The sequence below is a fragment of the Pleurodeles waltl genome, chromosome 1_2, assembly GCF_031143425.1.
Source record: "Pleurodeles waltl isolate 20211129_DDA chromosome 1_2, aPleWal1.hap1.20221129, whole genome shotgun sequence".
NCBI lineage: Eukaryota > Metazoa > Chordata > Amphibia > Caudata > Salamandridae > Pleurodeles > Pleurodeles waltl.
Genome location: NC_090437.1, coordinates 1,152,528,234 through 1,152,672,412, shown reverse-complemented (window position 1 = coordinate 1,152,672,412; position 144,179 = coordinate 1,152,528,234). Strand labels below are relative to the sequence as shown.

Genomic DNA, 144,179 nt, shown 5'->3' with positions numbered 1-144,179 from the left:
ATAAAGGTTATAACTTTTGTGAAGGAGTGGCTGGACAAGTTCCCATACACCCCTAACGTGGGAGGACAACATACAGGGTTCAGGATAGAGTCCTTCCCTGTATACACTCTCAAGCTGTACATATAGCCAGAAGAGCTCTCATACAGCATGTACAGCTTTATACCATAGCGAGCTGTTTTGTTCGCAATGTACTGTCTCAACAGCAGCCATCTTAGGTACAGGATCAAGGATGCATTGACTGCTATATTCTTTTCATGAGTACAGATCTATGGAAACCTGGCAGACAAATGTTCCACAACACCCCAAATTGTGAACAAGCTGTCTTAGTCTGGATGGTTCTGGGGCAATACAGCAGAATTGTCATTGAAATGCAGCATGCGCTGCAGTAGGAAAAAACAATTTCTGCTCATGTATGGTGTGAAGATGGCGGTTACCCAAACCATGCGAGTCATCCAGTAGGACAGCAAGGTGGGTTTCTGCACTAACCCCATTTTAAGCGTAAGCCTCACAGATATCTTCAACTACGCCAGCAAAACGGGATTCCGCTGGCGTGCCCTAGAACGGGGCTCTAGAGTGCCTGTATGATCCCTCAGAAATTGGTCTGCTTCAAATCTGTTTGCTGCACAATTTTCTGAAGGAAGTCAACATCCAAAAATAGATGGATGCAGTCGACTGGCAAAAAGTTGGCCATATCGACTTTACATCCAGCATCACCACTAAAAGGTGGAATTTGGGGCTGAACTAAATTGGGGGGCTGCCAAGAGCACACTCTCTGTATGCTTGCTGCCGCATGCACCTGCTCTCTGGGTTGGGCTAACCCGATGTTGTCCCGCTGCACAGACTGTGCTTGCAAAGGGTCAGCATGACTGTCCTCATCCTCTCCCACAGAATCACTGGAAAAGATTGGACTCCGCCCACTGAAAAATTACTCCTAGATTCTGCCCCACTGTCCTCTCCCTCAGATGCTGTCTCAGTTTCTGATCCTGCCTCAGAGCTATCCTCCATAACCGGAGTTAGGGCTTGAGCAGCAGTCATCAAACGAGACGCCAGCTCTGATACTGGCTAAACTGTCCCTCTAAAGTACTAGCCTACGTAAAAGGCAGAAAGAATCACAAAATTGCTCGTGGGTGTGTGTGATGTGCACAACAATAAATGTTGTCACCTTACCTTTGCTTCTTCTCTGATTCAGCAGATTCTCTGAAGACACTGAAAAAAACAAAAAAAGACACAGTGGCTCTCATTACAACCCTGGCGGTCGGTGTTAAAGCGGCAGTAATATCCCCAGCAGGTCGGCGGTAAAAAAAAATGGAAACCGCCAACACATACAGCCACTTTAACACTCTGACCGCCAGGGCGGTAGCAAACACTGCGGCGGTAGCCGCCAACAGACAGGCGGAAGTCAATGTACCGCCCATCACAACCCGCCCATCCGCCAGCTTTTCTGGGGCGGTACCAACGCCATCAAAAGCACAGTGGAAACAGTACCCAGAAGGGGAACCACTCACCTCTCGACACTCAACGCAGAACCAGGACGCCATAGGGTCCAAGCTGCAGGTCCTCCCCATGCTGGTCTACTTCCTCATCTACCAGGAGTATGAACGGCGGTGACGACGACCACAGTGAGTACTGCACCTAGTACACAGGGCCGGGGGGAGGAAAAAGATAGTGACACACACACACACAACACCCCCACCCCTTACCCTCACCCACAACACCATACACACAAACACATGCATCAACATTACATTTACACCCCGTAACCCCCTGGAAGAACGCAAGGACAAAAGGAATAGAGTCAAATCAGTGATATTTTAGAAATAGTCAGATATACGTAATAATTTTAAAAACAGTATTTACAAAAAATATACAATATGTACATAAGGCAGTACATTGTCCACTCAAAATGTCCATGGGCCACTGGGCCAAAACTCACAGGCCAAGCCCACACTTGACTCCTGCAGTACGGAGAGAACACTGCAGGGGCATCAGGTCAAAAACACACAGGCTCCTCAGGGGCACGGGGAAGGGAGGGGCACATCAGCCGGAAGATGGAATAACACCACTGCTCCTGGAGGGGGCTCCATGCCCACAGTGATGTCCATGGGAGTGCAAGGCCACAGTTTCTCAAGTGGGTGGTTTGCCCACTGCTTGGTCCTGTGGAGTGCAAAGCCACAGTCTCTCAAGTGGATGGTTTGCCCACTGCTTGGCCCTGGGGAATTAAAAGCCACAGTCTCTCAAGTGGGTGGTTTGCCCACTGCTTGCTCCTGGGGAGTACAAGGCCACAGTCTCTGAAGTGGATGGCTTCTCCACTGGTTCTGGAGGCGGCTTTGTGTCCAGTGTGCTTCACCCTGCCAAGGATGCAGTGAGTGGATGGCTTCTTCCACTGGTTCTGGAGGGGGCTTTGTGACCAGTGTGCTTCATCCTGCCAAGGATAGGGTGAGTGGATGGCTTTCTCCCCTGGTTCTGGAGGGGCCTTTGTGCCCAGTGTGCTTCATCCTGCCAAGGATAGGGTGAGTGGATGCCTTCTTCCACTGAATCTGGAAGGGGCTTTGTGCCCAGTGTGCTTCATCCTGCCAAGGATAGGATGAGTGGATGGCTTCTTCCACTGGTTCTGGAGGGGGCTTTGTGACCATTGTACTAAATCCTGCCAAGGATAGGGTGAGTGGATGGCTTCTTCCACTGGTTCTGGAAGGGGCTTTGTGCCCAGTGTGCTTCATCCTGCCAAGGATAGGGTGAGTGGATGCCTTTCTCCACTGGTTCTGGAGGGGACTTTGTGCCCAGTCTGCTTCATCCTGCTAAGTATATGGTGAGTGGATGCCTTTCTCCACAGGTTCTGGAGGGGGCTTTGTGCCCAGTGTGCTTCATCCTGCCAAGGATAGGGTGAGAGAATGCCTTTCTCCACTGGTTTGGGGGGGAGGGGGGCTTTGTGCCCAGTCTGCTTCATCCTGCCAAGGATAGGGTGAGTGGATGCCTTTCTCCACTGGTTCTGGAGGGGGCTTTGTGCCCAATGTGCTTCATCCTGCCAAGGATAGGGTGAGTGGATGCCTTTCTCCACTGGTTCTGGAGGGGGCTTTGTGCCCATAGATGCAACACTTGGGGTGTGGCAGTTCACCGTACCTCACTTGGGTGTCTGAGGCACGAGATTTGCAGGGACCAGGTTGCATGATGGTCCATGGAGGCAGGGCTAGACTCCATCGTGCGGTGGCTACGGTTTCAAACTGGTGGTAGTGTTGGTGCTGGTGGGGGTGTCTCCAGTGGTGGCTCGGACGCTGCTGGGGCTGCTGCTGCTGGTAGTGGTGCTACTGTCAGCGGTGCAGGTGGCGGTGCTTGCGTCGATGCCTGCTGCGGTGCTAACAGCGGTGCAGGTGACGGTGCTGGCCGTGGTGCAGGTGCCAGTGCTGCCAGTGGTGGAGGGAGGCTCCAACCCTTTTCCTGTAGCCTCGGATGGCTGCCCACTGGGGCTGCTGCTGCTGCTGACAGTAGTGGTGCTTGCGACGGTGCAGGTGGCGGTGCTGGCAGTTGTGCTGGTAGCCACCAGGCCTTCACCTGCAGCCTAGGACAGCTGAAGTGCCTTGGCTGGTGTTTTCTGCCCCTTCCTCTCCTTGGCAGATGGTGGTGTGACCTTGGGTCTGGCAGCTGGAGTCTTTGAGGTGGCCTTGCTGGGTGGTTGTGGCTCCTTCCCCTTGGTGGATGCTGTCCCCCTCTCCACTTTGCCAGGTGGCGGAATGGGGAGGGGTTGTAGGAGGAGTCTGTCTGCTGAGTTTGGGCGCAGGTGCATGGGCTGGATGCTGTTGTGAGGTGGATGGCTGTTGGGTGGGTGGGTGCTTGCGTTTGTGTACTTTGGGAGGAGGGGTCACAGACACACTCGGAGAGGACACAGGGGATGTGTGCATGGATGTGGGGGTGGTGACTGCCAGTAAGGGGTGTGTTGTGATGGGCGTGCTGGTGATGGAGGTAGTGGATGAGGATGTAGTGCATGAAGGTGTGAGTTGAGACACTACTGGGAGGGAGGTGGAAGACAAGGAGGAGGGGGGACAGTGGAGGCAGTAGATGTTGGTGTGTCTGCATGAGGATGGTGCTTGTGTGAGTGCGTGTGAGATAAAGGGGGTCATTGCAACCCTGGCGGGCGGTGTTAAAGCGGCGGCCAACCCGCCAACAGGCTGGCGGTTAAAAAAATGGAATTCCGACTCTGGCGGAAACCGCCAACAGAGACCGCCACTTCAACACTCCGACCGCCACGGCGGGAAAAACAAACAGCGCGGTGGTCACCGCCAACAGACAGGCGGGAGACAAAGTACCGCCCACCCTATCACAACCCACCAATCCGCCACCTTTTCCGGGGCAGTAGCCACGCCGATAAAAACACGGCGGAAAGAGCCATTTCGAACGGAAAACGCTCACCTCCATACACCCCACGAGGAATCTGGACAGCATGGAACCCGAACTCAACATCCTCCCAGCTATTGTCTTCCTGCTCCTCTACCAGGAGCACGAACGCCGGCGCAGAAGACAACAGTGAGTACTGCACCTACGACACAGGGGAGGGGGGAGGAAAAAAATTATGGGGACACACATACGCGACACACCCACCCCCACCCTCACCCACTACAACACACACATCAACGCATAGCAATACATCACAGTTACACCCCCAAATCCCCCGGAAAAATGCAAAGACAAAAGGAAATGATCATCAACTGTTGAATATATTGTATCACTGGCTTATAAATATATCACACATCTAAAACTATTATATACATAAATATTAAAAGTCCCATAATTTTTGCAGGCATTGTCCGTGGACCACTGGGCCCAAATCACATGGGCAAAGCCCACACAGGATACCTGACACCAACGGAGAGAACACTGCAGGGGCATCAGATAGCAAAACTACAGGCACCTCAGGGGGAAGGGAAGGGGGGCACCTCAGCCAGATGAGTCCACAACGCCAGATCCACAAGGGGCCTCCATGCCCACTGTTCCATCCTGGGGAGTGCAAAGCCACAGTCTCTCAAGTCTCTACAGTGGGTGGTTTGCCCACTGTTCCATCCTGGGGAGTGCAAAGCCACAGTCTCTCAAGTCTCTACAGTGGGTGGTTTGCCCACTGTTCCATCCTGGGGAGTGCAAAGCCACAGTCTCTCAAGTCTCTGCAGTGGGTGGGTTGCCCACTGTGCCATCCTGGGGAGTGCAAAGCCACAGTCTCACAAGTGGATGACAGTCTCCACTGGTTCTGGAGGGGGACTGGTGCCCAGAGCGCTTCGTGCAGCCCTGCCCGACACAGATGAGGGCCTGCCCCTTCTGCCAATGGGCCAGCGGTGCTTGAGACGGCGGTGCCCTGTTCAGCGGTGCTTGAGACGGCAGTGCCCAGTTCAGCGGTGCTTGAGATGAAGGGCCCAGTTCAGCCGTGCTTGAGACGGCGGTGCCCAGTTCAGCGGTGCTTGAGCCGGCAGTGCCCAGTTCAGAGGTGCTTGAGACGGCGGTGCCCTGTTCAGCCGTGCTTGAGACGGCGGTGCCCTGTTCAGCCGTGCTTGAGACGGCGGTGCCCTGTTCAGCGGTGCTTGAGATGAAGGGCCCAGTTCAGCGGTGCTTGAGATGGCGGTGCCCAGTTCAGCGGTGCTTGAGACGGCGGTGCCCAGTTCAGCGGTGCTTGAGATGAAGGGCCCAGTTCAGCGGTGCTTGAGACGGCGGTGCCCAGTTCAGCGGTGCTTGAGACAGCGGTGCCCAGTTCAGCGGTGCTTGAGACGGCGGTGCCCTGTTCAGCGGTGCTTGAGACGGCGGTGCCCAGTTTAGCGGTGCTTGAGATGGCGGTGCCCTGTTCAGCGGTGCTTGAGATGAAGGGCCCAGTTCAGCGGTGCTTGAGACGGCGGTGCCCTGTTCAGCAGTGCTTGAGATGAAGGGCCCAGTTCAGCAGTGCTTGAGATGAAGGGCCCAGTTCAGCGGTGCTTGAGACGGCGGTGCCCAGTTCAGCGGTGCTTGAGACGGCGGTGCCCAGTTCAGCGGTGCTTGAGATGAGTGTCCAGGTCAGCGGTGCTTGAGATGAGTGTCCAGGTCAGCAGATCCGGCCATGGCATGGATGTCACTCGCCACCTGACATGTGGCTGGCGGGGCCTTCCTGCCCATCTGTCTGTTGGCTTGCGGGGCCCTCCTGGGCTGCAGTACCGGGCCTGTGGGTGTCCTCCTGCACACCTGGGATGTGGCTTGCGGGGCCCTCCTGGGCTGCAGTACCGGGCCTGTGAGTGTCCTCCTGCACACCTGGGATGGGGCTGGTGGGGCCCTCCTGGGCAGCTGGCCTGTTGCCGGACTTGTCGGGCGTGCTGCCCTTCCCACCCTTCCCTGTTCGCCTGTGGCCCTTTCCCACCTTTGTCGGTGTGCCAGGTGGCACCCCACTTCCTGCCGGAGCCATGGTAGGGATTTTGGTCCCTGGTGTCTTTGGCCTCTCGCGCCGGGCACTGCCAATCTTTGGATGCTTTTCCGGGGGTGGGCTGGCCGTGCCTTGGCTCCTAGCTGAACTGCCTGCCCTTGAGGGTGGGGGACTCCACAGTCCATGGCAAACAGTCTTTATAGGTCCCAGTTTTGTGGTGGCTGAGGTGCTGATTGGAGTCTTATGAGATGGACGGGTGGGGGAGTTGTTGGAAAAAGGTTAAGGTTGGCAAGGAAAAGCAATTTTGAAAGAGAGGGACGGGTAGGTGTAGTGGGTATGGGAGTGGAGGAAGAGGATGTGGTTGTAGGAGTGTGAAGTCTGGTGTCTTTGGGTGCAGGTGCTTGGGCTGGAGTCTGTCGTGAGGTGGATGGCTGTTGGGTGGGTGGCTGCCTGCGTTTGTGTAGTTTGGAAGAGGGGGTGACAGACACACTGGGAGAGGACACAGGGGACGTGTAAATGGTAGTGGGGGTGGTGACTGCACGTGTGCGGAGTGTTCTGGTGGGTGTGCTGGTGATGGACGTAGTGGCTGAAGATGTTGTGCATGCAAGTGTGAGTGGAGACGTGACAGGGAGGGAGGAGGGAGACGAGGAGGAGGGGGACACAGTGGAGGCAGTGGGTGTTGTTATGTCTGTATGTGGATGTTGCTTGTGTGAATGCTTGTGTGATGTGTGGTGCTTATGTTTGGCTGAGCTCCCCTTGGGTGTTGAGGTGTGTGCAGGCTGGTCTGATGGTGTGTCTGGGATAGGCAGAGGTACAGGGGATTGGGTCTGGGTGGAGGAAGTTGGAGGGGGGAGGCTAGAGACAGGGACAATGGCTGCCGTCAGTGCTGAGGCCAGAGCGTTGAACGATCGCTGATGGGCAGCCTGACCAGAATGAATGCCCTCCAGGTATGCATTACTCTGGTGCACCTCCCTTTCTACACCCTGGATGGCATTCAAAAGGGTAGACTGCCCAACAATGATGGTCCTCAGGAGGTCAATGACCTCCTCACTGAGGGCAGCAGGGGTGACAGGGGCAGGACCTGAGGTGCCTGGGGCGAAGGAGATGCCCACCTTCCTGGGTGAGCGGGCACGGGGCAAACGCTGAGGGTCTGGTGGGAGGGCGGTGCTGGTGCGCTGGGTGGCGGCTGTACCTGTTGTTGCGGGGGGCACGGATGTTGCCGCCACCACAAGGGAGCTCCCTTCAGAGGACGAGTCGCTGTCACTGACATCAGCACGAGTCCCCGCTGTGGAGCTCCCCTCGTCCTCCGTCCCACTGGTATATTCGGACTCCATTGCATGGCCCTCCAGGGCCATGTGGGATGCAGCTCCCTCGTGCTCCGATGCCACTTCTCCTCCGCCTGATGATGCTAATGCACACATGAACAGGAAGACCACAAAAAAGGGGGGGGGGAGAAATAAAGACATGTTGAGTGCATGCATTGGCGACACTGTTGGCGGAGAGGACAGACACAGAAGCCCCCTGCACTACACCGCGCACTTGGGGTCCACTACGCAATCCGTGGGACATGGCCTACAAGCCTATGGACGACAACTGCACACATAGATGACACAGGGCCATGGATACCTGTACTTGGCACCCTACAGAGGTGGGGGGCGGGGGCACAGGGCCATGCCTTACGGAGGGGCCTAGCCTACAGAAATTGCCCTGGCCTAGGGATACCCACAGCCCTCCTCCCCCACCCAAACACCTCCACTGCGCGCAAAGTCACCAGAGTGAGAGTGTACTTACCCCCTTGTGTCTGCTGTGATGTCCTCACGCGCCCATCCAAATAGGGGTAGGCCACCGCCAGGATCCGGGACATCAGGGGGGTCAAAGTCCGACTGGCACCCCTCCCACGTTGGGAGGCCATCCCCAGCCGAGCGGATGTCCTCCCATCTCTTCCGGCAGTGGGTGCCTCGTCTGTTGTGGACCCCCAGGGTCCGGACGTCCTTGGCGATGGCACGCCAAATGTCGATTTTCTGGTGGGCGCTGACCTATGTGACATGTACAGGGAGAGAAGTATAATCATCACCTTCTGCATGCTCCATGTTAGTGGCCCCCCATCCCCACCCTTGCCATGTGGCACATGCTCCCATCTGTCGTTTGATGCATGCCTCTATCGCTCCCCTCCCCACCATCTTTCATCTACCCCACTCAACACAGGCATAGCCCACAAAGCATGGTCCCAGTGTACTTACCTGTTGGTCTGGAGGACCGTAGAGTAGCGCATACTGGGGGAGGACCCCATCCACAAGTTTCTCCAACTCCTCCGCAGTGAAGGCAGGGGCCCTTTCCCCAGTCGCATGAGCCATTGTCTCTTCCGGACCGAGGTCACAGCAGCACTTGCAGTGTAAGTCCTCTCCTGTGCAAGATCAGGTATCGAGTGATTAAGCCGATAGAAAATGGCGGTTACGCCCGCGGGGGTGCGTACCGCGACCGCCGGCGCGCATCGTCATTGGCTCCTGAAACCCATAGGGTTCAATGTTAACCAATGCTGCTTTGCGCCGCGGTCTTCGACCGCCTACCGCCACGGTGTCCCACGCCAGCGCATTGACCTCACATCCCATTGTCGCACTTCACAGGTCAGGCAGCCGCCATTTCAAGGGCCCACATGGCTGAATTTGTACTGCGACACATAAACCTAGGCCTTGCATCGACACTCATACAAGCCATACAATGCATAGGGATTCGTGTTATGTGCAAGCTGTGGGAACGTACCTGTGGTTTGATTGACTCTGTGCTCGCTGTTGTCCTTCATAGGCACCGTCCACTGGGACATGCAAGGAGATGGAGGAATCTTCCCGTGTACAGACCGCTGGTGGACCTGTCGACAATGGAGGAAAGACATGTCATACTGACATACAGGCTTGACCGAGCCACTATACAGGAACTGTGTACCCAGCTGGAGCCAGACCTGATGTCACCTATCCGCCAACCCACAGGGATCCCCCTCTAGTGCAGGTTCTGTCAGTACTTCATTTCTTAGCAAGTGGGTCATTTCAAACAACTGTGGCCATTGCATCAGGGATGTCCCAGCCCATGTTTTGCAAGGTGTTGTCCAGAGTGTTGTCTGCCCTGCACAAACACATGCGGAGCTACATCGTCTTCCCTGAGGTGGGGGATTTGGCTACAGTGAAAGGTAATTTCTATGCCCTTGGACATATTCCCAACATCATTGGTGCCATTGATGGGACCCATGTTGCTTTGGTCCCCCCCAGCAGGAGTGAACAGGTGTACAGGAACAGGAAGAGTTATCATTCCATGAATGTCCAGATGGTCTGTTTGGCTGACCAGTACATCTCCCATGTTAATGCCAAGTTCCCTGGCTCAGTGCATGATGCGTACATCATGCGGAATAGCAGCATCCCTTACGTGATGGATCAACTCCAGAGGCACTGTGTGTGGCTAATTGGTGACTCTGGTTACCCCAACCTGTCATGGCTACTGACTCCAGTAAGGAATCCCCGGACAAGGGCAGAGGAACGGTACAATGAGGCCCATTTACGTACTAGGAGGGTGATAGAGCGGACCTTCGGCCTCCTAAAGGCCAGGTTTAGGTGCCTCCATATGACAGGTGGATCCCTAATGTACTCACCAAAGAAGGTGTGCCAGATCATCGTGGCCTGCTGTATGCTTCACAACCTGGCTTTGCGACGCCAGGTGCCTTTTCTGCAGGAGGATGGTCCAGATGGTGGTGTTGTAGCATCTGTGGAGCCTGTGGAGAGTGAAGAGGAGGAAGGCGAAGAGGACGACATAGACAACAGGAACACAGTAATACTGCAGTATTTCCAATGACACACAGGTAAGAATCCCCCCCGGCATATAACTTTTACTTAACCCCTACTACCTCTCTACTGTCTGTCCTTTACCTCCAGTGTATGGTAACTGAGTTGTGACTTTCCCTTCAGATTTCAGAGCTGTGGGCCCCACTGCGTGACATCTGCTTTGTTTCCCCATGGACTACAGCTGTGTGACATTGGTATGTTGGCATCACAATGAAAATAAGCATTTTGGCACGGTGATATCTAATACATTTGTTCCAAATAACAGCCAGACTCCTGATTGTTTTGTGCAATAAGTGTGTTTATTACAGTGCTCTAAATTGGTGGGTGGTTGCAAATCGGTGAGTGGTGATGGTGGAGGATTGTCCATAGCAGAGTCCAGACTATCAGTATCACAGGTGCAATGTCCAAATGCCTGTGGAAAGTGGAGCAGGGGCAGTTTAAGGTTGGACAGGGTGTCAATGTGGGACAGTGGGATGACAATCAGGGAGGTATCCTTTCGTGGCGGGGGTCTTGGCATCTTACTCTGTCTTCTTCCTGGATCTCAGGGCCCGCTTGCGGGGTGGTTCTCCTTCTGCAGGAGGTGGGGTTCTGGTGGCCTGTTGGTCTTGTGTCGGGGCCTCCTGCCCACTAGCGCCGGCGGAGGTGGTAGGCAGTTCTTGGTCCATGCTAGTGACAGGGGCCCTTTGTGGTGCCAGAGTGTCCCGCAATGTGGTGACTACCTGATTCAGTGCCACTACGATGGTGCCCATGGCGGAACAGATGTTTCTTAGTTCCTCCCTGAACCCCATATACTGTTGCTCCTGCAGAAGCTGGATCTCCTGAAACCTGGCCAGGACCATGGACATCGTCTCCTGGGAGTGGTGGTATGCTCCCATGATGGAGGAGAGGGCCTCGTGGAGAGTGGGTTCCCTGGGCCTGTCCCCCCCCTGTCGCACAGCAGCCCTCCCAGTTCCCCTGTTTCCCTGGGCCTCTGACCCCTGGACCGTGTGCCCACTACCACTGCCCCCAGGTCCCTGTTGTTGTTGGGGTGGTGGGTTAACCTGGGTTCCCTGTAGTGGTGGACACACCGCTGATTGACGTGTCCTGGGGACAGAGGTATGGGCCCGCTGGGTGGGTGCTGTGCTGGTGTTCCCAGTGGGGGGAAGGTCTGCTGTGGGCTGTGGCTGTCTGAGGGGAACCGACTGTCCAGAGGTCCCCGATGGGCCGGGCTGGTCATCTAGATCCAGGGAGACAGAGCTGCTGTCATCACTGTGGGGGTGGAGTGGACATTTGTGGACCCTCCTGCGCAGTGACGTGGCGTTCGGGTCTTGCAGGGGTATAAAGGTATGGTTATTGCTTCTGTGTGTGCCATAGCGTGCAATGGGTGGGTACCCGTGTACCCCAGTGCTGGCATTCCCTTGTGGGGGCTTTTGTGACGGTTGTTTGGGGGTGGGGTGCAGTGGGCATGCTTAGGTGATGGGTGTCCCTGCTTTGTGGTCGCATTCAGGGCTTGGTGTTGGGATGGGTGGGTTGTGATGGTGAGACATTTGCAAGGAGTAGGTGTGATGGGGGTGAGGGTGGATGAAGTAGTTAAGATTAGACTTACCAGAGTCCATTCCTCCGCCTACTCCTGCGAGGCCGTCAGGATGCAGGATTGCCAAGACCTGCTCCTCCCATGTTGTAAATTCTGGGGGAGGAGGTGGGGGTCCGCCGCCAGTCTTCTGCACCGCGATGTTGTGCCTGGATACCATGGAACGCACCTTCCCCTGTAGGTCGTAACACCGCTTCCTGATGTCGTCCCTATTTCTTGGGTGCTGTCCCACAGCGTTGACCCTGTCGACTATTCTGCTCCATAGCTCCATCTTCCTGGCAATGGTGGTGTGCTGCACCTGTGTCCCGAAGAGCTGTGGCTCTACCCATACAATTTCCTCCACCATGACCCTGAGTTCATTGTCAGTAAACCTGGGGTGTCTTTGCGGTGCCATGGGGTGGTGTGGGTGATGTGTGGGGTGGATTGTGTGGTGCTAAGTGTGGTGCTGTGTATTGGTGTGTTGTTTGAAGTGCGTGGTAATATTGCAGGGTGACAGTGAATTGCGCGTCTGGGTGCTCGGTTCTCTTTTATCAGTGCGTGTTCACAAATCTCGAGGAGTGGGGATTTGTGGTGATGTGGGTGTGTGTTTTATGTTGTATTGGGTGTGTGGGAGTGGTGTGTGTATGTGTATCAGGTGTGTGTATTTCGAATTGTCCAATGTGGCTGTGTTTTGTAAGTGTGTGTGTATTTTGAAAGACCGCCGCGTGGATTCGTGGGTCGTAATGGCATGGGCGTTTTTCTGTTGGCGTGACGGTGGAGGTTTGGTCATCGCCAGTTTCTCGCTGGCCTATGGTGTGGCGGACTTTTGTGGATGTCTGTATTTTGGCGGTTTGTCTGTTGAGGGTCAGAATGACCGTGGCGGTGTACCGCGGCGGTGTTATGGTGGTCTTCTGAACGGCGGTAAGCGCCTTTTACCGCCGAGGTTGGAATGACCACCAAAGTGTGGTGTTTGTGTTTGCCTGTGCCAATTTTGTGTGTTGATTTGGGTGAATGCTGGTCTGAAGGTGTGCTTGGGATAGGCTGGGGTTGAGGGGATAGGGACTGGGTAGAGGAAGTTGGAGGGGTGAGCCTGGAGACAGGGACCTTGGCTGCCATCAGTGAGGAGACCAGAGCCTGAAATGCTCTCTATTGGGCCGCCACGCCAGAGTGAATGCCCTCCAGTGTCACGGTTGACTCGTCGCTTACCAGATTTATCTGCAGGATGGTCTTGCCGCTTGTAGGTCCTGCCTTGGCCGAGGTATGGGCGACCCTTTCTGGTAGCCACGGTGCTGCTGACAAGGGAACGTCAGGGCAGTCCGTGCCTTCCAAAAGGAGTCCCTGAGGAAAAACCTCAAGGCTGGAACTCCCTACAACAACAAAAAGGCACAGGCAAGGTAAGATTTTAAATAACAAAAAATATAACTGGAAGGGCCAGAAAAAGGGGAAAAAAGCCGGAAAAACACAGAGCGTGCGCACCACCAAGGGAAGTGTTGCAGCGCAAGGAGATCAAGTGTCTTAGACCTTATATACCCAAGAACAGGAAGTGACCTTCAGGAAGGGAAAAGACGCCATGTTAGTTTGGGAAAAACTACCATAGGAATATAGATGAAGTCACCATGTTAGATACGGATCCTGATGCATGCAAGGAAGAGAAAGACATGCTGGGAAAAAAGAGCAAAAAACATGGCTTCACCCAACAAGAGACAGAGAATAAAAGGAAGCGCAAAAACAGAAGAGAAAAGAATAGAAGAAAACAAAGAACCAGGTAAGTGACAATGTGGGGGGAAAGGCCTGTCACTAGCTCCCAGGCCGCGCCGCACTCCGAGCTCTCCGAGGCCTGAGAAAACTCCAGGGCCTCGTGTGAGGATACGGACAAAAGAAAGGAGTGCGGCATGACCGGTGGCCCAGGAGCTGAAACGCGGCTGCCGCGACCCTGCAACTTGTACAGTATCTGGCCCATGGTCTCCTAGGAATGGTGGTATGTTCTCAGGATGTTGGTGAGTGCCTCCTAGAGAGTTGGTTCCCTGGCGCTGTCCTCCCCCTGTCGCACTGCAGTCCTCCCAGTTTGCCTGGTGTCCTGTGCCTCTGTCCCCTGAACCGGGTGCCCACTGCCACTGACCACAGGTCCCTGATCGACTTGTGTTTGTGGGGTCCGTGTAGTGGTGGACACACTGCTGATTGACGTGCCCTGGGGACAGTGGCATGGGCCTGCTGGGTGGGTGCTGTGCTGGTGTTTCCTGAGGGGAGAGGCTCTGTAGTGGGTTGGGACTGTGGCAGTGGAACCGACTGTCCAGAGGTCCCCGATGGGCCACGTTGGTCATCGTGATCCAGGCATGCAGAGCTTCTGTCATCACTGTGGGCCTCCTCTGTGGGGGGACTGGATGTTGCTGACAACTCCTCTCCGGTGACGTTGAGTAGGGGTCCTGTGGGGATGAAAACGCAATGTTATTGTATCTGCGTGTGCCATCTTGTGCATGGGTGTGTTTCCCTGTATGGTTGGGATTGCCCTGCCAGCTTTGCCTTGTGTGCGTGGTGATTTTGTGGGCTAGGTGATTCTCTTTAATGGGCATGCTGGGGTGATGGGTGTCCATGCAAGTCTTTGATCGGGGTCGATGGATTGGTGTTACATGCAGGGCTTGGTTTTGGGATGGGTGGGTTGTGATAGTGGGACATATGTGAGTTGGTGGAGTGATGGGGGTGAGGGTAGGGGTAGGAGTTTGTGATGGCATCAGGTAGGGTGGGGGATTTAGTAGTAAAGATTTGACTTACCAGAGTCCAGTCCTCCTGCTACTCCTGCTGATTCTAATGTATGGATGGATTGAAGTGTATAAGTGAATTGTAGCATATGTTTGGAATGTTTTGGTATGAGATGAAGGCACAAAGATAGTTATTCAAGCAGTTAAAGGGCACATAAGTTTACCCAATTACACCCAAAACCTACTGCATCCACAATAAATTGTGATAAAGGCAACAATTACCTGTAATTAGAAGGGTGGATTAAGGTGGAGGACTGGGACATTAATTAAAATCATTGCTAGAACGTCATGACAGAATGCAACTTTTCCATTCAAGAATTTGCTTAAATAGTGCCTTATGTTAGGAATGGTTTCAAGGCACTAGGATAAAAAAGTTCATTAATATTAATACCATGTCATAAATATTTTTTTTACTTTTAATTGAAAATCCTTCTTAGATTGCTTCTGGTGTAACGGAAACATGAACCTCACAAGCATTCAGAAAGAGCTGTATAAATGTCACTACAACACAATATAACTGTCTTGCTCCAGTACATTTTGAAGGTAATGTATGTATGTTATCTCCTCTTTTTAGTACTTAAGCTGTGACAAGCTACCACTGCATTGTATTTTGTCAGTGGGAAAAGATATGCTAATGGGGCCTTTCATCCCCGTTTATCTGTCCCCACTTAGGGCCTCATTACGAACCTGGCTGTCCAAGGACTATCAGCCTGACAGTGACGGTCGGACCCCCAGTGGGTCCGACCACCACATTACAACCTTGGCGGGCTGACCCGCCAGCGGACTGACAGGGTGAGGGCGGTCAGAGTTGTAACCAGCCAGGGTGGCACTGAACTCAGCACTACCTGGCTGATTACAACTCAACTATCAGCCAGCCTTTCCATGTAGGAGACCCCGCCATGAAAAGGCTGGTGGAAAGCCTGTGCAGGGGGTGCTGTAGTGCTACGATATTGGCCTTGGCTCCCTTAAAGGAGCCAAGGCAAATATTATAGCACTGCTACCGCCAGTCAGCCCATTGGGAATGTGTAACACAATTTTCCCGCTGATCAGCCCGGGGGAACATTGTAGTACGCATGGGGGGGAACCACCAGTATGACGGTGGCATCCTCCCCACAGCTTTGGCAGTTCGTTTTTAGGGCCTCCAAAGCCGTAATGAGGTCCTTAGTCTTTGACATGCCTTGAAAGTGGGCTGAAAACAGTAGGACTGAAGGAGGCAAAACTACAAAATAAAATTTTAACCACCAAAACATTCTCCACCTACGAAACACAATAGCCTAGTGAGCGTGTGTGCTAAAAAGTTCTGGAGCCTACAGCAGCCCGGGCTACAGCAAAGGACAGTGGAGAGTGAGGCAGGGGGGGTGCTAAATCCCTTTTAGCCCAATAGGCATTGTGCGCCTTATATAGCAGTCCTGCCAAGCACTACGCATTAAGCTTTAGACTAATGCATTTTCGTGTGGTGGTCCGCATCACTGCACTAAAATGCATTAGTCACACATTTTTAGAGCCTTGACACTACCTGCACACATGAGCTAGACAATGCGAGTAATCGTGAGCATCAGAAAGGAGCTGCATTAACAGCAGCGCATGGGTGGCGAGTGCTGTGCAGACTGTGCTGCAAGAATCGTACTGGCCTCATTCAATCACGTCTGTGAGAAAAAAGTGACTTTGAAAATAAGCAGCCTGCTCACACCTCAGGCACCAAATACTGCAGCTGGCTGAGTGCAGCTGGCTGAGCTCAGCTGACTGCACTGATTTGTAAACAGCTGAGACCTGCCACGCATGGCTGCCTCAGAAGTGGTGCCATGTCATATGGTCTGCAGTTCCATCACAAGTAGCAGTGAGTGTAGAGACAGCCAAGTGAATACTTCCCTGTGTTGATGTTTTTTCAGCAACTAGAGCTACCTCATCCACCCCCACGTTAGTGTCATTGACACCTTTTGGCAGCCATGAGATGCATTATCTGCAGAGGATCACAATGGCACTGACTGATTTTTTTTATCTTCAATCAGGGCCCGCTGCCAGAGTGGGGTCTCTAGCGTCTCTCAGGTCAGTGCACATGGACAGATTCTGTCTCACGATAACGCTCCAGGGTCTGGACTTTGCACAGACTGCTGCAGCAGGGTGTGGTTTTAATTTCCAGCTGACGGAACTGGGCCTCCAGGAATTGGTGCTGCCCACCAGAGTTTGGCAGTCCTCTATGACCGAGACACACATATTGCTGCCCTCCTGTGTGTATGTGCGTGTGTGTGTTTTGGAGGGGACAGGAGTAACTGTGTCTGGGCAGGGTGAGAGCAGAGCAACTGAATATCACAGCCCTTAAGTTAAGACAGCAGTGCCACCGCTCCACCACCTCCTCACAATGAGACTTCAGTCATGAGTCCACAGCAGCTGTATGTAGCCAGTGTGACCCATGGACACTTCAGAGCAGCCTGAGGCACCAGGCTGCTGCAGCAGAGAGTTGGGAGTTCAAAGCTACTGAAATATATTTTGAAATGTTTGTAAAGTTGACTTAGTTATACAAAATGCTTTGTGTTAGAAAAAACCTGATACCAAAAGCCTTTCACTTCACATAGGTCAGACAGTTCACCTTCCAAAATCCTGGAACTCTGCAGTCACAAAGAAAAGTATTTCCACTGCAAGAATACAAACTGACTTTTGACCTCTTTCTTCAAACACAGTGCAAATGTGACAAGAATAGGATTTAAAGGCATCTTAACTGCCAATTCAATTTCTGACTGAACAGAACACCTGTTCTTTGTCCACTCACCAGAAGGGTCAAGTGGCATTTAAAAAATAGCTCAACCTCATTGTAGGAAAATGCCACTGTTGGCATGGTTACCCCCCCCCCCCCCCACTCTTCGCCTAGTGTTGATGCCAACTTTGATTGAAAGTGTGCTGGGACCCTACAAACCAGGCCCCAGCACCAGTGATCTTTCCCGAAAACTGTACCTTTGTTCCCACAGTTGGCACAGCCCTGGCACACAGTTAAGTCCCTTGTAAAAGGTACCCATCCTACCAAGGGCCCTGTGGCCAGGGAAGGTCTCTAAGGGCTGCAGCATGTATTATGCCACTATTGGGACCCCTCGCTCAGCACAAGCACACTGCCTTGCAGCCTGTGTGTGTGCTGGTGGGGAGAAAAAGGCTAAGTCGACATGGCACTCCTCTCAGGTTGCCATGCCCACAAAACACTACCTCTGGCATTGGTAAGTCACCTCTCTAGCAGGCCTGACAGCCCTAAGACAGGGTGCACTATATCACAGGTGAGGGCGTAGCTGGCTGCATGAGCAATATGTCCCTACACTGTCTAAGTCCATTCTTAGACATTGTAAGTGCAGTGTAGCCATATTAAGGTTATGGTCCGGGAATTAGTCATTACGAACTCCACAGCACCATAATGGCTTCACCGAATACTGGGAAGTTTGGTATCAAACTTCTCAGCACAATAAACCTACACTGATGCCAGTGTGGGATTTGTTGAAAAATGCACACAGAGGGCATCTTAGGGATGCCCTCTGTATGTTGGCCCAACTGCTAGTGTAAGACTGACTGGTCTGTGCCAGCCTGCCACTTTCAGATGTGTTTCTCACCACAATGCCCTCTGTATGTTAGCCCAACTGCTAGTGTAAGACTGACCGCTCTGTGCCAGCCTGCCACTTTCAGATGAGTTTCTGACCACATGGGGTGAGTGCCTTTGTGCACTCTGTGGTCAGAAACAAAGTCTGTCATGGGTGGAGGTGCTTCACACCTCCATCTGTAGGAACTGTAAAACCTGGCGGTAAGCCTCAAAGGCTCAAGCCTTGGATTACAGTGCTCCCAGGGCACTCCAGATAGTGGAGATGCCCGCCAACCCTGGTTACAGCCCCACCTTTGGCGGCAAGATTAGGAAAACAGGGAGGAGTGACCACCTCAGCCAGGACCACCCCTAAAGTGTCCATAGCTGAGGTGACCCCCCCTTCTGCAGAATCCTCCATCTTGGTTTGGAGGACAGGGATCAATAGGGATAGGAATATGCCCCCCTCCCCAAAGGGAGTGGGCACAAGGAGGGTGTAGCCACCCTCAGGGACAGTAGCCATTGGCTACTGCCCCCTGATTCTAACACACCCCTAAATTTAGAATTTAAGGGCCTCCCTGAACCCAGCTCACCAGATTCCTGGCAACCTACAAAGAAGAAAAAGTACTGCTAAGCTGAAACCCCAGCAGAGAAGGAGGAAGACGACAACTGCTTTGGCCCCAGCCCTAACGGCCTGTCTCCTGCTTCAAGGAACCTGCAAAAAGAAGCAGAAAAGCATCCAGCGAGCCCAGCAAACCTCTGCTAATTCCAGACGACTGCCTTGCACCCAAAAGGACCAAGAACTCCAGAGGACAGCAGCTCTGTCCCACAGAAACCTTCTAACAAGGACTCTCACCTCACTCCAGATACGTCCTGACCCCTGTGCACCCGACGCCCATGGCCCGTGTCCAGGTGGTCCACCTAGCAAGAAAGGGTCCCCAGGCGATTGGGAATAAGAGCCCACCCTGGGTTGACCTCTCCAACCCCCCACGACGACGCCTGCAGAGAGAATGCAGAGGACCCCCCTGACCCCGAGCTCCAGACGAAGATATCTGACGCCTAAAGGACACACTGCACCGCAGCCCCCAGGCCTTGGAGAACCTGACCCCTGGTACAGCATCGACCAGTAGGAGGCCTTCTGCCCTATCCGACCAGTGTTGTGCCCTAGACACCCCCTGGACCTCGCTTGCAGCCTCTGAGTGACCCCGGGGCCCGGGGTCTCCCCATTGATCCGCCCCTGTGCCGCTAAGTGTGTGTGTTTGGTGCCTACTTGTGGCTCCTCCAGTGCTCTCCTAATCCCCCAGGTCTGCCTTCCGAGTCGCGGGTTCTTACCTGCTGGCTGACCAAGATTCAAGTACCCCTGTCTCCATAGGAGCCAACGCTAATTTGGTTCCTCTTTGACCTCTGCACCCGACCGGCCCAGTGTTGCTGGCGGTGGGTGTTTGGGGTTAACTTGAACCACCAACGACGGACTACCTAAAACCCAGAGATAGGAACTATAAGTCATGTTACTGTTCAATCTTTTCTTCCCCCAGGAACTGTTGAAAATTGCACTGTGTCTACTTTTAAAATAGCTTTTTGCCATTTTAAAGAAAACTGTATACACTGTTGATTTCATTCAAATGTCTAAGTATTACTATGCAAAATACCTTACACTTTATGTACTTACCTGCAAACTGAATCTTGTGGTTCTAGAAATAAACAAAATATATTTTTCTACATAAAAACCTATTGTTCTGGAGTTAAGTCATTGAGTGTGTGTTTCTTCTATTGCTTGTGTGTGTACAACAAGTGCTTAACACTACCCTCTGATAAGCCTAACTGCTCGACCACACTACCACAAACAGAGCATTAGTATTATCTATTATTGCCTCTGTCAAGCCTCTGGGGAACCCCTGGACTCTGTGCACACTATATCTCATTTTGATATAGTATATACAGAGCCAGCTTCCTACACTCATAAAAAATAACTCGCCATAGCGAGTGGTCGAGTAGATTTTTCGAGCCCTGCAGGAGATATAAATTTTGCAAGGAATAACTGTGAGAACAATGCTTAAATCATCCAAGATCCATTTAGAGCCTTTATGGTAATTCTGCTCGCCAAGAACAGCACAACCACAGAGTTCACATCAGGACTCGGAGTGTCCTTCTGTGGTCTTGAAGAGACCGGGATGTTGACAAGTAATCCCCCCCAGCTAACCGCAATGGCACTGGGGTCGGGGGTTGAGACCAAACAGTCACATTACCTTTGTCGGAAGAATGCAGCCGCCGTCCAGCGAGTCATTCTGCTTCACTGCCTTGTGGAGGAAGGCAGGGCTGGGGGCACACCATAAGTGGTGGTAGCAGGCTGAGGACCCACAGGGCCTACGTCGCTGTGTGCTGCTCCTCACCGGTACTGGTGAGTGGGGGCCAGCCGGCCGTTATTCTGGGAACCTGCACAGTTCCCCTCAGACAGAGCAACTAGTTGAGGAGTTTAACAGGAGAGTGAAGTGGAGTGCAGATTTCTCTGGCCACGTGTCTCCTGCTCGGGCCGAGGGTGGGATGGTGAAACGGGCTGAGGTTAGGAAATGAAGTGCCTCACTTCCTCCTCACCTGTACCCGCTGGCACTACAATGTGCCTCCACAAAACGGCATGCTTGTCTTGAGGAACAGCCTCTGGAATCGGGGTGCCCAACCAAAAAGCCTATAACGAGGTTATGGTCGTTCGTAGGACCTTGGGGTGAACAGGGAGTCAATCTAGCAAACTGCTTACAAAGTTGTTGTGGTCCCAAGCAGGTGATGAGAAGGGGCAAGCGAAAAGGTCCTTAGTGACACTCTGGAGGGGATCTTTGGTTCCCGCTTGCAGGGCTGAGGTCAGCAGGACAGCGCAGCAGGGCAGCAGTTCCTGGGTTCAGTCAGTCACAGTAGAGTGACAAACTTTCTGGCACAGCAGCCTTTATTCCAGCAGCATTTCTTCGTAGTCCAGCAGCACACTGAGTGGCCCAAGAGACCCAGTACTTATACAGACAAGTGCCTTTAATGTGGGGTGACTACAAAAGAGTTCCTGTGAATTGCACAGGTTCCCCCTTTCAGGTCACCCTTGGTTTCAGACTGCCAGTGGGAGGCAATCAGCCCCTTTGTGTGGACTCTAGTCACTACCCTTTGAAAGTAAGTCTGAGCCCTTCCCAACCTCCTCCCAGGAAGACTCATCATTATGCAGATGAATGCAGGTGTAGCCGAGTATCCTGTGTTACGGGTGTCTGAAGGGAATGCACAAGACTAGCTATCATCTAGCCCAAGCCAGCCATGTATTGGAGAAAGGCTGTAGGCAAACAGGGCAGAGAGAGAAATGTCCACTTTCTAAAAAGCTGCATTTCTAAAATAGTAATAATAAATCCAACCTCACCAGTAAATAGGATTTATTATTACCATTCCAATAGTACTAAACATGAAGCCGCTACTCCCCTCAGATCGGGATTTACAGCTTAAAGATTTTATAAGGAAGTCCCAATGCTGGCCTATGAGAGGGAGAGGCCTCACAGTAATGAAAAATGACTTTAGGAGTTTTTCATTACTAGGACATGAAAAACGTAAAAAGGTACATGTCCTGCCTTTGCTTACATGGCACCCTGCCCTATGGGCTCCCTAGGGCCTACCTTAGGGGTGACTTATATGTAGGAAATGGGGAGTTCTGTGCTTGGCAAGAGGTTGTAGGTGCCAAGTCAGGGTGGCAGTGAAACTACACACACAGCATCTCTGAAGTGGCAGGCCTGAGACATGTTTACAGAGCTACTTAAGTGGGTGACTCAATCAGTGCTGCAGGCCCACTAGTAGCATTTAATTTACAGACCCCGGGTATATGGCATACCACTCTACAAGGGGCTTACAGGTAAATTAAATATGCTAATTGTGGATACACCAATGTTTCCATGCATTTTAGCACTGATTAGCGGTGGTAAAGTGCTCAGAGTCCTAAGGCCAACAAAAAGCTACAGCAACAAAACAGGAGACAAAGGCAAAACATTTGGGGTAAGACCGCCCTAAGGATGCCAGGTCTAACACAGGCATACAGGAAAAGTAAGTCAAATAATGTGACTGATGATAATGTTCCTTGTTAGAGGTCTCTTTTTTTTTTTTTTTATCTACTAGCAGTTTTGGCTCACCATCATAGTTAGTAGTGCTGCTGAGGGTTAATTATCCTGTTGCAAAAAACGTGTGCCAGGCTTTTATCACAGATTCTTTAGGAGGATCATAGCAGTGGGTTACTGCTTTTGTCACAGAGATCCTTTTGTTACTTGTGGAAGTTCTGCCACACCACTGCACCTAGCGTTGAGCAGGAGGGGGAAGCTGGAGAGTCAGTTGCTGTGTATTAAGAAATAAAACCACCTGCTGCCATATTCAGCGTGTGTCCAGGAGTTTTCAGGAAACAATAAAAAAGTCAAGATAATTCTAGTGAATAAAAGATTCTGGTGGAGCGAGTGAATAATGTTCCTTCTAGACCAAATCAGTATTTTGTCGGATGGCAGTTTTCACTCATCATGAAGAAGCACAGAGTGTTATTGTACCTGCTGCAAAGAACGTGTACCATGCAGCTCACTAAACTGTATTTTGTCTGGCTAGCTCAGTGGATTACTGTTTTTGTCACAGAGATTCTTTTGTTACTTGCAGTTCATAAGTTACAATCCTAATATAGCACAATTACATATGAACTGACATCAAACTGCATGGTGTACGTTAGTATGATACCCCCACAGAACACTCTACGTCTTTCATTATTCTACTGTTGCTAATAGGTGTTCCTATTGGGTAGAAATGCATTCTTTTTAGTAAAGCCAACCACTGTGGTATGTTTTAAATCTTGAGTTCGTGTTTCTCTGGACAAACACTCTTAAAACATACTGACTACTAGTATGGATAACATGTGATTCTTACAACTTGCAATCTTCACGATCATATGTAACATTTCCTTTAGACTTCTTTACATACGTGTGAATGTTTGTCTCTGTATCATGTGTGGGTGATGTAAAGGGCTTTGATACCTTACACTAGTATGAGGAGCGCTGTAAAACAAATGAAATACATGAAAGAGAGAGGTTAGTGCCCTTCTGTTTCAGGTGCTTTGCAGCAGTTTTAAGATCTACTTGCAGTACTCCTTGCTCATATAGGTATTCATTCTGAAATGTATGTGTTTCCACGGACTTCATTGCTTGACTTTACTCGCAAAAAACTGTTACTCTTAGGTGTCAACAAGTTTGGCCGTTGATTGTCACTCATACGTACAATGAAACTTTGAAAATGTCTCACATAAACAATCTCAAAACTTGCCGGCTATGATATAGATATTTAATAAGACCCTAAAATGTCTGTGACCATACATAGGCACTTACACTTTAGTAGCGCTGCAGCTGCTTTAAGCGCTCTTTTAGACTACTGCATTACACAAAAGGTGCCGATTTCTCAAATTTATTGCACTGCATGAGCATAATTGTTTTGCTCTATTCGTGATAACGTGTCTCTCGCAATGCAACTGAAGCTCACGAAAAAGGTAGTCTTTAAACTTGGCAGCTATCAGTACCTAGCATACTGTACACAGAACGTTCTCCTTAAAATATCCCTAAAGCGAAACACTGCTAGCGAAATTTGACCTCAAGGCACCCAAATGTGATAACGAATGACATCATGTATAAGTCATAACGAATACATTCTCTTCATCGCTGAACATCATTCTACCGGTCCACATTCCATCAAAGAGAGAAATTAAATCTGATACACTCCTTCCACGATTACGCCATTTCAACCACAAGCAGACCCACACAGTATACCTTGTTGTGTCGTCTCTATGCAACACCCCGTCGTCATTACTGTGCGTCAATTATAGGAAGCGAATTCCGAGGCGATGGCCGTGCGAGTAGAGGATGAGGACTTGCAAAGAGTGAGACGCCGGTTTCATCAACAGGCAGCACTCCTACTCCAGCGGAACCCAGAGGCGGAAAGTGGTGGGTACTGGAAAGAGCCTGCACGTGAAATGTTCATGAAATCAGCGAATCTTACTGCAGCAGTCTGGCCCTTTCCTCAGCTATAGTGTGAAAGTGTGGGTCGGCCATGTTAGAGTCAGGCACATCAACAACAACAAAAATGTACTAATATATAATATTTTATTGTAGGCTCAGAGTAGATCTTTCTGTGCAACGGATCACGGGTGCTGAAAGTGTACCTAGGGCGGGTTTACCAATCTGACAACCTTTCTGTTTCATATCAGGATATATGAATCGCGTTCTGGGAGGGAAATAAACAGGGATGGGGTTGGACACCTGCCTGAATGGGTTGGGTTGGCATCAATGAATGACTGTGATCTTCAATCTCCATGAGTGAGTTGATGCTAGGGATCGTTCCAATTCTACTTAGTAGAACTGTGACTAAAATGTGGTATAATTTTACGTTCTCTGTAATGTCTGCTTTCAAATACAAAGTTGAGAAACATGAAATGTTCATACTCCTCAATATCAATTAATGTCTAGATGCAATATAGGCTACACATATTCTATTCTAGGCATTTATAAAGCGCATGTCTACTCAATGGGCCTCCCAGCGCGAAAACAAAAGTACAGACCCTAATTCCACCAGGTTTAGACAAATAGCCAAGTTTTCAGCATCTTCCTGAAGTGCAGTTACTCTTCTGTTTTGCGTATCTTGATAGGCACAGAGTTCCATAGTTTAGGAGCAAGATAGGCAGAGGAGTGGCCTCCACTTGTAGCCTTCTGAACTTTAGGGATCACCATGCAAAATGAAGTCACACATCTCAAGGACCTCATAGGTGGGCAGGGTTGCAACAGATGATGTAGCAGCGAATGGCTCTTTTTGTGAAACACAAAATAGGCCATGCAGAGAGCTTTAAATTGAATCCTCCGTCTAATGGAGCCAGTGCAACATGCGATTATCTCTGAATCAAAATCACTCGTATAATGCAGCAGCCTCAAATCTTACACATGAAATCAACTGACATTGGTCTAAGAATCTGCTCTCGTACCAAGACAGCAGATTCTCACGCACATTAAGCATAACTGTTTTTGAAATGCTGTTTCAATGTACACTGGCAGAAGCTCTGATTGCTGCCATTATCAGGGGCGGGCCCTCGTTATGCCAGAGGACCGTCGCACCCCTGCTGAAAGGAGGAAGCAGTGAAGCAGAAAAATAAAACGATAGTAAAAACATTTTTTCTTATCATTTTATTTTTCTGCTTAGGTAGGGTGGGGCGGGGCCAGCATTCTCTGCTGCACTCGGTGCACTCCAAGTACGTATGTCGGTTTGGCCAAACTGACATGCGTATTTAGAACTCTCCACCCAGCTGTGTATCACAGCCAAGTGGAGACCAAGTGCATGCTCTCACTCCCTCCCTGAGCAGCATATCAGGCCACTCAGGCCGGTCCCGGCACTTCTTTCATGTGGTGTAACAGCATGAAAGACGTGTCTGTATTGGGTGGGAAGCGGAGGAAGGCAGAAGCACCAAGGCGGCGGGAGCGAAGTGACACGGTGCGACAGGTTATTGTTCTTTTAAAAAAAAAATATTCTTCCTCCCCAGCTCCGCACGCTGCCACCCCTGGCCATTATTACAACCAAGACTGGACCATAATGCACTCTACCTGCACCTCATGATGGCACATGCCATCCGGTAATGTGCATTGCACACCTTGGCAGCCGGATTAGGGTAACCTAACGTGTTGTGGTTCTAGATGACCCCGTGACATAAGGGTGTGGAGTGCGGATTAGGCCTGCACAGATGAGGGCCCAGTCGGCGGTATGATGAGGCCCCATGATACACACAGCACAATAAGGGTTACAGCTGGGACTGAACCATGAGCAGTTTTTGTCCATCCGTTTGCATGGTGATCAGTCAGCAGTGTTTAATTTGTAAAACAAATAAGTGCCAGAGCCCTCAGCTGGAGGCCACTGCCGCTTGCACCACCTGTTGCCCCTGCCAGCGAATGACAGTACTTGCACATCTACTAACCATCATACTTCTACAAGTGTGACAGTTCAGGCTATCCCATGCCCCTAAGGCTATAAAAGTGCCTTGTGTGGCAGGTATTAGGCAAGTTTATTATATATTAAATGAATAAACAACTATTGTTGTGCTAATTTATAAATTTGAAAGACAGTGCCACCATGTTTACTGTCATAAGTTACGATGTTGATCATTAAGTGCCAGTGCTGAGCACTGGAAATTACCTTCTCAAATTAAGCACTGTCAGTCAGGTTATTATGTAGAGAGGGGTGGCTCACTAAATCCCTTCCAAAGTTAGTTCAAAGCCCAATCAATCAATCAATCAATCATTAAATTTATAAAGCGTGCTATGTACCCGTTAGGGTTTTGAGGCGCTTGGGGGGGGGGGGTAGCTGCTATCGTTTGAAGAGCCATGTCTTGAGGAGTCTCCTGAAGGTGAGAGGTTCTGGGTCTGGCGTAGTGAGGTCGGGAGTGAGTTCCAGGTCTTGGCGGCGAGGTAGGAGAAGGATCTGCCGCCAGAGGTCTTGCGCTGGATTCGGGGGACGATGGCGAGGGCAAGGTTGGCAGAGCGTAGTTGGCGTGAGGGAACGTAGAAGTTGAGTCTGGTGTTAAGGTAGGTGGGTCCGGTGTCGTGTAGTGCCTTGTGTGCGTGGGTGAGGAGTTTAAAGGTGATCCTCTTGTCCACGGGGAGCCAGTGGAGGTCCTTCAGGTGGTGGGAGATGTGACATCGGCAGGGTATGTCGAGGATCAGGCGGGCGGATGCGTTCTGGATGCGTTAGAGTCGTTTGATGTCTTTTGTTGGGATGCCTGTGTAGAGTGCGTTGCCGTAGTCGAGTCTGCTACTGACGAGGGCTTGGGTCACCATCTTTCTGGTCCCTGTTGGAATCCACTTGAAGATCCTGCGGAGCATGCGAGGTGTTAAAACAGGAAGAGGAGACAGCGTTGACCTGTTTGGACATGGTGAGAGCGGAGTCGAGGATGAAGCCGAGGTTTCGTGCGTGGCTGGCTGGGGTGGGTGGGGGGCCCAGGGCGGTGGGCCACCAAGAGTCGTTCCAGGCCGAGGGGGTGCGACCGAGGATGAGGACTTCCGTCTTGTCGGAGTTAAGTTTCAGGCGGCTGTTGCTCATCCATTCGGCGATGGATTTCAGTCCCTCGTGGAGGTTGGCTTTGGCGGTGAGAGGATCTTTGGTCAGGGAGAGGACGAGCTGGGTGTCGTCGGCGTAGGAGAGGATGCTGAGGTTGTGCTGGCGGGCCAGTTGTGCGAGGGGGGCCATGTAGATGTTGAACAGCGTTGGGCTTAGTGAGGAGCCTTGGGGGACGCCGCAGATGAGGTTGGTGGCTTCGGAGCGGAAGGGTGAGAGTCGGACTCTCTGGGTTCTGCCGGAGAGAAAAGAGGAGATCCAGTTGAGGGCTTTGTCTTGGATACCGGCTTCGTGGAGGCGATTAGTAGGGTGCGGTGGCAGACCGTGTCGAAGGCAGCGGAGAGGTCTAGGAGGATGAGGGCTGAGGTTTCACCGTTGTCCATTTGTTGTCTGATGTCATCTGTGGTGGCGAGGAGTGCAGTCTCTGTGCTGTGGTTGCGTCTGAAACCGGATTGGGAAGGGTTTAGGATGGAGTTGTCTTCGAGGTAGTGGGAGAGTTGTGCGTTGACGATCTTCTCGATGACTTTCGCTGGGAAAGGGAGGAGGGAGATCGGACGGAAGTTTTTGAGGTCGTTGAGGTCAGCCTTAGGTTTCTTGAGGAGGGGTTGGATTTCTGCGTGCTTCCAGCTGTCCGGGAAGGTAGCGGTGTTGAAGGAAAGGTTGATGATCTTGTGGAGTTTGGGGGCGATGGTGCCGTCGGCTTTGTTGAAAACGTGGTGTGGGCAGGGGTCAGAGGGAGATCCTGAGTGGATGGAGTTCATGGTCTTTAGGGTTTCGGCGTCGGCTACTTGGGTCCAGGTGGTGATGCGGTCGGCGTGGGAGGAGTTGTTGGGGGTGGGATCTGGCGGAGGTGTGGTGTTGAAGCTGTCGTGGATGGCTGCGATTTTCTGGTAGAAGAAGGTGGAGAGGTCGTCGCAGAGTTTCTGGGATGGAGGGACGTCGTTGACGTTGGCGTTGGGGTTGGAGAGTTCCTTCACGATGCAGAAGAGTCGTGAGCGTTGTTGTTAAGGCGTTCTGTGAAATGGGAGCATTTGGCGAGTCGGATCAGTTGGTGGTGTTCGCGGTTGGCTTCCTTGAGGGTAGCAAGGTTGTCAGGTGTGCGCTCGAGAATCCATTTTTTCTTGAGTTTCTGGCAGGTGCGTTTGGAGGTGGTCAGTTCATCTGTGAACCAGGCTGGTTTTTTCTTTTCTTGGTTGACGGTGGGTCTCTTGAGTGGTGCTAGGATGTTGGCGCAGTTGAGGATCCATTGTTGGAGGTTGATAGCGGCGGAGTCCGGGTCGGTGGGGTCGGGTGGTGGGTTTTTGGCGAGGGTGCTGGCTAGTTGATCTTCGGTGACTTTTCCCCAGCGGCGGTGAGGCGGTAGAGGGGTGCAGTGGTGTTCGGTGTTTTTCTTGAACGTGAAGTGGACGCAGTGGTGGTCGGTCCAGTGGAGTTCGGAGGTGTGGCTGAATGAGATGTGGTTGCTTGCAGTGAAGAGTGGGTCAAGGGTGTGGCCGGCGATGTGGGTGGGTGTGTTGACCAGTTGACGGAGTCCGAGGTTGGAGAGGTTGGTGGTCAGTGATGCGGTGTTGGCGTCATTGTTGTTCTCCAGGTGGAAGTTAAGGTCTCCCAGGAGGATGTAGTCTGAAGAGGCGAGGGCGTGGGTGCTTGCGAGGTCGGAGATGGTGTCGCTGAAGGGGCTCTTGGTCCTGGAGGACGGTATATGAGGGTTCCTCTGAGGGTAGTGTTGGGGTCCGTGTGAATCTGGAAGTGGAGGTGTTCGGCTGTCTTGAGGGTGTCGTCCGTGTGGGTGTGGATCTTGAGGGTAGATTTGTGGGCGATGGCTATTCCTCCGCCGATTCCGTTGGTGCGATCTCTTCTGGTGATTTTGTAGCCATCAGGGATGGCGATGGCGATGTCTGGGGCCGAGGAGTCGTTCCACCAGGTTTCGGTTAGGAAGGCTACGTCTGGGGCGGCGGTGTCGAGCAGGTCCCAGAGCTCAATGGCGTGCTTTCGTGCGGAGCGTGTGTTGAGGAGGATGCAGTGCAGGTGGTTTGTGTTGGTTGTTGCTGGCTTCGTTGTTCTGTTGCAGGTGAAGTTGCAGGTGCGGCAGGAAAAAGGTCCTTTGGTGTGCTTCGGGGTGGCCTGGAAGCATTCTGTGGAGGAGCCAGGGTTGAGGGCGAGGAGTTCGCTGGCCGAGTAGCGAAGGCTGGGGGTGCGGGGGCGTGCGGACCAGGGGGGGTGGCGCTGGGCGCGGTCCAGGCGCGGACGGGCTTGCCTCTGGTGCGCCTCCAGCGCGCCAGCGGCACGGACGCGCAGCGCCAGCCATTAAGAAGGGAGGGGGGAGGGAGGAGCAGCTGGGAGGCGGGAGGCGTGAGGGAGCGGCGAATGGGGGCGCGAGGGGGCGGGCCGCAGGGAGGCAGCAGCAAGGGGAGATCAGCAAGGGGGAGTGCCCAAGGGGCGAAACAACCAGGGAAAAAGGCACAAAACAGTAAGGAAAAAAGTTTAACAACAGGCACAAAATACAATTATGGCACAAGTTACAATCGGGGTACAGCAATCAGAGGGGCACAGCGGGGGCAGAAGCGCAAGGAGACAAGGCGCTGAAATTTGGAAAAAAACACTTACAGGACGGCGAAAAGCGGCACAATCAGAAGGGGCACAACGGGGCAACGCGCAAGGGGGCAAGACGCTGAAAATTAGAAAAACAACTTACAGGACGGCGAAAAGTGGCACACGGGTCAAGTGAAGCTTACAAGAGCCCACTAGATACCAGGGATGAGGTGCAGGAGGATGCCTGCGGGTGGAGGAGGGCCTCAAACACGCTAACAGCAGCGTGGGCGGGGGTCAGGGGCAGGAGACAGCAGGGTGGTGCTTCGGCCGTGGGGGGCGAGCTCTAGACCTAAGGCAGGTCAGAGGTCGCTCACTCGCGACGCGCAGCGCCAGCCATTAAGAAGGGAGGGGGGAGGGAGGAGCAGCTGGGAGGCGGGAGGGAGCGGCGAATGGGGGCACGAGGGGGGCGGGCTGCAGGGAGGCAGCGGCAAGGGGAGATCAGCAAGGGGGAGCGCCCAAGGGGCGAAACAACCAGGGAAAAAGGCACAAAACAGTAAGGAAAAAAGTTTAACAACAGGCACAAAATACAATTATGGCCCAAGTTACAATCGGGGTACAGCAATCAGAGGGGCACAGCGGGGGCAGAAGCGCAAGGAGGCAAGGCGCTGAAATTTGGAAAAAAACACTTACAGGACAGCGAAAAGCGGCACAATCAGAAGGGGCACAACGGGGGCAGACGCGCAAGGGGGCAAGGCGCTGAAAATTAGAAAAACAACATACAGGACGGCGAAAAGCGGCACACGGGTCAAGTGAAGCTTACAAGAGCCCACTAGACACCAGGGATGAGGCGCAGGAGGATGCCTGCGGGTGGAGGAGGGCCTCGAACACGCTAACAGCAGCGTGGGCGGGGGTCAGGGGCAGGAGACAGCAGGGTGGAGCTGCGGCCGTGGGGGGCGAGCTCTAGACCTAAGGCAGGTCAGAGGTCGCTCACTCGCGACGCGCAGCGCCAGCCATTAAGAAGGGAGGGGGGAGGGAGGAGCAGCTGGGAGGCGGGAGGGAGCGGCGAATGGGGGCGCGAGGGGGCGGGGCCGCAGGGAGGCAGCGGCAAGGGGAGATCAGCAAGGGGGAGCGCCCACGGGGCGAAACAACCAGGGAAAAAGGCAAAAAACAGCAAGGAAAAAAGTTTAACAACAGGCACAAAATACAATTATGGCACAAGTTACAATCGGGGTACAGCAATCAGAGGGGCACAGCGGGGGCAGAAGCGCAAGGAGGCAAGGCGCTGAAATTTGGAAAAAAACACTTACAGGACGGCGAAAAGCAGCACAATCAGAAGGGGCACAACGGGGGCAGACGCGCAAGGGGGCAAGGCGCTGAAAATTAGAAAAACAACTTACAGGACGGCGAAAAGCGGCACACGGGTCAAGTGAAGCTTACAAGAGCCCACTAGACACCAGGGATGAGGCGCAGGAGGATGCCTGCGGGTGGAGGAGGGCCTCGAACACGCTAACAGCAGCGTGGGCGGGGGTCAGGGTCAGGAGACAGCAGGGTGGTGCTGCGGCCGTGGGGGGCGAGCTCTAGACCTAAGGCAGGTCAGAGGTCACTCACTCGTGACGCGCAGTGCCAGCCATTAAGAAGGGAGGGGGGAGGGAGGAGCAGCTGGGAGGCTGGAGGCGGGAGGGAGCGGCGAATGGGGGCGCGAGGGGGGCGGGCCGCAGGGAGGCAGCGGCAAGGGGAGATCAGCAAGGGGGAGCGCCCAAGGGGCAAAACAACCAGGGAAAAGGCACAAAACAGTAAGGAAAAAAGTTTAACAACAGGCACAAAATACAATTATGGCACAAGTTACAATCGGGGTACAGCAATCAGAGGGGCACAGCGGGGGCAGAAGCGCAAGGAGGCAAGGCGCTGAAATTTGGAAAAAAACACTTACAGGACGGCGAAAAGCAGCACAATCAGAAGGGGCACAACGGGGGCAGACGCGCAAGGGGGAAAGGCGCTGAAAATTAGAAAAACAACTTACAGGACGGCGAAAAGCGGCACACGGGTCAAGTGAAGCTTACAAGAGCCCACTAGACACCAGGGATGAGGCGCAGGAGGATGCCTGCGGGTGGAGGAGGGCCTCGAACACGCTAACAGCAGCGTGGGCGGGGGTCAGGGTCAGGAGACAGCAGGGTGGTGCTGCGGCCGTGGGGGGCGAGCTCTAGACCTAAGTCTGATAAATTTGCTAGGTTTGAAAGAACCACCCACAGTAGATGGCCATCCCCAGAAAACTAAATACTGCAATTGCATTGCGGGGGGCTGGGCTTGCTGAATGGCTGCTGACTTCCTTGGGTCAACTTTTAATCCACCTTTTGTGGAGACATAGCCAAAAAAATTCCATCTGCGAATAAAAGAACAAACACTTGTCTTGATGCAAGGTAAGTGTATGATCACTGAAGTGCAGTAGGATGGCTAGCAGGTGACAGTGGTGGTCCTTGAGGGTGGAGGAATAAATCAGAATTTAGTCACTGATGTTTGTTACTCCTTGCAAGCCGGAGGGGTTCTCTCGGATGGTGTTTTGAAACCCCTCGGTCACAGATGAAATCTCAAAGTTGAGTTGCTTGTATCGTCTCAGGCCCAAATGTGTTGAAAGTGTCATGATATAACGGCTCTCCAGGTCCAGTTGCAGCTGATGGTACCCTGCATTAAAGCCTAATTTTGAGTACCACTGCACCCCTTTCAGATCTGTTGGGTAAGATCATTCTCTTTCCTGATGACCCTTTTAGGAAGGTGCATGTTAATACACAATCTGGATCTCACCATTGGAGAGACCTACAGGGTAGATCTGGATTAATTTTTCATCATGTCAAGGCGTTCAAGTTCTTCCAGCTTTCGTTCCAGAAGAGGTTGGAGGTGAAATGGTATTGTTTGGTGCAGAATCACCATTGGTTTGACTGACTTGTCGATATGTAGCTTCACAGTAGCTCTCTTTAGGCATCCGAGTCCTTTGAATAATTCAGGAAAGTAGTCGAGGATATGGTCTACCTGCAGGGCTTGGACAGTCTGAGCGAAGAAGAAGTTCTAGGTCTTCTGCCCTGTGACATCCAAGTAGTGTCTCCTCGCCTTCCTTTGTGACATGGTTCTTGGCTCGTGCCTATTTTTTTCCATGTTGTAGCCAGTGACTCTTTGTCACTATGTTGTGCTACTACATGAATCACTCCTACCAACAGGAGAGGCCATTTGGCCTCCATAGGAGTATATTTTCGTATTGTTTAGTGACAGCATGAGTCGCTGTTTGAGGTGGTTGTTTTGTCCCACATTCATCACGTTCACTAACACCCTGTGTCGATCAGGGCCTTTACTATTGTGCCATTTACCATGACCTAGCACGCAGGCTGGGGTTTCCTGCTGCTGCTTGCTGGTTATGTGTATGATTTGAAGAATATGTCTTCCTCATTGTTGGTTTCTCCTACTCAATCTGTGCCTGGCCATGATGCATGATCATTGTAGTGGCACCTTCTTCCTCTTGTCAAAAGCGAGATTTCAGATTGCTGACAATAGTGCACTTTTCCTTTTCTGCTTACACCTTATCTCACCATTGTGGCAGGCTCTGGCGAAGTGATTAATCTTCCTGCAGTTGGAGAAAGCCTTCCCTTATGCAGGGCATCTTTCCAGTGGGTAGTCCGCGATCCCACAATTCCTGAATTGGGCACTAGGGCTGAGATTGGCCGCACTTTTGCGTTTCGACACCTGGTCTGCAGGGTGTCCAATGATCCATGTTGATCGGTAACATCTTCCTTGGTAGGGATGGTGTTGAGTTCCTTCAGTGCTAATTCAGTATGGGACACTGACAGATATATCCTTCAGCAAAATAGCCTAATATCTGGCTGGCGTAGGATCAGCTGCCGAAGTGCTGCAGACCTACACCCTTGTATGATCTGGGCCCAGACTTATTTGGTTTAAGTCATTGTTGGGGCAGAGTTTACCATCTCGCGCAGATGTGTGTAAAAAGTGTTGATTCCCCCTCCCACTATTGACAGAGCTTGAATTGTTGGAAGCCTGGGTTCAGTTGGGGATTGAAGTGTGTGTTCAGTGCCCTGATGGCAGCGTTGTCAACGTGAGTTTGTAAATTTCCTCTTTGGCAAAGTGGAGACGTAGCGACCTCTTGACGGTGCCACCCGACTCCCTGGTGGCCATGAGGTAGTTATTAAACTGCACTATCCAGTTTTTCGACCGGGGACTGCAGTGGCGGGATCAGAAAGTTTACTTACTGGCTGGAGCACTATGGGGTAACTCTGTATGCCCACTGTGCTTTCAGGGCGACCAGATGGCACTGAAGCACCATAGGGACATTTTGGGCTTAGTCAGCCGTCACCCACTCGCTTTCTGGATTAGTGGGTCAGCAAAAGAACTGTCTCATAGGTGAGGAACTGAGTGGGGTAACCCTCTGGCAGTGCTGATTAAATGCATAGCTGATAGGCCTAGGCTGCCAGCTCCACATGCAGGGAGCGTATCCTGGTGATCAATGGCTATCAGCGCAACGTGAAGTAGGTCCACACTGAATGATGGCTCATTCAGCGGTAAGTTAAGGCCCCAGGAAACACAAAGCGCCTGGCCATCAGGTTGCGAGGGGGTCAGCCAGGCTGTTGTGCAAAGCCGTGTGGCTCCCAACATGGTGCAGGCTACTCTGGGCTTGTGACTGCACAGTTCCAGCCGGTTAAACCATAACTCTGATGTTGGTCGCAAAACATTGAGAAGTTATTGAGCATGGAGTTGGGATGGTAACACATTTGCAAAAGGGAAGGGTCCATTTGGGGACCACTGCCAACTTTGAAACAAACTTTGAAAAAAATATACACTTTACTTTTTAAATGCAGCCCTGTTTCTTTTAAGAAAAACATTGCATTGCATTAAAAACAAAGTTTACTTTATTAAAATAGTATCATGGACATTGTGGTCTTTGGATCCCAGCAGGCCACCATTCCATTGATTGCATCCACTTGTAGTGAGTTGTAATTTCTGAATATTGATGAGATAGGCCGGATTGCAGCCCGCTGTGATTTGGAATTTTGACCAGTCAGTACTAGTTCGGTTTGAAAATTCTTTTGAAGTTTGCGATCACTCTTTCCAAATGGACATTTCGTACATCAGGTCCTCTATTTCCATCATTGCAGTGCATTTTCTGTCAGCGAAGTTTCAAAATGACTATACCAAACTCAAGACAATTTGAGGTATTGAAAATCAAATATCACATGCCACTTCTCCTTAAAACCAAGATGCCAGAAGCCGCTAATTGTTTGAAAAAGATCTGCTTCACTTTGTTCCCATCAACTTTCACTTCACAGTGTAGTTCACTGATGAAAAAGTTAAACAAAACAAGCTAGTTGCCTACCTTGCTTATAGAACAATAATTGTAGCACTTGGACTGATTAGCAGACTAGTGTATTTTTTTTGGTGACATTCCACTCAGGCCTGTCTTAGATATGCTTATGAACACATATATGACCTATGTAAGTCGGTCTCAGAAACGATTTTAGTATGTTGCACTTGAGCTGATAGGAATAAAATAGATGGTATTATTTTTGTGAAGACAAAAGTCTTTAGCTATCTATTCCATACAATATCTTCGATTGTCCCCAAATGTTCACTCATGTTTTCTTTTTCAGTAAGTTTGAAGAACCTCTAAGTCAAGCCTTGTCTCCTAATTTGGAGGTGGGACATTTGTGCATCCCAGTTTTGTAAGAAAAAGTGCATAGGCAGTTTCAAAAGACTAAACATTAATCTTTTAATCAAGTGAGTAAAAGTAGCTTGTCCTAAATTGTATTTATCAATTTAAATACTTCTGATAATCAGGTACGAATTTCAGGTACATTAGCAATTAAGTCAGAAACGTTTCAACAGTATGTTTTATATGCTGTCGCAAAAGGTCACGGTATGACAAATTTTCTGTAAGAAATTGGGTTTTTAGTTAAAGGAGGTAATTACCCATCCCAAGTAATAATCACAATACTTGTTAGGGTGAGCCTCTAAAGTCACTGAAAATACCTGAGCTCAGCTCTCTGTTAGCTATGGTACAGAGCAGACTAGCTTAATTTAGAGGCAGTGTGTAAAGTATTTATGCAGTACTGAAACAGTAATAAAGTCAAAATGCAAAACTATAAAAACCCCATAGTGAATTAGAAAGAGTAACATTTAATAAAATGACAAAAGTCCTAGCAGGGGAACCTGAAATATAAATTCTTAACGTTTCAGGTAGAAATAGTGCCACAAAGCACAAAGTTTCAATGATAGTCAGTGTTCATGGTAGAACAGGTCCAAGTTGACACTGAACATGATGTAGCATGGGTCAGATACACTAACCAGGGTTGTCCTGATCAAAACTTTGCCTTCTGAATTTAGCCCTTTAAGTTCCAATCCACCACAGGAGTACACTTCTAACTAAAGCCCCTCAGACCTCAGGGGCGTCACTTAAAGACTTAGCAGAGTCCAACCCGATCCACTTGCCACTGGGCAGTTGCAGATAAAGGCTTCTTGTAGCTTGTTGTGTCCATGTAGCTTAAACACAAGGTCAGCCTAATGACGCCTAGAGTCCACTTCTTGGCCCGAGCTACAAGAGAGAGGGCAGGTCCAGTCCTTCAGGGCTCTTCTCAGATTTCAGACAGCAGATTCAATCCTCTTCTGATCATCTGTAGGTCCAGGAGTGTTCTTAAGTGGGTGCCTGGAGATGCCATATTGTTGCTTGCCACAAGCTGTTGGGTGTGAACAACCCATGGGGATGCCCAAACCAATGAGGTTAAAGTTCCCTGGGTTAGCTCTACCCACTTCGGCATTTACAAGATGGCCAAAGTCTTTTAACCCACTAAACTTGGGCTCTGATGGCTGAGAGTGTGTATGGGAAGCGTACTATGGTAATCCTACTGGCCGCCCATATCTTATACTAAAATCCAGTTTTAGGCAGTCCCTACACCCCCAACAAACTCAGAGACAGAAATCTGGTAAGACAAAGCTGAGCGTTCAGCAACCAGACTGTAGAAACATGCAAATTGATAAGCCATTCTGTTTCCCTCCTTTGAACTACCCAATGCAATGGAAAACCTCAGCAGACCTGTCAAGTAGGTCCCGCCACTCCAGCAGGATCTGACATTGTGATGTCAAAACAAGGCCCACTGTGATGGAGGGCAGTCTGGCTAGAGAGACAAAACTAAGAAGGATGCCAGCCTGTGTGTTAGTTACATCTGTGTGTGACAGAGTAGGCCTCTTTGAAGTTAATCAAGTCCTTGGGCCTAGCCCACAGGCCATCCTTTCAATGGCACAACAATATCCCCCCACACCCAAGACCTTTTGTCCCTGTCTAAGCAGCAAGTTTGCACATCATTCACGCCCATTGTGATGGAGGCCAGTCTGGCTGGAGAGACAAAAGAAGGATGCCAGCCAGCCTATTGAGGATCTTCCTACTAAGAAAAATGCAGGAGATATAGATGTCATTGACATTTTACTGACTCTTACCTCCTGTTTTTTTCAATGTTATATCAACAATTGATTGTTTTGGAATTGTATGAGTAATGTAATATATCAATATGTAATATATCCAATAGGATATAGATATAGCACGGAATGTGAGCGTGCTAGCTGTGGTTAGCGCTGCCTAGGGAAATCTCTTTTTAAAATGCTTTTAGCTTTTTAGAAATATCTAAAACATATTAAAAAAAAAAATAATAATATCCTTTTTCATACCTTTCTATTTTTTAGCAGCTTAGCAGCATTTGGGTACTGTCGGGGGTTTATTTTGCGAGCAGCATTTGGGCACTGTCGGGGTGTATTTTTAATGTCTTTATTACTCCTTTTTGAGGCCGGAAGTGAGGGTCTGTCAGAGCCCTCCTTCCGGATACCGGCAATCAGCACCGCTTGGTTAGCGGTTTAGCTGACGAGACCGGTGCTATAAAATGAAGGAAGCCCAGCGGCCACGCACGGAAGGTGAGCATGCTAGCTGCGGTTAGCGCTGCCTAGGGAAATCTCTTTTTTAAATGCTTTTGGCTTTTTAGATATATATAAAACATATAAAAAAAAATTTAAAAAAATTCTTTTTTCATACCTTTCTATTTTTTAGCAGCTTAGCAGCATTGGGTACTGTCGGGGGGTTTATTTTGCGAGCAGCATTTGGGCTGTCGTGGGGTGTATTTTCAACGTCTTTGTACTCCTTTTTGTGGCCGGAAGTGAGGGTCTGTCAGAGCCCTCCTTCCGGATACCGGCAATCAGCACCACTTGGTTAGCGGTTTAGCTGACGAGACCGGTGCTAAAAAATGAAGAAAGGCTAGAGGCTGCGCACGGAAGGTGAGCGTGCTAGCTGTGGTTAGCGCTGCCTAGGGAAATCTCTTTTTTAAATGCTTTTAGTTTTTAAGAAATATATAAAACATATTTTTGAAAACAAATTAATATCCGTTTTCATACCTTTCTATTTTTTAGCAGCTTAGCAGCATTTGGGTACTGTCGGGGGGGTTTATTTTGCACGCAGCATTTGGGCACTGTCGGGGGGTGTATTTTCAACGTCTTTGTACTCCTTTTTGTGGCTGGAAGTGAGGGTCTGTCAGAGCCCTCCTTCTGGATACGGCAATCAGCACCGCTTGGCTAGCGGTTTAGCTGACGAGACCGGTGCTATAAAATGAAGGAGGCCCAGCGGCCGCTCCGCTGGCGCGTCGAAGGCGCGCCTAAAGCAAGCCCATCTGCGCCCGTGTGCGCCCAAACGGGCCCAGGGGCCGGTGACTCTGCCCTTTCTTTTAAAGGTGAGGTCTCCGTGGGGGCTAGCTGCGAGGTTAAGACCATCCCTTGCAAGCATAAGGTGCCGTTTGATCATAGATCCGTTTGGACCTGCAAGGACTGCAATTGGACAGTTCAAACTCCTTTAACACTGAAGGAGGCCAGGGCCCAGGATAGGAGGCATGTGACACCTGAAATATCAGCACACCAGAATACGGTAACAAAGGGCCTGCTGTTTCGATACGCTCTGGTAAATGTCCGTTCTCTTCCTAAACACAAGGTGGAAATTTACGAGTTGATACATACTTGCCAGATAGATTGCCTGTTTATAACAGAAACGTGGGGAAGACCAGACTCAGACCCGGACTTTGTTGCAGCATCTCCTCCAGGATATACCCATTTTAGGCTAGATAGACCCGGAAGTAGGGGTGGAGGTTTGGCAATTATTTGCAGGGCTAATTTCGTGTGTGTCTGATCTGGCCCCACTGTGGAAACATGTGAGATGATGGTCTTTAAGATCTCCAACAGCAACGGCATCATGTTGGAGGGCTTACTGATCTATCGTCCACTGGGTCCTCTTACAAATTTTTTCCAAACTTGGGTCAATTTGGTAGAACCGATAGTCTTGTCTCCCAAAGCTATTATTTTAGGAGATTTTAATATTCATTTCAATGAGACTTGTAATCCAGCGGTTAGGGAGTTTTTAGATCTTATGGAGGCTCTGGATTGGACTCTTAGAGTCTCGGCAGCCACTCATAGTGCGGGGCATACACTACATGGGTTTTTTGCTCAAACAGCCATACAGTTGGCTGTAACTAATATTCAGCTAAGCTGTACTGACCATCACATGTTACGCTTTAAAATTGATACCGCACATTCTCCAGATTTGCCTGTACCTGAGAATAAGATACTGAGACCATGGAAGCAGATTAAAACGGAAGAACTAGTTTCTGCTTTAGAAGAAGGCTGGGATTGGGCTGAGAAGTCGGCTCGGCCTTTGCTTGACATCTTCTACCAAGGTGTAGAAACGGCCATGGCGCAGTTGGCTCCTCCTAAGATCTTGGGGCCCGGCAGCCAGAAGAAGTCTAGTCAACCTTGGTTCACTAGTGAACTAAAAATTTTGCAGAGAAATTACCGGCAACAGGAGCGCCGGTGGAAATTGAACCCAGTTCCAGAGGAAAGGGCGGCGTTAAAGTCTGTCCTTAATGCTTACAAAGCCGCACGTTTTTTAGATAAATCTAATTTTTATACCTCTAAAGTTAAGGAGGCATTAAACGCTCCCCGAGAACTCTTCAAAGTGATAAAAACATTATCCACTCCTCTCAGGCCACTGGATTTGGAGAATTCCCAGGAGTTTTGTGACAAGGTCGCAAGGCACTTTGAGAATAAAATTCTCCAAATACATGCTATTTTTGTTCCCCATGTGGTCTCTAGGGAACTTCCCTTGGATTCGGTTTCCGATTCTAAAGCAAAGGGCACATTTGTATCGGAATTCCATGCCCCAACCCATGATAATATTAAAAAAATTATTCGTGAAATAAAGTCAGGTTCCCCTTTGGACCCGTGCCCCCCCCTCCATTTTTAGACCGGCCCCTGACCTGATGGCTCGGGCTTTAGCCCCGATTTTTCAGGAGGTGTTAGACTCTGGTATGTCTCCCCCCACATGGAAGGAGACTATAGTTGTGCCCTTAAAGAAGAAGCCGGATGGTGATAGTCAGGACTTAAACAATTTACGGCCAATAGCGCTCCTTCCCTTTCTGGCTAAGATTTTAGAGAAAACTCTGAATAAGGAACTAGGGGAATTTTTTGTGGATGGGGGAGGCCTGGACTCCTCACAACACGGTTTCAAAAAGGCGCACAGCACTGAGACTGCCTTGATTTCTTCCTCTGATGCGGTTCGGAGATTGGTTGATGAAGGCAAAGGGGCCATCTTAGTACTATTGGATCTATCGGTGGCGTTTGATACGATCTCTCCTTACTTATTGACGTCTCGCCTCAGTCAAGCAGGGATTAGAGGACGAGCCCTTAAGCTTCTAGAATCCTTCCTTTCAAATAGATGGACTACTGTGAGTTGCGGCAATTTTAGGTCATCGCCTTATCAATTACCTCGCGGAATTCCTCAGGGCTCTTCTTTAAGCCCTACTCTGTTTAATCTTTACGTTGCCCCTTTGGCTGATATCATCCGATCGTTTGGGTTTATCCCGACCTCCTATGCTGATGATACTCAGCTTATTATTCCTATTAAAAAACCCTGGGAGGAGGTTGCAGATCTGTTCAGCAATTGCATGCAAGATGTCAGTAATTGGATGAAGGCTAATTGGCTGAAAATGAACGCCACTAAGACGGAAATTCTCTGTTTTGGGCCGGCAAAAGAGTTATGGAATACACGTTGGTGGCCCTCTTATTGTGGCACTCCTCCTGCCCCTACCACGGTCAGTAGGAACCTGGGCATTTTTTTTGACGATCACCTATCTTTTAAAAATCATGTAAATCACACTTTAAAGATATGCCTTTGGCTGATTGAAATACTCTGGAAAATGTTTTCCTACCTCAAGCAGGAATGGAGAGTCTCTGCTATCTTATCACTAGTTATGTCCAAAGTTGATTATTGCAACGCCTTACTCCTTAACGTGGAAAAGGCATTGATTAATAAGCTGCAATTGGTCCAAAATGCAGCCGCTAGAGCGATTTTAAATCTCTCACGGTGGACACCAGTCAGCGGGAGCCTTACGAAACTACATTGGCTTCCAGTGACTCAGCGTATCATTTTTAAATCGCTCTGCCTGACCTACAAAGTAATTCATGGGATTGGTCCTTGTTATCTCACCAGTAGGCTCTGTTGGTATGCTCCCAAGAGAAATCTGAGGTCTTCCAAAGCCTACAGAATTCAGGTCCCCCGTACATACAAAGCTAGATGGGGGGGATAAAGCTTTACTTAAGGTTCAGGAAACTGGCCAAAACTTGGCTCTTTCCTCGGTAGCCCCAGTCTTGCCTCTTGGCTAACCTTTTTCTTTTTAGTAAGCGTTTCGGTTGTGACTGTTTTGCTGGGAGGGTTTTTTGGTTTTTCTTCTTTTTCCCTTCTTTTTCACCTTCTATCTTAGCGATTCGATGCTCTTTGTGAGTCGGGATGCGCTTTATAAATACGACATACATACATACATAATAATATATCTACAACATGTGGTATTTACTAATTGAGGTTCCTAGTACCCAGTATCTTTGTTAACTAGTGATGCAAAGCCATAGGTAAAGATTTTGACCAAGTGAATTTGCTAAAGTTGTCAGGATCAGTATTATGTCAAAATGGCACCACTAATCGGTGCCTGGACAGGACATTCTGGGGCATCTTAACAGAACAGTAGCTGTTTTCTGACAATCTTTGTTTGTTTGCAGAGCTGTTGTTCTGGTGCATCTTAACAGAACAGTAGCTGTTTTCTGACAATCCCTGCTTGTTTGCAGAGCTGTTGTTAAATGGAGTGCTCAGAGAGTTGTGGCAATGTGCCCCGTTAGTTCTCCCTTGGAAGCGGTTTGCGCCACATTGATTATTTCAGCTATAAGCATCCTTTGCTTACTGATACCCCAGCTAAGTGCTATGACATTACAATCTGATGTCTGATACAGTGGTTCTCAACCGTTTGACTTCTGTGGACACCACTGTATCATTACAGGAACCCTGGGGACCCTGAATCATTATAAGAATGCAGACCCCCCACACACTGAGCCATTACTACTGGAAGCCGAAGACCCTGGCCTTGATTTGAACAGAAAACTAATAAACAAGAAATACAGAAACAAGCATTCCATCAAACACACATACAAATGATAACACATTTAAATTTGCAAACGTATATAAATAAAAAAAAAAAAAAAATTAATAGGAAGGTTGGAGCTTTCCTTAATTTAATTAAAGCCACACATCATCAATAATATTTTCTGATTGATGCACCTGCACTCTTTCCACAAATAAATCTGAGGATACTAATTTAATTTTTAGCCTCCAATTTCAAATTCCTTGACGTTTACAGTACGTGTTAACATTTTCAATTGTACATTTAGCCACCTTATTTATATACACTTTATTAATTTATTAAGAAGGCTTTGCGGACCTCCAGGGGTCCCCAGACCAGAGGTTGGGAAATACTGGTCTGAAACACAACCCATGTGAATAGACTGAGATGACCATTATGTCCTTTGTTTTGTTGTTAAAAATTATTTTCACAAACGCATCCTTGACAGTTTGTATGGTTCCCAGTATGATCTAAAGACACTTTAATAAAGCCTGTTGCATACTAGAAGAAGAATTTTCCTGGTATTTTTAGAGGCTACTCGTGGTATTTCTTAGAAGGCAAAAACCCCAATTTCAAAGGAGGTACACCATTGATCACCCGTAAACATTAGTTTTCCCTATGGGATGATGAAACAAATCCCCATTGGATTGTGGTGAAATCTTAATCATTTGGATTTATCAGTAGTTTGTTCATAGGTATGAAAACACAATGGCTTTATCTTTTCCTCATTTTCAAATCAACGTAAAGGGAATGGTTGCTTTGTGAATTTAAATGTTATGTTTTGGGTGGCAGTGGAATGGCATGTGCTTGAGGTCATTAAGGGTGGTATGTATGTATTTTCATAGTATTCCTGTAGCGCTAACCTAGCCAAAAAGGCAGCAGAGTTCTATGCCTGCTCAAGACAAGCATAAACTCAATGGGTAGTAGAAAAGGAATCTGGGTTGTGGTCTGTTAATGTATTGTATTATAGTCATTCCTCTTTGTGCACATTGGAACAGTTCCAGTGGATGTGGGGCTTTTGTTCCAGATACTGGGTGCTGTATTTTCTTTTCTTTGTTACACCTTTTAGTCTGCAGTGTAATGGTGTCCTGGTTCTGGGTGTGTTGAGGACCATCAAAGATGGTGAGCATGTTTGCAAGTGGTATCTTTGGGTTTTCTCCAAATTATTTGATTTTAAATGGTGCTGAAATTCTGTTCTCGTCAAACACGATGACTGCCGTTATATCAAGATAATTTTTTCTTTTGCCCCAGGCTAGCCTCCCAGGTGCACACTATCCATATATGCATATCATAACAATGCCTCAAATCACGGCTAGTCATGCATAACATTTAGAAAAATAGTGCCCAAGTACAGCATACTACAAATTATAAAGCACACTTCAGTGTGAGAGAATTATTAATTGCATGAAACCTTTCATTGTGTCCCATTTCATAAAAGGCCTTTACCAGAATGTGCCAGCCTTTTAATTAATTGGCATTAATATCCAATTAGGACTCCCAAAAGGATTGCTACTAATGTCATGTTCATTTAATTACCAGCATATTAAAGGTTGTTTCGTCAATAAGTGTGAAAAATATTTTCTCAGCCAAAATGTCTTCCTAATTGAAATCTGTTTACCTTTTGTGCTATTCTCAATCGTCTGTAGTTTCTTTACCAATTCTAGCTCCAATCACACTTGAGATTTCATTCAGTGTGTCTCCTCAATATCTTTGAGTGCTTTCACATTACTGGATATTGTGCAGAAAGTATCATTTTCGTATTTTGGACCTTCAGCACCTGTTGGGTTCCCTTGAATCCATTTTGTGCTATCTGTAGCAGAAGTAGTATACCATATGTAAGCACATTATTTGCCTAAAGTCCGAGCTTATAGCCACCTCTTGGAAATTCTCGGACTAGAGACCATTCATCTCCTAAGACCTCCCCTGCCCATCTAGTTTTTACTTTTGTCGTAGTGGTGTCAATAACTCAGTATAGCTTTTGCAATGGCCTTGTTTGTTATCCTGGAGAGGAAGACATTTGCTTCCAGCAGCAAACATTCTTGCGGTAATTGTCAACCGTTTGCCAGAATTTTTAAATAGTAGGTTATTTTTTCCTTTCTCAATCGGTCATCCATTGTAACAAGATATGACTACAGTCATGTCTCCCTAAACCCAGTCATCTCAAAGTTTCTGAAATGTGAGTGATTTGCCAAAACGTTAAATGGTTGAGTAGAGAATTATGGCTCTTGGGTATTAAAGGCCATAAAAGTTATTAAGACAATTGAGAAAGGAATCGAAGCCCAGTATCCACAAACCCAGTAAATGAGCCTCATGGTGTGAAGTGGAAGGAGCAGTCTTGATGTTTATTTTTTCTTCAAGCTCTGAGAAAACACGGAACCTCTTTGAAAAACCTAAAAGTGGTCTCAAATCATACAAAGAAGGCTGAATTTCCTCCCAATGGCACAAACTACAAACTCAAATGATAGTAAAAAAAAAGGGCAAAACATTTCCAGTGGCTTCCTGAAATGTATGCTTCTATATTGAGGCTGTCTTAATCGCCTTGCTAATAACTTTACAACTTAACCCTAAAAATCACTTTCATTGAGTTAATGAAATTGATCCACCTTCTGTCCGACATATCTGTTTGAAATTTTCTAACGCTAATAAAAAGTTTATCTGAATTGAGTTTGTAAGTATTGGCATTTATGTCTATCTCCGAGCACTCAGGGTAAAGTAAACCGCTATGGCAGTTTTGATTATTTTGTTGTAAGGAGACAGTTTTGAATGGATCCTGAATGCACTGGTGCAGGATTGTTTAGATGTGACTTTAAGTTGACTGTCACTGGTTATATGTTGTATCAAGTTTGCTCCCACTCTTACATGGGGATTACTTTAGAAACATCTCTTAAATCAAATGTTTTGATATCTCTACATAGGTTACAGATGACTGTTGATGGCTCCACTTTTTAAAGCATATCTTGTGGAAGTGGGGCCATTAGGTCTAGGTCTCGGTTACAGACAGCTTTTTACGTATTAGCAAGACCAATGCATTATTGTACATAGAGTGAAATTTGAGTTAGTCCCTTGCTCATGACTGGATAGCTTTGTCTTCTATCTCACTTCCCTGCTCCTTATTCAGTGGCATTCTTACCTTTCTTGTGTTTAACCTGCCCAGGAACATTTCAGTCTCAAAGTGTTCTAATTGATTGATGTGTCCTTCCACTGTTGACATCAGAAATTCAATTGCGGTGAGAGACCATTTTGTGCCCCTTGCTCCCTCTACTCCTATAGATCCCTCTCCCTTTTTCCACCTTTCCTAACGTCCTCTTGCACTCCTAGTCCCTTTTCCCCCCTAGTCCATGCTCTTCATTTTATTGCCTGCTGCTCTATCATTGGGTATCTATCGTAAAATGTATTTTGACCACTTTAAGATGGCTGTGCGCATGCACATTGGTCATCTTTCAATTTTTGTTTCTCTATTTCTACATATTCCATTAAAGATGGCTGCTGGGGATACATTCACATCCATGGCAGCCATTTTTAAAAGGAATTGTGAAAAAGTAATGTTTTTAAAGATGTTTGTTGTGAATGCTTGTGCATTTGCGGCAGCCATCATATTTAGCTATATGAATTAGCATGAATAAGATGGTCCCTGCATCTTGTGCATAATATGAACCATAAAGGCATTGGTACCAAAAAACATCACTGGTGGGATATGCTGTGTGGTGGCCACTTGTAGAGGGGTTTTAGTTCTGTAACCAAAAATGCCAGACAAAAAGTATGTTTTATTTTTCTAGTGGGTCAAGTGGAATGCAACAGAAGCATAAACTGCAGCATCTGACTTCTTCATATTATCCCCACTATATTTTCCAAAATAGTTTTAAACTATTTGTATACTTCAAACACCTGACATCTTTCATGTTTTCTCTTTGTTGATGGACTCCCTGCTGTAGTGGATAGAAATACGTTTGATCAAACGGGGCCTCCACAAACTCTAAATGAAAACAGTAGTCACACCAAAGTTGTTAGGTATAGAATAAACAAGAGCACTTTTTCAGTAAGTCCTATTAGCTTATTATTGTGGATGAGCACACCTCCTTGATATTCATGCAGCAGCACTGACCCAATGCACAGTAGCATCTGCTTTGTTTTTAGTGGGCATTATTTTGCATTTTAGCATAAGTTTTATTTCATTTGGAGTTTTAAATCAACGTCTGCAAGTTTCTATCAATAGAATAATAGCATTACTCCTGCAATGGAGTTTGTGATCTTAGGTCATGTCAAATGCAATCATGCTTAACGTGATAAGCAGAAATGGACTGTAAGGGAGATATTTTATGTAGACGTCACGTTTTAAAAGTTTTTTCAGAAAGATGAGACTGCATTATTGTTACTATGTTAACGTCTCCTAAAACCCTATTTCGGAAATTGCTGAAGTCTTTAAAAATTTAGACCACTCCCTTACCTAATCTTTTCCACCTGTTAGTGGAAATTCAGTTTGACCAGTTACAAATGGCCTATTTTAGGTGTTCCGTAGGATAATGCTCAATTCCACTGTCTATAGATGGTCTGCCTCAAAATGGGATTACCCATATTTAAATCTGTCTTAATCCAGCTTCGAAATATCAGTAGAGTTCATACTAATAGGCCATGACCCTTCTAAACCTGAACACAAGTAAACCCAGAACTGTTGCTTTTGGCTCGAGTTGTTTCATGGCTCTTCTAAATCAGTTACTTAACACTCAACTCACAGATTGTTGTGCCATCCCCAGTAAGTGGACTAGGTTGAGACTGACAGCAACCTGGGAGACTATTATCAGAGTTTTGGAAAATGGCCTTAACTTCTTCCTTCTGAAGGACCTACTGATGGAGTGTGCAGCTCAATCCTGATGTGCAACTATTTGATCCTTCATAGGAGCTGCTGTGGAAGAGTTTTGAGCACCTTCTTTTTAGGTTTCAGCTACAGATTGCTTTAGGTGTCTGTTGACCAGACTAATGGCCTCAGTACGAAGCTGGCGGTCATAAGACCGCCAGCCTCGCGGTGGTGGTCGGACTGCCGCACTCCAGGTGGATGACTGCCAAATTACAAGCTTGGCAGGCGGACCCGTCTAAAGACCACGCCCCCCGCCCCCCTCAGCAACATGGTTCCCAGTCTGGTGATGGCGGTCGTGGTTGTAACCATTCATGGCGGCACTGAACTCAGCGCCGCCTGGCTGATTACAACCCCATTTTCCGCCAGCCTTTTCATGGCGGAGTCTACGCACTGCCTATGCCCCCTGCCCAGCACTGTCTGAGGGTGCTGGAATGCTAGCATATTGGCATTGGCTCCCTTAAAGGAGCTGAGGCTAATATCCTAGCACTGTTCCCACCGGTCAGCCCAGCGGGAACACGTATTGCAGTGTTTCCACCGGTCAGCCTGGCGAGAACATTGTAATACACTCGGGGGGAGGGCATCATGGTGGTGGCATCTTCCTCGCGGCTTTGTCCTCCCCGAGGGCCTTAGGGGGTTATTCTAATTTTGGAGGAGGTGTTAATCCGTCCCAAAAGTGACGGAAAAGTGACGGATTTACCACCAGCCGTATTACGAGTCCATTATATCCTATGGAACTCGTAATACGGCTGGTGGTATATCCGTCACTTTACCGTCACTTTTGGGACGGATTAACACTCCTCCAAAGTTAGAATAACCCCCTTAGTGTTTACAATACATTCTATATATTTAGTTTGGGCCTTTGATCAGCCCCTTGCATGATTGCATGACTTTGTTGTCTGTCTCACTTCCCTGTTCCTGATACAATAGCTTTTCTCACTATTCTTGTGTTTATCCTGCCCTCTAGCATTTATGTCTTATAGTGTTCTGGTGGGGTGAGGTTTTCTTCAACAGCTGATGTCAGACATTGCTGGGTAGCGCCTGGGAAGGCCTGTTCTCTGCCCCTTTCTCTCACCCTGCTGTCCCTCTACACCCTTTCCAGTGTACTCTTGCTGCATAACAACCACATCTATAGTGTAAATCATTTAATATATTCTGTTTTATTCTAAGAGAATGCCATTCCATTACTGATGCCGTGGATTTGCAATCACTGCCTAGGTTAGCAACAAGCATTAGCAAAGTGAATAGGTTTCACAGCTTAGAACTATTGGCTTTGACGGTGCTTCTTTATATGGTGCAGTGAGTTGATCATGGAAAAAGCCTTAATGAGTATTCAAAATTTAAAATACAATACTCAAGCTTCTGAGTAGGTTGCAGCAGGCAACTCTGTGTCACAGAATCATAGTGAAAACATTACATTTTGAATTAGATTCATAATGCTGTACCTGATAATAATCATGAAATTAACACATGTCGAAGCTGTGTCACTGGTATTTTGTAAGAACCAAGAACTGAGTGATATTTGGTGGGCTATACCATTTTATTTTACTTGTGAATGACACACTTATAGAGTTAAATATTGATCCACATGCGTTAATTTATGTTGTCTGCAGTGGAATTTGCAGTGCATTGGTAAAGGTCTGGCCTATTTTAGATGTGTGTGTTCTTTCTTCTAAGAACCGTATGTTGTTAGTTAATATTGTGGGCTGCACAAACAAAAGACATAGAGCAATCTATAAACAAAGATACAATACCAAGAGGCACACAGAAACACATGCAATCAGACAGCACACATACGGACACGTGCAGACAGGATGTTGGATAAACTGAAGTGCAGCCTCAGGTATCGCCTTTGGCTAAGATGAATTCAAGCATTACTTCATTACTTTGTTATTTGAACATCCTAAATGCAATGAGTATACTATGACATGAGTCCCATCCTCACTGTGCCACTGCACTCAAGCTGCATCTCACTGATGGGCGCCATAAGCCCTAAGTAGGCTGAAACCAGTAGGAAGTTGCTTGAATTCCTGCCTGGAGGGTAACTGACCTTCCAGTTCAGTCGACTGTTCCTGTTGGTGCAGAACAAGGCTGATTTGCATAAGGCCAGCCTCTTTCTAGAGTACCGCAGTGGCTGATAAATTATGGGCTATAATGATTCTCTGTGTGATCTTCAGTGGCTGAGGTTAATTCAATCATTCCTTCTTTAACTTTTTACCCAAGTGTCATTCAAGGATTACCAGAGATCGCAACTGTGACTTGTAGCATTCAGCCCTTGTATCAGAGGCCACAGGAAAGTGCTACAATTAGAAGGCAAACAAGACTCTCATGCCATATTTGCAATACTTTCTGTAGTTTTGGGACCACCTTTCCTCTTAATAGCCTCTTTGATGCTGTTGAGAGGCTAGGTGAGTGGTGAAAGGTGGGATGTTTTCCTCATTCTTATTTGAATTGCTTGGCTGTCAGTCAGATAAGTCAAATTAAAAGTTTGGAATTCTGGGATTCTTCACTTTTCCAGTAGGCATTTGGCCAGTATGAAGCAGGATACAGAGGGAGTCCATTGTGTGACGGATAGCAGTTGAGGCTTTCTTTACTTAACATCATGTTGCACTCCTTTGTCGTGGTTCCTGGATCCACCTGAATTACTAGAGACACTGCCTAGCTGCATAATGTTCTGATGGTGCACGTTCCCCCATTCCAGCTGCCATGCTCCTGCAGAGTGTGTGCACCCGTGTTCTGCAAGTTAGCATGTCACATAGGTCTGAAAGTGTCAGTAGTTTTGATCTGTCTACACTTAATGTGAACTGTTAGCTGAAACTCTGCTATTTTTGCACTGCAAGAGCACCAGACATGTAATGGATTTTACCTGAGGATTTCTACTGTTACAAATAAGCTGTGAATGTTTTCAAAGATATTTTGCAAATCAGTAACGCTGTGTGTGTATAGTATGTTGATTGGAGGTTTTCTGAACATAGCACAAATATTAGGCCATAGTCCGGTGAAATATAGGAAGATGCAATTGGTTGAATTTTACGACTGGTGCAACCTGAGCATAGGATACTGAGGCGATCTTTTATGGTGTGAGCTTTTCATTGTTCTGTAAAATAGATTGTAGCAGTGTACCACAAAAAGGGTCTAGGGGTTGGTTACTTTGATAGTAAATTGTTTGGTAATGTTTGTGGTATTCAGTGATGATGTGCTGTTATTGGTTATGTTCCCATAAATGTTCTAAATGTGTTTCCACATTGTAGGACAAAAGCAGGCAGACAAAATATGCTGTTCCCACTTTGTTTCTCTTCTTTGTCATAGTCCTTATGAAGTGCTTAATCTCAAACCTTTTGATTACATTTTTTACATTGATCCTCATTCCTCTTAGTGTTTCCTCCTGAAAAAGGATCTTCTTACAAGGCATACGTTCTTCTCTACCTCTCTCTCTCTTTCTCTATACTTTTTCACCTCCACATTTCCTCATTTTCTGCACTCTTGCTTTCTTGCTTCTGTGCCACTTCCCTACCTCTGCTTTGCTGTCCCTCATTTGCTGTGTTAGAAATGGGGTCTTTGGTTGGCAGTCAGGCTACCCCCTGTCCAAGCAAGGACCCTCACTCTAGTCAAGGTAAAGGAGAATCACCCTCCGTTACCCGCTGCTCACCCTCTAGGTGTAAATTATTTGTATCAACACACACAGTAACTCAGGGAAAATACTACAAAATGACACAACACAGGTTTAGAAAAATAGGAAATATTTATCTAAACAAAACAAGACCAAAATGACAAAAATCCAACATACGTAACTCAAGTTATTAATATTAAAAGCAAAAGAGTCTTAAATCCTTTAGTAACCAGTAGAAACACTGTTAGCATTGAAAAGTACCTGGGTTGCATCAAAATAACTCGCACGGGAAAGTGTGCGTTGAAAAAGGCTAGCAATGCGTCAATTTCTCACCCGCAAGCGAGACCATGTGTCGTTTCTCCTTGTCCGGTTGGGTTGGCGTGTGTCGTTTTTCCTCTGCGCAGGAGAGCAATGAGTCGATCGGGGCAAGCACTCTGGTCCAGTTTTTCCGCCCCCAGCAAGGTTTGTGTTGACAATCCTGCTGCACAGTATCAGCAAAACCACGCAATGTAGGTTGCGACGTTATCAGCCTCCATCAGCGGGTGTTGCACGTCGTTTCTCCAGCTGCATGTGTCGACCTTCCAGCCGCGGTGCCAGTGGAGTGACGATTTCTGCCGCGAAGCTGGCGGCGTTTTTGTTTTACAGCCGCATCTCAGAAGGTGCAGCAATATTTCCCCACACAGCGGTCTGTGCGTGGATTTCTGTCTTGGTCTGCCTGCTTCACCTTTCAAGGCCTGCAACTTATAGGGCAGAACTTGGTAGGGCAGGAGTCCAGGTGCTGGCAGGAGAAGTCTTTGATGGCCCTGAGACTTCAACGACAGGAGGCAAGCTCAGGACAAGCCCATGGAGATTTCTTCACAAGCAGGAATGCACAACATAGTCCAGTCTTTGTTCCCTTGCACAGGCAGAAGCAGCAACTGCAGGATAGCTCCACAAAGCACAATCATAGGCAGAGCAGCACTTCTCAGCTCTTCAGCTCTTCTCCAGGCAGAGGTTCCTCTGGACGTCCAGAAGTGATCTAATTTTCCAGGGGATTGGGTGCCCTTTTTATTCCCAGTTCTGCCTTTAAAGTAGGCCTACTTAAAAGGAAAGTCTCTCTTGTTTGTGAAATCCTGCCTTGCCTAGGCCAGGCCCCAGACACACACCAGGGGTTTGGAAACTGCGTTGTGTGAGGGCAGGCACAACCCTATCAGATGTTAGTGACCACTCCTCCCCTCCCTCCTAGCACAGATGGCTCATCTGGATATGCAGGCTACACCCCAGCTCCCTTTGTGTCACTGCCTAGCGAGAGGTGCAAACAGCCCAACTGTCAAACTGACCCAGACATGGAACCCACAAACAGGCAGAATCACAGAATGGTTTAAGCATGAAAATGCCCACTTTCTAAAAGTGGCATTTTCAAACACTATGGGGGTCAATACGACCTCGGCGGTCTTTTCAAAAGACCGCCGAGGCCGCGGGAGACAGAATACCGCCATTGCCGGTGGTATTTCTGTCTCCCTATTATGACATTTCCGCTGGGCCAGCGGACGGTAACAGTGTTACCGTCCGCTGGCCCAGCGGAAATGTCACATCAACATTGCAGCCAGCTCGTAATCGAGCCGGCGGCAATGCTGATGTGCAGCGAGTCACGCATTTCACTGCCCGAAATTCCGGCAGTGAAATGCGCGACGGGGCTATGAATGGGGGCCCCTGCACTGCCCATGCCAAGTGCATGGGCAGTGCAGGGGCCCCCAGGGGCACCCCAAGTCCCCTTACCGCCGGCCTTTCCATGGCGGTGTGTACCGCCATGGACAGGCCGGCGGTCGGGGACTCATAATCCCCAGGGCAGCGGTGCTTGCACTGGATAGCAGTGGTAAAGTGCCCAGAGTATCAGAAACAGCAAAAACAGAGTCCAGCACAAATCAACAACCAGGGAAACAGAGGCAAAAGTTAGGGGAGACCACGCCAAGGATGCCAAGTCTAAAACACTGCTTTTCCCTTCCCTCTACATACTCCATCTTTCTTCCCGCACTCCTACCTGTGCCACGCTCCTGTGACCTTTTTTGAATAAGCATTTAATATTTTATTTATCTTTCATATTTTGGGTGACCAGGCTGGCCCGTCGGCCTTAAAAAAACAAATGTTTCCATGCTACTTTTGTTTCAGTTGTTATGTCGTATTCTACTTTACAGGGCATGCGCTATCTGTTGCGAGACATGTTGTGGCTCATCAAGAACATACAGGGGTTTGGATCACGCCTGTTGCTTGCCATTGGCATTGTCACTCCTATTTCCATGGATCTTATTAGTGTTCTAGCTTGTCAATCTTGTGTTTGTTCCTGTAAGGAAGCATACCTTCTTTATGTCCCTTTTGATTGGAGGCCTTTGCTGCTTCTACTACTTGCATTTCTATAACTTTTCTTTTGTGTTAAGTACCCTATGACAGTGTATGCTGTCTCCGTGTACTTCTCTCCCCCTGCACTCAGTATTGCTCTCCCACACTTCTGCTTATCCCCACTCCCCATTGGGCTTGTCCATGTGATTCTCCCCATTGCTTTTCCCACATGTGCCTTTCATTTTGCTTCCCCCACCTGTGCTCTCCTTCTCTCTCACCTGTTGCTACTTCCCCAACTCCTTTGTTGCTTCTGCCCGCCATCCCCATGTTGCTTCCTTGCTCCTCTCGTCCCCTGTGTTGCTTCCATGCTCCTCTGCCTTTCCCCTTGTTGCTTCCGTGGCTGGTGTTACTTCTGCCTGCAGCGTGCATTTTTTTTTTTTTTAGTTACCGATACAGCTTGCATCAGTAGCTAAAAAGAAAGTCACCCCCTCCATTTTGTCGGGAATCTGTGTAGCATGGCTACAATTAATTGTCAAAGCCAATAGGTCTCAAAGGCAAAACCTTTCAGCTTTGCCAATGCTTATTATTATTTACCCATTGATTTTTGATCAGTAAATAATTAAAAGAAAAAAAGATGTTAACCCTGTCATTTCCTAGACACATGCATGCGTAATGATCTGTGCTAACACCACAAAATGATGCAGCCACATCATTGCACATTTGTTTTTATTTTAGCCATGCTGTATAGCGCCTTACCAATGCTATACGGCATTGCCAAAAGTCATTGGTAAGCTAGTAAGTCCCAGGGGTGAGATATATTGGATTTGCAAATGCATGTTAGAAATAGATTCTTTGGAGTACGACCACTTCTTCACCTACAAATCGCCTTCTGTAGAACTTTAGACTCACTCCTTTTGTATTAAGATAATTTGAGGCCTGCTGTCCATCCCCAGCTTTAAAATTAATTTGTTCTTGATATGTGATTGTTCTTCTATAAAGCACTGTGATGTCTTGTTCTATGAAGGTGAGGTTAAACTGTAAACATAAAGATATCTTTCTACTTTGTTTTTAGAGAGTGATGAAAAGGAAAAGACAAAACAAAAGCCACTCCGTAGAGTTAATGTTCACTCGGTATTCTGGATCTTGGCATCAGTTGCTGCAACTTATTATGTAGAGTTTTTTAACGTTTTCAAAGAACACCTACATGAAGGAAGGTAAGCAAGCTTTATACCTATGCTTTTCGCATTACTGCATTTGAAAGACTATTACTACTATTTCAAAAATAACATTGACCATATGCATAAGATTGGCATCATGGAATCTGCTTTTCATTGGGTTTGGCATATCTGTGTGGTTTAGGGGGAAGTGCTAAGTTCAGTGAAACACTAAAGGCTCCGCAGTGAACAGATTACTTGCATTGAACAATCAGGAAGGTAACAAATACCCCATCCACCAACAGCTTCCAACAGTCACAGCCTCGCTAACATAACTGTTGCCTCACATACTAAACTCTTGCAACACTCTAGAATACCACACACCTCCGCCTGTACAATATACAGTATTTGCACAATTTAATATATTTTGTGAAGGTACAACAATAAGTGGAAACCTAAATCATAGGCAAATTACAAACAAACGTAACAGAAAATGGTACACAAGTTGAGCAAAGAATACACCTTGTGAAGATAAGATCAGACATAGGCACATAAATAGGATGGTCTCTTTCACACACGTTGACTCTTCCACATATGTTCAGCCTGGAAACCCGGAACCTGTAAATCTAATTCAGTTTGCACAGGGTGATATCTAGCCACCATGACTGCCTTACATTCATCATACTCCTTCGTCCTTTCCATCTTTCTTTCTCTCCACTTATCAACATCCCCAATTATACTATCCTCTTCCACACGCCTCTCATTCACCCACAGGCGACACAACTGGCTGTTCTCTTCCTAAACAACAAAAACAGAGTGACACTCATAATAGAATGCGGTGTCAGCCTATACTCCTCAGCCCATTCTTCCAGTCCACACATCAAAGGATGTTGTGTGGACTCTTTCAACACTTTGTTAAAGCGCTCAATCATCCCATTGGCCTCAGGATGATGTAATGTTTTCTTATGTTATATACCCTTGGCACACAAAAATTCTTTCATGATCTTGGAAGTGAATTGCACCCCATGGTCAGTCAAAAAAGTAGATGGAAAGCCCTCTCTCTCAAAGAATGCATCAATGAAATAAACCTCATCACAGGTCTCCACAGAGTTCACAATTTTCACCTCTGGCCAGCAGGAATACATGTGCATGCGCACAAGGACATATTTATCATGAGATGTTATTCTAATTGAACCAGGAATGTCCGAAGCAATATCCACTCACTACCCTGAGGCAGGCTCCTGATTAACCATGGGCTGCTTCCTACACTTCAACACCTTTTCACTATGTGCACATTACCAACCATTTCTCATGATTACTTCAATGATCAAGTCAATACCCAGCCACCAATACCCCTCCCTGACTCGTTCCTTAGTTTTAGATATCCCCTATATGACCTTCATGTGCATTATCTACCAATGTTCTCGTCAATCCAGTCATTGGTACTAACTTACTGACTATCATGACCGATCCATTTATTAGAAAGAGTTAATCTTTCACTTGCAAGCAACATTTGATGTCCTTCTCACAGCTTCTATTTATCCATCAGGAATCATGCTTATCACTCTCTGTAATGTTTGATACTCCCCAGGCTCCTTCCTCCATTCTTCATCCTGAATAGTGCCCCCTGTGAATGATCATACATCAATTTCTTCTTCATGAATCTCTCCACCAAAGAACTCATTACATGTCAGGCATCATTTGGCTGGGTCTGGCATAATCTTGAAAAACAATCAGCCACAGAGTTACTCGCTCCAGGGACATACAATAGAACAGACTCAAACTCTTGAAGAGCAACACTCCACTTACAAAATCTACTGGAGATAAAATCAGCACCCTTTTTTATGAAAACTTTCTTGAGGGGTTTCTGATCCATCTTGACTTCAAGCTTATGTCCCCACAAAAACTTTCTCAACTTCCTCCTTTTTCTAAAACTAAAAAATTAAGCTCTGTCTTTCTTCCACAAGAAATAAACATAATGGTTTTTCCTTGTTCACCTGATCTTTGCAAGAAGACAACACCCACCCCATTTGAACTGGCATTTGCCATCAAAACCTCTGGTCTCTAGCTTCGAAATTACCCAAATGTAAAGCTTTGTCCAAACAATGGTTAATGTCCCCAAATTCTCACACTGTTGACACCAAGGAAATTATGTGCCTTTCCTTAGCAAATTCCTCATGCATTTACTCTTCTCTGCATATCCAGGTACAAATGTATTATAATATTCAGCCATACCTAGAAACTTCACTAAATCATTCTTGTTTTGCGAGAAGGTAAGTTCAAAATGGCATTAACAAGCTCCGTCTTAGGGTGAATACCACACCCTGTTACTAAATGTCTAAGACACTTTGGTGGTCATTACGAGTCATGGGCCAACATGGTGGAGGTGGCGGTCGTACTGCTGCGGCGCAGCGGACTACTATATTATGAGCACGGGGATAGAACCAGCAAAACACAGCCAAGTTGCACTGCGAACGGACCAACACGGCAGGCATGTCCAGGCCGACGGTGAGGCAGTTTCCCACGACCCTCTTACGAGGCTGCACACCGCCAAGATTTTTGGGGCGGTCGCACCGCCGTAAAAAGCCTGGCGGAAACAAATTGCTCAAAAGGGAACACTCACCTTCAGGAACACAGGCACGTCCGCAGGTGCCATGGCACTCAAATTGCAAGTCTTCCCAATGCTCCTGCTCGCTGTTGAAGTTCAGGACTAGCGACAAAGACACCAAGCGTAAGTACACCAGCCTAGCACACACTGGAGGAAAGGATATTAGTACACACACAGCACACACACACACAGCACGGCAAGCTACGCCCACACACATGCAAACAAACATTCACACACTCACATAAGCCAAATTGCATATTTGCCACATAAACATGTGAAAGGAAACCAAGGACAAGGTTGTTACCATCTACATCAATGGTGCAGTTCTCTAAATATTAAATATATATATATATATATATATATATATATATATATATATATATATACATTAAAAGCAACATAATAAACAATGTACAATGGGGCCCAAGGCCCATTCCATAAAGTCCATAGTGCCCCTTGCACACTGGGCACAGAATGAGGGCTAAACTTGACTTCTGACTGCAAACTGCTGGCTTCCACTGTACAGGGGCATCAATGGGGCATCCAGGCATCTAGGGGCGAGGGGTGGAGCATGGGTGGTGGTTTGGGCTTGGAGGGGGGGGGGGTCCTTAGGTTTGAGTTTGGAGTGGGGTCCTTAGGCTTGGATGAGGGAGGACTTTGGGCTTAGACTTTGATTTTGCGGAGTGGGATTGGGTTTGGGAGGAGTGACTGTGGACGTGGTGGGGGGGGCGGAAGTCTTAGGCGGGGGAGGGGCAGGGCGATGACCAGAGGAGGACTAGGAGGTGGAAGGCAGGGGTGGGGATGGTAACAGGGTGTTTGGGGGGGTGCAGGGACACGTTCACTGGTGGGAAACAGGGAAAATTCACGGGGGAAACGTTTCTTGGGGGCACCGGGACGGTCATGTCAGAAAGGCATGGGAGTGGAGGTAGAGGAAGTGGTTAAGAGGTGAGTACGTGGAGGTAATTTGAGTGTAGGTGCGTGCTTGGATGCCATGTGTGTGCTGCGTGAGTTTTGGGTGGGTGACTGTGGGTGTTTACATTTGGTGGGAATGAGGAAGGAGGAGATGCAGGGAGATGGCAGGGGGGATGTGTGAGTGAATGTTATGGTGGTGTCCTCAGGTAGGGTGGGTGTGCTGCACGTGGGGATGTTGACAGTCGTGCTGAGTGCACCTATGGTGTATAGGGTGCATGTATGTGGGTCTGATGTTGTGGTGACAGTGGCAGTGAGGGCAAATGTGGCAGGATCTGGTACTGATGAGGTGGTGACTGCAGTTGTGTGTGGTGTAGTGCCTGTGAGGGGGGGATGGGATGGGGGAGTTGGTGTAGGGAGGGGATGTTGTCATGTCTGCATCTGAATGCTGTGTGTGTGCATGGCAGTGGTGGCGTTTGTGGTGCTTATGTCTGTACTTGCGCACCGTGTCTGTTGATGTGGATGCATGTGGATCAGAAAATGTGCCTTGGATGGGTGAGGGGAAAGGGATGTGGGATTGGGATTGGGAACAGGTAGCTGGAGGGGGGTGGAAGAAGTAGGGACACTGTCTGCCATCAATGAGGAGGCTGGAGCCTGAAACGATCTCTGAAGGTAAGCCAGGGTACAGTGAATTCCTTCCAGGAACGCATTGGACTGCTGCATCTGCGATGCCAGTTCCCGGATGGCATTCATGATGGTTGACTGTCCCGCAGAGATGGACCTCAGAAGGTCAATAGCCTCCTTGTTGAGGGCAACAGGGCTGACTGGGGAGGGGGCAGAGGTGCGTGCGGCGAAGGAGATGCCCATCCTCCTTGGTAAGCGGGCCCAGGCAACTGTGTGGGGAGCTACAGAGAGGACGGTTCTGGAAGGGGTGTGGCGGACAAGGATGCAACTGAAGTGGTACCAGATGGATCCACTACTGCCAGGGAACCTCCATTGGAGGAGGAATCTGAAGATGGTTTGGTTGATCCTTTCTCCCCTGTGGCACTCCCCTCATCCTCCATCACACTGGACCCCTCGGCTCCGCTGGATTCAGCCTCCTTTGTCCCGTGGACTGCAGCTTCCCCAATCGCCGGTGCCCCTTCTCCTTCGCCTGATGATGCTTATGCTACAACACTGGGACACCATGGGGCAAACTACAGCTATGCTGATGTGTACTGCTGATGGTGGTACAATTGTACCCATGTACTTAATGTGAGTCACACTAGTCACACATGCCCAGTACTTGCCAAATCCACATGGCCGTTTAGGGAAACCAATCCTGTACTCTTGTATCATCTGAATCCTGCATGGGTAGGTAGCATGTCTACTAAGCCAGTGACATCTAGAGCAAGCATCCATCCACCTCAGGGTAGACCACCGCCAAAATGCGGGCTGGTAAGGGGTGGTCAGGGTCCAACCGACATACCTCCCTCATTGAGAGCACGTTCCCAGCTGGGCCTCCGCGGTCTTGTGCCCAGCATGTCAGGTCCTCCCCCCTCTTTCTGCAGTGGGTGTTCCACCTGCCATGAACCCCCAGGGTCTGCACTTGCATGGCGATGGCCCGCCAAATCCTCTTCTTCTGATGGACGCTGACCTGCATGGGTGACACAGACAGAAGGAGAAAGTCATGTAAAGTTGCGTCACAAGGACAGCAGTGGACAGCACACATCTCACACATCTCATGGCCATATTCACATGTCTGCATGCCACTAACTGTCAGACTTCTCACCCATCTCCATGCATCTACTCTACCTGCCACGTCCTAATGCCTTACATCCACATACACATCGCTATGGTGCTCAATACAACTGTCCAAACAGAGGTAGGACCCCATCTACAAGCTTCTCATGTTCCTCCTGGGAGAAGGCTGGGGCCCTATCACCTACAGGATGTGTCATCTTGGCTACCAGAGTCAGAACACAGCAGCACATGCAGTGGAGGTCTTGTGTTCCTGAGTGTCAGGAGTCAAGTGAGCATTGCCACATGAAATGACGGTCATGTCATGACTTCTATCTGTTCTGTGCATGCAGGACAGGCGGCTGACATCTTAAGTGTATGTTGTGAATAGGGGCTGATTGTTAGCTGCAACATGGGTAAACATTGTAACTTCTGTACAGCTTTACTGGGTCCACACAGTCAATGCAGCTTTTTCTGACTTCTCCCCCTCCGATTCCCAGATATGGTACAAAGTTGAGGATGAGACATGCTCCTGTGTACCGGCTCCTACCTTGCCATCCTGAAAGATCGTCATGTCACTGAGACGTATCGCCTGAACCGTCAGACCATCATGGAGTTGGTGACCCAGTTGGAGCCTATCTGTTGTCTGTCATTTGTCATGCCAATGCAATCCCTTTCACAGTACAGGTGTTGTCAGTCCTCCACTTTCTTGGCACAGAGTTGTTCCAGATGACAATGGGCTTGGCAGCAGGGATGTTACAGCCGATGTTCAGTAACGTTTTGAGGGATGTACTGTGTGCCCTGCTAAGACATCTGCCCTGCTACATCAGGGCAGATGTCTTAGCTGATTTAACCACTGTCAAAGGTGCCTTCTGCGATTTTGCAAATGTCCCTCACGTGATAGGAGCCATAGATGGCACACACATACTGCCTTTGTGCCACCCAGGAAAAATGAACAAGTGTTTAGGAACCATAAAAATGTCTGCTCTATCAATGTGCACATGGTGTGTCTCGCTGACCAAAGTATCTCACAATTGACAGCCAATTTCCCTGGTTCTGTGCCTGACTCCTACATTCTGTGAAGAGCAACGTCCCACACATGATGTCGCCACTACAGAGGGACTGGGCATGGCTCCTCAGTATTTATCCAATAGTATGTGTGCATCTGTACACTCAACTCTCTTCACACCCTGCCCTCTCTCCCTCCCAGTCTTGACATAGTTCCTACGTCTGTGCACACAGGTGACTCTGGCTATCCCAACCTTGTCTGGTTACTGACACCTGTGAGACATCCGACTGCAGATGCTAAAAACCATTTCAGTGAGGTCTACGGTAGGTCAAGACGTGTGATTGAAAGAAACTTTGGGCTACTGAATGCCAGATTCCAGTGTCCACACATCTCCAGAGGGCCCTACTCTATAAACCACAGAAAGTGTGCCAGATCATGGTTGCCTGCTGCATGCTACACAATCTGGCCCTGATACGTCACATCCCATTGCTGGATGCAGAGGAGGTGGCAGCTGGACCAGTGGGTGATGAAGGGGACATGGGAAGTGAAGAGGATGAAGATGATGAGGATGCAGCTGACTTCAGAGCAGAGTTGATACAACAGTACTTCCACTGAACTACAGGTATGTGTCAGATGCATGTTATGTGACCTGTACTCCTGACTGGCTTGCGACATAGATCCAGGTGTCTGTTACCACTGGTGGAATTGGGTTCAGCTTTGCCTGTGGGTTAGTTTGGGGGGGGATCACATTTCACTATCAGTGGGGTTGTTACTGTAATGCCACAGTAAATGGTACTTCTTACAATAAAGCAGGTAGACAGTAGCTGCGTTCAATAATGTTTATTTGTGACTGACACGTGCAAGGGGTGATGGGTGGGGTTTTGGTGGGTGAGCTCATCAGAGTAGTCTGGCCAGCTGTGTGTAGTCTGGGTCCAGTATGGGGGGCCATGAGAAAACAGAGAGATGACAGTGGACAGTCAACAGTGGCACACAAGGGAGCATGTTCAGGAGAGGGTCCCTTCCTGGCGGTGGTGTTGGTCTTGCCATCAGTGCCTGTAGGATGTCTGGTTGGACATCCTCGCTTGCGTAGGGGTCCCTCAGCCACAGGGGGAGGGGTGCTGATGGTCTGCGGGTCCTCAGACAGGGCCTCCATTCCACTAGCTTCCACTGTAGTGGAGGGCTCTGTTGGGATGTGGCAAGCAGAAGGGGTTTGGTAGTGGGTGGAGTACTCGCTCAGGATCCTGGTCAGTTCCTTGACCACTAATGCAATGGTGGCCATGGTGGCATTGAGGACCTGCCACTGCTGCATGACCTCCTGATGGTGTTCCCCCTTCAGCCTCTGGTTCTCCTGCGCGGTCGTGAGTATCTGGCCCATCGTGTCCTGAGTTTGGTAGTATGCACCCAGGACTTGGGAGAGGTTGGCCTGGGCCGTCTGTTGTTGTGCCAGTCCCGTCCCTTGGACCACAGGTCACCTCCCACTACCCCTGACCCCCTGTGCCTGTGCCCCTGGCACAGTGTGCCCACTCCCAGGAGCACCAGGTCCTTCATTGTCTTGAGTGTGTGCCCTTGACTCTGGCCTCTGTACTGTGGGGCACACTTCTGATTAACCTGTCCCTGGGGTACTGGTTTGGGGAGGAAAGGGTGGCTGAGATGTGGCTGCCACAAGGGAGGGGGAGTCTGGTGTATACAGGGTGGGGCTCCTGAGTATGGACTGACTAGTCATCCCTGATGGGCCAGGCAATCCTCACTGTCTGGACATCCACTGGGCCCTTCATCCTGGGGAGGGCTGTCTGACCCTGGCATCCACTAACGGGTGGCATTGGCAGTGGGACCTGTGGATGGAAAGGGAGTGAGTTCAATTTGGTATATTTCTTTGTTGGCCACATTGTGTAATACATGGTGTAGCCTGACATGCTTCCTAGTGATGGCAATTACAACTGCAGTGATGCAGACATTGTTTGGGGGATGCATATTATGCCATTGTTTCCATGTGTCATTGAGGGCTGAGGATAGTGGATAACATTGCTGTCATTGCCATGTGTTGGAACACAGTCAAGGCTGCCAGTCGGTGTGACGTGTGGTTTGGTTTTCCATGCAGGTGTTCCACTGTGAAGTGGGACTGTGATCCTCTGATGTGTAGGGAGAGTTGCATTGTGGTAATGGTGGTGCTTGTCATTGTGCTTCGTATCCGTCCATTGGGGTAGTGACTGTGTGGAGATGGTGGAAGTGGGGTGGTGTGGCATGCAGCGTAGGCACGTGGGGTGCCTGAGGGGGTGCAGAAGCGTAGAATGGGGTGCATTGTGGAGTGATGAGTGGTAGGAATGCATGCTGGGCAGGAGTGGCTGATGCTTGGGGGGTGTTGTTGACTTACCAGAGTCGATCCCTCCGATAAATCCAGCCAGGCCCTCTGGATGCATGCTGTCTAAAACCTTCTCCTCCCAGGATGTTAGCTCAAAGGGTGGAGGCGGGACCCACTGCCAGTCTTTTTCAGGGCGATCTGGTGCCTGGATGCCATGGAATGCACCTTCCTCCGTATGTTGTTCCATCTCTTTCTGATGTCCTCCCTTATGCATGGATGTGTACCCACTGAGTTGACACTGTCAACGATCCTCTGCCATAACTCAGTTTTCTTTGCCATCAATGTTTGCTGGACCTGGGCTCTGAAGAGGTGTTGCTCTACCCTGACTTTTTCATCTACCATGACCCTCCACTCATTGTCAGTAAAACCTGGGTGCTTTTGACGTGCCATTTTGGTGGGGTGGGGGTGTTTGGTTGTGGGTGCAGGTGGGTTGTGGCCTTGGTGTGTGAGTGTGATGTGTGCCTAGTACAAAACGTGCAGTTGTGTGGTGTGTGCTGAGTGTGCATTGTGAATATGCCTGTGGTGTATGGGATCTGTGTAAATGGATCGTCGCTATGTGTGGTGTTCGTAGGATTCACAAGGGATTGTGGGGGTGTGTGGGGGGCTGTCTTATAGTGCGGTGAACAGGTGTGTGTGGTGCGTGTATGTGTCTCAGGAGTGGGGTCTTCAAACTGTCCAATGTGGTGTTGTCTACTGTTAGAAATGGGGTCTTTGGTTGGCAGTCAGGTTACCCCCTGTCCAAGCAAGGACCCTCACTCAAGTAGAGTAAGACACACACAATCCAAATTATGCTGTGCCCACCTTCTGGTAGCTTGGCACTGAGCAGTCAGGCATAACCTAGAAGGCAATGTGTAAAGTATTTGTGCAAACAATCATGCAAAAACACAGTAGAACACCTGTTCTAAACAGTGTTTAGAAAAATATATAATATTTATCTGGTAAGATGCAGGTCAAAACGATCAAGATTCAATAAGTATACATTGAAATATCACTGTAAAAATGATATAAAGCGTATTTAGTCTTTTAAAAAACAATAAGTGTCTCTTGCAAGCGCAAAGTACCTGGTTTGCGTTCAAATTCTCCACAAGAGACTGCAGAGGAGGAGATGCGTGGAAAACGGGGAGGTGCGTGTCAGATTTTCTGGTGCCCACAGATGATGCGTCATTGAATTTTCACGCTGGGCAGGCTTTGCGTCGATTTCTGGTGCCGAGACTGGGATCTCCTTCGGGTTGTGGAGTTTTCAGATGCCCCGGGGACGATGCGTCGAAATCCTGGGCGTGCAGGACGAAGTCACAGGGGCTGCATCGATCCGATGGGCGATGCGTGGAAATTTCTACTGCACAGCAGGTGCTGTGTCGATCCTTCTCTGGAAGTCGGGCTGCATCATTCCGGCTCGGCTTTGCCGCAGTCCAGTGGTGCTTCGAATTTCCGGTCGCAACACTGGCGCTGCGTCGATCTTCTCCTTGCGAAGTCGGGCTGTGTCGTTCCGTTTCGGCGTGTGGTGATTTTCTCACCGCGATGCAGGCTGTGCATCGTTTCTTGCAGGCTGTGGGTTGATTTTCGCTGCACAAGGAGTTCTTTTTCAGGAATGAAGTCTTTTTGTTCCTCCAACATCAGGGAACAGGAGGCAAGCTCTATCCAAGCTTGGAGAGCACTTCACAGCACAGCCAGAGAGCAGCAAGGCAGCAGTCCTTCTCAGAAAAGCAGTCCAGGTGAGTCCTTTGGGCAGCCAGGCAGTTCTTCTTGACAAGTTGCAGGTTCTGGTTCAGGGTTTCTTCTCCAGGAAGTGTCTGAGTTGGTAGGGTCAGAGACCCTGCTTAAATACCCAAATGTGCCTTTGAAGTGGCAGAGACTTCAAAGAGTGGCTTAGAAGTGCACAAGGTCCCCATTCAGTTCCATCCTGTCTGCCAGGGTCTCAATAAGGGGTGTGGCAGTCCTTTGTGTGATGGCAGCCTATTGTCCTTTGACATGTAAGTGTCAGGCCCTCCACCCTCCCAGCCCAGGAAGACCCATTCAGTATGCAGATGTATGCAAGTGTGACTGAGCATCCTGTGTTTGGGTTTGTCTGAGTGAATGCACAAGGGAGCTGTCAACTAAACCTAGCCAGAGGTGGATTGTAAGGCGCAGAAGGATTTTAGGGCCAGATGTAGCAAGGGTTTTGTGACTCGCAAACGGCGAAAAATGCCGTTTGCGATGTGCAAAAGCCTCTCCGCGATGCAGAAGTGCATTTTGCGAGTCGGATCCGACTCGCAAAATGCGTTTCCGACTCGCAAATAGGAAGGGGTGTTCCCTTCCAATTTGCGACTCGCAACGCTATGCAAGTTCATTTGCGACCGCGAAAGCGGTCGCAAATGAACTCGCAGTTACCATCCACTTGAAGTGGATGGTAATGCATTCGCAAACGGGAAGGGGTCCCCATGGGACCCCTTCCCCTTTGTGAATGATCACAAAAACAATTTTTCAGAGCAGGTAGTGGTCCTATGGACCACTGCCTGCTCTGAAAAATACCGAAGCAAAAGTTTTTTTTTTTTTTTTTTCTAAGTGCAGCTCGTTTTCCTTTAAGGAAAACGGGCTGCAGATAGAAAAAAATAAATACTTTATTAAAAAGCAGTCACGGACATGGAGGTCTGCTGTCTCCAGCAGGCCACCATCCCCGTGAGTGGCCATACTCGCAATGGGGTCGCAAACTGCGACCCACCTCATTAATACTAATGAGGTGGGTCTTTGCGACCGCATTGCGAGTTGCAGAAGGTGTCTGAGACACCTTTCTGCATTGCAAATTGCGAGTTGCAATTTGCGAGTCGCTCGGACTCGCAAATAGCAAGTCGCAATTTGCTGTGTTCCTACATCTGGCCCTTAGTGCAGAGAAATGCTAACTTCTTAAAAGTGGCATTTCTAAAATAGTAATATTAAATCCAACTTCACTAGTCAGCAGGATTTTGTATTACCATTCTGGCCATACTAAATATGACCTTTTCATTCCTTTCAGATCAGAATCTACCACTCAAACAGTATATGAGGGTAGCCCTAATGTTAGCCTAAGAAAGGAGCACTCTCACTCACAGCAGTGTAAAAAACGAATTAGGCGTTTTACACTACCAGGACATTTAAACTACACAGATATAGATCCTGCCTTTTACCTACGTAGCACCCTGCCCTGTGGGTTACCTAGGGCCTACTTTAGGGGGGACTTATATGTCGAAAAAGGGAAGTTTAAGGCTTGGCAAGTACTTTTAAAAGTCAAGTCGAAGTGGCAGTGAAACTGCACACCCAGGCCTTGCAATGGCAGGCCTGAGGCATTGTTGGAGGGCTACTTAGGTGGGTGGCACAATCAGTGCTGCAGGCCCACAAGTAGCATTTAATCTGTAGGCCCTGGGCACATGTAGTTCACTTTACTGGGGACTTACAAGTAGATTAAATAAGCCAATTGGGTATAAACCCATGTCAACATGTTTTAAGGGAGAGAGCTTATGCACTTTAGCACTGGTTAGCAGTGGTAAAATATAAAGAGTCCTAAAACCAGTAAAAACAGTCCAAAAAGTGTAGGGTGGCAGGCAAAAAATTAGGGGTGATCACCCTAAGTCTGTCAGGTCTAACACCTACTATTGGCAGTACCTTTTGGAACCGCGGTGGTGCACACCGCCAATCTTGTTCTCCCGTGCATGGACCGCTGAGCAGGGAACTGACACGTGATAGGACGGAATGGTGTCGGTGTGGCGGGGTTTGTGGTCTGACAGTCATTCTTTTGCCGTCGGTCGGCCTGGCAGTGTTGCATTTATGGCTGTTTTGGGGCGGTTTTCACTTGGTGAGTCGTAATACGGTGGTCACTGTACCACCAGCACTGACGGTATGGTGGCGGTCTTGCCCGGAAACCATCAATGTCATAATGATGGCCTCTATCTCCACAACTACAAATGTGCACGTCTCTGATTCCATCATTAAGCCGCTTTCCCTCAATCACTTCAACACGTCGTTCAGTCTCATATCATGCTCCTCTAAACGTCTCCCATGCACCAAAATGATAAATCTTGACCCCGCTCCAGTACCTTTTGAAACATTCTCCATTGCTCTTTGAAAGACAGAAGAGGCAGATATTAAACCAAAGGGTATCCTCATAAACCTATATGTCCCAGAAAGTGTTATGAAAGGTATTATGAATGCTATTTACTCCTGAGATTGAGGATTTAATTTGAGCTGAGGATAAACAGAAGTTAAGTCCAGGGATGAAAAATTCTTGGCCCCGTTGAGTGAATATAACATTTCCGTAATGTTAGCAAGAGGATAGTGATATACCACAACTGACTTGCTCAACTCCCTGATCTTAATACAGAATCTGGCCTTCCTACTGGCCTTGCTCACCATACCTATGGTTCAAGCCTCTCAGTTGCCTCCACTTCCTGAAAAATACCACCTTAAATCATTTTATCCACCTCCTTCTTCATACTGTCTTTCACCATCAAGGGCACATTTTGAACTATCGCCACCTAAGGTTGAGAATTATACTTAAGCTTGATCAAATGGAGATAGTTTCACAAACATCCCAAACTTTTTCTAAACACTTTGAGAAATTCCTTCACATAATCCTTAAATACCCTGAAAACTTGAGCAAAATCAGCACGCTCTCTAACTCTGACCGAATATGCCTCATTGGGATCAAGGTAAACAAGCAAATCTTTTTGATGAAAACAACTCATTAAAAAGACACCCTTAATGGAAACATAGGCCTTACCAGAAATGATCCTCTTCTTAACCTCAGTGGTTCCCCATAAGCAGCCCAATAATTATATGGGTTCTCCTCCATAACCTTTTGGCTTTATGTCCAAATTCAGTAACTTCACTTTTCCACTCAAATTCTGCTCCTAAAAAATCCTTGGAATTATAGTTACTTTTACACCTGAGTTTAATAGCATTCTAACAAACACACCATTTACATGCAGAACCTCAATTGGACCTTCACCCCCTCTCTCTTTAATTTGTAAGATTACTTCTTCACAATCAGTCACATCTGACTCACACTTTATCTCTCTAACTATTGTTAATCTCAGATCTAGCTCTACAACATTTAGCATAGTGACCATTCTTCCTGAAAGTTTTACAAATTACTTTCCATCAAGGACACTCTTTAAAATTCGCTAGGTGGCCTGCATTCTAGTGTAGGAAGCATTTCTCCTGAAGCCCTTTCAGATCCTAATTAGATTAGATTTATTTTTCTACCACTCTACCAGAACCATCCCGTCTATCATAGGATGTCAATGCATGCCTTATCTTTTTGCCACATACTCTGGCTTTTTCTAATACACACCCCAACATGAATTGATGCATAAATGTTCATCCTTAGAGGTACAAAAGTTGCATGTGGAAGCCAGTTTACACAATTCAGTAATATATTGCACCACTGATTCTCCAGAATGTTGCAATATCTTTCCGAATAGAACTATACTAACCTTGGGAAGATATTGCAAATCCTTTTTTAAGCAGATTTTGTACTCATTCAATTCCAAAAGATACTCAGACATCTTGTCCCTCAGGAGCCAAACAGTACATTAGCAATGACATTTTACATTCAGCACTAAGTGAACTGCATTGCATAATTATTGAAAACCATTTTCCATTTTGTCACTGTATGGGAGGATCATCAGGAACATACAGAAAAAATGGAGGTGCCGTAACGATTTTCATGATGAGAAAAGAAGGGAGAAAATGAAGAAGAAAAGTAGGAGCTGAGAAGAGAAGAGAGGAATGAAAAATAGAATGAGAAAAGAGAGAAGAAATTAAAAAAAAAAAATTAACAACCGCACCGGTTTTCGATTTAAATAGCCGAATAATTTCACAACACACAACCGATATCCTTAATGATATCCGAAACTCATGGACCGAAAAAACAGATATGAGCAACACTACAGCCCACGCTAAGGAGCCCTATTCCTATGACTATTATCATAGATGAAACTCCTAAAGCCAAAAGGTCTTTAAACTGTTCTTAAAAAAAGGGTTGGTTTCCTTCTCTCAGGCACATCATAGACAAAGATTGCTGAATTTCCTGAAAGTTAAATGGCTCCCACGTGCACCACACAGACCCATGTCATGTGATTGCCAGCATAAACAAAGAGAGGCTAGTGATTACCCATATCATATGACGTGGAACATCGCAGAATGCTGCTTCTTTCCTGTCATGAAGTGTTGTGATGCCAGGCAGATTGCTGGTCAGCCTAGTGTGCACAAGAGTTTGTTGGCATGCCGGTACTTGGTAGGTAAACTTACAAGGGGACGCGTATAGGTCGATGAACCTTTTGATTCATATAGAGTGTTCTTACCATAGTTTCGATACAGGATCAGAAATCAATACACAATAGTCAATAAACATTAATCAATTCAACAATCAATGGAGTAGGTAATTTTCACACACCATGACTTTTCAGTCATGAATAACCTCACCCTTAGGTATAAGTTTAGTAATTTTATTCCCTATTCTTTAACAATACTAAGTCATTAATTTTTTATCATCCAGTACTAATCAAAGAAACTCTAATAATCCTTACTAATTGGCAAGTCACAGAAGACGTAACCTAATCAAAGCTTGAATCAAAAGACATTCTAATGCATCAACATAAGACATTAACAAAACTCAATTCAGTAACTCCATGTCATCCATTAAGTTCAGCAAGATAGTCCGTCAACCATTTTTCCCTATAATTTGTCCCTCGTCATGTAAGTAGCCTCAACTAACTCCAATTAGCATCATCATGTGGGGCTTCATGCAAAACAATTTAGAACACAAATTTGGAAACCATCTACCTAAAGAAAGAACTAAGTCAGCGCAGTTGGTACCTAGAAAGAAAAGGCATAAACATGCAAATCAGTCATTGTCATTTCTACCGATCTACGGTATGGGTCAGCAAGCAGAATCAGTCTTCGTCATCAGTCGATCAGCAATACATCAGGCTCGCAACCAGAGAGTATGGGCCCAATGATAGAATCTCAAATCTCTTCTTTTCAATATTGCCTCACAAAATCAAGACAAGTCTGAAGTCTGAATTAATCGTACGTTACTACTCTATCCAATGAGTTTCTTTTACCAAATCTATGAATTCTAATATTTAACAGTTCACATGTTGTTGATTGGTCAGCTTTACGATGTCCTCATCAGGTATCGAAATTGTTGCATCTTTGTCTTCAGTCAGTGTCTTCATTGTTCGCGTCCTGGGAAAGAACCCTTTGAACACTTTACACACATTTAGTTACTTTACGAGAGACTCATCTCCTGCCCATCGGTTCTCATAAAAAGCCTCTGCCAAGCATTTTATTAAAACAATGAGCATTTCACAGTTCACTCTGTCAGCATTTTTCATTAAACGCTAAGAAATACAGCTTCTGCATGAGGCCTGGCAAAACTAGGCCAAAACACTCGCTAAGTTAAGGCCTATAATTAATAAGCATGAGCATAATTCATAACCCTTAATATGACATATTACTACATTAATCTAATACATTTTCAATATTTTATGTGGATTAATCATTATTTATTACATTTCGTGAATACTGGTGGCCAATCTCCGAGGTCACAATTTCAAACGTGCACATTATTTTTCTACATTATCCATTTTTCTACAGAAATCATTATTCAAAATACATAAATATTCCTTAAAAATTTCTAATTAAGACATCTGCATTAGCAAGTTCCTGCCACCGGCGCTGCGCTTGAGCGAAGCTTGCCGTCTCGCGAGTGCTCGAGGGTGGTTCACGTGCCTCTACACATTCCGAAATGGTGCTCGAGAAGAAAGCTAGCACTGGCCTGCAGATATAAAGGTCTGAAAGCAGCTAGCACTTGGAAGAGGGGCCCGTGCCACAGCTTTAAGGTAAAGTAGAGTGTAACATAAAGTAACATTACACCCCCGGAAGCATAGTCAAAAATTGTCAACAAATAGTTTCAAACCGCGTTTGAAAGTCCAAGCGAAATGAGCAAGGAAAGTGTGTTGAGGTCTTTGATTCTGGATTCTTTGTTGTACTGGTATCGCTTGTTGTCACTGTTAAGTTTAGTGAAACACAGAAGGCTTCGCTGTGAAAAGGTTACTTTTATTCAGTAAGCAGGAAGGTAACAAACACCGTATGCACCAGCAGCTTTCAGCAGCCACAGTGTCTCTAACACGACTGTTTTGTAACATTCTAAATCCTTACGAATCCTTGCAACACTCTAGAATACCCAGTAAGACTCCTCCATACCGAACGTTGTGCTCTGGAATTCCCTTCCCATCCATTCAAGATTTTAGTAATATTTATTTAGATTAGAAAAGAATGAAAGCACACTGCTTATGGCCCACGCCAACCCTGATGTGATGCTAGGCATCACTACTGGGCTTACACCATTCCCAAAATGCTATTTGCAACTTGCATTACATTTTGTGATTCTTCTTTATTGTTTATTGAATGCCTTCTTCTTGTTCAATGAGTTATCATACCATTAGTCTCTAAAAGGTGGTTCACTCTTTGATGTGCACTTTACAAATACTTTCCCTCACTAACGGATTCTTAGCTCTTAACTACCAGGTGTTTGTATGTGGTAATTGTACACCTAGTGAAAAAGTCAGCAGAGTGTATCGTAGAGTGTATTGGAGTGCAGTTGTAGTGGTTCCTTTTTGTGTGTTCCCTCTGAGTTCATCACTTTTCTAATCAAGCTCTACAACGAGATAAAACAAGGGGTTTTGTACTTAGCTGCACACAGTGGTTTCCTTAGGAATCCAGAAAATAATTTCTGAAAATATCAAGGTAATGGAGCGGATGTAAGATGCGTCTAGTACTTAAATACTGTATGATATTTTGGTCCACCTATGTGTTTTATAACTCCTTTACTAGTTTGGTAAAAATGATTTAGCTGAAATTGTTTAGTTTGTTTCAGTAGTAGTTGTATTTAATACATATAATGTTGCTCTCGGAAACTGTTTCTTATCATCGCTCTAATTTATGTGGCTAAAGGTTTGCTGAATAAACGTTTTTCCTTCATCAGTGAAGTGGTGTAGGAGTTCCATTGCACAGACCCAATATTATAATTACTACTGTATATGCCCTTTCCAATCCCCAATAAAAAGCTAAATCTTTTTGTTTAAATATCAGCCGCATGATTTCCTGCTGTTGAACCTTAGGTACTTCAAAATAGCACAAACCACATGCCCCGTTTGTCCTAATCTGAAAAATGTGATACTCCCTCGGTTCAACATGGACACAGTTTAAATAGCAACTGTGATTTACATTCAAACCTTTGAACCGCTTAATCCGGGTCATTGATGCTAACACAGATTAAAATCTATCAGCCATCAGTCACCAGACTGTAAAACTGCCGAATAACGTGACTTCAATATTGTTTTGGCCTGGTTCCATAAACCTGACCTGAAGTGAACAAGCCAAGATTTCTATTTATCTCTCAACTAACATTAATATTCTGAACTCATATAAGATTAATCAGTGAGTATAAGAGGTCATTTTAATGACAGTCAGAACTTCACAAGGGCTTTCTGATGGCCTGTATCCGTTTCTAAGACTTAAGATGTATATTGCCCTCAAAATCCAATTTAATGTCTGGCATTCTTACCATCCATGTTTAAACTATCCTCTCCCCCTTATTCCTGCTCATCTGTCTCTGGCTACTGCATCGCGTTCTATTTTTGCCTGACTCTGACATGTACTCCTCTTTATTCTGCAGATCCATTGCACTTTTACTTGGGAGTAGGAAGGGTAGTATTATCATTCTTAGTAACATTAAACAATTACACTTGTTACTGTAGTAGTTGTAATTCTTCATTGCAGCAGTACTAAACAGTCTTACACATAAGGGGTAACTGGCAGTACCCACTAAGGCCATTAACCACAAAGGATCCTATACTATAGTAAGCAGCTGATATTGATAAGTGTGTGGCTCAGGTGCCAAATACTTTTGTCATAAACCATTCTTATTGTTTTCTAGAAAGACAAAACATTACATTTCACTTTGGTCCCATAAACTGGTCTGCCATCAATATGAACGTTTCAGTTTATAACAGAAAATTGTTGTAATATGATATGTCAACAGTCCGTCCCAGGAACTCATTACTTGCTGCTGGTCACTGTGTGCTGTTTAAAAATACCAATAACATTGAGGCTGACTGCAAGGAGATCGGTTACACCTGGAGTCAGATTGAAAGAAAAGCCCAGGATTGAGATGACTGGAGAGTCCAGTTTGATGGCCTATATCCCAGGAGGAGTACTAGACATAATTAAGTAAGTAGGTTCTGTGTGGGTACGTATTTGCTGTTGGTGTGCTATAACATCTAAGTAACACGTTTATTTTGGTTGGACACGTTAGCTGAAGGAGTATGGTCTCTTGCATCTTGGCCATGGTCTGTGGATGCTAAGGAACTGTTCGCTGCTCTCCTATGTACAGATGTCTTTCATCTAGTTGGCAACTTTGGGGAACAAATGCTAAATTCCATGCATAATTCTGCTCTTGGCATACAGTAACAACAAATCTGCACTTATGGCGTGTATACTTTTGGCAAGTTAGTAGGCCCATAAATATATCTCTGGCCCGAGTAAGTTTGCCCTTTCACATAAATTTAAAAAATCACCTGTTACTTCTATGAAAAGTGCAAACTCTGGTATGACCAACCCAATGGAAGAGGTTAACACCATCATCTCTACACATGGGCAAACTTCTGAGGGAAACCTCGATAAATCTAGCAGGTGTCTGATAGGTATGATGTATATCATGAAATTGCCTAAGCATGAACCATGCTTTACAATACCTGAGTAGCATGTGCTTGAACTCTAATCATGTCTTCTAATCATGGGTATGGAGGCAGTCGAATTTGAGGCTATGCATTCTTAGCTTTCTTCAGTATAAGAGCTTGATTGCCTTTCCAGCATCGCCCTAGTTTAGTAGAGCTACGTCATGGGTGACAGACTAAACAATGCCACTCTCCCATGTTAGAAAAATTCTGCGCATCGGGGTTACTGGACCTTGAACTGACCAGCTGTGCTGCAACCTGTCTGACCATAGCAAAGAGAGAGACAGTGTGCCTGAAGTATATGTCATCTACATGTGTGATACCCATGTAATTCGTTACAGATTTGTTGGTGCCTCCAATACAATTGCCAAACTAAGCCAAATACCACATGAGGTTCACTAGTGCATACCCCAAGATTGTTTTTGCAGCAATGAGTAGTTATCAGTTCTGAAGGTCCAGGTTGCATTGTTGAGTAGTCACACTTACCGTGTTGCAACACAGCCACTGTTTTTCTGAGGCTTTTAGTGGACTTGTAATCACACATCCACTTTGTCACAAACTAGTCATGCAGCCACCCTAATAGAACGTCATATCAGGAGCACCCTAACCACCTTCTTTTGGTGGAAGGTGGACCATGTCAAGAGTCGCTCCAGGTGACAACTGAGAGGAGCGTGTTTAAAATCCTCAAGGATGATGGTCTGACCCCAGGACCACCCTCAGAGGATCCCTCGTCTACCGTCCTCCCAGACCGCGCGCCCCTTTCAGCGACGCCATTGCCGACTTCATCTCCCCGCACGCCTTCGCCTCGCCGGACTACATCCTCCTAGGCGACCTCAACTTCCATCTGGAACAAAACAACGACCCCAACACCACCACCCTGCTCGACAACCTCGCCAACCTCGGCCTCAAGCAACTGGTGAACACCGCCACCCACATCGCCGGACACACGCTTGACCCCATCTTCTCCGCCAGCAAACACGTCTTCTTCAGCCACACCTCCGCTCTACACTGGACCGACCACAGCTGTGTACATTTCACATTCCGACGCGAGACCCACCACCTCCGCACTCAACCCATCCCTCGTCGACAGTGGAACAAAATCCCCGAAGAGCAACTCTTCTCCGCACTCGCCGCCAACCAACCCACCCTCACCACCGACCCCAACTACGCAGCCCTCAGCCTCACGAACTGGATCTCCAACTGCGCAGACAACCTTGCTCCCCTCAAACGCACGCATCGACAGGCCAACACCAAAAAACCTCTCTGGTTCTCCGACACCCTCAAAGAATCGAAGAAAACTTGTTGCGCACTCGAGAAGGCCTGGCGCAAGGACCACACCGCTGACAATATGACCGCCCTCAAGAACGCTACCCGCGAACACCACCACCTGATCCGCGCTGCCAAAAGGAACTTTTTTACCGACAGACTGGACAAAAACAGCCACAACAGCAGAGAACTTTTTAGCATCGTCAAGGAGTTCTCCAACCCCAACGCCGTCACGCCCTCACAAGATCTGTGCAACTCCCTCGCCATCTTCTTCCATCGCAAGATCAGCGACCTCCACGACAGCTTCGGACACCAGACCCAACCAAGCATCACCGGACCCACACCTCCGACCATCACCCTCAACGACTGGACACACATCAACACCGAAGAAACCAAAACCACCATGAACTCGATCCACTCCGGCGCTCCATCAGACCCCTGCCCTCACTTCATCTTCAATAAAGCCGACGACATCATCGCCCCGCACCTCCAGGCCGTCATCAACTCCTCTTTTTCTTCTGCTACCTTCCCCGAATGCTGGAAACACGCAGAAGTCAACGCACTACTAAAGAAACCTACGGCTGACCCGAGCGACCTGAAAAACTTCCGCCCCATCTCGCTACTCCCCTTCCCCGCCAAGGTAATAGAGAAGGCCGTCAACAAACAGCTGACCACCTTCCTGGAAGACAACAACCTGCTTGACCCTTCACAAACCGAATTCCGAACCAACCACAGCACTGAAACCGCCCTCATCTCAGTCACAGACGACATCAGAACCCTGATGGACAACGGTGAAACAGTCGCCCTCATCCTCCTCGACCTCTCGGCTGCCTTCGACACCGTCTGTCACCGCACCCTAATCACCTGCCTCCGCTCCACCGGGATCCAAGGCCAGGCCCTGGACTGGATCGCCTCCTTCCTCTCAAACCGATTCCAAAGAGTCTACCTCCCTCCGTTTCGCTCAGACCCCACCGAGATCATCTGCGGCGTACCTCAAGGCTCATCACTCAGCCCGACACTCTTCAATGTCTACATGAGCCCCCTCGCCGACATCGTACGCAAGCACGACATCATCATCACCTCCTACGCCGACGACACCCAACTTATACTCTCCCTCACCAAGGACCCCGCCAGCGCCAAGACCAACCTACAAGAGGGCATGAAGAACGTCGCAGATTGGATGAGGCTCAGCCGCCTGAAGCTGAACTCTGACAAAACGGAAGTCCTCATCCTCGCCAACACCCCGTCCGCTTGGGACGACTCCTGGTGGCCCACGGCCCTCGGCACCGCACCGACCCCCGCAAACCACGCCCGCAACCTCGGCTTCATCTTGGACCCTCTTCTCACCATGACCAAGCAAGTCAACGCCGTGTCCTCCGCCTGCTTCCTCACCCTCCGCAAGATCTTCCGCTGGATCCCCGCCGACACTAGAAAAACCGTGACCCACGCCCTCGTCACGAGCCGCCTGGACTACGGCAACACCCTCTATGCTGGGACCACCGCCAAGCTCCAAAAACGCCTGCAACGTATTCAAAACGCCTCGGCCCGCCTCATCCTCGACGTACCCCGCAACAGCCACATCTCCGCACACCTGAGACACCTGCATTGGCTCCCAGTCAGCAAAAGGATCACCTTCCGACTTCTCACCCACGCACACAAAGCCCTCCACAACAAGGGACCGGAATACCTCAACCGTCGCCTCAGCTTCTACGCCCCCACCCGTCTCCTCCGTTCCTCGGGCCTCGCGCTCGCTGCCGTCCCTCGCATCCGCCGCTCCACGGCGGGTGGGAGGTCCTTCTCCTTCCTGGCAGCCAAGACCTGGAACTCCCTCCCCACCAGCCTCAGGACCACCCAGGACCACTCCGCATTCCGGAGACTCCTAAAAACCTGGCTCTTCGAGCAGCAGTAACCCCCCCCCTTTTTTGCCCTAGCGCCTTGAGACCCGCACGGGTGAGTAGCGCGCTTTATAAATATTAATGATTTGATTTGATTTGATTTGATCAGCGAGACCAGTTGGCTTTGCCAGTGCTTTTTCTGAGAAGCTGAACTTGACATACTCCTTTGTTCTCCTTCTGGAAGCTTATAATCCGGTTCATGATGGTGTGGGGTGATCTGATAAAATCAGCTTGCTGCTCTAGGGATGAAAGACCTCAAGCAAAAAGAGGACCCATAAAATGGGATACATCCTCTGATAATTCGCACTGTTTCTCAGAGATAAATTTAATGACATATTTTGTATTATTATGATCATATTCACATACAGATCAAGCAACATTTGTTCTTGCATCCTTTTATTTACCTGTAAATCTCCATACACAGACCTTATCTCATCTGTGCAAAACTTTATTTTGAGGTCTGATCATAATAATATAATTAACTCATTTCAGTTGAACTTTTCACTTAAGTTATACATATGTTCCCTACATTCAGAATTCACCACCTTTTAAAACTGAAAACAAATTTTAGCTGATTTCTTTCCAATAAAGCTTCTTGGTTTCTGTCCTTACCTGAAATCTGAGTATAGCCTCTTGCACATATTTTCTTTGTCAACTTTCTTGGGTCCTTATTATAAGTAATCACATCAGAACAGTTCCTCTAATCCAAAGATACTGTCCCGACTTTAGGACCTCTCATTTCAATTTTGGCTGTTGATTCATAAAACGAAATCCCTAGTAGTTGTCCTATTAACTCTGTTAAAGAACCAGCATTTGCATGTACTCAGCATTCTAGAATTGTTTTGGTATTAATTGTACATTTAACATACTCTTCTTGACTATTCAACCATTTAAAGGAGGACTCTGGTTATGTCTTATTCTCATTCCAAGTTATGGAAACGTCGGCAGCATGTCTCCTCCAGCACCCTACACATTCTCGTAGGGTTTAGAAGTACAGCAAACTCCTTTCATATAATCACATCTTCCTGACCAAAGCTCTGAAAAACCAATAACACTATTGCTTGAGAGATTCAAGCAGGGAACCTAAACCTGACACAGCAGAGTACTATGTGGGTTGGAACTTTTGCTTTATTAAATTTTCAAGTGTATAGCAAAGCAGAGTTTGCAGTATCGGATGGCAAAAATTCAGCCGTTTGATTATTAATCTGTAAATTAGTCTCATAGCCAGGTTGCCTTTCTCATTGATAGAGGCCGTAGAGAACATTTGGTAGGTGTTTGCATCTGCTATAGGCATTTTACGTCCTCTATATACATAGTAACATTCATTACTATTACTTCCTCCTTTGTGCACCTGCTGTAGGATGAGCTATTTGTTAGCGGTAAGAGATTGAACAGCCTCTTTGTTTTTGTGAGATGTTTTGTGACGGTCGTTGAATCACTGTCTTTTTAACAGCTATCAATTTGGCAGAAATTAAGCATGTGGGCGAGTAGTACGTTTATTTTTCATAATGTATATGTATGTTTTGATGAATCCTGTTATTTCTCACTTAAATAGTGGACTAAACTTACTTTCCTAAAATTAGAGGTAGCTCAAAAGTGACATTAAAAAAAGTCATGGAAAATAGGAAGGGTGAACAGCAAGCCTTTATTTACAACTTCTAGTTCTTCTGAATTTAAACTGTAGGGGCACAGGTTGCTAACGAGAATAGTATCAGACAGACAAAAGATGAAGGGTAGAATGCTTGCAAATAGTCTAAAACACCAGCGATCTCTCTGTGTAGTCTTCCAATCTATCGTTTTAAGCCCACTCTGTCACTCTAGACAGAAACCCATCTTATGCAAACCACAGCTGACCATTCTACTCATAGGAACAGCTTTTTCTGAGCTGCCAGGGGAGGCTCCCTCCAGAAGGAAAGAGTAGTATCCACTTCTGATATTAATTCTGCCACTCCATCTGCTTGACATGATGAGAAGGGAGTCCTGGGCCCAGAGACTCTGTTTGTGGCCTTTATTCCTGACTCAAGGCCTGATTTAGAGTTTGGCAGATGGGGGTACTCCACCACAAATTTGACGGATATCCCATCCACCGTATTACGATTCCATTATAACCTATGGAAATCATAATACAGTGGACGGGATATCCATCATGTCTGTGAGTAACTCGTCTGCCAAACTCTAAATCATGCCCTCAGTCTCACCCTAAAGAAGAATAGAACCCTGTCCTCAGGAAGATTCTCTCAGCTATTATCATGGTCCCACAACTGTACATGTTTGGAAGAGCATTGAAAATACTACGGCCTACTTCATCTTTGCTACTACTCCTGGTAAGTTTACAGTTTTCACAAATGTATTTTTCTTGTCCAGAATCGCACAGTTTTCTGTTGTATGCAAAGGGCGGAATCCAAGCCTATGTCCCAGGTTCGAAAGACTACAACTTAGTCACTAGAACACATTATGTTCAAAAGTATTAGAAAACATTATGGTCTTGTGCTGATCCTTAATTGGTTGCTTCCACTTGGTGACATCTCGGGGCAAAGTAAACTTCACTCCACCAGATTGCTGTTTACAATAGTTTTAAGAACAAACTGAGAACACATCTGTTAGCCTCCACTTGCTAATTATCTTTGATTGTGGCATTATGTAAAATATTGTCTTATTATATTTTTGTATGTTTTTTTGTGAGTTCTATTTTGCACAAAAGACAGAAATCTTGTGCTGTTCTGATAGCGAAAGCAAAGAGAGATGTTTTGTTTTAATTTGGTTAGGGTGCTTTGAAGGGGGAAGGTATAACAATGAGGTATAAGCTACATTACGACTAAGTCCCCCAAATATGATTTGAATTAACAAATATATACTAGAAGCTGTCCAGCGATTACAATGCTGTTCGGTACCTTGTGGCTTTGCATTGGGCTTTTGCTGGGGGAGACATGGGATTGCTGAAAATGTGAGGCTGCAAAATCAAAAGCCCAAATTGGACAGACTCCCCCTTTAGCAGCTGGGATTGTTGATTTTTAACTTGCACTTGTCTTCTTACTGGCTATTGTAGTACATCCGTGTTTATGTTACTCCTTGTTTATGCACCAAATGTTGATTGCTCACATGTTACTGTAACCATTTTTTTATTGTACATCCCTCTTGAGTAAAGGGTGCTTTAGAGAACTCCTTTTTCATGTTGATTTTACATAAACAACTAAAATGATGGTGTACATAGTACAGGTTTGTGTCCAAATGTTGGATGAAATTATGTCATTGCAGTGTGGATGGCTGAATTATTGTGTTCTAACAAAAAAGCTCCGACAGCTGAGCCATTGTAACTACTACTGTAGTACAGCAGAGGCAGTTACAAGCAGTATAAATGGATTATATCCCACTGTCTTTTATTCAACAAATAGCTAACATATGATAAACGGTAGGACTTACTAAATGCACATCAGTACCTACTCTTCTGTTTAACAGTCCAATATTCAGTAGTACTGCTAACAAACAAGCCTAATGTCTCTGGTAAGATCAAAATACACGATTTTAAGATATCACTTAACTTGTATTTTTTGACCACTTTGACATTCATAATGTGAGGTAAAGGCAATGCCCTTAAATGTGTAACATGAGTGGTTTGTAGTAAACACTCCCTTGACCTGAGGTGGTAAAGATCATAAAAAAAACACAACTGGCCTGGTGTATATAACAAAAGTAAAAAGAAGTTAGAAATTTCATGACATGATGGAATTATTATGATTTTATGTTTTCACTCCTCTTTTACAAAAACAACAAAAATGTGAAACATGAGACTCTTATTAGAAGTAAGAAACTGTAGAGATCACTTCATGTAAGACCACCAACTCTAGGGTGTGGTCCTTGTGGTGTGTCTATAAAATATGGGAGAACACTATTGAATGTAATACGAATGCTGTGGATGTTAACAACAAAAAGTTATAAGTCATTTTTCTCAACATAATATTATATCTTTCAATCCTGAAATGATGACATACAGGGTGACACAACTGAATGCGTGTGAATTCACATATGCTGAGGTGGGGAAGGGTGTTAGGTATACACATTTATTTTAGGTGGTACCTCGGAATTGGTTGTATTTTGTTCTACAGTAAACCGTATATATTTAGATACAGCATGTATAGGTGTTCATTTATGAATGGCCCCTCACTTTACAGTATCAGCACAGATAATTGGTTGATAAGGTGCACATACAGATCTCTGAATATGATACATGTACTGGGATAGGTGTGGGTGTCACAGGCATCTGTTGACTCATGAGAAGAATAAGTATTCCCCTTTGTGTTAGCTATGGGCGTGTGAAAGGTACATATAATAAAGTAGTATTAGTAAACCCTTTACCAATGCTAGTATGCACTCAGTTGTTATAAATACGTTAGTTAGCAAGCACATGCAGAAGAAAACACTAGTGCCGGCCTCTCTAAGTAGTGAACCCATCTAGATGCTTGCAGTTAAATTGTCCTGCTCTATACCTGCTTGTTGTTTCAAAATCAGTTGGTGACACTCACACAACCTCAGCCTCACGAAAGTGAACATGTTGGTTGAATAGGACAGTGTGATTTTCTGCTAAGAGCACTCTTGAGTGATGTTCTACAGAAGAGTAACAAACTAGTACCCATTTAACTATATTTAACCTACACTGAGGTTTTCTGGTTATTTGTTGCATTTCAATAGAAGATGGGAAGATATAATCAGGTTCTGTTGTCCTCCGCTTACTCTGGGGTATTGGTATTATGTCCTACTCTGACCCCAATCGTTTGAAAGCTTCACTCTTTACCCTACACACAATCGCATATTTATTCTATAAATCCCTTTTTAGCTTAAAGAATCCAATTCTTTATCCTAGAAATAGTATAGTTGATTTGAATCAGTGTGGTTTCAGAAAAGGATGCAGCAGTGATACAAAAACCCTTAGTAGTAATTGATAATGCATTAAAGATCCTAGACAGAGGAGAATCTTGCATTATATACCTCCGCAATACGTAACATTGTTGATCATGTGACCCATTTCTAAACACTGTAAATAAGGATAGAAATGGAAGAGGTTGGGTCCTAAAATGGTAATGTCATACTTGAACGACAGATCAACCGATCATCTAAACATTCCAGGTCACAAAATGTAGCACCATAAGGCTCTATTCTGGCCTCACACTCTTCAGCTTTTATGTTTGTACCATTTAAATAAAAGCTTGTAGTACCAGGCCTAAAAATGCACCAATTCTAGGATGTCATACACCTCTATTTACCAATAAACTCCGCAGCTACAGAAAGTTATAGTAACTCAATCATGCCTATACAAACACTTCCTGTAAGATAATCAAATTCCTGCTTATTACGACAAACACGCTTTACTCATGCTGACAAGTGGATAATAGACTCAAGCCTACTATGAACAGAACAACAAACTACCATTATAACAGCTCATTAATAATATGTAGTAAATATCCATTGGGAAATAAGAGGGCAGTTATCAATGTCATATGCATTGTCTCAAAGCAAGACCAAAAATGCAAGTGGTAGTAGACTATAAAACCACCATACCTTAGAACATCCCTCATGTTAGTATTTCACCCACAGCAGCCCTAAACTCTGTAAGAGGCCTATCACCAATATCAAAAAGTCTGACCACATCCCCAGCACTACTATTTTGGAAATGGCTACCAATGCAAAGCCTCTGCATACTAAGAATGGCTTATGTTGCCTGTCAAACCTTACATCATAATGACCTGACTTAATTAGACCAGAATCTAAAAATTCTAGGATTGCACAGGCACTCTAGAGGCAACAAATGGCTGAATGTAGGAATCCTAAAATTAAAAATGTAAAACACACCCTTGCAATCTTTCTCAGGGGTAGCAAATAAGATATGGAACAACGTTTGTCCAGAAGTTGCATCTGTTCATTAATACACTTACACTTATTATCATAGTGACATATTGATACAGCTCCTTAAAATAGGATCCCTTCCTATGACCTTGTATTGTTTTATCTCTGGACTTCTGTAGGCTCACACTAAGATGGTCCAAAATACATTTCTTTCTGACAACTATACTGTAGGTGTGTAACTCATGTCTCATTTCCTTGATGTCTTGACTTTGTCAGTTCTGTGTAAAACAGCTAATTTAAATATATAGAAATGTTCTTGGTGACTCAGTGTGGGTGGATATCTTGGTGTGTTCAGGGAAGAAGAGCGTGTGCTAGTTGTGAACTAATTAGCACTCTTGACTTTTGTTTCACTCTGTTTCATCTTTATTGACGCCCTCCGTTGTGATAGGTGCATCTTTAGGAGGCGGCCTTTCCCGGGAATGCTCTTCAGAGTAATTGCAATGGAGTTTGAACTTGACAATGACCTATATTCCCACAGTGATAAAATGCAATGTTAAGTCTGGTATGTGTTTGCATATTACTTTAATCTTGACTGTTAGCACTGCTTTTAATCGCATTAAGATGTGGCCCAGCTGCATCTGTTTTAATGGGTATTATTTTCACTTGGTCTGCCTTATGTTCCACATCAGGTGCTACACCATTTGCTTAATCAAAAATAGCAGGCCTCTCCAACAGCTGTTCTTCATTTCTCTAGCTGTTAATGTTTGTTAGTAGCTGATCCTGAATAAGTCCACAAAGTATTTAAATTATGAAATGGGTAGTTGGGATTTAATAATCGCACCTCCTCAATGCACTGGTTATATGGTAATGTATGGGGAAAATGTGATATATAATGGGGCTCACTTGGTATCCACTACCCTACTACCCACTGAGTGTGTGCCAGACAATAAACCTGATAGTCTGTTATACAATAAATAAGTACAGAAAGATACAGAATCACTCTTATTGTAGACCACAATACAAAATCCACAAAATAGGATAGGTAGAAAACCCAATTCAATTATGTTTATTTTAAGTCCCAAAGTATGTTCTTCGTCATTAACATATGACCCCATCACTACGCATATCTATGTAATTGTATTTTGAAAGGAAGCATATACATGTCCAAGTAAATAGATTTGAGGGTGCACAAAAAATAATATAGTTCCCTCAATAGCCGAAAGAACATCCATGATTGTTTTGGAATAGGTAGGAGTCTATTGTAAGCTCCACACCTGTGCGGCAGGTTCCCGTAGTCCGGTCAAGTTGGTCTGACCTAATATCAGTGTGCCTTGAAACAGTCACTGTTGTGACTATCTACTGTGAACTTTGATTGGAATAAATACCATTGTATTGGTTTTTATGCATATCCTATTTTGTGGATCTTGTATTTCAGAATACTGGATGAGTGCTTCGGTATCTTTCTAACCTTAATTCCTCAAAGTACTCAAAGTACTCAAAATCAAAAAGAAACCTTTAAGGGCTGTAATGTACCTCATTAGTTTCTTTGAAGCACCCTGAACTTGTATGAGCATTGTGTGCGTTTCCAACACAACATTTATTCAGGGGACAGCATTTGCCAACATTTTCATTTACATAACATAAATGTTCTTTGTGCTCCATACTACATCGCCATTAGGCATTTCATGTAAACTCCCTTCATCCATAGCCAAAAGCAGTAACCTTTTCCATAATACTGAAGATTTCTCACCATCTGTCAGACTCAAGCCCTCAAATCTCAGAAATGCAACTCAGTTTTGAAAATCCCAGCTATTGATAGTAGTAATTCACAAAAGCTATGGACAAACTAGTCTCATCTAATTAAGTGTGCCTTTTCTCCTGAAGGGCTGGGTATTCTGCCTTTGCATTTTGAAGACGTGTACTATGTCTCTCTTTTCACTTGCCTGTGTTTTTAAACAGTCTCTGATGTACATCAGAATTTGGATTTGGTGGTACTCTGGTACATTCTCTCTTAGATAAATGAGTCACTACAGTCCTGATGAACCCCTAGAAGCACGTCAGCAGCACTAAAGGGGAGACTGATTAACAAGACCTTGCTGTGGTGCCTCAGAAATGCTTGCCAGTAGTAAATAAACTGTGGTGTTTTTCAAAAACCTCCACTCCTTTAAATAGCAGTCCATCTGAATAATCATAATTGGAGTTACCACAATTAATTTTGGACTTTGGACTAAACCACATCCGGATATGACACTTTAGGGTTCTTTGCAATTGATGCAATTATTCTTCATGAAATGTAATTCTTATGTCTTGGTAATTTTTGCAGTCCTGGTTTTGCTATTGCGATAATATAGTTGACTACAATTTTGTCTTTCATTGTTTAATGCATGTAGTATATGTATGATACTGTATATATTTCAGTCCCTGCATGAATTTAGTTGTCACAGAACTATGAACTGATTGATTCAAACGTTTCATTAATGCCTTGATTTTCATCTACTGCATGATTCATCCCAAATTCTTCCCTCTGCGTTCTAAAGATAATATTTCAAACCATTTATCCTAGTTGGGCTATTTTTCCTACCCTTTTTGCACTGTATTCGATCCAACTCTCAATGGCCTCCAAGGGTTAATCCCTATTATTGATTTTACATTTTCTTCTTGAACTGCCAGTCGTAGTGGGGCTGTACTATGTGGTGTTGTACCTGTTCCTACTGGCTGTGACATGGTGACATTCTGCTGTGATATACTGTTGAAAATCAAGGTGTCTGAGTGTTGGTGAAGTGCTGGCACTTGTTCAAAGTGTCTCAATGACTCTCTCCTGTACCTGTTTCTCCATTTCTGTGAATGTATGGCTTCCCGAGCCTGGTGTACCCATTTCAGTTCTGTGGGTGGTTGATTTTGCACTGTACATTCCCTCTTTTGTGCCCCAGCGGTGACACGTTGGGTAGTTGATTCTGTCTGGAGATACAGTAGTCATGGTCAGCGTTATCATTTAGGCAATACAGTGGCTGTTTTAAAGTTTATTTTAGCATATGTAATTGTTATCTCATATTTGCTGCCTATCTGTACTGATATTTATAATTATTTTCTACAATGTACCTTTCGGCTTACATGTATGAATGCCATGCTCTTTATTCTCCAAGGATGTTGTGAGTCATATTTAATAAGAAGTGATGGTTTGTGATTCCCTAAAAAGTGGAATAGAGAGATAAAGGCTCATGCTTCAGCAGATTAGTTCATAAATTACAGTGCAGGCACAAAACTGGGTACCAAAGGTACAAAATGAATCTCCTTCAAAGTGATCACTTACTCTCAAAAATGGGGACAAAAGTAAAAATCTCTTACTAAGTTTCTAATCTAGAGTTATGAAAGCATGTAATGAAAAAACAACAAAACATTTGCTTCTCACAGATTACAAAAATTAGTTCCATTGCTCCACCAGGAAATTATCAATTGTTAATCACCTTCATTCTCAGTTCATTCTATTCATGGAGGTTCCGCAAACAGAAATCAATAGCCTCACAGGTCAATGTCTCTTTCTTCTGGTTCAGTCTTTGCCAAACCTGCCCATTTTGGAGTTGTGTTTTTCTTGTTTGGCACCTTTGCTATTGTTGATCTCTTGGCCCCAGGTTTTTTTTTTTACAATCTTTGTTATTCAGATCTAGTACCGTTTCAGCTGATTTTTCCCCACTTTCCTTCAGACTGTCAACTCTTTGCCATGCTTTTTTCCTCCTCATACCTTCAGACTAATAAGTTTGTATCAAGCTTCTGTCATCAATCAGGTTTGTTCCAGTTTCCACATTTTCATCTGTATTGGTTTCAAATTTTGCACAACTTGCAATTTAGTGTTTTCGGAGTTTGATTTTCTTGCTGTTGATTTTCTTGTTGTTTGTGGTGGTCTTCTTGTACTCTTTGTTCTCTCCTGTCGTCACCACTACCCTGTCACCAGGCTCTAGGTTATGGCAGGGTTCCTCAAGTGTTGAAGGTATAGCCAAAGTTACCTGCTGAGAGCTAGAATGTTCTAGATGAGCCAATCTCCTGCAGTAATCCAGACCTAGATCATCAATAATATCATCAATAATATTCATGATTGTAGCTGAAGGAATACCAGGAATTCTCATAGCTTGTCCCATTAAGACTTTATAAGTAAGGTATGCTCCTCGTATCCAACAGAACTAAGGGGAGTGCATTTGGCCATTTCAACATCGTCAATGCATACACTTTGGCTAATTGTGATTTAGGGTATTGTTTGCCTTTCTACAATTCCTGATGTTTTATGATAAAATCCACAGTCCAGTTTCTGCTCCATGTTCAGTGCCATGCAAAGGGCTCTCATAACATCATTTTTAAAACGACTTCCTCCATCCAGTCCAAAAGAAGTTGGCAAACCGAATCTTGAGCATTTAATTGAAATATTCTCTGTCACCCAAATTACTGTTTACAAGATGTTGAGTGTGGGTAAGAATATGTATACGAGCCAGCCATGTCTCAGCTGAATGCGGAACCAGCACAATAAGTGTGTGTGTCCCATTGCTCTTTATGCAACCCTGAAGCATTGCGGTCGCTGCATCTAGTGTAGCAGAAAAATATGCAATTGGCTGTTTCCTCCCCCGATCACTGCGCGAATAATTACAGTGGGTACTCTTCTATTTCATGACAAAATAAATCAAGATCTTTCTCGTAGTTTGACATTCCTAGAGCAGAGGTGCTACACAAGCTGTTTCTGAGCTCCACAAAGGCTTGCATACTTTCATTGTCTCATGGCATTGGGTCCCTCACATCACTGTGACTTAATCTCTGGAAAGGCTTTGCAAACAGGGAAAGGTTTGAAATACACTGAAGACAATAGCCACATCTTTACGTGTTGTTAGCTAGTTCATTTTCAGAATTGCAGAAATTAGTTATTTGAACACATTCCTTACTCCAATCTCAGTTTGGTGTCAAATAAATCACTTTCATTTGACAGTAGTTTAATTTAGCAGTGATAACTTTATGCTTACTTTTTGCTAGGTGATTTAACAAGGCAGTTATGTCAATTCTACAGCCATCTCATTGTAGCTGCGACCAACAAGTCATCAATCTACTGGACTAGCACTGTATCACAGGGCAAAATCTGGCTTTCAAGATCCTTCTTCAGGTCTTGTGAAAAGGTTAATGGTCTCTTTATATACTTTTTTGGGATTGTACACCAAACTAGAATTCGAGTGTGGAATCTGAACATAAAAAGGGTCATGTTCATCCTCATGAAGAGGAATTGAGATAAATCTATCACTGTAAACCATTTGGCTTTTGCGAAAATCTGAAAAAAGTTACTGCAGGATTCAGTACAATGGGAGAACAAGGCATCACCATGTCATAATTTTTTTGCAGGTCCTTTACTATGCTTCCATTTGTCAGAGTCACCAGATCCTCGGGGTCTGTGCACGTTCCCAACACTTCCACCACAAGACAGCTCCAATACTCTGATTAGATTTATCACAGAGTCTAAGAGAGTCCAAGTGGGGAAAAGGGGATTAGGAAGGGAACAGCTGGGAAGGAGACCTGTAGGAAGCAAGAGGTTAAAACACAACATCAAAATTACATCTCATGAAATCAGTACCATGCTACAACTCTAAGCTTTGTCTTTTCTGAAAACATGAACAATCCTAGAATAGTTCTAAAGTTGACTAGACCTTAGATGACCGAATACCTGAGGAGGAAACAAGAAAAGTTAAATAGAACTTTCAGATTCAAGTACTTTCTTTAGCATGAGAATCATGAAAACACTCTGAGCAATTTCTAAACAATCATATGAATCTCCATTTAAGAATACATATCAGGAACACACAGCATTACATCTAGAACTCTGATCTTGTTGTGTTCTTCTCAAAAACATTGGGAAAAGTAAATTGCGCACATTGCAGGTTTTTATATGTGTACTAAACACCATTAAAGATTGTGCACTATGAAATCACACAATGTAGATTCAAGGAAATAATCACGCAACTTGTCAACTTGAAATGCTACCAAGGAAATGTCTCAGAATGGTAGCGCACAGTAAGTTTCATTATTTATACACAAGGAAAAGAATCGCATGTCTTGCTGATTTGAACAACACCGTGACACTGCCAAGAAATGGTAGTGCGCAATTAATATTATGAATTAACCACAAAGAAAGAATCGTGCATCTTGCCGATTCGAAGACCACCATGAAAATGCCAAGAAATGGTAGCGCACAATGAATAACATGAAAAGCACTCAAGAAAAGAGTCGCGCGCCTTGCCGATTCGAATGCCACCATTAAAATGCCTCGGAAATGGTAGCGTACAATGAATATCAAGAATCACACACTAGGAAGGAATCGCGCGTGTTGCTGATTCGAATGCCACCATGAAACTGCCAAGAAATGGTAGCGCACAATGAATAACATGAAAAGCACTCAAGGAAAGAATTGCACGTCTTGCCGATTCGAATGCCACCATTAAACTGCCAAGAAATGGTAGCGTACAAAGAATACCAAGAAATTTCACACAAGGGTAGAATCGCGCAAGTTGCCGATTCGGATGTCACTATGAAACTGCCAAGAAAATGGTAACGTACAGTGAATATCAAGAATTACACGCCAGGAAAGAATTGCGCGAGTTGCCGATTCGAATGCTACCATGAGACTGTCAAGGAATGGTAGCGCGCAATGAATAACATGAATTAATCTCAAGGATAGAATTGCGCGTCTTGCCGATTCGAATGCGTGCACACAAATGCCATGAAAATTCAAAATGCACAATTACACGCACATGAGCAAAAGTTATTAACATCAGAAATTAGGCCCCAGAATTAGAGCGTCATCGAATACGGGGTCGGGAGCCCATCCCAACCTCCGTCTTACCGCCCTGACTAAGAATCACCACTGAAGAATAAAACACAGAGGCCAGGAAGGTCAAGGTAGGCCACCGGAACAGGAGCTCAGGAAGTTGCTGCTGCTCTGCACCGGGACCTCTGGATAGTGAGCACGTGGAGCTGGGATGACTCCCTTTTATAGAGTTTTGGCCCAGCCCACAACCACACCCAGGCATGCTGCAGGGAAAGCTTCTAGAAGGCCCTGGAAAGAGGACCACACCCTGACTCACTCTGAATGCCTGCAGCAATACATTGCAAATGTACAGTATTTATAAGCACCTTAAGAATGAAACTTTTGGATTGAATTCTGCAATGCAAAAGGTTAAACAATAACATATCATCACAATGCATAAATTACATTATCTTGAGAGTGTTTTTTTTTTGCATTCTAGACGACCAAGAGGGAACCTCCATTCACCTAACCTTGCAGCGAGTAGCACCTGTATCAATCAAAAATGATACTACATGTCCATCCACCACTTCTTTTTAAAAAAGGGCCATTCTGGTCTGCCTCTGGGACTGTAGCAAGCATACAATCCGCCTCTCCCCTCACGTTCTGTCGTTGTGCTGAACTTAGCCCTGTGAAAACTCTCAATATGCCTGCAACTTGTGGACAACTGTGGTTCATCACTGAAAGTTTTTGTTGAACTTAAAACTCTATTGGAAAACTTGCATGTTATTCTGTATGACTGGACCTGAAGGCACATACCCATTGAACTGCCTTAGGTTCTACATGTTATGCACAGAAGTCGGTTGATTGTGAGTGTTGGCAGTATCATCCCATTCTTTGCCATCTGATTAAATCAAAATCAAATTATACTTTATTTCGGCTGGAAGCCATAAAAGTAAACAATAAAACATCATATCATAATTGAGCAGCATATCAGTTATAAATGGGAATCAGCAAGAAATACCACATTAAACATTAAAACCCTGAATAAATTATAAAATCACTTTTTATAAAACCAGTGCAAGACAGACATTGTTCTTAAAATCTTAATATCCTAAGGTATTAGTTATATGATGTGATGGGCTATTATATCTTAACTCCAGTCAGTTGACAACTTGTTATGTTAAATAGATGAAATCTAAAACCAATATGTTAAAACACACAATTATAGCAATTCTCTGGTTCTTATAGCCCATGCACTTTGCAAATATCTCGCAACTGAAAAAACTATTTTGTCATTTGTATCAGCTGTCAAGAGACGTAAAGCTGTATTCCATTCGCTTATCCCCATTAACCTGCATAACGGGGCAATCCACTTCTTCCTCGGCGCCAAATATCTAGGGCAAAAAAACATAAAGTGCGCGAGTGACTCTGTTGTCTTTTGCCAATAATGACAAAATATTAAATTACAATCCTCCACTCTCCATTGTGCAGTAAATGTCTTAAGCGGGAGGGTCCCTAACCTGAACTTAATAAAAAGTGTTTTGGTATAGGGAGGATTTACGTTGTCCATATAGGCCTCAAATTTGGGGCTACATTTATGATCCAGAAACTGTAGCGTCCGACTGCCTTGATTTTTCGCCCAAATTTGCACCATGATTTTCTCCCAATAGCACCTATTAACACGCTCTTTTACTTCCTTGGTCAGGTTATGAGGAGCACTCCACATCTCCTCCATTTTAAGGAGTTTACACATATCTCTGATGTGTCTAAGCCAAGGGTTCTTTAATACACATTCACCTACAAGAAACTCCTTTAATACTATATGGAGGGTGGACAGATACTCAGAAGTCCAAAGACGCACCCAATACTTAAGTGATCTTAGTGCAAGTTCGTTGTGGATCTCGTTTAAGGCTAGGTCGAATCTAAGCAGAGTGAGTGGGGTACTCATCGGCAGTCGCAGAAAGTTTTGTAGGAAACGGTTTTCTACCGTAGTCAAACACCTGGAATTAGTGTGTCCCCAAAGCTCAGCACCATAGGCTGAAGCTGCGACTGCCACTGCTTTATAGACAGTAATAGCAGGTGATATCTCCCCTTGCGAAATATTAGCAATTTTCCTCCCTATCACTGAAGACCTCTGCCTTAAAACTGTCAGACTCTTCCCAATCTGTGCCGACCATTTTTGGTCATTGCTTAGTCTAATCCCCAGGTAATCGAATTGGCTGACTCTCTCCACTGGTTGGCCTGCTATGGTAATTTTCCCCCTGAACAGTTTGTGCGGGTTAAAAGCCATAAACTTTGATTCTGTTGGATTTATTTCAAGTCCTCTATTAAAACAAAAGTTATAAAAAGCATCCAGTTCATTTTGCAAGCCCATAGGTGTTCTCGAGATTAATAGGATATCGTCAGCAAACATTAAAATGGGGACAGAGGCTCCAGCAAGCTTTGGGGCATCATGGTTGCAGTGTAACAGTTGGTCCGCCGCACCATTAATGTAGAGATTAAACAATGTTGGGGCCAGAATACACCCCTGCCTAACCCCCCTGTTGACAGGTATAGCTTCTGTTAAATCGCCACTTTGGGACCATCGTACTTGGGCGTACGTCCCCTCGTGAAGATACCTAATCAGTCTTAGTAGTTCACCATCAAGTTGATAACTCTCCAAAACATTCCACAATAGGTCGCGTGGAACCATGTGAAAGGCAGCTTTTAAATCAATAAAAGCTACATAACAAATGGCTCTTATTCAGGGACAGATATTTCCAACAAAGGAGGTTAAACCTGAATACCTGATCTATTGTACTCATTCCTTTCCTGAATCCTGCCTGGAAGTCAGAAAGAATATGAGAATCCTCTATCCATGCCTGTAGTCTATTCAATACCTGCTTGCTAAATATTTTTTGATGACATCAAGTAGGCTGATTGGCCTATAGTTAGTAGGTTCTTCCCTTGGCCCTTTCTTGTAAATAGGGACTATGATTGCTTCTTGCCACGTGGGGGGAAGTCCTCCCCCCCCCAGTATCTCATTGCTGAGCGCATTTAAATACAGAGAACAAGTTGTCGGTCGGGACAGATATAAATCACCTGGGATGCCATTCAACCCAGGGGCCTTACCTTTACGTACTGATTGGAGAGCCAAAGTTGTTTCTTTTAAGGAAAAAAAAAACAGAGCAAACTTGGGTGGTATAGCTCTCCCAGCAGGTAATGTATTAGCAACAAGTTCATTAGATTTAAATAGAGGGATAGTAGTACTATTAATTTGAGGTTTTCTATATACCTTATCAAAATGTGTCACCCAGGTTTCTGGCTGGATTACGGGATAAATCTCCCCATCTTGAGAGCTGCCTTTGTCTGCCACTAATTTCCAAAATAGTTTAAAATCCTTCTCATACAGTGCATCTACCAGCCCATTCCAATATATGGTTTCCCACTCTTTTTTTGCGTTTCTGAGTGCAACTTTGTACGCAACCCTGGATTCTCTTATCTCTCGGTAGCTCCCTGCCTGTTCTAGTCCCAATCGCTGTCCGCCTCCTTACTACCTGGAAGTGTGGTTTTAGCCGATTGGTCAAAATACTATGCAAGCTGATCAAATCCACCGATATAATATTTGTATGCATCAATAGGAAGAGCATTGTTGCAACTATTCTATAAATAGATAGCTGGAAGTTTACATCATCTTCCACCCATTCCCACTTTACATTTTTGTAATCGTTCGTCATAGCGAGAACATTGCCCTTGGCCCATGTTGCCAGTGTTTTACAACTAAATGAAATTGTAGAAAAGACAGTACTCAGGGCTTGATGGTCACTATCATTTCGAGGGAGAACAACCATGTCAATAAGAGATTTCCAGAGAACGTCGTCTTCTAAAACGTAATCAAGATGGCTAGCGTATGGACCTCTCCTATATGTGGGCGAGGCCGGGGTGTCTGACCTGGTGTTCCCGTTTACTATTCTTAACCCCTTTGTTGTTATTAGATCTTCTAGTAGATTTAATGCTCCCCCTTCTTTCTTAGTCATGGCTCGAACCGGCCCAGATCTATCCCATGGCTCTGCAAACTGAATTTCTTTTTGCTGATTAACATCTCTGGAATTCAGTTGCATATTAAAATCTCCTGCAGCGATTAAGCCCTGCCCTCCCGGTAGACAGTTAAGGAATTCTGTTAGCGTACTCATCAGTGCAGTCTGAGTCCTTTGAGTGCCAGGTCTAACATATATGTTTACAATTACTATGCTAACGGGCCCCCTGGCAGTGCTAAGTTCCACCTCAACGGCTAATAGATCCCTTATAGGAGTTGTTAGCTCCTTCACCTTTGGAAACAGACCGTGTTTTAACCAGATTATCAAACCCCCTGACGCCCTCCAGATGGTGAAGGAAGCGCGGTCTTCTGGAAGGTCCAGTAACCTTCTCTGTTAATCGCTGATGATACCCATGTCTCCTGTAGTAAGATAATATGGTGTTGATCTATAAAACTGCACCAGTCAGGGTTAGCTGATTTCTGAAGCAGCCCTGCCACATTCCAAGATAGAAACCTAATCGGAGGGTCAAGACCATCCCCCATATCTAACGGGTTCTCTCTGATCTCATTTAGACAAGGCATTACTCCATAGTCCAACTCCTCTAGTAGATCACTACGATGTGCTTCTGGCTCCAATCCCCCGGTGTATAATATCTGGTTACTTGGCATAAAAGGGTCTAAATTAGGTATACCGTCTCTCCCAGCCTTCACCATGGGGGCTTCACGTCAATCTATAGCTGAGGTTGGGCTACTCTTTTGGTCCCTTCTAGGAGTACATGTATGCAGGGCCATTGGGGTATTATATGTCTCTTGGAAAAACAGATTTGCCAATGATTGGGGGATTTTTTGGGCAAGTGACACTTGTGATGAGGTACCAGGTCTCACTCTTAAATCAAGTGCCAAAAGACCCTTTACTAGGCTCTGACTGCTCAGTTTAAGCCCTATAAGGTCTGTTGTTGAACCTGCTCTTGTATATCTCTGATCGGTGACTATGTCGTCCCTTATAATAGAGCTGCACTTCTTCGTTCCCCTTATCCAATGGATTACTTTGTTTGTGAGAGAATCTCCTTGCTCCTTTTGACCATTGCTTAGCTTGGGTACATTTATCATGTATATGTCATAATCACTATGTCTGACCTGACTTGGGGAGATATTTCTCAAAGGGCCTATGGACCTTTTGTCTAAATGTTCATTTCTATGCACCTCACAGTTGGGTCCTCTGTTACACATTGTATCACATTTGTTAGAGGCGCCCACAACCGGAGATACACCTTTGACCCCATGAAAGTTCTGCTTTACCACTTCAGTCCTTTTACCCCTACACATTCCTGTCATAGATGTTCCAGCTAATTGGGTTTGCTTGGCCAGGGAGTTAGGATCAGATTTAGATGATAATTTCCTTATGTCCCCAATTACAGCAGATATGCCATCCAATTTCTTATATATCATATGGCTAAAGGATGTGAGGTACTCTCTAAGGCTCAGAATTTCAGCTCTTATCTGTACTAACTGTGACTCAGCGGGTTCCTCCCTCTGTCTGACTGAAGAAGTTAGTGGCTCCTCTATCTCCCTTTGCCTACTCCTCTCTAATTCAGGTGGCGTCAATAGGGCGTGTGGAGAAAAACGGTTATTGCAATTTATAAGTGGGAACACACCACCCTGGTGGCTAGGCTGGCTCTGTTTTAGGCTCTCTATTAGGTTGTTTGAATTTCCTAACCTAATAGGTTCTAAATTAGATCCCTGTAATGTAGGTAACTGTGATTCTCTGCTCACAGGGGCAAAGAAAGATTTTATATCATTAGTAGTAGCAGTCACACCTTTCTTGTGGGATTTTGAAGGCTTTGTAGCTAACAGGCTTTCCACTTCCTCAATAAGTTCGTCAATTTGAGTCAGAGTACAGTTTTCGGCAGCGTGTCGAGGAACTTTGTTTGCCCCTCCCTGCTCAGTGGAATTACCACTGGCTTTCCTCTTCCCCATCCTGATAGGTTGTTAAAATGTCCTCTGGTTGATTGTCACACAAGGAAGAAGGGGAAAAAGAGAAGAAATATAAGCGCTGCAGCAGTATATAGAAATTCAAGCTGACCTGGTTGCAATAACTAAGTGCTAGTGTTTTAATTTTGCGTTACTTAAACTGAGGGTTGGATCCAATCACGAGGTGGCATGAAGAAACAAGAAAACAAACACCAAAACAGTACCTCCAGGCAACACGCGCCTATGTGCCACCTAATCCTACAGTCTTTAGAGGGATGTCGGGGGGGCCCTACCCTGCCTCTTCCTGACGATGACGGGCGAAGGACGGGCCCGCGCGCGTCCCGCGAAGCGGGAGCGCGACGGGGCTTTAAAGGGCTCCTGCCCCTCCTCCTCCTTGAAACCAAAACACGGCGCGCGTCCCGCTAAGCGGCCACTTCCTGCTCCAATGAGAAAATCCACATAGTGGATCCATAGAGTTTCCCCTTTCTTACAAGGCCTTCTGAAAGTGTTTCCTGGCCCCCGATCGCAGCACAGCTACAATCGGGGGCCAGGAAACACTACTAGACACCAGGGATTTCACTTGGAAAATGGGCCATAGGGGGCATTTTTTTTTTTTTTTAAAGGTGGGTGCCCCATGGGCAATTTCTTTTTTTAAATTTTTATAAAAAATAAAAAATAAATGGACAGGGGGTTGACCGTGGGGGCAAATTTTTTTTTTAGTTGTTGTAGGTTTTCCCTGGGGGCCATTTTGGCCCCCAAGGAAACCATACAACAACTAAAAAAAATGTAGATCTATATATATATAGAGATATATCTATGTAGATATATCTATCTACATGGATATATCTATAGATAGATCTATAGATATGTATATTTATATATATATATCTATAGATATATCCATGTAGATATATATATATATAGATAGATATATATATATATATCACTTTTGTCAATATGTGTGTGGTTTCCCTGGGGGATGTGATCGGCCCCCAGGAAATCCAGACCCACATATAAAAGTGATATATATATACGCTTTACAACTGTAGCTTTTAGGCAGCAATAAAAAAGTCAAGTAAGTATTGTGATTATGTTTCTGCCACAAAAGGGTCAGACTTGTCTAGTGGCAGTTTTAGTGCCATAAAGAAGTGCAGAAGGTTTATATGCCTACTGCAAAGAGCAAATCTGTATTTTATGAGTACATTAGTAAAGTCAGCCATTACCTGCGCTATAATACAAATGAAATGTATGTGCGGGGTGGAGGGTGGCTATGGAGAGATGAAGGGCACTTTTGCTGGGTGGTAATGAGGGAATCCGAGGAGGACGGAGTGGGAGCACCAATAATGATTGTTGGACTGGGTGCAGGAGGTGCTAAAGACTGTGACGAATGGTATGTGACAAGGTGTTTTTTGAGTGTCTTGAAAGAGCGTGCTGATTGAGGGAAGAAGCGCAGGTAAGGTGGCCTCTACTGTTGCACGTATCTCACACACACCATCGATTTTGTGACTGTCTACGTAGGCTAGTGTTTTAGAGCAACAGTTTAGCCAAAAGCAGAGATGGCATCTTGATGGATGACTGCTGCCATCACTCGGGTTATAGAGGACAGCTCTGACATAGGATCACAGACTGAGACATCAGATACTGAGACAGCATCTGAGGGATAGGACAATGGCGCAGACTCTGGAAGTGATTTTTCAGTCGGAGGATTCCCATTCGATAACTCCTCTTCCAGTAAATTATGAGGGAGGTGATGAGGACAGTCCTGCTGTCCCTTCGTAAGCAGTCTGTGCAACTGGGTAATAGTGGGTGAGCCCAACCCAGAGAGCAGGTGAATGCGGCGGCAAGCAGAGAGAGAGTGCTCTCTTGGGAGCTCCCCAATTTAGTTCAGCCCCAAATTCCACCACCCAAATCGTATTGTGAAGCTCTGTTTTCTGTCAAAAAATGGGATGTGTCCACATTGTGTTTTGGGGCATTTCCTGTCGCGGGCGCTAGGCCTACCCACACAAGTGAGGTACCATTTTTATCGGGAGACTTGGGGGAACGCTGGGTGGAAGGAAATTTGTGGCTCCTCTCAGATTCCAGAACTTTCTGTCTCCGAAATGTGAGGAAAACGTGTTTTTTTAGCCACATTTTGAGGTTTGCAAAGGATTCTGGGTAACAGAACCTGGTCAGAGCCCCACAAGTCACCCCATCTTGGATTCCCCTAGGTCTCTAGTTTTCAAAAATGCACAGGTTTGGTAGGTTTCCCTAGGTGCCAGCTGAGCTAGAGGCCAAAATCTACAGGTAGGCACTTTGCAAAAAACAGCTGTTTTCTGTCAAAAAATGGGATGTGTTCACGTTGTGTTTTGGGGCATTTCCTGTTCGGGCGCTAGGCCTACCCACACAAGTGAGGTATCATTTTTATCGGGAGACTTGGGGGAACATAGAATAGCAAAACAAGTGTTATTGCCCCTTATCTTTCTCTACATTTTTTCCTTCCAAATATAAGAGAGTGTGTAAAAAAGACGTCTATTTGAGAAATGCCCTGCAATTCACATGCTAGTATGGGCACCCCGGAATTCAGAGATGTGCAAATAACCACTGCTCCTCAAAACCTTATCTTGAGCCCATTTTGGAAATGCAAAGGTTTTCTTGATACCTATTTTTCACTCTTCATATTTCAGCAAATGAATTGCTGTATACCCAGTATAGAATGAAAACCAACTGCAGGGTGCAGCTCATTTATTGGCTCTGGGTACCTAGGGTTCTTGATGAACCTACAAGCCCTATATATCCCCGCAACCAGAAGAGTCCAGCAGACGTAACGGTATATTGCTTTAAAAAATCTGACATCGCAGGAAAAAGTTCCAGAGTAAAACATAAAGAAAAATGGCTGTTAGTTTCAGCTCAAGTTCAATATTTTTTTATTTCAGCTGTTATTTTCTGTAGGAAAACCTTGTAGGATCTACACAAATGACCCCTTGCTGAATTCAGAAATGTGTCTACTTTTCAGAAATGTTTAGCTTCCCGGGATCCAGCATTGGTTTCACACCCATTCCTGTCACTAACTGGAAGGAGGCTGAAAGCACCAAAAATAGTAAAAATGGGGTATGTCCCAGTAAAATGCCAAATTTGTGTTGGAAAATGTGGTTTTCTGATTCAAGTCTGCCCGTTCCTGAAAGGTGGGAAGATGGTGATTTTAGCAACCCTTTGTTGATGCCATTTTCAGGGAAAAAACCACAAGCCTTCTTCAGCAACCCTTTTTTCCCATTTAAAAAAAAAAAAAAATGTTCACTGTATTTTGGCTAATTTCTTGGTCTCCTCCAGGGGAAACCACAAACTCTGGGTACCATTAGAATCCCTAGGATGTTGGGAAAAAAGGACGCAAATTTGGCGTGGATAGCTTATGTGGACAAAAAGTTATTAAAGCGTAAGCCCGAACTACCCCTAATAGCCAAGAAAGGGCTCAGCACTGGCGGGGGAAACGGCCCAGCAGCTAAGAGGTTAAAATGACCATTGTTTTGCTGATTATCTGTCCTTAAAAAAGGACATCACACCTTGTACCCTGCGGACGTGATGAAAGTCTGGCTAACAAGATAGAACTGAGATTTTCAGGAAAAAGTGATTTTCTCTTTGCATCTTTTGGGCCATTATAATAGGAGAAGGTACTTAACATGTAATTTCAAGGTGGATGGTGTTACGCATTACATTGAGCAGCGAACCTGCTAACGTCTTCTGCTGGAACACTAAAATCAACCATTTTGATGGTTACTAATACTGTCAATATTAGTAGGATAGGATTCTGGGATAATTATGTAAATGCGTGTTGCTCTGCATCCGTTGGTTATTTGTTTATCCACGACGCAATACTTATTTTTGTATTGCTCTATGGATGGTACAGTCTTACAGCATAGATTTCCTACTTAGAATGACGTGTGGTGTGACTCCCCAGCCGCCTCTGCTTGCACGAAGCTGTTTCTCCCTAACTGATTAATAAAAGAAAATGACTTTGATGAAAGGCATTTCCTTCACAGAGACTGCAGGGACTAAAGTCTGATATATAAAAACAAAAACTTGCTTTAAATCTTTACCCGAGAACAGAGATGTTTGTGTCATAATAACATTTGTTTGCAGCAAAGAACGTACTCCTTAAGAAATACCTGTTTTCATTTCTCTCTTTGCAGCGTATCACTTATCATTGGCAGTTTATTTCTTGTTGCAAGTTTGGCCGTTGCCCTTTATTGCATCATTTACTTAGAGTGGCGCTGTGGAATCGCTGACTATGATGCCAAGTACCCAGCATTAGTGCCCATTGCAATTACTACTTTCTTAGTAGCGTCTATTTGGTAAGTAAATTAAGTACATTAATCAACTGCAAATGTTTTTATAGGACCACTGTTTCTTTTCAGCGTGGGTGTATTTTTTCTTGTATTTTTATGCTTGTGTATATGTCCATATTGGCGAGTCTACTGTAGCGACTCTGTCGTTATGATTAAGACGCACATTCCTCTGAAAAGACATTTCTTGCTTTTCTAATTATTTTTGCTCTGCCTGGCAAATACTCAAGAAATTTGGAACCTGCATAAAGCAGCTCTTAAGTTACTTGCAGATTCGTCCAGAATCGTAAAAGTGAAAGATAGACAAATGTGTTCTTCATTTAAGCTCTCTTGGGATATTTGTGTTACAAAATGAGGCGGGCAGACTTCAAAAGCTTAAATTGCATACCTATGTCTTCATTAATTTATGAATTCTGCAGTAGGACCTCAAATCCCAGTGAGCAAAGCATCAGGGGATTATTTTGGACTACATACAGATTTCAGAGCAGACTGTAAAAAACCTGCAGAGGTAGATCCTGAACTGCAATTGGGTCAGTGACAGACCCCTCTCTTTAGCCATCCAGAGCTGACACTTTGTTACAGCTGTATAACTGCTGGGTTGGTGAGGCTATCCAAGAGAGGTGACTATAAGAGGCTATGGTCTCGGACAAAATTTGACTCCACATCAGTTTTCTGGAATTGATGGTGATTTGCTTAGCTTTAAAGGCCTACCTTCAGTGCTACCCAGCAGCCTGCCCACTATCGGAGGAGGGCTGGCGCAGGTGCTGACAGACAACACCACTTCCATGTGGCACTGCAACAAGCAGGGAAGAGTGGTGTCTTGGGCCCTGTGTCAGGAGGCTCTGCTCTTTTAAAAGTGGCTGGACAGCAAAGGGGTTACTCTGGTGGGATCTTCAAACGTCGGGGCAGATAAACTCAGCTGCCAGAGCTTACCAGATTACGAATGGCAGGTGCATCCTGCGGTAGCTCAGTGTCTTCCAGCAATGGAGAGAACCCTGGCTCAATCTTTGCACCACTGCAGAAAGCGTGGAGTGTCAGTACTTTTGTGCGTTGGACTTTCCAAGGCAGCTCTTACTCAGATGCCTTCCATCTGGAGTGATGATTGGGACTCCTGTATGCCTGCCCGACACTGCCTCTCCTGCCCTGAGGTCTGAAGAAACTCAGGAATGATCAGGTCCTTCATAGTGGCACAAGATTGAGCTAAGAGAATGTGGTACCCAGAACTCCTGGGCATGAGCATATGTTCTCCGATTAAGCCGCCACTTGGGGAAAATCTTCTTTTGCAGCAGCAGGGCAGGGTACTGCACCCAGGCCGGTGCAGTTTACATTTCCATGCTTGGAGATTGAGTGGAGGCAGTTGATCTTTTTTAACCTTCCTCGTGTTGTCTTTGATTTCATTTTAGCAGCAAGGCGCCCTTACACAAAATCGGTGTACGCCAGTCATTGAGACAAATTTGTGGATTGGTGTGTCATCTGAGAAATTGACCCATTCCAGGTGAATTTGGCGAAAGGTTTATTGTTTGTTCCATCCATGGCCCAGCAGGAACTTGTTTTGGACACTGTTAAGGGTTAATATTAGTCTCTTTTGGCATTTTCTGAAGTTGCTGGATTAGCTCTTGCCTGATGTGATGAGTATTTTAAAGGTTTGCAACATTTATTTCAGCCCAAACCTTTTGTGAGAACTCAGTAGGAGGTGAATATGGTTCTCACCTTTTTGATGTGCACCCTTTTGAGCTGCTGCACAGTTGTGTTTGAGACTTTCTGATGCTGAAGTCAGTATTCCTTATCGCCATAACATTGGCTAGGTGTGTGAGAAAGCTGCAGGCTCTTTCTGTCAGTCCACATTATCCAACATTCTTTACAGATAAGTTGCTGTTGAGGACCTGAGCTTCCTTTGCAGCAAATGTGGTCACTCCTTTTAATGTCTGGGAAGCTATCACACTTCCAGCGTTCTTTGCTCCACCTGATCCCTTATGGGAGGAAGGTAAAATGTATTGTTTGGACCCTAAGAGGGCACTGCCCTTTTATATTGATCACACCAAAGTACATTTGGTGGAAGATCAGCTCTTTGTAGGGGTTTCCGGAGCAAAGAAGGGAAAGTGTAAGAGATTGGGGTATTAGTTGAGGAGGTTAGGTTCCCACTCCAGGTAATGACAACCACAATTCTTGTTAGGGTGAGCCATTAAGGTAATCTGAGCTCAGTCCCCTGGTAGAATGGCACAAAGCAGACAGGATTAACTTAGAGGCAATGTAGAAAAATGTTTATGCAGTATTGGGACGGTAATGCATTTGAAATGCAAAACAATAAAAATTTCAGAAATAATTAGAAAACTAGACAAAATTCCAATAAGCGATACTGGAGATATGAATTTTTAAAGTTTTAAGTGCTAGTAGCGCAAAGTGCCAATTATAGTCAGTGGTTTCAATAGAGCAGGACTTGGGCTCAATTTGACACTGACCATGATGGAGCACAGGTCAGATACATGAACCGGATTTGCCCTGGTCAAAGATTTTACCTTCTGACTTTGGACTTTTAAGGCCAAATCCACCACAAGATGGGCATGTCTGGCTGGAGTGGACAAAGGAAGGGCCCTGCCCATATGTTAGCTAACATTTGCCTGTGTTTGAAGTGCACTTTAAGTGTAATATGAAAACCCAGCAGACTTGTCAAGCAGGATGTGACATTTAAACAGGATTTTACATTTTAATGTTAATAAAGATCCTAACAACCTTACTGCATATTCTGTTTAGGTAGGGAAAAGGTAACTTTCTAGAAGTCCCCTTCCCAAAATAAATATTACATATGCGACTTCACCAGTGAATTGGTGTTTTAATAAATATTTCAAAAAATTAAATTTATACCTATTTCATAGCTGAAGATAAACTTTATTAAACGTACTATTGTATTCCTAATGCTTTCATATGGAACATACAACTATGCTACAGTGAACATAGCTTTTATGCCCTTTTCACTGTGAGGACATGTTTAACATTAAACATTTACATGTCCTTCTTTAAATACCATACACCCTGCCTTATGGACAATAAGGCTTACATATGAGTTACTTATTAAAATAGTAAAGGAACATTTAGATATGTCAAAAGGGGTTATTTTGACATGTCAAGTTTGTAATTTGAATACTGCACTGCCAGGCTACAGTGTTAGGGGAAGAGACATGCTTCACAGTGCTACTGCAGTGGATGGCACAATGGGTGCTGCTGTCCACTGGTAGTAATTTACAGCTACTAGTGGACTGCGTATGATATACTAAGCAGTTATAGGCAAATTAAATAAACCAATCCGGTGTAGTCTAATTTTACCATGTTAAAAGAAGGAGCCTAAGCAGTTTACCACTAGTTAGCAGGGATAAATTGCTAGCAAAACAGAGTTCAGCAAAAAAAGCAAAAACATCTGGGGTGGCCTTGCAGAAAGGTCAGGTTTCCAACAGCAAACACAGACCATCTCTCGATGGAGTGCTTAAAGATCTGCAATATAGTGGCAAGTAAGCAGCCCAAGAAGGTGTACACCTTTATTCCATCAGAGCCAAAGCTGCTACCTCTGCACTGGCACACAATCTGCCTGTCCAGGACATTTGTCAGGCTGTCATGTAGGCACTAGTACACACATTCATGAAGCACTACTGCCTCAACAGTCAGGCCCGCTGAGAGGGTCATGTTTTCTTGAGAGGTACTGCTATGGTATCTATTCATAAGGTGAGGAATCTGCAGTTAGAAGTAATCAGAAAACAAGTTACCTACCTTCTGTAATTCTTTCTGATGGATACTCTAGCTAACTGGAGATTCTGCACTGACTTTCCTACCTCTCCGTTCTGTGAACTGGAATCTTTTCCCATCTAAAAAGGTACCACTATTAAAATCTGCACACAGGTCATGCCATTCTGCCAATGGGCTAGCCCTCTGAGGGTGCTGACAGCTTAAGAGGCGACTGCTGTCAGTGTGCCTGGGTGGTGCTTACATGCGGCTCCAGGCATATCTTCAGGTGTGGAACAACGTGGTGCATAGCCGCACAATGCCACCTGCTATGTGCAGGAGTAATGCTTCAAAGTTTCTAGATCCAGTCTGATGCATGGTGGATAGTCACAAGGTGACAGATTTGCAGTTAGACTATCCACCAGACAGAGCATTACCCAAGGTAAGTAACTTGTTAATTTGTCTTTTTGAGGCAGATGTGGATGTAGGTGTGAGCAGCAGCAATAGATCAAGTTGCTATCATTCTTTGCAGCTCTGTAGCTTCTAAGCCTCTTTGACGCCCCCACTTCATGCCACCATGTTCTAGTTGGGGGAGTATCTCTCATTTGTTCACCAATTGGAAGGTGATCACGATGAACCATTGGATCACCTATCTGAATGATGGACTTTTTCCCTTATGCAGGGTCATCTCCAATCTTTTTGTCTCCTGCCTCCTATTTTCTCTGACCTGTTTTGTTGGCTTTTGAACTCTGGGCAGTTTACCACTGCTAACCAGTGCTAAAGTGCATATGCTCTATGTGTAAATTGTATTGTTGATTGTATTTCAATGAATGGCATATTTGATCTTCTGGTAAGTCCCTAGTATGGTGCTCTAGAGGTGCCCAGGGCCTTCAAATCAAATGGTACTAGTGGGCCTGCAGCACTGGTTGTGCCACCCACATTAGTAGCTCTGTAAACATGGCTTGGACCTGCCACTGCCGTGTCTGTGTGTGCAGTTTTAAATTGCCAATTCGACCTGGCAAGTTTATCCACTTGCTCGGCCTAAACCTTCCCTTTTCTTACATTTAAGACACCTCCAAGGTAGACCCTAGGTAGCCCCATGGGCAGGGTGCAGTGTAAGGTTAAGGTAGGACATATACTAATGTGTTTTATATGTCCTAACAGTGAAATACTTCCAAATTCGGTTTTCACTGTTGCAAGACCTATCCCTCTCATAGGTTAACATGAGGGCTGCCTTTAAATATGATTAAAGAGTAGATTCCCTTTGGGAACGGACAGACGTGGAGTTTGGGGTCTCTGAGCTCGCAATTTAAAAATACATGTTTTAATAAAGTTGGTGTTAAGATTGTGTGTTTAAAAATGCCACTTTTAGAAATTGAGCATTGTCTTGCTTAAAGCATTCTGTGACTCTGCCTGTTTGTGGATTCCCTGTCTGGGTCAGTTTGACAGTTGGGCTGTTTGCACCTCTCTCTAGACAGTGATTTAAAGGGAGCTGGAGTGTAGCCTGCATATCTTGATAAGCCATCTGTGCTAGGAGGGAGGAGAGGAGTGGTCACTCACACCTGAAAGGGCTGTGCCTGCCCTCACACAATGCAGTCTCCAACCCCCTTGTGTGTGTCTGGGGCCTGGCGTGGGCAAGGCAGGATTTCACAAACAAGATAGACTTACCTTTGAAGTAAACCTACTTTAAAGGCCAAAATGGGTATAAGAAGGGCACTCAAAACCGCAGACTTTAGATCACTTCTGGACATCAAGAGGAACCTCTGCCTGGAGAAGAGCGCCGTGCAGGGAAAATATCAATGCGACTCCGATCTGCGGCTGAAAAATGTACGCGCCGCCAGCTTCATGGCTGAAAATCGATGCTCCCCTGCAACGCGACCTGAAGATTGATGCCCGTGGCTGGAGAAACAACGCACAGCATTGCTGACGGAGGCTGGTGAGATCGCAACTCGCGCTGCATGGTTTTCGGATCATCGTGCGGCTGTATTTCCGACGCAAACACCGCTGGCCGTGTGCAAGGCCTGCCCATCCCGACAGTGCTGACCGGATCGATGCATCGCTGTCCTGTGGAGAGAAGAAACTACGCATGCCGACCCGACTAAAGGGGAAACGACGCAAGGTATTGCTCGTGAGTGAAATAGACGCATCTCAAGCCCTTTTTGACGCACACTCGCCCATGCAGAGTTATTTTTGACGCATCCAAGGTACATTCTCACTCTAACAGCGTTAGCGTTGTGTTTAAAATTACATGAAGACTCTTTTTGCATTTTTTGTGATAACTTGACTTGTGGATTTTTGTCATTTTGGTCTTGTTTTGTTTAGATAAATATTTCCTATTTTTCTAAACCTGTGTTGTGTCATTTTGTAGTGTTTTCATTGAGTTAATGTGTGTGTTGGTACACATACTTTACACCTAGCACTCTGAAGTTAAGCCTACTGCTTGTGCCAAGCTACCAAGGGGTAAGCAGGGGTTAGCTGAGGGTGATTCTTTTTTACCCTGACTAGAGTGAGGGTCCTTGCTTGGACGGGGTAACCTGACTGCCAACCAAAGACCCCATTTCTAACAGTCCTTCCCTGAATTTGTACCTATCTCCATAATAGATTTCAGTGCACTGATCACTTTTACCAAATCTGGCTCCATGCTGGACTCCTGCCCTCCCTGTATCTTGAAAATTGTTACTACCTGTTTTGCCTGCAACTTGACTGAATTAATCAACCTTTCCATACAGAGAATTACAGTGGCTGCCATCTTCATGAAACATCCCTTGATTCTATAATCATCCAGCTATTGATCCAGTTTCCTAATTGCATATCCAGAACAAATCATGGAGAAGTTCTTCAGCGACCAACTGTTGAACTACCAAATTCTAATGGACTTCTCAGTTAGTCTCAATCAGGATCCTGGCCCTCATACACTAACAAAACTGCCCTGGTCACTGTTTCCTATAACCTCAGAACCATCCTGTACTGAGGGGGTCTGCTGCCCTGATCCCCATGGGCCCCTCAACAGCCTCTGGTATAGTCTAACTCTCAATACTCCTTACATGTATGTCAAATTGCCGCATATGGCAGTCTACTATCAAATGGTTTGCATCCTTCCCATCAGACAGATGTCAGTAATATCTCTTACTTTGTATCACTCTGATCTGACTCCACTCATACAAGTGGCACCCCAGGGCTCTTCTCCCAGCCTCACCCTTTTAAATATCTAAATGCTTCCTCTTTCTGACCTGTCCAACATTTGGAATGGAAACTTACTCCTGTGTAGATGATATCCAGCTTACTGTATCTATCTGTAGTCATGATTTGATAAACAAGTAAAGTTTCATAAATGCATGTAGACAGCGGCATCTTGGATGTCAGCTGTCTCAAGCTGAATGGGAAATTAACTTAGGTATTTCTCTGCTGCACCACTTCTCCCACCTGTCTGGTGGCCAGGTGAGGTTGGGAAAACCCTGGCACTCTCCTATGCAGTAAAAAAAAAATCAATGAATCTTGTTTGACAGTAGGCTTTTCTTTTCCACACAGATTTCGAAAGCGGTTAGCCACTCCATTTGCTTTGCTTAAATCACTCAGAAAAGTCTTAGCTCTTCTGTCAGTGCCCGCTTGAAAGACAGTGATTTAGGTTCTGATAACCTTCTGCCTAGACTACCAGAATTCCCTGTATCTTTCCTTACCTAAATTCTCCTCAGTCATCTGCCAGTAACTCAAATTGCAGCTTCCAGCTTCTCCTCAACATTCCACGCCTCCTTTTCATCTCAGGGCACGTGACCGCTCTCCACTGGTTGGCTATTGTGAAGAGTTCACAACTCAAGGGCCTGTGTCCAATTTACAGAGCCTTCAACAGTAGAGACCCTATTTGTCAATGTAACCTGCTCATAATCTCCAGTTTCCTACTGAGAAATTTGTCATTAACCTGCATATCTGGGCAGCTATACAAGGCGGATGGTCCTTTAGCTTTTTTGCTCCTACTCCATAAAACACTGCACCAGCAGTTCAGCACCAGAATGCTCCAGTGAGGGTAACAAAGAGCTCTATAAAACTCCTAAACATAAACATTAGGCTCCATGGTTAGATGTCTGACGTCTGGTTTTCTGAAGATGTCCTAACTTTGCTTATGGACATGCCCTTTAATGGGGCTTAATTATTTGATGAGAAGGCAGATGCTAGCCTAGTATGCTTTAAAGAGCTGTTGCTCATTTCTTGTTATTACTTTCCCTTACATGCCAATCACACCAGTAGTATCAGACGTTCTGAGGTTATTTGAGGGGCCATGCTTATCATGTGGCGTAGCCTCAAAGCCTGTTCAGCCTTTCCTTGGCTCCAGCAGCAAAGACAATAGGGGGAGGGTCACCAATAGCAGCAGCCATCCTCACTCCACTTTTGCTAGTGCTTCTGCCACCAAGCCATGTTATCTTATCTTCCAGCAGCCATTTAAGGGAAGATAGGATTTTTCTAGCACTATCTTCCACTTTGGCACCCTATTACGATGTACTGGGCGGGCCTTTAAATTGTTTGACCGGGTTATGCCTTCTTCTTTAAGTCTGCCTTCTCCTACTCCCCAACATTCCTCCAGCTTTTGATCAGACTTCTTCAGATCTTACCACTATCATGCCCCCAGATTGTTTCAAAATGATGATGATGATCATTTCAAAGTGTGCATTGACCCTGAAAAAGGGTGTTCTGCCTCTGAAAGGAAGCACTTAACAGAGAAGAGGTTAAAGGTTAAAAAGTGTAGCTATAAGCTATAAGTAGTTTAGGAAATTTAGTTATGCACTTCGTGAAATTAAGATTGACAGAAGGAGGGTTCCACGTTTTACTGGTGTGCACAGAATATGCAGACCACCAAAAAAGCATTAGGAAACTGGTTGACTGCCAGTAAGATAACCGAGGTGGAGGAAGGCGCTTGAAGCTGGGCATTTAGTTTGAGCAAGAAACTCATGTAATTAGCAGAAGTGGTGTTACAAGTTTTATGACAGAGACAAAGGGCCTTGAACATGAGCTTTTTTCCAAAGGTAGCCAATGGCACAGCTTCAGTTGGTTTGAGATATGGGTTCATCTTTTTAATCCAAAGTGTGGCAGTGAATATGCAGAAAGGCCAATAAAGAGAACATAGTAAGGGTGAGATAGTACAAGTGCTTAGATAAAGGTTGTACAAAAGTGTGAAAGTGGTGAGATCTTTTTGATACCTGTAGTGTGTGGCAGGTGGTGGAAGTGTGTGTTTTTAACTTAACTAATGAAGGAGAGCTGGGAATCAAAAGTAATGCCTAGATTGTGGGCAGATGTGACCAGAACTGGTGCAGGGACTGATTCCTCCAGACTTCCAGGCAGTAGACCACGTTGATAAATTAGTCTTATCTGTAATGAGACAGTGAGAATTAATGTTCATCCATTATGAAACTGCGTGTGCAGTTCTCTGGTACTTCCTCATCCCCAAGAGAAACTAGGGCCTTAATCAACTTTGGATATCAGAGTCTAGACCTTCTTTCCCAAGAAGTAGAATTTCATAATGGTGACAGCCATTCAGGTTCTGCTGACCATGGATCCCGAAGCCTGGCTTGTGTCCCTAAACCTGGAGGATGTGTATGTTCATGTGCCAATTTTGCAAGTCCTCAGAAGGTATCTCCCTTTTAGTGAGGTCAGACCAGTTCTGGTTCCAATTCTGTGTTTTTTCAGGTTTTTATGAAGATTGTGTCTGTAGTGGTGGCACATCTCCACAGACTGGGCATTCTTGTATTCCGATAGCTCAAAAACTGGTTGAAAGTGGACTTGCCTCAGTCTCAGACCACCTCCAGAAAACAATGTTGTTACTGTCTACCTTGATGAGTTCCATCAGTAAGCCCAAGTCCCATATTCAACTGTCTCTCTGCCCCTTTCATTATACTGCAGTGGAATATGAATTTATTGCTCACTTTTCTGCTGGACACCCCTTTTAAGCCCTTAAATAGTTGTAGCTTGAGATTGTTGATTGTGTGAATTGTGTTTTACATTGCAATCACGTTTGCAACTTGCATCAGTGAACTGCAGCCATTGCAGACCTAGCCTCTATACACTCCCTTCCCTTAATACATTCAGTCACAAAATCTAAATACAGTTTTAACAGCTGAACAGGTTCTCTTGATCAATGTACATAACTCATAATTCCATTTTCACTTAGGACTTGTGAATCCTTTCTTCAAAAGTGGAGTCACCCTTCCTACAGGGGCATTTCCATCATGCTCACTGTGTTCTTAAATCTACCATACGCCTCTCAGGAGTTGGAGAGGCTATCCCATTTGGATCCGAAATTGACCCTTAGTTTCTAAATAAATAGGACTAAGAAGTACTGGGAAGATGAAATGAAAGGTGGTCTAGTTCCAAACGTGTTGACATAGACTGTCCTTTGCATGAAACTGTTTTATTCATTTGCAAAACAGACTACTGAGGACCGAAGTGTTAACTTCACCAGAACAAAAGCAGCAATTACATCCTTAATTTGAGTTGTCCTGGTTTTGGACATCCACCAGGCAGCCACGTGGGCATCTATCCATACTTTCTCCACACATTACTTTATTAATTCACATGTGCCAGCATTTCCATCTCTAAAACCTGTGGATAATGCTGCAACTTTTTATTTTTCACTTATTGAGTTTTAAGTACAGCACGAAAGAAACTTGCATAATTGCGTGAGTAAAAGCACAGAGGATGGCCCCCGGGGCAAGATCGAATCGGAGCAAAGATATATGGCTGCCTGTAATCTGCTATAAATGATAAACAGTCGTCAGCCTTTGGTTTGTGGTGGTTTGGTCATTCTAAAAGGGGTGCACCTAGTTTTGGTGTATCCATATCACCCAGTAACTTCTAGCTCTCTCTTGGTGAGCAACTGACAAAGCCTTCTAGCAGGCTCGGGACATTAGTCTTCTGCACAGGAAAACTGAAATAGTAGGCCAACATGTGAAAGTAAGAAGCAGGGTATCACATGACCACTGCATCATGTACATTTAACCCTAGTGCAGGATAGTTTGAAAAACGCAAGTCCAGTTTTAAGGGCCATGGATCAGGATTCCCTGCTTAGCTGACTAACAAAATCCCAAGAGGCTCAAACTGTGAGACTAAAAATGGCTTGCCTGTAAGCTATCTAATGTATCCTATCTTAAAAGATAAAGAAAGTAAGAAAACAAGAGAAAGGCAGTAGGGTAAAATCTGGGCTATATACTCTTTACTGTTTTAGTTATCTTGGTGTTTCTCTAAATCTACACGCCTCTTATTAGCTCTTTCAGAAGTGGATGGTCAAAAACATTATGCCTGACATCAAAACTAAACATTTTGCTCTACGTTATACCTGCATTTCTGAAATGTTTGCATAAGCCACTTAATGAAGACAGCGCAGCCTTTTTTCAAAGAACGTCACCGCCTACTGTGTAAACCCATTCCCAGTTTGTCAACTGAAGATGTTGTCTGTCATTGAGGTTCTGCAGTACCGGACTGTCTTCGGCCAGACTAGACCACTGAAGAGTTCAGCTGATGATGAATCAAGTATGTTGATGTAAATGCATTAAAAAGTCATGCTGGGGTTTGCACATCACAAGATATCAGAGATTTTAAAGCCTATATCTCTGCCACTGTCAACAGTGATCTCATATTTTCTTGTATATATATATATATATATATATATATATATATATATATTATTTATAAATATGTGGTTGCACAAAATATACGTCTAGGTTTTATTGTAGGCTGTGATGGAATATATCTCTCATCGTTTTTTTCAGACAAACTGTAAACTACTGCATGTAGGAAAAACAATGTATAGTCTTTTATTTATTGAATACAAACCTGTAACATGACCACGTCACTCAAGATTGTTATCTAGAGCTAGGCTTTTCCATACAAATCCATATTTTGTACTTGTACAGCTAGTCTTTCTGGGGGATGGCGGAAGAAAATCTGTTGACTTAAAAATGAAAGCTGGTCATAGTGTAAATTATATGTGACTAAGGTCCATGTTGACGTCATTTGGTTTCAACAGCTTTCGTTATAATAACTGCCTTACGTTGCACTTGACTGCCAATGACTTGTGCAGCGTTCTCTCATAATCCGAGTAGATAAATCTAGTATTCATCGCCCACGTTATTGTGTCTGCCTCTGGCTTCCTGTGTAAATCTGGCAGATGAGTGTCAAATTAAGTCGCTTTTTGTTACTTAGATGGTTGTTAAAATATTTTTATCTCCCTCAATATGTTTTACTCTTGCCGGTCTTGTGACGTTCATCAAAATATTGTTAATACTCACACCACGCCACCGTTTCTAATTTTCAGTCTGTTTTTCTTTTTATCGTCCCGCGCTGTTTTAAAAATTAATTTTACTACTTCCTTAGCCCTTGCCCCTTATCTGACGGTCTTTTCCTTCCCTGTCCTCCTGTTAATCTTCCTATCTCTGGAGGAACTGTGACTCATGTGATTAGTGTGTTAAGATTCCGTTCTTGGGCTATGGGTACCGCTCCTGTTATTGCCTACTCCCTAACCCCCCCTGCCTATTAGTGATGAAAATACAATTTAAAAAGTACTAAGTTAATCTAATGATAGTATACTCCTAAAGCATTATCACATTTCATTATATTCCACATATATCTTTGTCATGTGCCTGCACTAATCATACACGCAACTGGTTTTATTATTATATATATATATAGAATGTATTGTGAAATTTCTCGTTTTGATAATACAATCACTAAATATTTGCTGGTAGCCGTATTACGTTTTAATGTGTAATAAATACTCCTGATTCTTAGTCCCTTTTCTACAAACTAAAGGGGCATCATCTAGCTACGTTAATGAGCCAGAGATTCCTGATTTCTTGTAACTCTGTTCTTTGTCTCTGCGCAAAGAGATCTGATGTAGATATTTGCACAGTGGTACAATCTCCATGATTAAGTAACTTTTGAGTTCACCAGGTTTTCATGTCAGCTGGTTTCTTGATGTTGTGAGGCTACAGGCAGACAGAAATGTAACTCCAGTCTTTATTGGCTGTGAAATGACAAACTGAAAGCAATGTTTTTACTGCAACAAAATAGTGTAAATTCACATAATGGTGTAGGGTTCATTAAAATAAATCCATATTTTCTCATGGATACTTCTAACAGCAGACTGTTCACCTTGTAAATATGCCCAGGTACCTGACTCATGAATTCAGACTCTTATAGAACACTGCCATTGCTCAGGAGTCAGCCACAAGTACTTCAGAACCTCATTCCTTCTATTCTGAACAGTCAGCCGGGCCTGGGTGACAACAAGGGAAATGACGGGGATGATGTAAACTTAAACTTGGCCTGCCAGCTTCTCCTTTCAAGGCCCCAGGAACTGGATGGGGCACCACTTGGCAGGGCAGGAGTCTCAGCAGAGGCTCCATGTGCTGACAGAGAGAAAGAAGTCTTTGCTGTCTCTGAGACTTCAACAACAGGAGGCAAGTTCAGTTTCAAGCCCTTAGAGAGTTCTTCACAAGAAGGAAGGCACACAAAGTCCATTCTTTGTCCTCTTGCACAGGCAGAAGCAGCAACTGCAGGATAGTTCCACAGAGCACACACACACATGGCAGCTCTTCTTCCCCAGCTCTTCAGCTCTTCTCCAGGCAGAGGTTCCTCTTGGTTTCCAGAAATGATCTAAAGTCTGTAGTTTTGGGTGCCCTTCTTATACCCATTTCGCCCTTTGAAGTAGGCTTACTTCAAAGAAAAGTCTCTCTTGTTTGTGAAATCCTGCTTTGCCTAGGCCAGGCCCCAGACACACACCAGGGGGTTGGAGACTGCATTGTTTGAGGGCAGGCACAGCCCTTTCAGGTGTGAGTGACCACTCCCCCCCTCCCTCCTAGCACAGATGGCTCATCAGGATATGCAGGCTACACCTCAGCTCCCTTTGTGTCACTGTCTAGAGACAGGTGCAAACAACCCAACTGTCAAACTGACCCAGACAGGGAATCCACAAACAGGTAGAGTCACAGAACGGTTTAAGCCAGAAAATGCTCACTTTCTAAAAGTGGCATTTTCAAACACAAACTCTTAAAATCGGCTTTACTAACAGAGGTATTTTTAAATTGGGTGCTCAGAGACCCGAAACTCCACATGTCTATCCGCTACCAAAAGGAATCTCCACTTTAATCATATTTAAAGGCAGCCCCCATGTTAACCTATGAGAGGGATAGGCCTTGCAACAGTGAAAACCGAATTTAGCAGTATTCCACTGTTAGGACATATAAAACACATTAGTATATGTCCTACCTTAAACATACATTGCACCCTGCCCTTGGGGCTACCTAGGGCCTATCTTAGGGGTGTCTTACATGTCAGAAAAGGGAAGGTTTCCACTTGCCAAGTCAAATTGGCAATTTAAAACTGCACACACAGACACTGCAGTGGCAGGTCTGAGCCATGTTTACAGCGCTACTATTGTGGGTGGCACAACCAGTGCTGCAGGCCCACTAATAGCATTTGATTTACAGGCCCTGGGCACCTCTAGTGCACTGTACTAGAGACTTACCAGTAAATCAAATATGCCAATCATGGATGAACCAATTACATACACATTTTGTATAGGAGCACTTGCACTTTAGTACTGGATAGGAGTGGTAAAGTGCCCAGAATAAAAAACAGCAAAAACAGAGTTCACCACACATCAGCAACCTGGGAAGCAGAGGCAAAAAGTTAAGGGAGACCACGCCAAGGATAAAAAGTCTAACATTAGGCAGTACCCCTGCACGCTGTTGGGAGGCTTTGTCCAGTTCTGCGTGGCAGCAACGTTGGTTCCGGAAGTGATGTTGCGGTGCCACCCAGGCACACATATATCAGTTCTTTTCTTTCCATGGCAGTTAGCGAAGATCTATAAAAAAGCTACCCCTCATTATCTTTATGACAGCTTTTTTAGACTTTTTGTCAACTATTTTTGAAAAGTGTCTCGATGGATGTCTTCCAGGAAAGTTGGTTTTAAGCCACGTCAGGCCTTTCACCGTGCCATGTGAGTAATGGAACCACACTTGGTGTGCTTGTGATATCTCGAATGTGACCGTGATTCTTGCTTGGTCTGCTGGGCCATGGCGCCGAAAGCTGCTCGCTGTCAACACCAACTAGGGCAACTCTTGGTGGTAGCAGGACCACTCCAAGAGCCCCAAACCCTCTTCAGTCCACTCAATATCCTCGGAACACTCAGGGAAGAGGCACAAGAAGAAGAAGTCTAAGTGGACTTCAGCTTCGCCTCGTCTGTCGGCCGACACGATGAGTGAGGAACATCAGCATTCCAGGTACCATTCTTTGGAGCCAGATCCAACTCTGCTCCTCCCCTACAATTCCGGTAGCCAGAGTGACCCCCACTCAGTTGAAAGACTTGTACTGCATATTCGAGTGGGCCGAACCCTTCGTGCGCCTTTGGGCCCTGTGGGGTCAAAGAAGACTCCATCAGGTTCCGTGTCAGCTGCTCTGGCCTTAGCTCCGATGAGATCTCACAGATCCGATAAGCGACAGTCATGCCAATGCGACCTTCTCCGGCATCAGTGCCTATGCTCCCTGCACCTATCGGCGACGCCACACCAATTCTCATCCCGACGACTCAGAGTCGAAACGGTGTCAATCATATCCGATTCTGGCACCTGCTGAGCCCATTGATCCTAGGTCATTGCCTGAGCGTTTTCTGGAGCAGCAAGGCATGGAGAAAGAGTGGGAGGGATCACTGGACCCTTTAGAATACCAGTTAGAGACCCCAACTTCATTTGACTGGTATGAGAAACTAGGAGATGACAGAAGACTGGACACCTCCTCCGATACTGGCATTCTCTCTCCACCTAACGTGGCTATGGAGATGGGAACATCTGGCTACAGATGAGGGAGAATCCTATTCAATGGTGGTGAAGAAGGTAGCCGAGGTCCTTGAACTTCCCTCTGTGGCGGTCAAGACTAACCTTGTGACGGAAGTGCTTCAGCCTGGGTCTTCCTCATCTGAACCCCTGTTGCCATTTAATGAAACAAAGCCTGACATTCTGCTGGGATCTTGGTACAAGCCCAGCACAGGGGCTCCTGTAAACAGGACAATTGCCTGCTGGCATCACCCTGCCCCAGGTGATTCTAGTTTCCTCACCCAACACCCTACCCCTGAGAGCTTGGTAGTCCAAGCCTCAACTTCCCATAGTGCTTTCCGTGCCACTCCCCCAGACAAGGAATCTAAGAGGATGGATGGTTTAGGTGAGAAAATATTTTCTTCCACCAGCCTAGCATTGCGGTCAGTGAACACTGCGTGCCTCTTGGGCCATTATTCCCATACCTTGTGGGATATGGTTGCACAAGTGCTGCCACAGGTCCAAATGGAGGCCCGGGCCATCCTGTCCGAAGCAATGAAAGGCAGGAGAGATGCCGCAAAGTTCACCATTAGGTGTGGTTTGGATACGACTGACTCACTGGGCAGAGCAGTTGCCTCAACAGTGGCCTTGAAGCACCATACCTGGCTGAGAACATCTGGATTTCGGATGATGTCCAGGCCAACATCATGAACAGGCTCTTCGACTGGACTTGACTCTTCGGAAATAAGGCAGACTCAATGATAGAGCATTTCAAGGACTCGCAGCCATGTCATTAGGCCTTTCAATGACAACTTGTCCCAGTCGGTCTTTTGCCACTTCGTTGCTACAGAATGGGCGTGTCCCTCCCCAGCCCAATGCCAGCCACTGTCCGGCGCAAGCTGCCCAAACTGTGCGAGGACATGGACGCAGTGCATTTCGACCCAGTGGGTCTGGTAGCTAGAAGTTGTCCATCACCAACCCCCTCCACCCCCGGCAGCTGCATCCTATAAGCCCTCCTAGTCTGGTCCTGCAAGACCATGGGTGCCCAGTTAGAGAGAGAATCCAACATCGTCTCTTTCATTGGCAGTCCATTACATCAGAACTACGAACTGTCAATCTCTTCCTCAAAAAGTTCAAGATGCTCCCTTTGGCTCGGGTCTTGTCTGCCCTAAACCAAAAAGACTGTTTGTTAGAGTTGGACTTGCGGGATGCATATTTTCACATCCCCATCCTGCCTGCCCACAGACACTACCTGAGGTTCAAGGTAGACCACAAGTATTTTCAGTTCCCCTTGCTCCGCTTTGGTCTTACAAGCCCCCCCTCGGGTGTTCATCAAGGTAATGGCGGTGGTCGTGGCTCATCACCTACAGGTCAGATATTTCAGTCTTCTCCTACCACGACAACTGGCTGTTAAAGGTGGGTTCACTGTCAGACCACAGTGGACATCCTGCATTAGCTGGGGTTCACTTTAAATGGGCTGAAGGCACACCTGACTCCTTTCAGATGATCCTTTTCATCGGAGCAGTTCTGGACACAGTGCAGATTTGGGCTTATCCTCTTGAGCAGCAAGGCCAGGATATTCAGGCTATGATACAGATGTTTCAGCCACTGTCGTGGATTTCGGTGAAAATGACTCTGAGACTGCTGGGCCTCCTGGCTTCCTAGTTCCTGCTGGGGAATCTTGCCAGATGGCATATGGGTGCTGTGCAGTGGGACCTGAAGTTCCAGTGGGTGCATCATCAGGAGAATCTCTCTGATATGGTCCAGAACTGCAAAAGGCCTGAAGTGGTAGCTGATGAACCGTGATTGGCTCAAAGGCAGACTCCTCTCCCTTCCTCAACCAGATCTGACAGTAGTGACAGGTGTGTCACTCCTGAGACTCCTGAGATGGGGTGCCCATCTGGGAGAGTTGGAGATCAGAGGACACTGGTCTATGGCGGAATCTAGACTCCACATCAACTTGCTGGCGCTCCCTGCGATCCGGCTAGCATTGAAAGCATTCCATACCTCTGTCAAAGGGACGTTAGTGCAGGTGTTCACGGACAACACCACCGCCATGTGGTACTGCAACAAGCAGGACAGGATGTGGTTGTGGACACTTTGTCAAGAGGCCCGCATCTCTGAACATGGCTGGAACAGCAGGGCATAACCCTGGTGGCTCAGCCCCTGGCAGGTTCTCCGAACACCAAGACAGACAAACTCATCCATCAATTCCTAGCGGATCACGAACTAAGTCTCCATTTAGCGGTGGGGCAAGGACTCTTTCAGCAGTGGGAGGAGCCTTGGTTAGATCTGTTCGCTTCCCAAGAGAACGCACAATGTCAGAAGGTTTTGCGCATTGGAGTTTCCAAGGTGGCTATTGTTTGAAGACGCTTTTCATCTCAAGTGAAGTTCAGGTCTCCTGTACGCCTTTCCACCCATATCACTTCTGCCCAGAATTCTCAAGAACATCAGGAACGACCGGATCCGAGCTATCCTTGTGGCTCCAGACTGGGTGTGGAGAGTATGGTATCCTAAGCAGTGGCAGTTGATAGCTTTTGACCTTCCTCCTGAAGTCTGTAAAGTTATCTTGGCGGCCCTCCACCAAGACGGTATACGCCTGGCATTGGCAAAAATGTGTAAAATATTGTAGAGGTAAGTTTATCGACCCTATTTCTGCCTCTTTTTCTGACATTCTTCTCTTTATTACTACCCTTGCCCAGCAGGGCTCTGCTCTGGGCACTCCTAAGAATTATTTCTCTGCTCTGTCTGCCTTCCTGTGGCTGCCTGACCACCCCTCTGTGTTTAAGTCCCCTATTGTACATAGGGTTATCAAAGAGCTTGTACATATGTTTCCACCTATGCCCTTTATCATGCTTCAGTGGGATCTTAATTTAGTTCTCACATACTTAATGTATGCTCCCTTCTGCCGCATCACAATTGTCCCATTCGGCTGCTTACTATCAAGATAGCCTTCCTAGTGACAATAACATCTGCCTGGAGAGTGAGTGAGCTGCAGGCTTGATCACCCAATCCTTTTTATCTATCTTTGTTCCCAGACAAAGTGGTGCTTCGCACCAGGGCCTCTTTCATGCCAAAGGTGGTGACCCCATTCCATATTGGGCAGTCTGTCAACCTGCCTACCTTTTATGCTCCTCCACATCCCTTTAAAGAGGAGAAGCAACTCCACCGTCTGGACCCAAAAACAGTGTTGTCATTCTACCTTGACCTCACAAAAGAGTTCTGGGTGGAAAACCAACATTTTGTGTGGTATGTTGGAGTGAAAAAAGGTTGGACAGTACAGAAACGAACCATTTCGCGCTGGGTTATTCTCTGTATCAAGATCTGCTACTCCCTGGCTAAAAAGCAGCCCCTGAGGGCTTAATGTCCCATTCCAGCAAAGGAAAAGCTGCAACCACGGCGTTAGCTCATGGAGTCCCAGTTTTGGATATTTGTCAGGCAGCAACATGGACATTCCTGAACACGCTGGCCAAATACTATTGCCTGGACAATCAGGTTCACAGCGTCAGGCTTTTAGTTTGTTCGGTTCTGCATGGCTTTCTAGTTTAGAAAATGTGTCAGCAGCCCCCCGCCAGGAAGATATGGCTTGGGTATCTATTCAAAGGTAAGGAATCTACAGCTAGAAGTCTATATCATATGAACAAGTTACTTACCTTCGGTAATGCATTATCTGGTAGAGACTGTAACTGCAGATTCCTTACACCACCCCATGTCTACCCGCTCTGTGAACAGATTTCTCAGATTAGGGTTAATCCTTTTCAGGGCCCTAGTTTGGATACACATTTGTCGGTTCACTTTATGGCACTGCGCTCCTGGCGTGGAAAGTCATGAAAAGTAACTGATGTCAGCGCACCTGGGTGGGACCTACATAGGTGACCATGACGTCACTTCCAGCGCCAACGATGATGCGTGGAACCTAACAAAGCCACCAGACTGTGCGCAGGGGTACTGCTCATGCAAATGTTTCTGGATGGAGGCTGGCTCCTGGGAATTTCAAAGGTAAGGAATTTGCAGCTAGATATAGGTGGTCATTACAACCTCGGTGGTCTTTTAAGAAGACCGCCGAGGGACCGCCGTGTGGAAGACCGCCAGTAGTGGCGGTTTGCCGCTCAGTGTATTATGACCGTTGGCTGCCCTCTGTTGTTTTTCCAACGGAAAGCCGCCAACAGCCATACTTGCGGGCGGGGGGGAAGTGGAGGTTGCTCCACCTCCACCCCCACGCCAACAGAACACCGCCGAGCTAATCACGTCCTATGATTCTGCGCGGCGGTGTTCTGTTGGCGGTGTGGTGTTGGCGGAGCTGCCCCCATGGCTCCCATCCCCTCCCGGAGGATCGACGGAACAGGTAAGTCGTTCGTCCGTTAGGGGAAGGGGGTGGGGGGTGTTGTGTGTTGTGTGGGTGCATGGGGGTGTGCGTCTGTGTATGTAGGGGGTGTGTGTGAGTGCGTGTATGCTTGCAGGGGTGTTGCGTGTTTGGGAAATGTGTGCGTGTCTGTCTGTATGTATGTCTGTATGGATGTGTGCGTGAATGTGGGTGTACGTGTTTGAGTGTGTGTGTGGATGTTGGCATGTATGTCGGTGTGTGTGCGTGTATGTGTGTTGGTGGTGCCTGCGTGCGTGTCGGGTGTGTGTCAGTAATGTTATGTTGGGGGTTGGGGTGGGGAGGGGGGCCCTGCCACCTTTGGGGGTGGCAGGGGTGGTGGGGGGTGTAGGAGAGGGAGTCGGGTGGGGGTGGGAGGTGGGGGAGACCCCTATCAGTGCCAGGGAAGGAATTCCCTGGCACTGATAGTGCTTACCGCCATGGATTTCATGGCGGATCCTACCGCTGGAAATCCACGCCGGTAAGCAGGGTCACAATACCGGCGGCGGTATTGTCACGGCTGCCGGGCTGGAGACCCAGGTCTCCAGGCCTGCGGGCTGAACGGGGAAGCGGCGGATGACCATGGCGGTAACCGCCATGGTCATAATACTAAAAAACAAGACCGCCAGCCTGTTGGCAGTCTTACCGCCGCTTTAACACCGTCCGCCAGGGTTGTAATGACCCCCATAGTCTCTACCAGATAATGCGTTATCGGTGGTAAGTAACTTATTATCTGGGTCACTTATTCTGTTATGTACAGGAGTTGCACCCAGAGCCTTGATAATGAATATCACCATTTTAACACAGCAGTGGCATATTTATTCAGGAAGACAAGAAAAAAATCATTATGCTTGCAAAGGTGAATATGCAGATTTGTTGAAGTAGAAGATTCAGGTGGAATCAGATCACAAGCACTGTATTTTTTTTTCCATTGTTTACTTCCACTTTCAACAAACGGAGACATGAAAGAGCATCTGTTCATAATTTTATGGTGTCCTAAGATTGCGGGGACAGTGTTGCATGCGTGTAATTGCCTGAGTTACTCTGGACTGCTGCAAAACAATCTTGTGCTTAATCGAGGGACCTCTCTTAAAGTCCTAATATGCTGCAGACTTCATCAGGAAAGTGCTGCATTTCAGTTACATGACAGACATATTGGCTTTGGTGGTGCTTGTTTGAAAAACTGAAACTTGTTGGCTTTGGCAGTGCGTGTTTGTAGATGGTGCGGAACGGACATATGGCATGAAATATGTGTTGGGTCAGGTTGTTGCATTTATTTAGAATAACCTGTAAACCTAGTGTATGCTCATGAACAAGAGATGTAATTTAGCATTGTGTCAGTTTAATAATGGAATTGACATCAAATGACGAGTGCAACATGTTTATCATTGTATTTATTTTTGTTTATTTTCTGTGAGAGCATTGGGAGGTAAGCATTCAGGGTTGATATGCAGCCAACCTGGAGGTTACAAGTTTCAATCCTAAGACATGGCAATCTCAACCTTTCCTCTTACTGAAGTATATTTAGTATCTTTCTTGTTTTTAACTCTGGCATGCAGAGTAACAACAAAAGGGTGGATCTGTTCGCACAATTTCCTTATTTACAGCAATTAAAGAAGACTGATGTGCGGTATCAAGCTCTAGAAAGTGATCACATTATTATTTTGAGGATTTTATGAGAAGATGGACTTTTTCAGAATCTAAATGGACGGTTTCTTCCTGAATTCACGGTTTTGTCATTGCATGCTCTCGTAAATTCATCTGCTGTTTATCTTCTTCACTGACGAAACAGAGGAAATCGTAAAGAATTATCAAACATAATGAAACTATGGTACAAGAAGCCTGTTTTGTTGTACTTGTAAGTTATCAATTTACATAAATCCACCACTTTTGTTGGCACAATCTTTTATATTATTTTGTCTCTCTTCTTTTTGGATAATGAGATGAACATGTACATAGTCAAAAGTATAAGTGGTAGGTTACAGAATGAGGACTCCTTTAATACTGTAAGGCCATTGCAATTGAAAGGTATCTTTTTTTTTGGACATTTTGACTGAACTAAGGTGATATCACACCTGTCGTTGTACAATATGTTAATTATCGTATCACAATATTTCAGTAGTCCTATCTTGCTTTAGATCTTGTATAATACTTGTATAATATGTTCAAGTGATCTTTGTCTTTAATCTCTTACAGCTATAATGTTGCTTTCTGGCCAGTGTGGTCATACCTTACTCCCTTGTTGCTGTTCACACAATTTATGGGTCTAGTGATGTTGGTGGCACTATTTGGATAAAATATTTAAGGTAAAGGCTTATTTCAATTTATTTAGTTTTAGTTGTTTTAACAATTTATATTCACATTCCTTGAAACTAATAATACTTCTTATAGTGGGTGTGACATATGTATGCATGTAGTGCATTTATAGCTAGCTACAGCACTACACACGAATGGAAGATATAAGGAGTAAACTGCTTGTCCAGGAGCAGGGTGTGTTTAGTCAGTTATTTATGTCATTAGCAGATAATAATTCATGTGTCTGGTCTGAGCTTAATAGCCTAATATCCTAATGAACTTTAAGCAGCAGTAATGTGTTTAAAGTAACTAGAATTGTGTTGATAATTGTATTACCTAGAAAGAAGTAAATGGACTCTTCTCTCTTTTGAATACATATTAATTACCAGATCTAATATAATACCATACTGACTTTCAACAAGACTTCATGTATGGCTTCAATATGTCACCTCAAGTCATATTGCTTCAGGTTCTTAGATACCAAGGAAGAGTTCTATACCAGTGAACCTGGCTAACATATACAGTGACTAGTTTGACTTCATACCTGTACATTTTATTGTCTTTCATCAAGCTGTGCCTGCGTGTAAGAGAATTCACTAACTCTGTTTTACGAGATTAGCCTGAGTGAAGAGTGCATTACAGAAGTAACCTGCTGTCAAGTTCCAAGCATCTGAAATCACTGTTTGGGCACTTAGAAACTAAAACCAGAGGTATAGGTGAATGTTCTATACCACGTTTCCTAGGAGCTCCCCTTCCCATGTTTGAAGGTGATGGATATGTTCTCCTTTCCTGCAACGTTGCTTTATTTAAAAATGTAAAATATATATTTTATATTACAATGTTTACCAGTGCATATTTAGTTCTTACCAAACAGTGTTGCGTGGCTTGCATTTTAATCTCCATTTTAGATTCAGTTGTTTAGGTGGACATCTCTTTCTCATGGTGACCTTTCCCACACTCTCCTGTTAACACTGTTGCCCTGTAATCTATACAGTTAGTTTCGGTGTCCTACATTTAGAACGTGATGCCATTGTTTTGCCTTCTTGCGGTGCTCGTTAGGAGACCCTTAATTTTAACAAGACAAAACTGTAGTGAAGTACATTAGGGCCTGCACTGAGTCTCCATTTTAGATTTCACAATTTAGCTCAACACATTTTTTAGTGGTGACTTTTTACATGTTTTAATCAGGGGCAGCTCCTCCATAAGGGTGGAGGAGCGTCACCCCTACCCCCACCTCCAGCGTCACCTGCAATCCCTTTCCACAAAAACGATAATAAACTCTGTTTATTATCGTTTTTGTGGAAAAGGGGCTGGGCCTCAGGGGTGACAAGTGTGCACTCCCCCTCAGAGAACATGTGTGTTTGGCTAGCCATCTCAGGCCGGCCAAACACACATGCACACAGGGCTTGGGCTGGAGAGAGCCTGCACAGGCTCCCAGTCTGCCTGGGAGTGCCCTGGCTGAGCGCTCCCGGCCAATCCTGGCGCTGCTCTGGGCAGCATCAGAATTGGCGCAGGGCAGTCTTGGAGCCTGTGCCTGCAGGGAGAGGAGCAGCACGTAGGTGAGGACAGCGGCAGTGACACAGGTAAGTGTTTTTTTATTAATTTTATTTTTTAATTTATTTTATAAACCGCCCATGTGCTAAATTTGGCAGACGAAAACGTCTGCTGTGGTTATACTAGAACGCTGTGCACTGTGACTGAGATGCAGCCCTGCTGACTGTGACCTCTATCCTGCAAAGGACGATAGCCTATATTCCACATCAGACCTGCTTCCTGCCACATCATACCCAAGTATGGGGAATTATGCTATCACAATGGATCAGGCACAGGGTACTCACGCTATGCTCACTTTAGTGTAGGTAGTGGCAGATAGGTGTGTAACAACATCGTAACTTTGCCATGGTTAAATTGTTTATTTTTTTCACCATTCTCATATTGCTGGTTACATTGCTTTGTTTCATCTGCCTAATAGCTGCAGCTCATACTTTCTATACAAGAATAGGAGTGTTTCCATAAATGTTTGAAAAGCCAATTCCGTATCTTTCTTGTGTTTACAGGGGTGTGGAATTTATTAAAATATCTACTTGTCCAGGGGACAGGTTGCTTCTCAAATCTACTTGTCCTGTAAAAAGATCTACTTGTCCCTTTGGTGCCATGTAGTGTGGTGACAAATTATGGCCGCAATTAATAGCCTCTCTGATTATGCCAGGGCTACTACCATAGTAGGGCTTGAATACTTGCAGTTTCAATCCCTACTGTAGCAATTTCCTTATTTTGCCACCTTTCTGCAGATCTGCATACTGGGGCTGGAGGAAGCAGTAAGCAATAGTTCCAGGGCTGGAATGCCTTTGAGTCTGCAAACCTACTAACCTGCATGTTTTAAAGATTTTTACCAGCTTCTCTCTAATATTTTCCCATAATAAGAAAGGTTGGACATTTACTCCTGACAATGGCAGAATTAGAACTTCTTCCAGGGTTGGGAAGAAAGTGGCTGGAGGGAAAATGAACTTGCAAATGCTCAATAGATTGAGCAAATCTACACATCGTATTTACCCATGCTAAAATACAGTTCACAAATATTTTACAGGGGTACGACATATACCATGGGTGCACTTTTGTGACTTTCTTTAAGAATTTGGGGCCACATGTAGGTAGGTTCAGATTTGTGACCTGCAAATTGCGAGTCGCAAATCTGAATGTAGGATGGTGTCCTTGACACCATCTGTGATTCGCAAGGGCTTCACAAATGCCCATCTCATGAATAATCATGAGGTGGGTCGCAATTTGCGACCCCTTCGCGAATGGTGGCCTGCTGGAGACAGCAGACCACCATGTCTGTGACTGCTTTTCAATAAAGCAGTTTTTTTATTTTTGTAATGCAGCCCGTTTTCCTTAAAGGAAAACGAGATGCATAACAAAAACGAAAAATGAAACGTTTTCGTTTAACTTTTTCAGAGCAGGCAGTGGTCCACAGGACCACTGCCTGCTCTGAGAAAATGTTTGCAGTGACATTCACAATGGGGAAGGGGTCCCATGGGGATCCCTTCCCTTTTGCGAAAGTGTTAGCACCCATTTGAAATGGGTGCAAACTGCGATTGGTTTGCGCCCACGTTCGCGGTCACAAAACAATCCTACATTGCACTGCGAGTCGCAATTAGGAAGGGAACACCCCTTACTAATTGCGAGTCGCAAACCCGTTTAGTGATTCGGTAACCAGGTTACTGAATCGCAAAACTGGGCTTGAGCATCGCAATGTGCTTTTTGCACGTCGCAAACAGCGAAAGTCGCTGTTTGCGACATGCAAAAAGCTACCTACATGTGGGTCTTGGTCCCTAATTAGGTCTGGTGTTAACAAAGACATTTTGTTTTTATTAAACTTCTATTTCTCTCTCTTTCGGCTGGCTTTACTGTGAGTGATCGCATTCTGCTCTTCCACAAGGAGCATATTGCCACACAAAGTAGTTTTGTTCAGTGTCGGGAACTACAGTGGCAATCAGTGACGTAACGAAACTGGAGGGTGCCCTTTTGCAAAGAACATGGAGGAGCCCCCTCTCCAGACTCACTCAGGGCAGATGCTGTGCTGAAGGGGCCACCTGGAGGGCGGCTGTGGGGCCTTTGTTATGCCGCTGGTGGCAACTTGTGCTTTTAGCGTTCAAAAACATTTTAGGGGGTTTTGCCAGTGTTTGTTACAATGTTGAGGGCTGGTAGCTCCCACAACAATAAAGTATTACAAAAGCCATGTCAAAACAAGACACGGATTGATGAAACTAAAAGACTTATAAAAATATGTCAGATCAGTTGGCTTTGTCAGTGTTTGTTTATTTTCATGCTTCCCATAATCGTGTTGAAAATGGTTACACTGATTTTCCATTAGAAATATTTTTGGGAAATACTAGCATGCATCAACACATTTTACTAAATGACACTTCATTTGCATATAACCAGAGAGCATTCTGGGAGCATTATACTTAGCCTCTTAGTCTAAACCTTTCAAACATGTGTGTACACTTTTTTTTTTTTTTTTTTGTACTGGAACCAACGTCAGTAGTGAAGTGTGACCTTAAAACATTTATTTACAGCACTCACCCTAATAATGAAGGCTTTCAAATAATGAACCATAAATACAAGTTCGAACAGCATTATCTTTTGGAAACACATTACCTCAACTACAGAGAGTTCTACTCTCTGTAAACAGGCAGCCAAAGGGTTTGTGCTGCAGGGTGTTGGGCCTACTTGTCCCAAGGACAAAGTAAACATAAAAACTTTTTGCCCTTGACCCCAAACCAGATGTCCCGGGCGTCGGGCGATAGGAATTCCACATCCCTGGTTTACCTTGGGCATGGGCATTCAGAGTGACAAAGAAAGGGTAGATCTGTTTACACAATTTCCTTGGAAATAAGAGGGTCATGTTTGAGGTTGCTGGTACAATCTGGTACCCTGATAAGGCAAGGGGTTCACATGGAGCACTGTGAGCTAGCTAGGAAACAGGGCCAACAATTTCTGATGGTATAGGCTGGCTAAGTCACTGTGGTCTGAAGTTCATGTTAACCTAATACACAGTCCTACTTAATTCATAGGAACTGTATAAGAAAACCAAATGAGCTGTTCTGCGCCTCTGTCACAGTGTGATAGGAAAGGTACTTTTTAAACAGCTTCCTTACTACAGCTCAGTGAGAGTAGCACTTCTATGCTGGGATTATCACGGAACTTCTGCAAACTGTGACTGAGATGCAGGCCTGCTGACTCCGACCTCCATCCTGCCTAGTCTTCCAGACACCTTACACCAATGTATGGGGGTTTGTTTAACCCAACTGATCTGGCAGAAGGGTACTCCTGATATGCTCTCTTTAGTATAGTATTAGATACAAATAGGAGTTAGGTATCATCAGTAACAATTGCTTATGGTTGAATTGTTCATATTGTTTACCATTCTAACAATGCTGATTACAGTAATGTCTTATCTTTCTAATAATCATAGCTCATGCTTTTAATGCAAGAATATGATCATTTCAATAAATGTTTTGAAAATGCTTTTTTGTTTCTTTCTTTTGTTTTCCATGTATATGCAAGAGTGTCCAGGTGAAAGAGTTAGATCTATTTACACGGATACCTTGAGAATCAGAGTGTCATGTTTGAGGTTGCCAGCAACATCTTTACCCTGGTCAGTTTAGGGGTTGGATGTGGTACTGTGAGCTAACTGAGACACACCAATAGTTACTGATGATATATGTGGACAGTGATTCTATAGTATGGAGTTCGTGTTAGTCTAGTACACAGTCCTGCTATGTTTGTAGAAACTGTATGAAACAGAATCATCAGATTTGTATACTGTCACCAATACTGGCTTTATGATAGGCTTTAGATTCAGGACATTTGAGGATCGAGTCTACCCTATACAGATAAAATCCAGGTATACCGATTGCAACTGCATTTATCCTATCTTCTCTCACCCACATATATACAAAGCTTCAAGCAAATCTCCCAGCATACAGTTGTTCGGTTTCAGTTTTAAACTCACAGCTCCTTAAAAAATGACCAAGGCTTTGGCAGCTCAGAACTTACACATATGAAATAGAACATTTTAGAGCTCTCTGACAATCTCTAGCCAAACCTTTATTTTCCCCCAGGTTGTGAATGTAAATTGCTTGTGTAAATGCAACTGAGGGAACCTAGACTAACGTGACCTCACACCTACTCTTTTATGTCATCTTAAGGCCAACTTTTTTGATGTATAATTCTACCTGCAGCTACCTTAAGTCATGAATTTTCCTAGAAACCAGAAAAATCTGAAAAAGTTTAAATAGCTGTCCAACTCCACTGTGTGCTGCCACAACTGCTACTCGACACAATACCTTCCCAAAGGTGACACCACAGAACTATATATGAAACCACCACAGCGCTCTAATGTTCATTTTTATCTGCACTCTTTGATGCAAATACAGAGTTGCTCTCCATTTAAATTTGTTCCAAACTGTTGTTTTGCACTGATCTTGGGGCAGTGTCACTGAAGAAGAGATAAGACTGTCTATCGAGGTTCCACTTTAAGTACCGACAACCCCTGTCTTTGGAGTTTGAAACTTGCACATGGCTCCAAGCTTGCTTCCAGGTTGTGGCTTTCTACTTTTGACACCAGTTGAGGACCAGGAGTCTCAATCCTTTCACTTCTTGAGGCTGTGATGAGTCAGTGCTGGGTCAGGTATCTCGGACAGGCACAGAAAGTTGGCTTATTTCCTAAGCCCAGGTATAGGATTTATTAAACAGAGCACTCTTTTTTAGCCACTTATAGGACAGATTTTCCAGATGGACTCTTTTACATTAAACCAAAGGTTTCTGAAAAGGATCAGCCTTCTGTCCCCTTTGATTGAGCACCTGCAGCCCTGGGCTGCAGAACCCATACCTATTTGAACTTTTCAGGATGACAATATGACTGCCCTCTGTAAGGTACTCTGGAAATACCTAATGCATGCGATTCTCACCTCAGTGCCATCAGCCAGCTCCCCCACTGAGGAACATAGCAACACTCAAAAAAACATTTACAGTTAAGGCCATGAACTCTTAGTCCCTCAAAGAGTCATCAAATAAGGCCTAGAGAAGAGACACCAAGAGAGCAGCATCTGAGAACAGAAGACCATACAAAGTATATCTTATTCACTCAGTTCCTCCTCCTGAACATGGAGGGGATCCTCCTGAATGAGATTTGCTGTAGACGATCAACCCAAACATCCGATGCAGATTGACACTCCTTGGTGATGTCATTGGATCTCACACAAGGAAGCAGATTCTGGCTGGCATTTCCATTGGACAATGTCATAGCTTTTCATGACGTTATTGACATGGTGGTCCAGACTTCCATCATTTTCAAGAATCTGCAGATCAGTCATCTAATGAAACCTATCTTGTTAGTGGTTCCCAGCTCTCCTTATACCATTGATTATGCTTGCCAAGGAGTGAAATGAAATGCTGAGCAGCCACATTGGACCATTGAATCATTGTTTAGGTTAATGCAACATTGTCAGCAAGGAAGTATTTCAGACTGGGATTTGAATTGACTACTTAGCAAGTGTATTTGAATAATATTCGAATTCTTCCACAGGTAGACAGCCTTCTTAATCCCCATCACCTTTTTAGGAAGAGTAAGCAGTATGTAAGCACTCACAATTTAAAATCCTTTCGTTCAATTTCATAACGACGAGTCTCCCTTCCTACATTCCAAAGGTCATGCCAGCTTCACATGTCAACCAATTCAATCAGTTGCCTAACATATTCAGTAATCCACAAAACAGTGAAGCAGGGAACCTTCCTTCTCACTTCAGATGTGTAAAGGGTGCTAATGGATACTTGGAGAAATCACAAACAACTGAACCAGATTTTGGTCAACTACTGTCATATAAAACCTATTCTCTCAGAGAACAACAGCAAGATGGATTATGCACTATATATACAAACGTGCTGCTTCTTACGGAGTATACAACTCTCCTTAGGACCAAAAGTCACACTTATCCAGGGCTCAAGTACAAATGACTGCGTTTATGGTAAACGTTCCCTTAAGTGACATGCAGCTTTCTAATAAGGAGTTCTGCAAAGATATTTTCGTCACCTTATTTTGTTTACATGTGTATGATGCTGAACTCAGATGTGGGGCAAACCATGCTTGAAAATGTGGTACAGTTGCTTCAACTTGTGCACATCTACCTTAAGATACTATTCACAACTGCATAACATTGAAAACAGGTTGAGATGCCAGCTTTTCCTAAACGACTTATATGAATTAACGTTGGAGTGTCGTTTGTGTTGTACCCACAGGCAGTGTTTCTACTCTTACGTTCTTCCTACTACCCTTCCTCTAATTACCATGTCTATGTAAAACAGTTCTCAGTTCACTAAGTATAGATGGTTATCAGAATTATTTTAGATTACCATGTTGTACCTAATGCACGCACGAATCGCAAATTTGCAGTCAGCCAGGAAAGCAAATTTGCAATACCAAAAGGCACCACAAAAAATAGAGTTTCAGCTTTAGTGACTGTTTGTGTTGCATTGGCCTTTAGTGAAAATGTAAGCACAGCAACATTCACATTAATGCTATTGAGGTTGAGATTTCAAAAAGATTTTGAGATTTCAGATTGAGATTTCAAAAAGAAAAGTACACTGAAAAATACTGAAAAAGTTCAAACGTTGCAGCAGTCCTACCCACGTGCCAAGAAAGAGCAAACTATAAAAGGGAACGGGGGATTTCATAATGTATTTGAAATGTTCTAAAGTAGTACTTTCTACATGATTACAAGTTGTTGGTGCTTGTGAGCTGCGTAGAACGAATATAAACGGGTGAGCGTTTATAGACAAAGAATCTTCTTTAAAAAGCAACTTAAAGAGAACATCCTTACAAGGTATAGATTTATATAGGTCTTGTTAATATATCTCATTCAGGAGCCACATCCACTACTCAGAATGAGGCACAGACGGCACATGTACCGCCACTTGTGAGTACTCATTTCACTGCATCTGCTCGCCTCATGAGCACATCAAGCTTTTGTCATATTGCCAGATGGTGTCTCACAGAGTGCAATATCAGGTTCACATTAAAGATAAACCTACTTCCCTGACTGTCCAAATGCCTTACATGGTGTGAAGGAAACACTATTCAACGTAACTGGAGCTATAGATGTCACACAGTGTGATATGCAACTGGAGCTATAGATGTCACACAATGTGATATGCCCACCATTAGCCACACAGCGCACACACATGAATATCCTTTGTGATCTAACTTACATCATCACAGGCATAAGCATTTGGGCAGCACATATATTAGCTACCTGTTCAGATACAGCGCCATTCACTGTCCACTACACAATGGCAAGCACGGGAAGGGGTGGATACAAGAATACATTGGCAAGAATGTTAGCAGAACATCAGTACCATGTACCACTCATAAGTGGCAGTGCCCAGGGGATTCCCAATTGGATCGTTATACCTTATCTGAATGCCAGCACTGCAAAGTAGCACAGGGACAACAATGCTGGCAGGTGGACAAGAAACAAGGTAGAGTGAATTTATGGTGCTCTGAAAGGTAGGTTCAAGTGTCTCAAAAAATCTGGTTTGGCATTATCATATGATTGCTGTGGGACATGTACCATGATGCAAAACAAACCGATGCACAGGGGAATTTTGTCTAAGTTGTAGAAGATAGGGTGGGAGAAGAAGACTATTTAGAGGCAGCAGTGTGCATAATGGTGAGGAAACAAAGTAGATTGTAGGCGTGGTAACAACAGTGTAATGACACTGACAGAGTTATGCTTTAACTTGGCTAGAACATCCGTAGATGCAGTAAGAATTGAAAAAAATAGTGCAAACTGATGTGTGTGTCACATGTCACGAGAAGAAATGCGTACGTGAAAGCATATGACAAGTGATTAATAGAGATTGCCAACGTTGGCATGTTAATGTAATTTTTTCATCACTCTTTTGGCTTACACCACATTCCTTACTGTGGTTCCAGGTGACTGGACTCGTGAAGGGGGGCCTGCTGACAGTACTTGAAGGCTTACTTCCGGCGGTAGTGGTAAAAGGGTCGAGTGTGCTGGCAGTGATGGCAGAGTGATGCCATGGCTGTAGCAACCTGAAATAAGTCCTGGGCCATGCGTGGGTTACCCTTTCCCAGATCTTCATGAGGTTTGAGAGTTCCTAGGCACAGTCTACCTCTGTGTCCGCTACATCATTGAAATTAATAGTCCCGTGGAACTGCATAACATATTTTCAATGAATATGCACTTACCACTTGCACAAACCAAGGTAGAATTTGATAAACTGAATAATGTAATCGCTTAATGTGAGTTTTAGTCGCATCTATAATTTTGGCAATACCACCCAGTTAATTTTGTATGTTCATCAACTTAATAATAAAATGACTACATTTACGTTTCTCTCAAATAGAGACCTATTTCACTTGATGTTTCTGTTATTTGAATGCTCACTACAAATGAAATTTCAGATATAAAGCTGCAGCTAAGGTTTTGGCTTTCAGTGTATTGCGCATATCGTTGTGTATTTTTCTTAAAGTAAGTCGTGAATTATATTAGAAAGGATGTTACAGTATCATATGTTCAGAGGTAGAAGTCTACAGAAAGAATCTAATGGATTAAGAATGTGGCTAGGAAAATATAATTATTATATATTCTTGCACCATTGTAGCATAATGATCATTTAAGTTTAATAAATGGTAAATCTTTCAAGCGGAGCACTTTAGAGCGAACTGGCATCTATTAATCTTATTCACTAATTGTGACCTACTTTTATTTGAACGGATTAAATAGAGATTTTCTCATGGAGACAGAGTCTAACACCACATGCGTTTCTTCTGTTGCTCATTGTACCGCCTCGTACCATCATACGCACAAACTACTGATGTAAACACACACAATACTCAAAACAAGGCCAACACCGAAACCACCTCTCCATCACACTCATCAGTTCTTTCAGGAAACACATTGAATACACTGCACTTTATACTGATGAACGCACAACTCTGTAGTTGGTAACTCAGCGAACATAGCGGACTTTTCCACCTACGATAACTGTCATGTCCTTTTTATGACACTGACCAACAACTTACATTACGTTAGAACTTATTTTACTCTTTATTCCGGGTATATTTTTCCAATAGCTATATTTTATGTGTAATATCCACTTCATCTGTTTAAAGATAATGTTATCAAATAATCTTTATGGGTGTTTCTCTTGTTACACAATACTCAAATTATGATTACAAGCAGTGTTTTGTGTTATACTATCTGCATGCATTTCATGGCATGCACTAGCCCCTTCTTTGATAGAATGAATATTGTTCTTGCTTGTTATGTCTGAAATAGAAGTAGAATCATTTTAATCTCACTAGAGGTGCCATTTGCACTATAGATTACTTTATAAACATTCCGCACTCTCTCAAACCTGTGTGTCAATCAGGGGTGTGAAATTTAATAAAATATCTGCTTGTCCGTGGGGCAGTTTGCTTCATAAATCTGCCTGTCCTGTAAAAAAAAATCTTCTTGTCCATTTGGTGCATGTAGCACAGAGACAAATTATAGCAGCAATCTCATTATATAAGAGCTAAAGTCACAGCCACTCGGATTATGCCAGGACTGATACTATAGTAGGGCTTGCATACTAGCAATTTCCTTATTTTAACACCTTTCTGCAGATCTACATACTGGGGTTGGAGGTAGTGGTAAGCAGTTTTTCCCAGGTTGGAATGTCATTTTGAGTCTGTGAAAACCTACTGACTTTCATGTTTTAAGGGTTTCCCCCAACTCTTCTCTAATCCTTACCCATACTGAGAAAGGCTGGAAATGTATTTCTTCCAGGGATAGGGGAAAGGGTGGTTGGAGGGAATAATGAACTTGTAAACACTTAACATATGATCACATGAGCAAATCTACACATTTATACTTGCATGTGCTAAAATACATCTCCCAAATATTTTCTAGGAGCATGACTTCCTGATCTACTTCTGTAAAATCTTGTGAATTCATAAAATATGTAAATCTGTACTAACACAAAGTCCTATACCATGGGGCCTCTTTTGTGGCTTTAAGAATTGGGCCCCTAATTATGTCTGGCGTTAACCAAGACCTTTTGTTTTTTATTAAAGTTCTGTGTCTCTCTGTCTCTCCATCCGTTGGCTGGCCTCACAGTAAAAGATAACAATCTGCTCTTTCACAAGGAGCATATTTGCATTCAAAGTAGTTTTTTTCTGTGCCAGAAACTACTGTGGCAATGTGTGCTTTTCGAGACCAAATAAATACTTTTGCCTTTTACCAATGTTTGTTACAATGGTGAGTGCCCAGCAGAGCCCACAACATTAAAGTGCAAAAAAATCCATCTCAAAACAAGACACACACTGTCAAAACCAAAAGGTTGACCTCCAAAGTTGGATCCTCTGGCTTTGCCAATGCATGTTCATTTTTGTGTTTATCATAATCTTGTTGAAACTGGTTACACCAATTTCCCATTATAAATATTTTTGGGAAATACTAGTATGTAATAACAAAGTTTACTAAATGATTCTTCAAAGCAATGGTACCTAAAATGTCACAGTAATTTATCAAAACAGTTTTTCCATAGTTGCATTTTTTGTAAACATTTTATTTTGAAAGCAAAGTATCATGACTCTTGCTTTCAAGCTTCTGCAAATATTTGCATATAATCTGAGAGCATTCTGGGACCAATATACGGAGCCTAATATTGTTAAACTTTTCAAATGTGAGCACATTTTATTACTGGAAGCACTGTCAGTACATCAGTAGAGCAGTCCAAGCTTACAACGTTTATTTAGACAGGTCACCCTAATAATAAAGGCTTTGCATTAAAGAATCATAAATACAGGTTGGAACATCATTGACACGTGGACACAAATATTACCTCATCTGCAGACAATTGCCTTCCATGCTCTATAACGTGTCACTGTAATGTGGCACCCAAAGGATTTATACTGCAGGTGGTTGGGCCTACTTGTCCCAAGGACACATTATACATGAAAACATGTTGTCCTTGACCCCAAACAATATGTCCTGGGCATCGGTCTATAGGAATTCCACACCCCTGGTCAATGCTATCAGTTTTAGCAAGAGAGAAGTATTGTTGGGCTAGATGTCAGCTTGGTTGTGCTTATGTTTAATTAAATCCTGACACCCTTCTTGACTGGCTCCTCTATTGTATTGAGGTACGTTGGGGCCCCCGCTGAGTCTCCATTGTAGATTTCATGTTAAACTTGAAATCTTTTCTAATGGTGACTTTTGACTTATTACATTCACACGATAATGTATTGAGAAGATACTGTACATGCAGCTTATTCCTAATAAGCATTGCTGCCATGTAGTCTATACACTGTCCATAGCTTGGCACATAGAACACAGTGCCCTTGTGTTCTGTTGTCTGTTGGAGACAGCACTAAGGCTCTAGACAAACAATCGCATCAGCTCTGCACCTTTGACACAGTGTAATATTACCTGAAATGTATCTGATTGATACTGCGGTTAGACAGCAGTAATGTTTAGCTGCTGGTGATCTCATATTTGCCATTCTGGCTGTGCTTCTGTTTTCAGTCTACACTGCATGTGGAATCTAGACATAGTAGTCAAGTTACAGGCATGGGTTTAAGCAAATAGTGAGATAGTTATTTCTCTGGATTCCCTTTTTACATTTAAAACCATACCTTACTATATACATGCTTTCAAACAGAGTTTCATGCACTTTCCCACAGTGTGTGAAGTTTTTACCCTAGTGTCAACTCGGTGTAGGTTTTGAGCGCATATAAATGTAGTTTACAAATTGCAACAGTTTGCAAATATAAAAAAGTTAACAATCTATTGGAGCTAAATTCATTTGCGTTATACTTCGCTCACCACCCCATTGTCAGTCTCTTGGGGCCAGAATCCACTCCGCTAAATGGCACTTGTGACCGATGACATCGTACAGTTTTGAGTGGTAGTTCTGTTGTTTTACCTTTTTCTAATATCGACTAAATAATAATGATCTTTACATTAGTAAGTCAAAGATAAGCATATAAAATCTATGTAGAATCAAGTCTCCTTTGGCTACGTTATGGCCGGAAGCCTTTTATAGCAATATTTGCTCTGCTCTGAGGGTTTTTAAGGAAGAGGAGACATGCACGTTGAATATTGTTGTGATTGTTCGTGTCATAATTTTGTTTGTTCCCCAAAGAACGATTATTATTTAGGTACCAGTTTTTATTAAAGTAGAGAAACTGATTTATTGTATACCATTATCGAAAAATAATGTCTCAAAATCTAACATCCATTATTTTATTTTTGTTATTGCAGAATTCGGAAATGATTTCTACTTGGATCGTTCCAGTTAAGCATGAAGAGTTTAAATATTTATAGACGTGAATGATAGCAATTGCCTTTGAGGAACACACTCTCCGTCATGAGAGCACTTCGAATCACTCCCCTCCCCCTGTTGTGTAGGGGTCGATAGGTTTTCTCCCTCTGCGTTCCATTCACTGAAAGCAGTGAGTAATTCTGCCCATGTTTCCAGGTCCTCCACAACCTTATCGTCAGTACGTGAAATCAGAATGTAACATCAGAATGTGAATCTCTTCAGCTGCTGCCCATTCTATCATGTCCCTTACCCAGAGTGTGACTGCCGGGACCTCATTCCCAGCCATCTCATGGCTGTTCACCTTTTCGCTAACAACAGGACGAGGTATAGGAATTTGATGTGCATCTTACCTTGTTTTTACTTTTTGAGGATTTCAAACAGGCAGTGCTGCAGTGTAAATTCAGGGGCAACCCCAATCACTGTCAATATGTCAGTACAATGGGACAATTACAGACTAGATAAAGGAAGTCCACACACCCCTAGCCACATCTTTGGCAAGATGCAGAGCGACCAAAGCATATTCTGCTTCATTATTGGGGTTGAGATAAGTGTTCTAAACATAATTAAAGAGTACTAACTTAAATCTAGCAGTGCTAGAAGTCCCCCAGATCAACGTACACGTTGTATCCCAGTCAGTATCATTGAGTTTTTTGCCACAAGGTCAGTGCACCAGGTGGTTCTGGTTGCTAGATTGCTCCTAGGCCTGCCAGCCTTTAGGGCTTCATATAGCAGTGATATCAGATGTTCACCCTCTTCTATTTTGAGCTTTATCTGTGAGTCTATGCCTGGGTGCAAGCACTGGGGAACCCTGCGCATATTTCCCTTTCAGTCCTGGTTAATTTTTCGATTGCATATATTGTCCCTCCCCCACTGAGAAAGATTCTGTGGCCTCCACCAATGGGATGAAGTGCTCCCTGAGAAATAAACCAATAAACCTCCCAGTAGTCTGCATCTTTCTGTTTGCCGGTGTGTAATGGACATGCTATTACTGATATCACGTAATGGCATCAAGACCCATACTTCCATGTCTGTAGAGAAGGTGGGGGCTGCAGCAAGACCCTTAGCACCACCAGGTCCCATACGTGTCCGTCTCCCTCAATTCTGGATCCCCGCATCAAGAGTGCTAGCAAGGGTGTGTCAGAACATGTTCCCTTTAGCAGCCTCTTTCCCCAGTTGTATGCCTCAGTGGCCCATTTTCCCTTGTGTGGTACGTGTGCTGCATAATAAAGGTCTGTGTCTGGATGGCCCAGACCACCGTGCTCCTGATCTCGTTCAATTGTATCAAAAGCTACTTGACTTCTCTGTGCCACCCACACTAGCGCGATCAGTAGGCTGTTGAGCGTCTCTTGAGGAGCCAAGCACAGTGATTTTTGGTCTGTGTACAGGCACCAATGGCCTCCCTTCCCATCATAGACAGGGGCAGTCAGGTCCAAAAGCGTATCGATGCAGGTAGCCCCTCAGTCACTCTTCCCTCCTTGTGTTTCTATTGCTTTTTGGGCGTCCCAGCCACTCATATCTCCAAGTATCTAGAGCTGTCCAGCTCCCCCTGAAGCCCAAGGTCCAGCAGTTGTTCCCTGGTTCGTCCTGGCAGGCTACTCAGGAGGAAAAGGATGGACTTTTACAGAACATAAATATTTTAACACATGCTTACATTTTCTGTAATAGTCAAAACCTAACATTGGTTACTTTTTCACCTACTGTAAACGTTTAATTCTATCTATGTTTATATATCTATATTCTTTAATGTACCAAATCACTTAAAAAGTTTTTTACTTTTGCTAGGTGTACAGTAATCAGAAATTGATTTGGTGAAAACCTTTGTTTAAAACCAACTGTGCCTATATCAATCGTTGTAGTTTTGAATTTTCCCTAAATCATTCTGAAATAATGAAATGCATTTTATTTAGTCAAACATATTTGTTAATAAAATAAAAAGAGAAATGGTTAGTAGCATCATTGTCAGATGTTATGATATTGCTTTGCTTTTGCTCCACTATAAATCTTACATTTAGAGCAGCATCTTCTTTTCCCTCAGTACACCTTTCTTTAACAAACATTGGCAAAGGCAATTGATCTTGCGTAAGTAAGAGCTATTGGCTTTGCCAACAGTTTATAACCATGTTGTAGAACAGCACGGCTGGTATGCAGCATGTCTAAAAGTGATAAAAATAAGAACTAAGATGTGGCCAGTGCTGGGTGTGTCACAGCCCTTTTTCCTTATGGCTGGTGGAGATGGTTTACACAAACAGGAACAGTCAACACTGATAACAAGAGAAAGGTGGAAGGAAAAGGGCAATGCGACCAAAAAAAAGCTCTAGATGCTTTTTTTTTTCCTATGGCGGGTCGTCAATGTACAGCGGGAGGCTGGAGTGGGAGGGAAGAAGCAACAAGGACAACAAGGGTGGACAGGAAGCAACAAGGACAATGCGAGGTGGGATGGAAAAAGCAACTCAAACAAGGATGACAAGGAAAGAAGAAGAAATATAAATACCTCAATTAGACTGTGATCAGCAAAAAGACTGCAGTCAAGCTGAAGCACACAGTACTTTGGCCATACTCCATCTAAAAGAGGAGGAAGTGAAGACAGCACTCACTGACCTATTAGAATGGCAACAAATAAGAGTGACAATAAAGCCTGTGAATGGCAGGCAGTGGGTGGACTCCAGGCACCCTGTTGTATACGGTATCTTTTGCAAGTGAGTGAGCAGGCTCTGTGCTAGACGAGACCTACAAAGCAGTCCACATTCTGCAAATATGAGCAGTTTTGAACTTGTAATGAAATGCTGTATAGGTATTTTGCAAGGTATTAGTAACTGCATGCACTGATCCACCAAACAAGAAAACAGCCAAAACATTGGCTCACACACTGGCCCTCTTGATACTGCCAGAATGCCATATAGGCCAGACTGAATCTGTAGGTCACAAGCTCAACTCCTGTTGAGGTCAATTCAACCTTTCATCATTCATAATTTGGTATGATGTAGGATGTGAAAGTGGTATGATGATATGAGCGAATGATGGATGATTCTACTCTTTTAGTGGATCTATTTTGGGCAAATGATGATTAGGGAAGGAGTAGTCATGTGCGTGAAATATGAACAAAGTTTTCAAGAAAGTGGTGTGTCTAATTCTGTTTATGTATAAAAAGGAAAATATTTTTAACATGAAGATAATGTGGTTTGATAAAATAAAAAAGGAAATGAAATGTATTGTGCTTATACTGAAGATTTGGCTCAACACGTATATAGAAAATTATTGAAGTCTTGACTGATGCAACCTGTAGATCTACAGGGCAGGTGGTTATTGTTCTTATGTTTGTGTGTCTGTGTGTGCCTCTGTGTCTGCTTGTGTGTGTTTTGGTATGAGTGCCTGTTTGTGTGTCAGAGCGTCTGTGTGTTTGTCATTATGTCTATGTTTCTGTGTTGTGTATGGGAGTATGTGTGTCACAATACATGTGTTTGTGCGTATATGTGTCTGGCTGTGTAAATAATTATTTGTGTCTGTGTTTCTAGAAGTGTATATGTGTGCCTGTGACTGAATGTGACTATTCCGTGTCTAGTAGTGTGTAAGATTGTTTGTGCCTGTCTGCACGTGTTTTTGTGTGTGCCAATCAGTGTGTGCATTTGTCCCTATGTATGTGACACTATGTGGGCCTAGCATTGTTTAGTAGATGTGTGTATGTGTCTCTGTGCCTTTTTTAAATGTGTGCCCGTATGTGTCTTGTCAGTATTTATGTATGTTTCTGTGCCTCTATTTCTGTGTCCTGATAATAGGTTTCTATGTGTGTCTGGCCGTGTGTAGGCATGCCTGTGCCTACGAGTGTCTACTAGTGTGTATGTGTTTGAGCATGCCAGCAGCGTTAATGTTCCTTTGTGTATATACCTCTGTTCATGTTTGTGTGTAGCAGTATGTAATTGTCCTTGTCTAGCAGTATGTGTATTCTTGCCGGTTTATCTAGCAGCATGTAGGTGTCTGAGTTTGTGGGCGTGTGTGTATCTAGTAGTTTTTATAAGTGTAAGGAAATGCCTCTTTGTATGTTCCCCCCCACATTTTTGAACGGATGCTGCTGTTTTTCAACTCTGAGTGCACTGAGGCCTGCTAACCATGACTCAGTGCCTGTGTTCTGACCCTATACAAATTGCATGTTGTATTTGATACCCACAATTGGCAACGACTGACTTACTTATAAGTCCCCAGTATATGGTACCTAGGGCATGTAGGGCAGAGTGTCCACTTAGGGCTGCAGGACTCTTTGTGTCACCCTGTTTGTGACAGGGTACAAAATGGCCCCAGCCTGTCACTGCACACTGGAAGGATAGTGTTTTCACTACCAGTTCGACTTTGCCATTCACTTCAATGGCAAAGCCACCTTGTCCTGTAACACTAAAAGTAAGTTCCCCTTAAGCATGGCCTATCAAGCCCTATGGCAGGAAGCTATATTTTGTTAAGTGAGAGATATATTTTTGATATGTCTTAACGGCAACACTTCCAGATTGCGTTTTGCTGCAGATAAAGTTAGTAGGCCCATTGGCTAACACAGGGTACCCATTTGGTATTCCAACCAGGCTAACTCCTGTAAGGGACTACCAAACTGGGTGATGTAAGGTATCAAATTAATTGTAGCATTATACCTGGCCTGATGACCAGGTCGAATTTAATAGCACTATTAAAGGTAAGCAATATTTAGATGCCAGCCTGCCCTCCAGATAGCTCAGTAGCCTCACAAAAGCCCTGGTGTACAAACAGTAGTCTGACTGCCTGGAGAGACTTGTGAACGACTCCCCAGCACAGGAACAAAGGCAGTTGACTTGGAGAGAGGTGTCACCTCCTCCTTCAGGATGGCCACTCGAGGGTGTTTGTCCAACAGACAAGCTTTAATGGTGAAGCTGCCTTGGTGAGGGAAGTAGTGCCAACACCCCTGACCTTTTTCCTGCAGACAAAGTGGAGACTGCGTCAAGTAGGGAAATCACGCTCCCAAACCGGTTTTAACATGGGCATGTAGCCCTCTTGCAGCCACACCTCTAAAATGGACTACCAAGCTCCTAACGTCCGATGAAGGGTTGTGCCTTCTTGAAAGGGGCAAGAATGTGGCACAACTGGGATTGCCAGATGCTATACGTCACAGGAACTTTGCCACTAGGTAAGAGGGGAACCCGTAGCCCATTGGCTAGTGACTGTGTAGTCCCCTCGGGGCACTTTCCAGGGATGAATATGGCACCACTGGTACTCTGACCCTCGGACCATGCTGGAATCAGAGAGAAACCTGGCAAAGGACTGCCTAGTTTCTCTTAAATCAGCACAAAGAGGGGCTGCACACTCGTAAAGACTGCCCCTGCTGAACCTTGGGCTAGCAAAGTTTGGACTGTGCCTATGGCTCTCGGCTTGGGGAAGAGATGATTCCAGACATCCAACAACAGCAGTGACTCCAATTATCAGTTGGCTGATCTCCAAGAACCAGCCCCAGGGACACATGAGCGGAAGTTGCCCAAATCACCAAGTTGGTAACCAGTGTAGACGTTTTGCCACTATCAATCACTGGGCACAAAAGAGGACAAATTAGAGATAGCCAAAAGTTGCTCTTGAGTCTGCCTGAGTCACACCCAAGGGACACTAGCCCCCACCTAAGGATTTTGCCCCAACCACTGAGCAGGCTGCCCAGTAGGCCAGCATTGTCTGGCCTGCTACTGCAACATAGAGGGCTTGAAGGGACCCTGATCTCTGTAACCAAGTTCTCCCATATCCACCCATGGACCGAGGAGCACCCACAAAGACACCTCCGTCGACCAGAGCATCTTTTGAGCATGTTTTCCCTGCATTCCTCAGCATCAAGCCCACACCATTGTCTATGGCAGTTGTCCTATAAAGTTTGTATTTTGCTTTAGAAATGCTCTGGTGGCCGGATAGCTGTCCAGAGTGTCCACTCTGGCCCCCTAGACCTCTGTCCTGCTGGAACGGGTCACCCAACCCAGGCTGGAGTAGTCAAACTAACGGTTTCAAACTTTTCTAAAGTTGCCAAAGTTTTTGTTGACCAATGCTTGTTTGTGGTTGCATTTAAAAGTAATAATATCTTTAAAAATCTGAATCTCCGAAACCCTGTGGTGGATTTTTCATCAAAGTCTCGAAAACCTCAGAGAAATATCATCTTTTTGTATAAATTGGTGTCCTCTTTCTTTTGTGTGTCGTTGCTTTATGTCGTCGTTTGATCCTGTTAAATGCTTTAAAGATTGTTCCTTTGTTAAGCCTTACTGCTACCCAGGGGTGAGCTTAAGGTCAAGTAAACATACCTGACTGGACCCAAGACAGTATTTCTGAGTGTACTGCATGATACGGCCCCACAGCCATATCATATAGTACACCCAAATCCTCACAATATATATGTGTAGTAGTGTGTATGTGTGTGTTTAGCCATGTGTGTGTTTGTACCTGTGTGTGTTTAGCAGTGTGTATGTCAGTGCCTCTCTGTGGCTAGCAGTGTGTGTGTTTGTACCTGTGTGTGATTAGCAGTGTGTGTGTGTGTCAGTGCCTCTCTGTGGCTGGCAGTATGTGTGTGTGTTGCTTGTGTTGCTTTCTTTGTGTGTTTTGCTGTGTGTCTGAATCTGTTTGTGGTTAGCAGTGTGTATGTGCCTATGTGTCTAGCTCTGCATGTGTGTGGGAGTGGAAGATGCTGAGTTAGTAACGCTGGAGGACCACTACTCAGTAGGCTCCCTCCAGAGCCTGGAGTCATTTTCTGCAGAGAGAACTTTACTACTGTAATGTTATTGGTATTTAACCATCGGCTCCATCTTGACCACTGACTATTTTGTGTCTGAAGCAAAGCAGAATAACTAGTTACCCAATTACTAGACTATGGGGTGCTGAAGGTTACTCAAAACATTGCGACATTTGACCTGGAACCCACTACACACAACCTGTTGCAGACCTTACTGACTTTTTGGCTCAGCCATCGTATTATATCTCAGCTTATGAAAGCAATGATTGCCATGTCTTCTGGTAGAATCGTTATATGTGTCTTCATGAACTTGATTGTGTTGCAACTGAAAATGCAAATGGGAGAGTTGCTTAATAAGCAACTATTCTATGCTTGTATAATGTTTAATTCTGTTCATATACTGTTGAAGGTATTGTTCAAGAAGTTATTAAAAAATAGCTAAGAAATTTTTTAAAAAGTGGGACCTAGACATGATTTCAGGATGAATAAGAGGCATGTACACCAAGTGAGATGTCTCAGTGTTAGGAATGGGGTTATTGGTTGACTGGAGTGTGAGCTCTGTTCAAACAAAAGCTATAATCCCTTGCAGGGTGAACCACAAAAAGTCACTAAATTTAACTGTGTTTAACCCTAGGTAGCTTGGCACTAAAAGCAGTCGGACTTAACTTAGAGGCAATGTGTAAAGTATTTATGCAACACACAAACAATAATAAAGTGAAAACACACCACAAGAAAAATCTCAAACCAGTTTAGAAAAATAGAGTACATTTTAATGAATTATTTGACACCATGCGAAAAACATCTAATCTGTAAAACTTGAGTTATGAACTGGCATCTAAAAGATCAATCAAAAGTCAAAAAGTATGGCTGACCACGATGGAGCGGTGTTCAGATGCAAGTGAATTGGTCCCAGTCAGTGCTTACCTTCGGACTTAGAAATATTTTTTAAGAAAAACGTTCTGAGAAGGTAAGGTTCAGCAGGGCAAGGCTGCAGGAGATAGGAAGTGTTGTTGTCAGCTAGCCTAGGGTAGAAGCAACGGTGAAGATTTCTACATTTCAAAGGTAGGGCCTAATTTAGAGTTTGGTGGACGGGTAACTTCGTCACAAATGTGATGGATTTTCATATGATATAATGGAATCATAATAAGGCGGAGGGGATATCCATCATGTTTGCAACAGAGTAACCCCATCCGCCAAACTCTAAATCAGGCCCACAGTCTCAGAAATAGAAGTCAGAAATCTTCAGCGGAATGAGGCAGAGGGCTGTAGCTGAATTCAGTTCCACAAGGTCAGTTACCCCTTTGGCGAAGGACCATTGAAAAGGATTTGCTGCTGTGGAGGAGAACATAGCAAGGGAAGCCACAAAGTCAGTCTGACCAACTATGCACCTTGGGCAGATAGGGGAGCAAGTTGGTCCCAGTCTCTTCCTGGCTCTAAGGGCAGTTATTAGCCAAAAAATGTTTACGTCCCCACTTTTGGGTTTCAGCTATCTGGCATATTTAGCACCACTTCCAATGGTCAAGGATTTGAGGGTCGCCACTTGGAGCATCAGGACTCACTCAGGTTCGGTCGCTGTGCGGGCTCAAGATAGGGAAAGCCTTTGGTGTCCCTGTGGCTCTGAACAGGAGACTAAGAAACTACCCCTTGTGTGTCACTCTGGAGGTCCTGATATAGTTTAAGATCCAGTCCTTGTCCCCAGGCAGAAGGTAACAGAGCTGCAGGACAATCAGGGCAGAAATCCTGGAAAGCAGCAGTCTTTCAGAACAGCAGTCCAGCAGAGTGGCAGTCCTTTCAGCAGCACAGCAGTCTTTCCTGGCAAAGTATCTACAAATCC

The 144,179-nt window shown here is 45.3% G+C and overlaps 1 protein-coding gene across 1 annotated transcript; it reads left to right on the top strand.

Annotated features, from left to right (window-relative positions):
* The first annotated feature begins 23,868 nt into the window (after positions 1 to 23,868).
* On the top strand, positions 23,869 to 137,586 carry TMEM128 (transmembrane protein 128). The gene is made up of 5 exons (XM_069202871.1): positions 23,869 to 24,018; positions 54,067 to 54,208; positions 99,424 to 99,585; positions 121,639 to 121,748; positions 135,576 to 137,586. The coding sequence occupies exons 1-4, from the start codon at positions 23,919 to 23,921 to the stop codon at positions 121,736 to 121,738; spliced, it is 504 nt and encodes a 167-aa protein (XP_069058972.1). The 5' UTR covers positions 23,869 to 23,918; the 3' UTR covers positions 121,739 to 121,748; positions 135,576 to 137,586.
* The last annotated feature ends 6,593 nt before the right edge of the window (positions 137,587 to 144,179 follow it).

Bases quoted from the DNA above. Each gene is read 5' to 3' on its own strand.
- TMEM128 (XM_069202871.1), top strand. From the start codon at position 23,919: ATGGCCGTGCGAGTAGAGGATGAGGACTTGCAAAGAGTGAGACGCCGG. The intron at 24,019-54,066 runs GTGGGTACTGGA...CTTTGTTTTTAG, and splicing joins GAACCCAGAGGCGGAAAGTG to AGAGTGATGAAAAGGAAAAG. The intron at 54,209-99,423 runs GTAAGCAAGCTT...CTCTCTTTGCAG, and splicing joins GAACACCTACATGAAGGAAG to CGTATCACTTATCATTGGCA.